Source organism: Gopherus flavomarginatus, chromosome 2, assembly GCF_025201925.1.
Source record: "Gopherus flavomarginatus isolate rGopFla2 chromosome 2, rGopFla2.mat.asm, whole genome shotgun sequence".
Lineage (NCBI taxonomy): Eukaryota > Metazoa > Chordata > Testudines > Testudinidae > Gopherus > Gopherus flavomarginatus.
Genome location: NC_066618.1, coordinates 177483675 through 177627853, shown reverse-complemented (window position 1 = coordinate 177627853; position 144179 = coordinate 177483675). Strand labels below are relative to the sequence as shown.

The window sequence follows — 144179 nt, the reverse complement described above, 5'->3', positions numbered from 1 at the left end:
TGGGAAGTTGTGAGCAAATCCTTGGACCAAGACTCTGTCCATCCAGTCCTTCATGATGGTAGGCATACTAAACCAATACAAGGGAAACTGAACAGCAAAGGATCCTGTTAATAGTGAGATGTAATTGGCAGAGGTACACCATTTCCTTTGGCCTTGTTTCTGTGCTAAGAACATCTTATCACCTTAATCAGTCAAGCCACTCACAGATCAAGCACAGTAAATAAAGCCTATTATTCAGAGGATGCAGGAACTATATTTGCTCAAAGTTGTGGGTTTTTTTGTAATATTCTTTTGAAAAATGCCATGAGATCTCCAAATGATGGCAACTTTTCAGAATCTCTTACACCTCAACCAAAAGATGAGCCTTCTGACACATACTGGTTTCCTGATTCATGGGGAAGAGAAGTGATCAATTTTCTGTAACACCTGGGTTTTTTTCATTTCTGCTATTGACTAGACCTTCTCACTTACCCTGTAAGATCACAGTCCAAGCCTGATCTGCATTATCAGAATGGGCAGTGCATTGAAAGTAAATGACAATGGGAGTTAAGTGTCTAAACTTTGTCTTTTTATAATCTCCTTATTACTGTATTTGTTTTAACACCATATTAAGACTATAAGATTATTAATAAGAAAAATCATGACCTGAAAAATCACTAACTTAGCTTCTTGAACCTTCCTCTGTTCCTCAATCAAATCACTGGCCAAACATCTTCTTTTGTAAGCTTCCCATGATCCCACTCCATAATCAACGTGTTCTGAGTTGTGCAGGCAACCTGTGGAAGAAACATATAAACATTGTTTGTTTATCCCACTTCTAGAACTAAATCCACATAAGATAATTAAATACAAGTCACAATCTACTGTCCTAGATTGGAATATTTCATCTCATTGATTTATCATGAGCCACACCATATTGTAAGGAGTGATAAATGAACTGCTTTCTTAATTATGATAAACCCTTGGAAACCAGTTCTAAATTTAATATGATTTCCACTGGGTTTCTCTCAAGTTTTTATTAAACTAATAAATGGACAACGGCATTACCATATTCCATCAATGTAAATCATACTTAATAGATGAGACAAACCCCAAACATGCATGAATGAACACTTGGGAATTATTTGCAGAAAACATCTGTAACCAGACTGTTCCTTGAGAGGAGGTGTTTTGTAATGATGCCTCTTTAAGAAGACACACAAACATTTGTAAGTTATAATACACAAACATTTGGGCCCAAAGGCATAGGGCTATTTAAAAACCTACAGTCTTATTCATAAGGGCCCAATCCTACTACTGTTGTAGTCCGTGGCAAAACTGTCAAACTCAAGGGTGTAGGATGGATTCCTAAAGTGATATCCTCTAGTACCATGGTTTTCACTGGAGGGTCTGCAGACTATGGGCAGGTCTACAATACGGATTAAGTTGATCTAACTTATCTTGCTCAGGGGTGTGAAAAAACCCTACTCCTCGCAAGCGATGCAAGTATCACGTGGTCCACACCAGCGCTATGTCAGAGGGAGACACTCTCTCGCCAACATAGTTTCTGCTTCTTGTCAAAGTGGAGTAATTATGCTGACGGGAGAGCCATCTCCCACTGGCAATTGGCATAGCGCGTTTCCACCAAATACGCTCCAGCAGCATAGCTGCATCAGTGCATCCGCTCTGATGTAGCGCTGTAGTATAAACTTGCCCTATGTCCAAGGGGTCCGCAAAAGGTAAAATAAAGTTTCAGTGCTGAGACAAGGCAGTCTGTTTTTCTGATCAATCAAAAGCATGTGAATACCTCCATCTACAGGTCAAAACCTGGAAGCGGTGGTGTTGTCACAGAAGTCCACTTTAGCACCCTTTATCCCGCTGCATCATATGTCAGGCCGAGCATGTGCAACATTTATAGTTGAATGCTGTTCAGTCAGTTTTCAGCCTAAGACTTCTATGGTAGGGGTCCACGGAGTATAAGATGAATTTTCAAAGGGGTCTGCATCTCCATTTGAAATTTTTTTAAGGGTCTGCAAATGAAAAAAAGATTGAAAGCCACTGCTCTAGTAAATGCCCACAGAAAGAAAAAGAAGTCTTACTAATTAGCTATTGATTTACACCAAGTCTCTCTGTTTTTAATACATAGAGCACCTGATCCTTATATCAAACAATGCAGCTCTGGTGTGTCAAATTGGTAAGACTGCATTTACAATCCCAAAGAGAGAGACATTTTGAAAATAACACCTCAACTAGTCTCACTAATGATGTCATTTCTTGTTGCTCTTGGCTCAAATCGCATTGCGTAGAGATCAGACATGATGATGTTGCAGCCCTGTTTGCTCAGTTCTTCTACTGCACAATTCTTTAAGGATCCATTCAGAGATTTGGGCTCTTGATGTGCATAAAATACTAGTACTTTTCTCCCTGGAGTTAAAAAGAAAAGAGAATCCCCCAGATACCATGATGATGGATACATCTGAAATAGTATGCAGAGACAGGGCCTCGTTCTCCATTGTTCAGCACCTTGTGTACTCTCAGACCAGTGTAAAGCGAGGAAAACACTATTCAGTCATAATGGTAGCATTTTATATCCACTTACCATTGGTAAGTGACTATGTGAAGTGCTGGGCAATGGTGAATCCGGCCCATTGATTTAATCTGTGCTGAAGTGGGCTTCCCTAACTGGAACTCAGTGGACTGAGGGGAAAGAAAAAACCAAAAGCTATGTTCTGTGTTTATAACATCAGTGCCTGGAGTTACAAGTTAAAATCTTCTGCTTATTTTATACATGGCCCTACTTTCTCCTGGCAGTATACTCAAGGAACTAAAGAAATAGTTAACATCCATAATACAATACAGGTTTGAATAGAATCATAGCGGTATTTTTGATTCACTGAGGACAAAAGTAGGTGGGAGGTGATGTTCCTACATACATGAAGACAGTGGTTTATTTATAAAAACTGCAGTGAGAGGAAACTTTCAAACATGGCTTAAAACTGAGGTGAGGTAGACCTGCAGGGAGGAAAAGCTGCATCTCTGAAGAGCCAACACAGAAAAAGGCATGGTTATCCATCAACTAAATTTCAGCAAGGGATGGATACGCTAGGTTTCCATCAGCCTGATGGTTAAATTGGAGGTTTCAAATACAGCCAAGGGTATCTCAGTTAAGGGCTTGAACAACCACTATGCTGTTTTATCATCAGTCAATATAAAGAATACTGTAAAGAGCATATGTTGTCTATTAACCAAGTGTGCTGCTGATTCTAGCACCACATAAAAATTACAAAGCAGCCCTGCCAAGAGGTCATTACAAGCATCGAGCATTGTGGTCATATGGTTGATTTAATAAGAATATAAATCCACTTGAAACAACTATGATCTCACTCAGTAACTTGTTCAAGAAAATAAAGGAAGGACAGTCACCCGTTCGCTGCTTAAGAGCCTGTTCTTGCAAATTCTACGTGCTGAGTAGTCTGCAAAGTGCTGAGTAGCATCAATTCCCATCGAGCTGAAGGCACTCAGCACTGTAGGTTTGGGGTAAAATTTCCAAAGGCACCCAGGTCCACTAGGACTTAAGAAAGTAAGTTTCTTAGGTGCCTTTGCTAATTTTACCTCACAGCCCCATCCACGCACTGATGAAGCTAGGACATTTCCGATTCCAGTTTGCACAGCTCCAAAATGAGTAACATTCTATTGCTACGGAAGGAAAATTATCTCTCCTTTCCTGCCATTTTACAGGAAGCCCTTAGTAGTCTTCCTCTCTAAAAAATCCAATATTGCCTCTAAAGAACTCCCCAAAGAGAGAGGTGCTCATTGGACAAACACCATAACAATGAAATGGGCACACTTTTCCTTTCAGTACCACCTGGCCGAAAGTGCACGCCGAGTCTGAAACAGGAGGAGACAGGCTGCAAATAATAATTAAAGAAACAAGAGATGGTGTAGATGTACAGATTGTACTATAACTACAAGGAGCATATGATGGTGTACTGTGATATGAAGGTTTTATCAATGTAAATTTTGGATGGCTGCTCAGTCAGTAGTGGTGAAGTGACACGTAAGTTATGTACATCATCCCACACAAGTATAGACACATAGTGAGCAAGAATCATCGATATGCTCTGGCTACTTTGCACTGCTCCAGCAAAACATCTGTAAACCCACCGTAACTATCTGGTTAAACTAGATTTACAGCTGCTTTCATCAATGTCTACAATGAATTTTACTAATTTGGAAGGTGCTAATTCCTCTAACAGCTTCTCAAAAAAACACTTCAAAATCATCTCTATCCAAAACTTTCCATGCCTCAGCGTACGTTATAAAGATTTATATTAAATACTCATTGAATTGTGTTTATCACAAGCAAATATTGAAACCTGCATTTCAGCCTCAAACATCTACCTTCAAAACACTCAGACCTAGCCTGAAGGCAGTTTGTAACCAAAAGCACTGAGTCTTTGGGTCAGCGTATGACCCCTTACTCACACTGGTGAGCACTTTCTCACAGAAGTACTCATAGCTGTAACTGCTCACCAAGGTGTGTTAAGAGCTTCACCAAATGCCCCTTTGTGTTTGTCTATCATTAAAATCATAGGCTAAATGCATTCTATTTATTGTGAACACTGATACCTTATACTGCAGGTAGCCTTACTGAAGTCCATGGGAATACCTGTGGAGTAACAATAGGAGTAACAGTCAGACTGGCCCAGAGAGTCCTAATTTGTATACGCTACCAGCGTCATTGTAGCCTGCAATAAAACATTTTAAACTAATCTCCCTGAAAGCAGATGGGGCTCTATCTGCTCACTCTGCTTTTCTTCCCCATTAAAATGTCACAATAAGAGGCATGGCGTGCATGAGTGTGTGTGGTTTGCCACATAGGATAAGTCCAATACATCTGTTTCCTAGAACCACTGAGTCTTTGCTGAGCTTTTCAAACCATCCTCCTGGCAACATCTATAGTTGTGTGTCTTTGCAAGTCTCCTGCTGCCTGGCTGCTTTAGCGTCTGTATAAAGTTCAAACCCACCAATACCACTTCCAGCACAACCTATTGCACTGGCATAAAGCTATGTCTTTGCTGCAAAAAAACCGTGTTTTTACATTAAGGTAGGGGTGTCAGGGTTGCCAGTTTTGGTTGGATGTATTCCTGGAGATTTCATCATATGACCATCTTTAATTAAAGATTAATATTACATTCCTAGAGACTCCTGGCCAACCCTTGAGGTTGGCAACCCTAGTCTCAGTGTCAAAATCAAAAGATTTTGCAGTGAAGACACAGCCTCTAGCTGTCTCAACAATATGCAGCACATCACAAGGAAAGCTGCATGCATCCCAGGCTAGGTCTACACTACAGCTTCTGTTGGTGAAAGAGAGACAAGCTTTTAAGCCACACAGAGCTCTTCTTCACCAACAGAAGTTGCTCCAGTAAAAGATACAGTATAATCTCACCCAACTTGTCTCCCTAATAACCTGGAACCAATAAAGCTACTGCAAATGATTCCACTAGATGTCAGGCCAGCTAGGGTACATCTACAATGTAGCCCCTCTCCCCTCACAAAAAACCCCCAAAAACAAAAAAAACCCAACCAGCAGCAGTGAGTCTAAGGGCATTGATCTAGACTCTGGCTTGCACTATGGTGGTAAAAATAGCAATACAGATGTTCCTACTCAGGCTGGAGCTCAGTCTCTGAGACACTCCTCCCTCCATTGCTGGGTTTCAGTCAGAGCTCAAGCTCCAACCCGACTCGCTGCTGCAGGTTTTATTTTATTTATATATTTGCAGTATAAATGTACCCTTAGAGATTAGGTGCTGGTATGCTGGGCAGAGCACTCCCCAAGTGCCTTTGAAGATATGGGCCTTTGTCTTTATATTTGCCCCTAGCACACATAGCACAGTTAGAACTATGTAAATAATACCAAGAATAAGAATTTCTACTCTGCGGTCTTTACAAAACCATTACAAGCATTGCATAATTAACCCTCATGTGGGAGGCAAGGTAAGACAGCTAAATACATATTTACTAACTTCTTCCATCCCTTCTCAAGTCCGCAAACAGACAGCCCAAAACAAGAGCTGAAAGGCCCCAATCTTGCAAATATATGTCAACAAATGTGTGTTTAACTTTACATGTGTGTGTGTTCCCATTGAACTCCATTAAACTAGTCACATAAGCACATGCATAAATGTTTGCAGGACTGGGACTTTACAGGTTATTAACTGCCTCAATTCAGCTTTCTGGGCTATTAACTGTGGGGAGTTAAATGTAAGCATTGTTAATTATTTCACCATTTCATTTTTTTTTTAAGCAGAAACATCCATGTATTCTGGATAGAGCTATCACTGCTTCTTCAAGGCACTCAACAGAATTCTGAGACAGGGTGGCCTAATCAGTTTTAGGAACTGATTTATTCCTCCCCTTTTATGTAATTGTATGGCAGAGAATAGAGTTGTTTGCTCACTGCCCTATTGTTTGCTCACTGCCCTATTTTTTATGTTAAAGGATCCCTGAATGTGCATCTCTTGAATGGGACTCCCCCTCACCTCTCCCCGGGCATTTCCCCTTCACTGCACTGAGAATTTGTGTGTCCAGGACCAATAAAGTAATTAGCTAGCTGTCTTCATCCTTTTTTCTCTCTACAGCATTCATCTCTTCAACCCTCCCTCAGAGTAGAAAAGACATTCACTTTCCATTATTTATTGCTGTCCCTAATGAGTTAATTGGTGAGTGATGCAGAATAGTTGCAGCTCAGCTAGAGCTGGGGAGAGAGTCTCCTCTCATCTCACCCTAAATCAGGAGGACTGAACTCAGTGGAGCCATACTTGTGTAAAGGAAGGATTATCTGTCTAGGGTTTCCCCTGCTTTGGGGTGATAGTAGCAGCTGTTCTCTTCCACTTGGGACACAGGCTGGCTCTGTTAGCTATTTCCTCACAATTATCCCTGATAACCCAACTGTGCTGCTGTAAGGACTCACAGCAAATCAGCATGAGCGGAGGTGGTATGTGTAATCCTGGTGGGATATTCTGAGGTAGGGCTCTCTCATGCCTCCTGTTGGAGCTGTCCCACTGTGGATAAATAATTAAAGAGTCACTGGGCCAGAGACAGAGAGAGAATGAGAATGACTCTGCTGCCTGGTGGTTAAAGCACGCATGTGAGAGATCTTCAAATTAAGATTAAGGAATAGATAAAATGGGGAATTTATGGATGGACAAAAGAGATGGATTACTGTTAGTACTGAAACATTTCAGGTAAGACATCCTGAAGGACAGTTGTGACATTCTATACCTTGGGGGAGCATTCTGTAACCCCCATATTCCTCATTTTTATATAATCATGATCTTGCATATAAAGCATGCCTTGTGAGGAATCAGGGGAAAGGTTATGATCTGCTGAAAGATATTGTTCTATCTAAATATGTGTATCATCAATGTATATGAAATCATAAAAATTGTGTTGTATGGTTTTCACTAAAATATGCTGTGGATTTGGGAGGCACCCAGATACTAGCTATACAGACACAATGACAAGGGAGGTAACCAGCACTCAGGTGGGTGCAGTTGAACAGAGATCACCAGCCATTGTCCAGCAAGGGAGATACAATGCAATGACTCACCTGCATGAAGCCACACCAAGGGAATTGCTCAACCTTGCCTGGGGACTCAGCAATGCCCCCAGACATGCCTGGATTGGTGCTCTCCAAGCACATGGGACTGAGGTATAAACAGGGCGGGTGCAAGGATGTTTCATGCCCTAGGCGAAACTTCCACATTGCACCCCCCACCCCCGAGCCCTGTGGCAGCTCTTTGCCCACACCTCTGGCCTAAGGCGCCCTCCCCCCGTGGCAGCTCCCCCCGCCACCCTGAGGCCCCCCCCGCAGCAGCTCCCCCCCTCTGCCCTGTGGTGCCCCCCACCTCCGCGGCAGCTCCTCCTGGCCCGGGGAGCCATGCGGCAGCTCCCCGCCCCAGCTCACCTCTGCTCCACCTCCTCACTGAGCACGCCGTCACTGCTCCACTTCTCCCGCCTCTCAGGCTTGCGGTGTCAATCAGCTGTTTGGCACTGCAAGCCTGGGAGGGAGAGAAGCAGAGCGGGGCGGTGTGCTCAGGGGAGGAGGCGGAGCAGAGGTGAGCTGGGGCGGGGAGCAGTTCCCCTGCATGCTGCCCCCCCGTACTTGCTGCAGGCGCTCCTCCCCGTGTCCCCCTGCCCCAAATCCCTCCGCCTAAATGCCAACGACGACTGGGGCGGCCGAAGATCCGGCCGCCGTGGTCACGGTCGAAGGACCCAAAATACCGCCCCCAAATGCTAGTGCCCTAGGCAACCACCTAGGTCACCTAATGGGTTGCACTGGCCCTGGGTATAAAACAGAACACAGGGGCCCTATGCTTGCTCTTTCTCCTGCCCCCACTATGCTGCAAGCACCAAGGACACCGAGGAGACTTAAGACTCCAAGAGAGGAGACAGGCCCAGGTTTCAAGGGTGGAATCTGCATACTATGAACTGCAATGTCCAGTGGGGTGAGAAAAACTGCTTAATCTACATATTGCCCAGTCTAATAGGGTTGAGAGTTTAGACTATGTGCTTATATTTTCTTTTCTTTTGGTAACTAACTCTGACTTTTTGCCTATCACTCTAATCACGTACAATGTATTTTTTGTAGTCAATACATTTGTTTAACTGTTTATCTTTAGCAGTGAATTTGTCTGAAGTGTATGGTAAATCTGCTCAGGTTTTGCAAAGGCTGGTGTATACCCACTTTCCACTGATGAAGTGGTGAACCAATTAATAAATCTGCACTGCTCCTCTTGAGCAGTGCAAGACAGTATATTCCTGAGGTACAGTGCTGGGAGCTGGGGGGATTTGGCTCTGGTGCCTTTCCCTGTGTGATTCATGAGTGGCTCTGGGAGCATTCATTCAATATAGCTGGGTGTGGGGCTCCACATGCGGTTGTGCTGAGTGAACACAGTGCCTGGAGGGGTTTGCTGCTGGTCACTAGCAAGGCATTGTGAGAGACAGCCCAGGCTGGAGAGAGTTCAGGGGTCACAGTGGTCCCACAGTCCCAGACTGCACTCAGGGGATCCTGTCACAATGGTAGCTCACTGAATTCCTCTAGTTGGCTGCATGGGCAAATGGAGAACCCTGGAAATGTTACAACTGTTCTGCTGGCCTCATACTTCTAAACAGGGGGCAAAGAATTGTCTGTCTTGCCTAGAAAGTTGCCTCTGATCTAGAGAAATAAAGGCAAACTATTCCAGTCCCTTGACAACTCTATCTTTTGAAAAGATGACTTGGGATATAGTGCAGATATGAGACAGAAGTTTGGATATAGGGATATGAGACAGAAGTTTGCAGAGTCTGACAGGGCAAGAAGAAAGCTAGAAGAAACCTGAATTGGACAAGAAAAGTAGTTAGAACAAGTAGTGTAAAGTGGGGAAGAAAGTTTGGCTACCCACTGTCAAAAATAAGCTCTATGCAAAATGCCAAGGCCCATGTAATGTGTGAGGGAGACAGTCTTTCATATAAGCCTTGGGCCTGATTCTTTTTCCCAGGTTAGAAATAAGTTCCACTGACTTCAATGGAAATTACTCTGATCCTCTGGTTGGGCATAGGGTCCCTTGGTTTGAGAGGACTCTGTGGAATCTCTCTCTGCTCTTCCTCCAATAGCTCGCAGATGAGACTGGCAAATGAGTCACTGCTCAACTGGGGGTGTCAAGTAGTATCCCAAGAGGGCATGGTTGGATTATTCCCAAGAATTCCATGCATCTTCACAAGGGGCTGTCCTCCTTTATGTGTGTGTTAACCTCCTGTACTGCTTCCAGTCTGGTCTCACGAGCATTTATTGATCTTAAGCCACTCAACAGCATTCCTCACGCTATCTAAACAAAGCTCTGTTTTGTTCAAGGTCCTTTTGAATATCCTCTCTCTTCCTACCAAGAATCTCTTCCACTGACTTCATTAATAAATTTGAACTTTAGTTCTGGCTTTTTTTCTTGAGTGAGACAGGGTTGAGATTAAGATAAAAGCCCAGTCCCAAAAGGTTTGTCTAACCCAGGCAGGAGCTGGGCTGAGCTGGTTGGAGAGACCTGAGAAAATTCTCCACTGGATGTACTCTTAGTGGATTGAACTGCCAGAGTTTGTAAAACTTGCCCTTGATCACCGACAGAACAGCTAGAATTGTGTGGCTGCATTTGGAGCTGTGAGACAGAGGGGAATCCACTTTAAAGATGTAATATTGGTGCAAGTTTGATGACATCAGGGACCAGATTGTGTTTATCTCTCCTTCACTGGGCCTAGAGACTCCCAGGGCCGATGAGAGTGGGGATGGGAGCCGGTACAAATTACCAGGCCTGGCTGTCCGGAAGGGGGCCCAGGGCCCGGCTTCGTCGGCCCTGTTTATCTGGTCCACCCTTGCTGGGGGGCCCAAAATTTTTTTTTTCACCAGGGCCCGAACCTGCTCTCGGCAGCCCTGGAGATTCCACAGGTATGCCCCATTTAGTGCATCTAGCCTGTTTGCTGAGGCAGTTTGGCTCCTATTACCTTTGAGCTGATGCCTACCCCCAAGGGCACTATGCCTGTTCCTGGGAATAATACAAAATAAGGCCAAGCTGGTATGTGAAGTTGACTCAAAAATTGTCTGGGATTCAGGTGGTCTAATCATTGCTCCAACCTCATGTGTGATACAAACTAATGACCAATTTGGAATATAAGTAGCTAGTAATGAAATCTTCCTGAAGTCCAATAGCACAGGCCTGCTGTGTGACCCTGAATACATTACTTCCCTTCTCTGACTCAGCTTCCCCATCTGGTTTCCTCTGTGCAGTACTTTGAGATCTCTGAATGAAAAGTGTAACTATGAAAATAGAATACCCCCCTCTTGGATCTAAATTTGTACCCCAGAAGTAAGGCAAGTTGGGATTTGAACAACCATGCTGTCTAGCCCAAGGCTTAGACAACACAATGGTTAACAAAAACTGAAGACTTCTGGCAGCTTGGCTCTATGATTACTCCCTCCAAGCTTCTATTGGTGGAAGATTTCACGGGGGAGAAAGGTTAGTGTGGACACAGCCTAACCGTCATCAATACAGTGGACCGGATTCTCCTATTACACATGCTGGAGTCTTTTGGGAGTAATTCCTGTTGGCTTCAACAGGCTTTAGATCAGACTTATGGTCACCAGTAAGTAGTAAACAACATCTCTATCCCATTCGGCATAGGATTCTTTTTGTTTGAAGTTATGTTTGTTTGAATCTACAGCATTGGGATAGCAAGCTTCTGCCAAAGAGAAACTCAACTCGATTCTCTCATATCTCTTGAAAGCAACTCTTTCTCTTACCCGTGTCACTTTAACCAGCAGTACAGGACCAGCGGTCTTTGTAACCATTGTTCACTCTCTGGGATGAAATCTTTTGGGCTTTCAAGACTGCATATCCTATTCAGAGTGTCCATGTAGTGCCACCTAGTGGCTAATGCGAGGATTCGTCCTGAGAACAGGACTACTTGTGGCACCTTAGAGACTAACCAATTTATTTCATTATTACTAACAAATTTGTTAGTCTCTAAAGTGCCACAAGTACTCCTGTTCTTTTTGCGGATACAGACTAACACGACTGCTACTCTGAAACACGTCCTGAGAACGTAATCTGCAAAGTCCTACTTGACAGAAATGTGGGGTTTAAATTTTTAACAGAACAAACATCCTGACCCAAAGTATATATACAAGAAAACATTTTAAGTAGCCAATGGGCCCTGGCAGGACACATTTCAACAAACAGAATTCCCATCACCACAGGAACAGATAAGGCAAATCCTATTAATTAGAGCTGAGTGAATGCTGAGGGGAGGGTGAACATCTTTTACTTTTAAAAGCAATTTCACTCTGTCTACCCCCTGCCATGTTTCTTTTCTGTGACTATTCTAGTGAATTCTCTCATGCTGGACTACTGGGGCTTGAGGGAGCAATTGAGGATCAGGACACTACAGGAGAAACTTTTGGTATCACCACATGGTATGTTGGGCAGTATCTGACATTTTCCTCTCAGGTAGCGATGGTGAGGCATAGTCATTCAGTGATACCAATCTTTAGACTGAGCAGCAGAGGTGACAGCAGGGCTGGTAGCACAGGAAAAGGAAGCAGGAAGAGTGTGTAACTGAGAAAGCTACTTACATGTGGCTCCCCCCCCCGTCCCCCCTGGGTCTCTGAAATCTTCATCCTAGCTCTAAGTGAAAAAACACAATACAAGGATAATGCACCTTGGAACACACTATCACCTATTTAACTGCTTAGTTGGAATTACAGTCATATTTTGTAGCAGATTAATAAATATGATTTATATTCCTTTACACATTTAAAAAAGCTTTAATAATATGAAACTTCCCACAGCCTCTGCTGCTAAATCTTTACAAAGAAGTGAGGGGAGTGGCCACTAAGCTTTTCAGTCAGAGTAAGAAATCCCCAGCAGCAAGCAGTAAGGGAATAACAAAGTGGATGAATGCAGGGCCACCCCGGGAGGGGAGGCAAGTGGGGCAATTTGCCCCAGGCCCTGCAAGGGCCCCCATGAGAGGTTTTTGGGGCCCCTGGAGTGGGGTCCTTCACTCGCTCCAGGGGCCCTGGAAAACTCTTGCAGGGCCCGGGCCCCCGGAGCTTCTTCCGCTCCGGGTCTTTGGCAGTGGGGGGGGTCCAGCCGCGGGTCTTTGGTGGTGGGGGGTCCAGCCATAGGTCTTTGAGGCACTTCAGCAGTGGGTCCCAGAGCGGAAGGACCACCCGCCGCCAAATTACCGCTGAAAGGGGCCCCCCCTGAATCCTCTGGGTGGCCCTGAATAAATGTCCATGAATTAAGAATTTTCTGAGAGTTTTAGCTATTTTACTATACCCTAAATATTTAACCGGTACAACCTGGGGGGGAAGAAGGGGGAGTGGGAGAAAAACAGGAACAGCTGGCGACTTCATCCGTATAAAGGTGTGATATCCCCAAGAACCTCCATATTACCTAGTTGTTAGTTTCATGGGTCAAGTTAAACCAGACACAACTGAGAATGTGTCTTCACTAAAAGAAAGGGGTGTGCGTTTTTTAAAGAGCTAGTTAGCTATCTTGTTGTAAAATCCTAGTGTAGAAAAGGCAACTTTGATGTACTGATAGTTTTGTCTTGATGCAATTAGTTGAGGTAATTGGGAGCAGTAGGAGGGCAGGGGGCTGGTGTTTGCCCCCACCAGCTGCATTGAGGTAAAACTACTACTTCCCTTGGCTTCATTAAGAGTTTACAACGAGGTTGCTGGCTCATTGTAGAAGACACACCTTTTTACCTGTAACGATGCAGGCTTTGGCTTCACTACAAAAAGGTATGTTTTTACATTGGATTAGCTATCCCAACATAAAATCTTAGTGGGGACCTAGGCACAGCAGGTAGTTTTCACCTCTATGGAGTTAGGGCATAGCTCTTGCGAACACTCAGGAAAGTTAAGATGAATCAGCTAACAGTGTGAATTGAAAGTGCATTGAACTCCTATGTGGATGGTCATCCAGAGGTAAAGTGGCCTTAGTTCACTTTAGCTTAATTCTCTTTGAAGGGATACTAAGGCCTGGTCTACATGCAAAACTTAGGTCTGCATAGTTATAGCACTCAGGCTGTGGATAACCCAACAGTGTATAGGCAGGGGACAGAAGCATTTTTTCCATGGTGTGGGAACACCACCCTCCGTGTAGATGCAGTTAGGTCAATGGAAGAATTATTCCATCACCGTAGCTACTGTCACTTGGGGAAGAGGTGTTCCTACATCAGTGGGAAAAAACCCTTACGTCGGTGTGGACTGCAACTACGCTATGGGGTTATGTTAGCATAGCTATGGCACCATAGTTATGCTTCTCTAGACATGGTCTTTGCTTCTGAATAGAGTAACCAGATGTCCTGATAATATCAGGACCATCATGATATTAGAGGCTTTGTCTTGGATAAGCAAGGATGCCCCCATCCCAAAAACAAGGATGCCTCCGTCCCAAAAACAAACGTGTCCCAATTTTTTCATACCTGGTCACCTTTCTTCTGAATGAAAGCACCCACACAAGGGTTCAGTGCACCTTAAATTCACACCTTTAGTGCATTTGGTTTAACTTCCCATGTAGACAACCCTAAACTGAAGTGAAGCGTATACTCCCATTTGGGGCTTACTTCAACTAGCTACATCAAGGAAAAAACTACAGTGCCTTGTCTCCATAAGGATTTTACCTTGAGATACCCATTTCAGTGTAAAAACACTTTTTTTTTTCAATGAAAACAGCCAGATTCTAAAGCTAATCTAGTTCCCTTCTCCCCAATTAAGAATTCTCCTACAGCAGGAACCCTTTACAGTCAACAAATGAAGCCATTACCACCTACTTACCGCAGGTGTCTTCCATGTAAAAATTGTGGTAATGGCTGCAAAACTGACTTTAATGGCAGCCACTTTGTATGAATTTTAAATCCCAGAATGCAAAAAGTTAACCTTATGACATTTGAAAAAATCCATGTGTATCTAGTTGTTTTCAGAATGATTTTTTTCACCTGTATAACTTCCAGGGCTTTACAAATTTGCTTTTAAACCCTAGCCCTGTGATGGATTTTAGTATTAAGGATCTTTGATTTTTTCCACATTCCTTTGAACAAAATAAAGGGCTTGGAGGGGGGAATGAGGGGTGTGTGTTTTTAAACTACTGAACTTCATAGTTACTTGCTGTCCTAGATGTCAGGTTCTCATCTGTCTGGTCAGGGGTAAAAATTGTGGATCAAGTTGGGACTTTGACTTTCTCAGCAAAATAAATACACATCTGAAGGGAAAATAAAGCTTTAAGAGGGAGCTTAAGTAAACTATTAGGCTGAGGAGGACTATAATTTCATCATCTAAAATAATGAACTCTAAGTAAACCTCACCAGGTGCATAAGGTGCTGCCCCTGCTGAGTCCCTCATGTGTGACAAAAAGTGCTTAAGAAACAACTAATTTTAGTTATCCTTTCCAAATTGCTTTTCACAGGTTCCTCTTACACAGTAGTTTATAGGAGGGGTTCTGATTCTCTAATTGTGTTCTAGTGGGTTTTGTGTTGAAAGGAATTAGGGGACTGAACAGTTTACTACTAGTTGGTGAGCAACACCTGCTCACACTACATCCATCCAGCTGCAAGCCAGCTGGGGAGGAACCAAAAACCAAGAGAGCCCTCACTAGAATAGTGTTCCATGATTTCACCCTTGCACATTTCATTATGGAAACCTGGTTATGATCTACCATATATATTCATTCATTAGCCTTTTCATTTATAAGCCACCCCCCCAAGATGGTTAGGTAAAAATAGCAAAAACTGTATGACCCTTTCATAAGCTGACCCTATATTTCAGAGGTCGCAAACTTTGGCTCCCAGCCGGTCAGGGTAAGCTGGCGGGTCGGGACGTTTTGTTTACCTGGAGCACCTGCAGACATGGAGCCCCTCAGCTCCCTGTGGCCGCGGTTCGCTGTTCCCAGCCAATCAGAGCTGTGGGAAGTGGCACCACTTCCCGCAGCTCCCATTGGCTAGGAACAGCAAACCGTGGCCACAAGGAGCTGAGGGGCTTCATGCCTGCAGACGCTCCAGGTATACAAAATGACAATGTATTAGATATTCAATTAAATCATTCTATAGAGTTTAAAATCATCACGTTTTGGTGTAGACCCATTTATAAGCTGACCCCTGCTCTTTAATGTGTCACTTTTTTACCAAAAATATTTGGCTTATGAACGAGTATATATGGTAATCATGATCCCAAAGCAGGCAATGTTGAAGCTCTCATTGATGTCAATGATGCAGGATCAAGCCCCATGTCTTACACACCAGCTAGTAACCTGAATGCAGGAACTTGCCTAGAAAGTCACAAGCGGGGCCAGCCTTAGGGAAAATGATAACCATGGCAAACTTATATTGTGGTGCCCTTTCTTTGAGTTTCAGAACAGCAACGTGGGCTTTAGGTAGTGAGGACCAGCTCCTGGCCCCAGATCCTGGTCAGGCTGCACAGGGAGGACTTTCTGAGCCCATGGGCTCCTCTGACCATACACCCCCTGATCAGCTAGCAGGAGGAGAGCCGGGTGCGTGGCCACTGCCCAGGGGAAGAGGCTGGCCTGCTGGCTCTGCAGGGGTGAGCCCTGCTGCCTGCACCTCCCCGTCAGGCTGGCAGCTCTGGGTGGGATTTTCCATCCCACACCTGGCTGGCCAGGGGCTCCAGCCCGGGATTGCCTTCACTCACCTCTGCTCTGGCAGCCCAAGCCCACCAGCTCGTGGCACTCGGATGGCATCCCCCTGAGCACTGTGCCTTGGGTGGTCGCCCATGTCAATCCCCCCCCCCTCATCCCGATAAGGCTGGCCATGGTTACAAGTGACTTGGAGTACAATCTTTTCCCTATGCCATACAGATTAAAACCTGGCATCTGGGACAGCAGGCAGCTATGAAGTTCAGATAGTTTCAAGACAGACACAAAACCCTTTGTATTGCCCTAAGGAATAAATGGTAACACGGACAATTTCATTTCAGAGACTTTAGTAGGGACAAACAAACCACTATGCCTTCAACAATCAAACATTAGCACTTGACCCCGCTCCCAACAACTGAAATAAAAGTACTCTTGTTCTAGTGAGAACAGTGCTCTGCCTACTTGAGGAAAATCCACTAGAGGGAGGAAGAGAACAAAGAACACCATTAAAAAAATGCGTATTTATACAACATACCAATAAATTCTCACTTATATTTTCCTTCAGCAGCAACTGGATAAATAAACAATTATCCAAAGCTTTTCTTGTGTTAACCCGACACCTTATAAATCTTTCTACAAACCTGAGCGCCATCTTTTAAAATGTATTATATGGTTCATTTTAGTGCTTTCATTCCCTGCTTCCCCTGGGGTGAATAATGGAGTTTTCAGTGCCCTGTCACATCCAAAAAAATAAAAGAAAAATCATTCTGGGTTGAACAACATGTCTCGTTTCAATTTCAAGCTTTTAAACATGTTTTTGCATTTTTTACGCAAACAGAAGGTAATTCTGAAATGCAAAATCACTTAGATCTACAAAATGGAAACATTTTCTTTAGAAAATGTTGTAACTTTTTAACTTTTTCAGGGTTTTTCCCCCCCTGAGGTGAACAGTTTGGCAAAACTGATACAAATTTACAAAACATTTCCCACCCCCACTCCCACTCCAAGTTTTGGACAAAAGATGTCACCCTGCTCTAACTGCAGTCACTTCAGTGGTCCTTTTTTGAAGCACAGAGCTACTATTATCTGTCATATAGATAGTCTGCACTATGGGTAAATCCACTAATGTATGAAAAGCACCCAGCTACTATGGTGCTGAGCACAGAAATACCTATATAGATAAGCTACTATTTATATACTTACACAGCCACATTACCCTAGTATCTGATCACTTCCCTATTATTTATGGATTTATCCTTAAAACACCCTGTGAGGTAGGGAAGTATGATTATCTCCATTTTATAGGTGGCGAAAGTGAGACACAGAGATTTAGGCCACAATCCTGTGAAAGTTAAATGCATATGCTTAATTGTACACCCTGAGTAGTCCCATTTGAAGTCTATTCACAGTGCTTAACATTAAGCATGTGTGTAAATCTTTTGCAGGATTGAGGCTTTAGCTTGATCTGCCATGTGCCCATCAACCTCCTCCAAAGGAGCAGTCAGGGCCTTCTCAAGAGTAGATTTACCAGAAATATTCCAACTGCCCACTACCAGAAAGCCCTCCTACAAAGGGATGTTTTCTTCTTGATAGGTATAACTTATTACTACAGTCTAAATACACAGCCTAGGATGACTACTGGTGAAATTAAATTAGAGTATTACAACCTTCTAAACCCAGGACTATAGTTAGATTTTGGCACGCAACTGAATATGGCCACACTGTGGTGATTTAAAATCAGATATGGCATGGATGCAGGTCACTGTGCACTGAATTATTGTGTGGGCATCGTGTTTTGTGCATCTCTTGAGAGTTCTGGTTTTAAGAAATGTATCCCTTAGCTGGAAGTCTTGACTGAAACCGTGTCTGGTCAACGTTCCCTGCTACTTCACAGTGAGTATCTTGCCATATGTCTGTGTGGATTAGGGTGACCAAATGTCCTGATTTTATAGGGACAGTCATGATTTTGGGGGCTTTTTCTTATATAGGCCCCTATTGCCCCCCATCCCCATCCCGATTTTTCACACTTGCCCTCTGGTCACCCTAGTGTGGATTAGTTGGCACAGTTTAAGTGAAGCAGTCAAAGAGGCATGGCCCATGTGATAAGTTGTGTGCAGCATAGTTGTAGCTGTGTTGGTCCCAGGATATTAGAGAGACAAGGTAGGTTTGGTAATATCTTTTACTGGACCAACTTCCATTGGTGAAAGAGACAAGCTTTTGAGCCACACAGAGCTCATCTTCAGATCTGGGACAGGTATTCCCAGCCTCACAGCAAAAGACAAGGTGGAACAGACTGTTTGCATTTATCACATACTGTCACATTTTCATTTTTTTTATTACACCAGTGTGGGGGTATCCCCACCCCCCCGTACACACCCGTCCCACACAGAAGACCAACTTCCCTGAAACTCTCTAACCAGTCTCCCAGATCCACCACCGCTTTAAACAGAACTCGCACATTTTAGAATTACTTCCTTAATGTACATCTGTGTGGTTCTTCTCCTCTCCCCACATTTCCTTTGTGCTGCCCACAGTACTGCAAACCCCCAGAACATATGAGCAGCATTGAGAAATCTCCCAAGCCCCTTTTCATCTACGTCATTATCCAGCACACCTCTGTCAGCCCTCACCCTGCGGAGGGCTTTTCCCCTACTTGTCTTTTTTGACCTTTCCACTGACCTATCCCCACGTAGCTTCTTGTCTCACTCAATCATGCAAACTACGGTAATTTGTACTGTGATTAATTGCTGTGGTTTATAAATCTCAACTTGAAATGCTGGGCATCAAGCTAGGAAACATCCTACTGTGCAGCAGTCAAGGACGATGAACAAACCCAGGATGTAAAGGTGAGAGAAAACTACTTCCACTCCCACCTCCCCCTTCTACGTAAGTTGCAAATCTGAGGTCAAAAGAATCCTGGGTGCACTTCTGATTCCAGAAAGATGATCCATAGTCCCCTGTTTTGGTAGCAAAGGCTGTGAACCTGAATCTTCACACCACATAATATAAATCTCTCAATACTACCAGCATCGTGTCCTTCAAAGCTGGAGGGAAACTGAGGTAGGAAGTCAGGTGTCAGTTTGTTTAGTTGCTGTCTTTCTAGGTGATTGGAAATGAGAATTTTACTCAACCAATAAACGTTTGTATTAGTGTTAAAGAAGAGAAAATGGATAATTAGTCAGCCCAGCCTGTTATGTTGCTAAATTCCTCCTCTTGTCCTGCTTAAGCAATAGCAAACTATACTGCACTTGTGGTATGAAAATGTGTTTTCATTAGTGTTTGCACTCTCCTAGAAATGCAGTATGGTGAGTCCATGATTAGGGGGAGGAATTACTTCATGTATATGGCTGGTGACTGACTGAGTAGCTTTGCTTGTTTTTATTACTACTTATATTACAGTAGCACCTGTAAACCTCAGTGAGGATCAGGGCCTCAGTATGCTATGTGCGACTCAAACACATTGTAAAAGGAAGCCTCTGCCCCAAAAATCTTACAATCTAAGACAAGGTGCAACAAATAGGTGGAACAAACATCACTGGAAGGATGAGAGAAATGATAATAAGAACAGGCATTTGTGTAGGCCAGCAATGTGCACAGCTAGATGGGAATGAGCCAAAGTTTGAAAGTTAATTCATTATAGGATAATGAAAGCCCATGTTGACCATGTACTTCATCTGCTATGCTTGCTTTCTTGGGAGCATAACAGGAGCTGAGCAGTCTCCTTTGGCCTGAGAATGACAGTAACCAACGTTTCTTTCTTTTGCTTTGTCTATCAAAAATATTGGTCAAAGTACCTCTACCCTGCTCTTCCTTTTTTCCTCTCAGTGGTCCTGCTTAGAAGGCTGGGTGAACTCCAACAGTGAGACTTTACAATGGATCATGTCCTTGATACAAACAAGCTTGTATCTGGAAATGAAATAATGCACAGTCTACAGCATTAAATGCCTCCTGTTGTGAGAGAAGAGTATTTATGTTTACAGGAACACCATGTTATTTAAAAGAATTCACTCAGCAGCAGGTGAAATCCCCTGCAGGACAGGCAGAGTTGTAAGGCTGTGCACAGTTCACTGTTATGAATTGACAAAATGCTTAGGCTCTCTTCTGCCATTCAGATCACTGTAACTAGCACACACATACAGTAAACAACAACCACTTCTTTTGCTAACGTCATTATTTTCTATACTTTCAGTCAGACTAAACTGAAGTGACTGAGAATGAAATTGAAAAGTCTCTCACTCTTACCATTCCAGCACATTAGTTAACAAGACTTCAAACCATATATTTGCGCATATGTAATGACTGTAGTAATGATCTTGTGCAAAATTTTCCCTTTCAGTTGTGAGTATGGATGCAGCTAATGCTCTAATCCTGTCTGTATCTGGGCATTATTTATTCCTGGAACACTAGATGATAAAAGAATGCCAGCTTTAGAACTAACTCACAATTTGCACAATTTTGGGATTTGAAAAAAAGGCTATGCTCTCTGTACCTTACATTTTGACAGTTTAATTGTAGATGGAGTAAAAAGAACTAAGAAAAGAGCAACAAGCATCAGGTGGTTTAAGGGGAGGATTTATCAGGAAAGATTAGAGCGAAATGTGTATAGTTTGGCTAAGAAGGAGCAATTAAAGAGGCCACAGAAGAACAAGGAAAGAACAGAATCCTTCAAGTAAGAGAGGGATGTAAAAACTTTGCACAGGTATTTGACAGCTGTAAACAGCAGAGGTTTGAAAGGAATTATTGAGGATGATATAAGCAGATACAAATGAAAGTAAAGGGGTGTTATCAGCAAAGGAAAAATTTAGGCTCCATATTAGAAAAAACTTCCTCTAGTTTGAGGACCTCCTAGTAGAACGTGTAATCTCCACAAGGAAGTGGCAAAGCCCCATTGTTTGGGATACTTACCGTACATTCTCTGGGTCAATCTTTAGAAGCTTCTACGGTGGGAAACAATCCTACATTGTCAGAGGGTGCTGGAGATGACAATAGGAGCCTTTCAGTTCCAGCCGGTAGGAATGGTTGTATCTGAGATGGCTTACATTCTTACAAAAATCTTGTGCAGAATAAGGTAAAAGAGCTGTACCACCAATTTACTTGTTCTAATCCAGCTCAGATTAGCAGTGATCAGAAATTATTCTCTCCTAGTTCTTCAGTGGTCCACATGACACAAGTCTAGTGGCCTTGGTCCAGTTGCCAGTGGGCATCCACATCACAAAAAACACCACCCAAAAACAGTCACTCCTGAGGATTAGGCTGAGGGTTTAGTCATGAGAAGAACTTCCTTTTATCCCTGGCTCCAGAAGACTGAGGCGCTTTAGCAGGGGAGTTTGGGAAAGACGGCACTTGCTGCCGTTTATGCCGTAACTGTGGCTTCCTGGGTTTGGAATCAGGACCTTTCAAGACCAATACATTCCATTAAAAATACCTCCCAGATGGTACTTTCAGTACCTTATACATGGGTGGGTACAATAAATGACTTTCTTTTTTGCCACTGCTGGAAAATGTCACACCTGTTCTAGGGGAGGGATCTAACAGATCTTTTTTTCCATTGCCACTCCGCTCATCATTTCCTTAACAGCACTGCCTTGTTCTTCATTGTGAAAACACATGGAATTCTGTCTTTAAGAACATCTTGAATCATACAAATTACAGTTCATAAAAGCTTATTAAGTTCCATGTTTTCAGTATCAAATACTAAAAAGGGTTCAAATAGCAGAAAGAGGCCAATTTTCTGAAGAGGACCAAGATTTGCCATTTGATCTTCCATGGTAAATGGCAATCAGGCCTTGCCTTGATTTTTCCTTCCCAGGATATAATTAATTTTCATTAGGAGTTGTTCATATTCTGAAGGGGGAAAAGAGTACCTAAGGAGACTAGTGTGACATCTTTCCGAAGAGGTTCTAGTACTGGCCTGGGGTTCAGAAGATCTGGCTTTAATTCCCAGCTCTGCTGCAGATTTTCTGTGTGATCCTGAATCCCTCTGTGCCTCAGTTCTCCATCTATAAAACGGGGATGACAATAATGTATCTTTTGTCTATCTTGTCTATTTAGATTGTAAACTCTCAGCAGTCAGGGAGTGTGTCTTACTATGTGTATATACATCACTTAGTACAGTGGGGCCCCAATCTCAATTATACATGCTACTGTAATACAAATAATAAATAGTAACCAATAACAGGCCAAACAATGAATCCCTAGTGAAACTCTATTGATGTCAATGGTTATACTAGAGATGAATTTGGTCCAATCATTCTAATAATCAGTACAAACCACAGAGAAGCATTATTTCCACTATTGCTGGAAACTTTCTCATCCATCACCATTGTGTTCAATGCTTTCTGCTTCACATGTGCTTTCCTCTCTCTGCTAGTGTCTTGAGAATGTACCTGTGGGTGGCAGTTTTCACCCTCAAGCCACATATTGATTGTTAAATCTGGATCAAAGGGGTGGGGGGACACAGTGGAGTTTTTGGCTTTGGAAAGCTGAGCTCATGCTAAAAAAAAAAGTCAGATGTTAGGTTAAGTTTTGTGACGTGTGTGTGTGTGTGTGTGTATTTATTTATTTATAAATAAAAATGGGTGGGTGACTAAATCCTCCAACCCGTTTGAAAAAAATCCACTGGTGAAACCAGTGCTAACTGACTGAGTAAGGCAAGAGTGACACTTCTGCAGAATCTGTAATGGCCTGTGGACACCCTCTTCAACTTCCCAACCAGGACTTAAATAACTGAAGATGAAGCTAAACTCAGAGAATCTTTCCCAGATTTTATACTGAGATCATTGCATGCTGGGGAAGGACTTCTGAAGGTTAGTGAGTGCTGTGTGAACAACTTGTGCAGTTGATCAGTGTTTACTAAATATCATGCTTTGATACTTCACGATATGGTGACTCAGTGCTTTGAATACATGCCCATGGCTTCCACAAATACCAGGCAAAGCAATAGTCCTAAAGTCGCTTCTTGGGGTTTCTGGTCTGAGATGCTACTTGGCCTGCTAGCACCAGCTTCTTCTTTTCACAACGTTGCTTTTGGAAAGTAGTATTCTCAAGGAAAGAGTATTACATTTATTATCAAAGGACGTATCCTCCTCGTCTCTCTCTTTCTTAGAGACAGCAATGTACATCTTGATGACCCCAATGACCCTCAGTTCCCATCACTCACCCTCTTATCTGACTGTCTCCTGGATCAGCTTACTGCAGAGGTCACTCACTCAACCTTGGGTTAGCCTGGAAGATGTGAACGCACAACTAGGATGTTGACGTGACTCATTTAACTCTTGTTCTCCCAACCTTTACTTTGTTAGCACTTGTTATAATATGCCTAACTGCCTTTGGAGCAGGGGCCATGTCTTTATATGTCTTTACACAGTACCCAGCACAATGCAGCCATGATCTGGATTATGCCTAGGCTGAATTACTTCTCTGCCCTGTTGCATGTTTGTCATCTGGCTGGACCACTGCCAATCACCTCCCATCACACAGATATCCCAGACATAAGGAGAAATCTCTGTGGCCTCCAGAGAAAGGACGTTGCTATGGATGCAACTGACTCTTTCCCTACATGGAAGAGGGAGAGTTGTGTGCAAAGGGGTCCTGGCATGTCTTGGGGACACATTCAAGCCCACAATTCCCTTTTTATTTCTGTTAAGTGATTTCAATGGTATTGTTATAATTTATTTCCATGGAATGTAGAGTATATTAGGAACTTTTCAAAGCACAAAAGACACAGGGTTTGTCTACACGATCAGCTGGGCTGTAAATCTACAGCATACTAGCTTGCCATGCACTATTTGTCTGTATGACACGCTGTGCTGACCCTTTCTACAATGGAATTCCCCTTTAAAGGGATGGGGGGCCCCAAGGTCTGCTGCTGCTTGTAGAAATCTTGACAGCAAACACATGAAGATGTTGCTTTTGTGAGGATGGTCCTGGCCTCGCTTTCATTTCCTGGGACCCGTGCAGCACCAACAGGCTCCGTAGAGTTTGTGGGTGGGCTCTACTGCCTAGGCTGTGCCACAGTTTGCCCCCACATCTCCCTGCTCCTGCTGCCCCCACAACTGAACATACTCAATATATTAATAGTTTTTAAATCAAGACTAGGGGAGAGAGGAAGAAGAAGGATTGTGTTTGAAGGAGGTAATGTGTGTGATCATAGACGTGCGCAGCACATTTTATTAGAGTGTGCACCCAGGGAATTTTTTTTTTAAAGGCAAACATTTATTTAATACTCAATCATAAAGGCCATTATTTTTATTCATCAGACAAACAAAAGAAACTAAAACTTAACTAAACTTTTTTTTTAAAATTAACAACTAAACTTTACTTAAAAAATACAAACTTAAAAAATGAGACACAAAATACCAAATTTTTGCTGCAGTGATAACTAGGCGAATACTAAGATACAGTCAATTTTCATGATCTTTATCTTTAACCGGATAATGAGCAAACCCCAGGGCCGGATCTGGCTTTTTTGCCGCCCCAAGCCAAAAAAAAAAAAAAAAACCTGCGGCACAGCTGGAGTGGCAAAGCAGAGGGGGAAAAAAAACAACCAAACAAAAAAGCCCTGTAGCACGGCCGGAGTGGCAAAGCAGGAAAAAATAAACTGTGGGACAGCCAGAGCCAGGGTGCAAGGGGACTCCCTGCGCTCCAGACGTGCCCCAGCTAGCAAGGGGGAGGGAGCAGGGAGAGAGAGAGAAGGGGGGGCGGCTAGGGCTTCAGCAGGGTGCTCGCCACGTGGCCCCGACTGCCATGCCGCTGCCGGGAGAGCTCCGCGCCACTCTGGTCAGTGGGGGAGGGAAGGACGTGGGCTGCAGACCTGGCACCGATTGGGGCAGATGGAGCGCATAGCCCGCTCCCAGCAGAGAGCTCCCCTCCTCCGCGCCCCCACTCCTTACAGGACTGCCAGAGTGGCGAATAAAAACCCCCCCAAACAAACAAACAAACAAACAAACAAAAAAGCAGCCATGCTGCCCTAGGATTGGGCGGAATGCCGCCCCGTAGAATCTGCCACCCTAAGCACGAGCTTGCTTGGCTGGTGCCTGGAGCTGGCCCAGCCTAACCCAAATTGATCAAAACAGATTAAGGTTTCTTCATCTTCCTGTCCTAGAGAATGAGACGTCGCTCACCAGGTGTTATGGACTTAAATTCCTCAATCACATCATTGTAATTAAGTGATGAAGCCAACTCTTGTTCAATGTACAAAATCATGAGTGCGTCGAGGCGCTGTTGGGACATTGTACTTCTTAGTTTGGTTTTTACATGTGCTAATTTCAAAAAGGCTTTTTCACATGAACAGCTTGTAACAGGTAAGACTGCAAAACATTGAATAAATTTGTAAAAGGCCTGGAACATGGAAGACCGATCTGATTCCTTTAGCCAATCAAACCACTCTCTGGTGGTGTTCGTAGTGCTACCTTTAGGAACAGATCCATCATAACCCCAAAGCAATCCGACTTCAGCTTCCAACTCATCCAAGGGCACTTTAAATTTGTTGGCAATGATTCTCATATTGTCCCTGCCAATGTCTGAGCTCAGCAGTTTTCCCATTGCAGTCACAATTTCACAAGTCTTCTGTTCAAATTGCTGGTCAAAGCTGGTAATCACTGAGTCTAGGAGTGAGTAAAATGAAGTTATTCTTTCCTGCTCCTCTTTTGTATCAAAGTGATGCTGGGACTCAAACACATCATCAATACGAGTGGACGTTTTTCTCTTCTTAACTGGGGGAATCGATACATCATTCTCTACACACATTTTCACACTGTCATTGAAAATAGATTGAAAATATTCTGGACCACTTCTCATCGCAGCCAAAGAGTTACTCAAGCTTTTCACCCCAGTCATTGCAGTAAATAAGTTGAGATCTGGGGCTTGAAGAGTCTTACTCACTTTTACCACCACCTGGAGAATAGGGTGCATCATGTGAAGGGCAAAGATGAACTTGAATGAATTTAGTTCATGGAAAAGGCTCCTGGCTTTTATTTTAGTGTCAGCAAGGCGAGTTGTTTCGATAATCTCTTGTAAAGCTTGTAAAATGATGGAGTAGTTTTGTTTTACAGTAGCCACTGCTTCTGCTCTGTATGTTCATCTTGCGTTTGACAATGACTTGACAGTCTTCAGCTGGGATCCTACTTCTTGTGAAATCTTCTCTATTACTGCATATCACACAGGACTCCCCTCCATGAAGGCAAAAAGAGTCTGAATAACACCAAAAAAAATCAAAGGCAGTTCTGTTTTGTTTACTTGAAGTGCATGCATCTACTAGGATGAGGTTCAAACAATGTGCATAGCAGTGTACATAGAGTATTTCACTGTTTCTTTCTTTACATTTCATTTGAACTCCCACAATACATCCAGACACAGTAGCTGCGCCATCAAAACAGACAGACATCACTGATGACCAGTCAATTTTAAGAATGCCAAGGACGTCATTTAACTAGTCAAAAATAGACAGAGCATCAACTGTTAATAGTCTCTGAACAGACAGAAAATGTTCAGCTGGACTATGTTTTTCATTGTCAAAATACCGCACCACAGTGGACATCTGTTCATGGTGTCCACAGTCAGTAGTGTCATTGGCAATTATTGAGGCCATTTTTCCATTTAGTGAAGACACAATCTTTTGTTGCACAATGTTGTGCAAGCCACAATTAAATCATTCTGGATGCGATTACTCAGATAGGTAGCGTTTCGAGGACATTGTTGCACATGCTTTGCCATTACAGGATCATATTTTTGGAGCATATTGACAAGATTTAGAAATAAACCTTTCTCAAAACTGTCAGCTTTTTTATTGTGACCCCTGGATGGTCTCCCACCTTTCGCCAAACAGAGAACAATGTCAATCAGTCGCTCCATTACACTTCGGTTATGGCACCGTTCTTCTTGTTTAGACAGATAAGCCTGCTTGCCTCATCCAACAATATATCAGTAGGTTTCCCTTCACTAAAACTTTACCACGAAGAACAGCTCAACACATGAGATTTTGACAGTTGGTGGTTTTTGAAACATTCGTTAGCCCTATGCCAGTTTCTGAATCCCTTAACAATAAATGCTGGATCAGTGTGACCTTTGTTTGCTGCATCATTAGAGGAGGAGAAACAGCAGAAAAAGCAAATGCTGCATCCTTTGATAGGCTATATTCTAACCACCTATACTTTTTCATACCAATCGGACTGAAAACTTCTTTGTTTAGTCCCTATTTTACTTCTAGGAAACATGCTCAATCTAGGCTGATAAGGACCTCTAGATCATTGAGACTGGCGTTCTAATCTATTTTTTGGACTATCACAGACCGGGTCATCAGGTGGAATGTTTGATGGCTTTGAATAGGAACTAGACTGACCTGAACTAAGAGACAAAGTCTGTTTCTGTTGGTCATTACTCAGTTTATTGGAACTGGTGGCAGCATTATCTTCACGTAAGTTCCTAACCGAGGAGTCTGAGGTATTTGCACTACTATCAGCACATCATTAATAATAAAGTTTGTCTGCTCCTTTTATTTTCTTAACAACGAACTGATCCATATTTTAAAATTAAAAGGGGGTATTAAAACGTAAAGCCATGGGCTTGTTATGCTATTTCAGTAGAGTACATGCAACAAAGATTACAAATACTGTAGACACTGCACTCAATATTCCTAATTTGAAAGGATAGATGGCTGAGTTGATCTTGGCAGGATTTGAACCTGTGGTTCCAGGGACTCTAATGTGAATGCTTTAGCAGGGATCATCTTTTTGATCTGTGTTGTATATCACCTAGCACAATAGGATTCTCAGTTATGACTGGGGCTTCTAGGTGCTACCACAATGCAAATAATAAAGAATAATATTTGGTCTACTGGTAAGTGAGCACCATTGCAAAACAAAAGACTGTGGCATTTCCCTGTCTCTATGAGCCACTTTTTGTGTCTGTGTGTCTCTGTCTTTCCTTCTGCTGGGAGTCCTGCAGAAGTACTTCGCTCATAGTGAGTAGTCCACTATGTTACTCTGTGTACACTATGTAATGTTAGAACAAAATAAAAGCACATTCAAACCAGCTCTGTTCAAGTTCCCCCAACCTGATGTTGAACATTGTGAGTCTGAAGGACTCCCACTTTGTGAAGTCATCACATCATGCAACAATTCACCAAAGTTCATGGTAGATTCTCCACCACTGGCAATATTTAAATCAAGATTGGATGTTTTCCTAAGAGATCGGCTCTAGGAATTATTTTGGAGAAGTTCTGTGGCCTGTGCTATGCAGGAGGCCAGACTAGATGATCACGGTGGTCCCTTCTGGCCTTAAAAATCTATGAATCTATGCATCATACTGCACCCTGGTGATGTCATCAGCCTAAAGATGCCTCACACTGAAAGTCTGGAAGAAAGGATAAACTGCTTAAACTTCCTGCCCTCTGCACTGCATCCATGAAGTGCTGGCTCTGCTGGGCTGGCATCCCAGTATCTATCTCACCTTGTCTGTTTTGGGTTTGCTCAGCCTTATAGCTAAGCCCTATCCCCTTTACATTTGCCCAACACCGCTCAACAGTGACCCTGTAAATCAGTTAGAGAGTGGTGTTGAGAAACACAGAAGAGAAAATTCCTTCATTTCATCTACAAAGAGCATGGCTAAAATGTAGTGCATGAAGTAGGAAACTGGGGACATCCTTAAAGATCTGGCAGTGATGTGGAGGGTGCCCCCAGAGCAATAATAACATGATGTCTCAGCCATGTATAGTTCACCCATCTTGCAAAAGGAAGCATCTCAGTGATGAGAGAAAGCGAAGGGGACCACATGCATAATGAAACCATGCTATGAATAATGAAAGTAACATCTATGGTGCAGGTATCCCTTTCTGTCTGAAATCTGGGTATTTCATTTTTAGTTTATTTTTAATAAAGAAATTGCAAATTATATAATATATATGCACACTCTCATTAGGGCCTGGAGTAATTTTCCTAACTGTTCTGAAACTATCCAGGTGATGGGTTTATGGCTGAAAATACAGCACACGTGAGCAACATCACGGTGGTTATAATGTTGTGTCACTGAGGCAACACTTTAGTTGTCAGTCTAAACTTCCAAATCCCTTACTAATCCCCCTGAACTCTCAAAGGGTAGGTGGAGCGATTTTGTCCTTACATAACATCGTTCATTATATGTCACAGTTATATATATCTATATTGAATAGTTATAAAAAGGTTACAATTGAACCTTTAGGAGTAGGAAAAGAGTACACATACAAGTTGCGAGAGTACGCTGGATTGGCCTCCTGTATGGCTAAACCTCAGTTCCTCAGCACAGCCTAAGTATACAGGCTACACACAGGAATGTTCAATGCAGCTCACAGCTGATCCATACAGGCAGGGCTGGATTAACTCTCCTGTGAGCCTGGGGCTACTAGATTTTGTGGGGTCCCTGTACACAAGTCCTTTTCCTAATTTAAAACAAAATGATCACAACTATGGCATTGAGGCTATTAACGCTATACTAAACTTGTCTTTTAATTAACATAAAGCTGTTCTGTGGTTACATTTCAGTCTTAAAACATGTAGAATATAGTTAAGTTAATTCAAAATAGCCTACTTCTTCCATTAGAACAGCTGTTACATTAGTTTCTTTCTGGGAGGGAGTTTGGGTGCAAGAGGGCGTTCCCGGCTGGGCAGAGTGTTGGGGTGCAGGAGAGGGTGAGGGGTACAGGCTCTGGGAGGGAGTTTGGTGCAGGAGGGAATTCTGACCTGGGGCAGGGGATAGGGATGTAGGAGATGTGAGGTGCAGTCTCCAGCCAGGAGGTGCTTACCATAGGCGGATCCTGGCCGGCGGCGCACTAGGGCTCAGGTAGGCTGCCTGCCTGCATGCTGTGGCCCCACGCCGCTCCTGGAAGTGGCCAGCTGCTGGCACATCTCTGCGCACGCCTAGGGGGACGGGGACAGAGTGTCTTAGTGTGCTGTCTGCACCTGCAAGCATCACCCCTGCAGCAGAGCCAGCTTGATGACCCACAAGGCCCGATTGGAATACTTGGTGGCAATCCGGGGCTGCAGCAGCATTTTGGCAGTGGGGGATCCGCTCTGGGTCTTCCATGGCACCGAAGGACCTCCTGCTGCTGAAATGCTGCCGAAGACCCCCGGAGCGGACCCCCCCCCACCGCCAAAATGCTGCCAAAAACCCCCAGAGCAGGGCCCCGTTAGGTGCGGGTGCAGGGCTCTCTTCAGCGTGGGGCCCGATTCCAGGGAATTGGCGTAAAGCTGTCCCTGCCCCGCAGCTCTCATTGGCAGGTTCCCCCCGCCAGGGGCCACAGAGATGTGCCAGAAGCCGGCAGCTTCTGGGAGCGGCATGGGGCCACTGTATGCAGGTAGCCTGCCTGAACCCTGCTGCACCAGGGCCCCCCTTAGCCCAGGGCCCTGGGCTGCAGTCCCTAAAGCCCCTGCATTAATCTGGCCCTGCATACAGGAGGTGAAGGTAATAGAGTTTGTCACAGATCTGCTGGCCATGCCCTTGCACTGTTGGGGATAAGGCCCTGCAGAGTCCATCTCTATTTTATATCCTCTCCTGAATGCCTTCCCAGCATGCTGCTATCTTCCATGCACAATGGAACTATACCAGTGCTTCTGTCTTAGTGTTCCTGGGGGGTGGATTAGGAAAAAAAGACATTGGCATTTGCCCCTTAAGGGAGTTTATACTTTAGAGGTCACACTAGAACTACATTGGAGGATAATGCATGGGGTGAACATAAAACTATAATATATAATTGCAATAATGTGAACTGAGCCAGAGTTTATTGACCTGTTCCATTGAATAACTTTAGAAAATTCCATAGTGAGAAACCAGCTCATCCATGTTTCATCTGAGCATCTGCCCACCCTTTATATTACTTTTCTCATTGTCCTTAGATTTTTTTTTAAAATTTCCCTTTCACTTCTGTGCTTCCTTTGTGGGTTACAACTGCTTACCTGAGGCCAGTAAGAGCTGCTCAAGGAGTTCTACATAATGTTATAATGCAGGGATTGGCAACCTTTGGCATGCAGCCCGCCAGGATAAGCACCCTGGCGGGCCAGGCCGGTTTGTTTACCTGCCGCATCTGCGGGTTCGGCCGATTGCGGCTCCCTCTGGCCGTGGTTCACCGCTCCAGGCCAATGGGAGCAGCAGGAAGCGGCACAAGCCGAGGGATGTGCTGGCCGCCACTTCCCCTCGCCCCCATTGGCCTGGAGCGGTGAACCATAGCCAGTGGGAGCTGCAACTGGCCAAACCTGCAGACGCGGCAGATAAACAAACCGGCCCGCCAGGGTGTTTACTCTGGCGGGCCACGTGCCAAAGGTTGCCAATCCCTGTTATAATGTATCACTGGCTCACAAATGAATCTTCTGCCAAAATTTCCTTCCACACCATAAGTAATTGAGTTTGGGCCTTCACAACCACATGAGAAGTTGAGCAGTGAATGTGCTGATGGCCAGTTGTTTACATGTAGCTTTGTTACATGCATTGTTATGCACGGGAACTTTTCATTGTTTTTTAATGCACATCACTTTATGTAATTGTAAATTTTCAGTCTACAAAATGGCGACTGCCAGATTGTCAGCCTTGCTCTAGCCCCTCTCTGTGTTGGCTGTAAAGTGGGACAGCTGGGGAATTCCCCAGCAAGGGGAATCCCCAGCTGGTGCTGAGCTACCCCTTTCAAGAACCCACACCTGTGCAGGGTGCATGGGCAGAGCTTGCTGCTTTCTGGCATAATGGCCCTTAGAGAATTATTACACACTGCCACAAGCCACCAACTGCTTATCTCCATGAGAAAGGGAACAATGATGGCAGAAAACCATCCTTTGCTCCCCTTCCTACTTGATTGCCATGCTGAGCATAACTTGATCAGGTCCAAGAATCTGATGCCCTAAAATCCAAACCCACAACCATTAGATGGTTGAGTTTTATTTAAATTAGAGATTTCCAGTGACATTAATCCACTTTGGTTTTAAATTTCAAATAAAAAAAAGTATGTGTAACAAGCATGTATACAGAAAGAATAATATTAAGGGCCAAAATCTCACCCCTTTACTCAAGCAAAGATTCCAAATTTTGCCTCAGTAGGTACTGCAGGACTTGTTTCTAAATGTTTACATAAATTATTATAACTAGTACAAGAGCAGTGAGGAGTATATTTTACTCTAACAAATTCTATAATAAAGATCTCCTCTGCCCTTCACTGAGAAAATAGAAAAAACATTATTGTTAAATGCCAGTAGTTTGCTCAATGTTTTCAAAGACAATGCCACAGAATCAGATTCTGCTCTCAGTTACACCAGTATAAATCTAGAGAAACAGGGTGGAGGGATAGCTCAGTGGTTTGAGCATTGGCTTGCTAAACCCAGGGTTGTGAGCTCACTCCTTAAGGGGGCCATTTGGGGATTTAGTTAGGTTCTGCTTTGAGCAGGGGGTTGGACTAGGTGACCTCTTGAGGTCCCTTCCAACCCTGATATTCTATGATTCATTGAAATCAATTGTAACTGAGATTAGAATCTGGTTTAGAATCCTTCTTCTGAGGAATTCAAAATTTAAAACTCTAGACAGGGAAGGTTAGGCTTAGTGTCTTGATTGCTAATATTGCTGTTTTTAATACTGAAACTGTAGGGGAGATTTTATATATATATATATATAAGTGATAAGTTAGAATTTGACCAGGATACTGAGGTTAACAACCTGTACTTCCCAAGTGTCAAGAGATCCTTAATACCTAGGACCTTTAATATGCTTTATCCAAATGCAAACAGCACAATGTTTCCAGTGCACTGTCTCAGAGGGAAGAGTGCTGCTACCTACTCAATCCCCATTGCTGCATCCTTTCAGTGTCCTGGCTTTTTTCCTGGAGATCTCCCATCCAAATACTGGTGAGTCTCAAGACACTTAGCAAACAATTAGTTTTAACTGTCAGTAGAACACGTATCATTTCCCTAAGTAAAGAGGAAGCATTTTCTGTCAGCTTGCACCAGCCATATCCTTTGCAGTGTGTGCCAGTAAGTGGTGAGAGGCGATGGTGATGATAAAAGGGGCCCTGCACACTCTAGGGAGCTCATAGATCTAGATAAGGTAAATAGTGATTGAAAGGTCACTGAATGCTATTAGTTAACCTCCAGCCAAGGGAAATCACTTCTCCCAGCAACAAATATAGGCTTAGAACAAGGTGCTGTCTCTATCCATGGTGCTTATATGCCCCCATTGTCCTAACACCTCACAATCTTTAATGCCTTTAGCTCCACAGCTCTCCTGCAAGATAGAGAAGTGCCTGTTCCTGTTTGTACAGTGTAGTATATAAGAAGTGGGTCATCATAATCCTATAAATAGTTTGAATCCTTTAGTGGCTTCACTGGTTTGTCTGTTTTAGAAGCTAGCAGAACCAGGCCAGAGCAGCAGTGTCTTTATGTAGCTAAGCCTTGCATGTTGTACATTGCTAGTACATATGATTATTTGGACCCCATTGTGTATTTCTTCCTGATTACATTTGTTATGTAACAAGCAAAAGACACAACGCTCAGTTTTGGCAAGATGAAACCCATGGATTAATTTCACATGGCTCTGTTATCCTCACACTCCACTTCATGTTTTGGGTTCATGTGCAAATGACAAATCAGTGAAATCTGAAGCATCACCAGCAAACGCGTGAAAGGTTTGTCAGTTTCACTATGAAATGAAACTTGTCTAAATCAACTTCTTCATGGACTCTCCTCCCACTGATGGGTCCTGGGACTCCCCCTTCTTGGAAAGTTTTCTTCTGTGGCTCATGGTCTCCATGATAGCCTCTCCTCTGATTCCCACCTGGCTCTTTTGAGGAGCAAGGCAGCAAGCAAGCCTATTGTGTCCCCTCTGTCTGGTGAAAGGTTTTCAGGATGACCAGAGTTGAAAACATTATTCTAAGAGATTCTTTCTCTTAATGAACCTTAACATGAAGCAGATTTGCTATGGTTTAGGTTTTGTTGCTTTGACAGCCCCTCTCATGGGATGGATTATGACTATGCAGGTGCATGGGAGAGTGGAGAGAGTGCGTGCCTTCATGGGGGCCAGCCTGTAGGAAATGGGCTGCTCTGCAGTGCCTTCTTCAGGGCCACATATGGGACTGCAGGGGGTTCCCTGCCTTAGTCTGCAAGGTTTGGCCACCTGCTTGGGGCAGGGTATTCTGTGCTGTAAGCTTGGCACCAGCCTCTAAACAATCAAGTAACAAAATAGCAACTCAAGATTCAGCTGTCTGAACGAAGAGGAAAAAAAACCCTTCTAAATGCAAGTGCTTGATTGCAACACTTAGGGCAAGGTACAGCCCTGGGTTCTGGGTTAGCCTTGAGGAGCTCCTCCTCTGTCCCAGTCTCACCCCTGCTCTGCCCCTAAGCAAAGGTGGCAAGCCTTCTTAAATAGCTGATTAATTCCTGATTGGTCTGTATTTCCTCCTGACCTTTCTAGGCATCTGGAGGACTATCTTGCTGGTCACCTGGTAGGCCCGATAGATCCTATCACACAGCCACAAACCCTCAGACGAGCTTGGATGTATGGTTTTGGCTCAGGTCCATCCCTAACTTTCGCATTCGCTGTTAAAATGCCAAAAATATTGAGTGACCCCTTACAAATGCCACAATCGACATTTCTTTCGTGGGCTAAAACCTAGAGGTGGTTCAAAAGAAGATTCATCTGTCTAATGCTGAAGAAAATCTTGATTGTGCCTAATGGTTTGCTTAGATCTGCTGATGAAAATTCTCTGAAACCAAAGGGATTCTGGCCTCTAAGCATGTGGCCTTACAGTACAGATTAATGATGCTGTGTGAGGTGAATGGGCATGAATAGCAAAAAGGTAGAAGGGAAGAGTCAAAACTGTCAGGGTTTTTTGCTGTAGTGGTATCAGACATAGAGCACCTGCAGCTTTCACTTGTGTTTCACCCACAGCCATTGCCTGTGACTGTTGTCCTTAGGTAGAAATTATCTGAAGTCATGATATGACCCTGGTTAGCCATTTGACCTGCAAACTACCCATGAGAACTAGCTGCAGTATTTACTGTTACATCTGCATCCCGTATACTGGGATGCAGCCCAGCATTTTGCAATGTTATCCACTAAACAATGGTAAATGGACAGTGGACTGTAACTGTGCCCAAACTTGAGTTACAAACCTGGGCCCAGATTTGTCAAAAGATTCATGGTTTGTGATTCTTTTGGTGAACTAGGGCAGGGTCATACTTTGTTGTGGGACCTGCATACAACATGGCCATTTCCCTTGGTTTCAGCCTAGAGTCAGGTTGAACTTGATGGTTTCAGCAGAGAAATTTTTGTTGAGGTTTTGGGTTCATTCAAATCTGAAGTGGAGTAAAACTCAAGTGAAATGAACAGATGGCAACTGAAATGGTTTGGCACAAGTCCCTGTGCATGGAAATTGCCAAATGTTGCACAAGTCTAGCATGAAAGATAAAGTTCTCTGCCATTTTCACCACAGAACACTTACTACATCAATTTGAATACCTTGTTTTGTTTTACCGTTTACTTCTGGGCTTTATTAAACCAAGGAGAGATGGCCATGAGCTGAAAATCTCAGATCTGAATCCCAGTTTTCCCAAAGTACAGACTGGTTTGGCCCTGGGAGTTTGGTTTAGGTCCCTCTCCAAGGCCAGGTATACACTACAAATGTATATCGTATACTGACATCTCCTCTCAGGGGTGTGAAAAAGCCACACCCCTGAGTAACATAGTTATGCCCACCTAACCCTGTGGAGACAATGTTAAGTCAGCGGGAGGGCTTCTCCCATCGACACAGCTACCACCTCTCAGGGAGGTGGATTAAGTATGCCAATGGGAGCAGCTCTCCAGTCAGCATAGTAGCATCTTCACTAAAGCGCTGCAGCACTGTATGTGACAACAAGCCCTAACTGAGACTCATTTTATTGCTTTCTTTTTGGCTCGCCTCCTTAAAATGTGAAGGAATCTAAATTTTGCTTCACCAGGCTGAACTATTTACTGTTGTGCCAAGAGGCTAGTTTCCAATGTGGGAAATAAAACAGTTTAGTCCTGAACAATATCTAAGGCCAAGACTTCTTTTCCAGTTCTGTTTTCAGTCTACCTGGCTGATATGAGCTCCACTCTCCCTATGTTGATGGAACTCCCATTACTAGATCTAAGTGAGGGAAAAGAATATTAGCAGTGAGATGTGCCATTATTATTTGGTGAGCGCTGCTAATGTCAAGATGGAAATAAAGGCTGCCCCGAGGCTTAAAAGACAACATGGATAAGACAAGATATACTGAGGGAAGAGGAAGCTATTAACTTAGAATTCTTTTTCTTTGGCAGTTTCATACTCTGCCCTCCTTAAAAGTGTGTGGGGCGGAGCACATATTTATAATAATATAATAATAATTGGAGATACACCTATCTCCTAGAACTGGAAGGACCTGGAAAGGTCATCGAGTCCAGCCCCTTGCCTTCACTAGCAGGACCAAGTACTGATTTTTGCCCCAGATCCTTAAGTGGCCCCCTCAAGGATTGAACTCACAACCCACATTTGATCAGCCTGGCTTAGTGTTTATGGCCATGTGGATCTAAGAGAAAAATGTTGCCCCAAGATGTAGCGTAGAGAGATAAGGCAGAAAGATGGGCTCCAAGCCACAAAGTTCAGAACCTGATCCAGTGACAGGTCTGGATATGAATTACAGAGTTTGGTGGTGCTAGGGTTGGGTCTGAAGTTTTGGTTTGGGCTCATCTATAATAAAGAACGCAAGAGAATTCCAGCAGGAATAACAAGGTGAACACACTTAATGGCCTGGTAAACTGCATCCATCAAATTCTAGCTACAATATTCCCCCATCATAGAAATACAAAGATAAAACCATGAATTGCACTAATTCTGGGTAAACAAAAGATGTCACTGTCAGACACATGAAAAAAAAGACAGATTGATTTAATAAACCATCACACTGAAACTGTTCACACGGATGTCATCACAATACATTAACAATTATTTCTACTTTCTTTGTTCATACAATGGGAAATCACTGAAGAGGCTTATGTGTGAAAAACTATAATTTTTACTTCTGAAGCTCTTTAGTTTCTTTCAAGTGTTATAGTAATGCTTCCAAGTTCCTGTAAATGCCTCCACACTTAATACTCACTCTGGAATGCGAAACCACTATTGTTGACCCTAAAAAAGATGCAGAGTGAATCACTACACGAACATGAAAGAAGAAGAATGCAAAGAATAGAAAGTACGTGAATTGTGAAGACAGAGTGCAGGGGAGGTGCCAAGACAACAGGGGAAGTTTACAAGTGTACACAGTGCTAGACATCGAAGGGAAAAAAACAGTTGGGGTAATGATTTAAAAACCTCTGGCACAATGTGAGGCCTAATCTGCATGTTTTCTTAGACGTCAGTCAGAACTCCCATTGACTCCCATGGGGTTGGATTGGCTCGGATCTGTATTTTGTGTTCAGGACCAGTGCTTTCCTCTTAAATTCTGAGCACCTTTAGAAAGCTATATCTATATTGCGCGTTTAACCCCACTTCATAGTCATTTCAAATGTCACACTCTTCCCTTCAGTGCTGAGTCACCTTATACAACACATCATGGGCTAATTCTTGAAGTCCTTACTCAGGACCGAATTCTCCTCTTACAGCTATCCGGGGGTAATTCTACCATGGTGTAAGGTTGTAAACTTCCCCTATTCTCTTGCCATCTTCCCTGTGTTCTGCCTTCACAAATTGCATACTTTCTGTTCTCCGCATTCTTCTTTAGTGGAGTTTCTATGAATTTACAGCAGTGTAGTGAAGCAGAATTTGGTTCTTGGGTTTTACCCAGATAAAACGATTGACCTGGACCATCTCCCCAAGATCAGTACTTGGATATCACCTCCCTTTTACCCCTTTCCTCCCACTTCTTCATTGGCATTTTCAGTTGACACCATAACCCCTATCCATAGAGTTTTTGAAGGGTTCAGGAACTGTGTGAGAACCAGGTACAGTGAGGGGGTGGATTAGGGGAGGAGACTCATAGTTCCTCCACCAGCCCCTTGGGGAATCTGCTGAGAGGTTAACAGCCAGAGGCTGCATTTATTCTCTGTGAGTCCCCTCTGCTATGGGGAACTCCCCCTTTAGGGGGAAGTCCAGCTTCAGCCACAGGTGGGGGAGTCCCTGGCGTTTGGAGCTGGGGGGAAAAGAGGGAATAAGGGGACTTTGAAGCTGCCGCAGAAGAACAACGGCCTCTGTACAGATGACGTCTAGTGTATCCCCCTAAATTTGCCTGGATCTCAGGGGATCTGCAGACTTGAGAGCTGATCCTGTTGCCTGTTCTGTGGCAGGGCAAACTGTCCCCAATGGGAAAAGTCAGAGTTTTCTTTCCCTCAGGCCCTTCCACAGGAAGAACAATCTGGCTTGTGGAAACCAATGAAAATTTTGCTTGAGTAAGCAGTCTCAAGATCTTTTGGAGGGGATTTTTATCCATGTCTCTGTATAACAAATGGGCACAAGGTACATTTATAAGATATTAATGAGTTGCTGGTCAATATTTTCATTTTCTAATAACCTTAGAACGTATGGCCACAGGGCTGCTTCCTTTGACTAGACTGTAAACAAATACATCTCAAGCATCCCGTTGGGGCAGGCGCTGGCAGTGCTGCTCAATGGTTAGAACCAGGCTGAGGGCACCAGCAACCAGAGCCGAGGACCAGGTCAGAAACCAGAACTAGGGGTCAGAGCTGGAGTCAGGAAGGGAACGCTGGGCCGGAGCAAGACAAGAGTACGGCAGGGCAAGAGCGACTGGAGCTACAAGCAGAAATGTGGAGCACTGTGGCCAATGATGAGCTGCTGCTGAGCTTAAAAGCAGGCCGGCTGGCTCTCCAGTCAATTGGGTGGGCTGGCTTCAACCACAACCCAGTCGAACTCATTCATCGGCCTTGAGGCTAGCTTGGTTAGTTTTCAGGCTCAGCTGAAGGTGCTCAATCCTGGCACATCCTAACTGGCTAAAGAAATAGCCACACAACAGTTTTTTCAGTCATCTACCAACACACCTGCCCTACCTAGAAGTAATACAGTATTGCAGTGGGATGTATGTAGCTCTTACTCTTTTCTATGTCCTGCATATTGAAATGTAAGGCACTCTCATTTCTGTCTGCTAAGGGGCACGGTTGTCAGGGCAATCAGCATGGAGATCTTACTGAGTGAGCTGCATGCTCTGTCTTCTGTCCTGGGAATCCTGTATTTGCTCTGAGAGATTACAAGTAGGTGGGGGGGGCAGGAGGAGACAGGCAGTGAAGGACCTTGAAAGTGAAGACAAGTGGCTTATTTTTCATGTGACCAAGAAGGGAGAGCCAGCAGAGGGATTCAAAGGAGGGGTGACCTGGGCAAAGCAACAGCTAGGAAATGATCTTTGCAGCTGCATTCTGAATAGATATGAGTTGGGCAAGACTGCACTAGTCAAGGCCAGAAATAAGGATGTTGCTGTAATTAGAGATGCTGAAAGCTGGGATGAGCATTTTAGCTGTGTGGATGACAGGAAAAGCCAGAGATGTTCTACTGAAAGAATCTGCAAGATCTAGATGCAGCTTGGGTGTGAGGACCTAGAGAGAAATTTGAGCCAAAGATAATGCCCGGGTTGTGGACCTTAGTGACAGGCAGGATGTTGGTGTTGTCCACGGTGATCGAGAAAGAAGGTAGCAGGGAAGGTTGGAGGGAATAATTAAGATCTGTGTTTTAGCAATGTTGAGCTTAAACTGATGGTTAGACACCTATAAGGAGACATCAGAGGGATAGGCTAGAACTGGGTAGGAACCAGATATTCTGTTTCATAGGAAAATCCATTATATCGATTTTTTTTCCATTCTGAAATGGAACAAAACCAAAAAACAAACAAATACAAACTGAAATTTTCCCACAAAGCAAACATCCACAAAAATACTAGTTTTGGGTCAATTTCAATGTCTTGTTTAGATCAAATTGAAGCATTCCATTTTGATTTCAACCTTCAACAATGTGGTTTATATAAAAACAATTAATTTTGTTCTGAATAGTGTGACAGATCCAAACCAGTGGAGTACAGGAGTCTGGTAGAGGGCAAATATACTGGTCACTGGGTGAGTAGTTTTCTGTTCCCTGAGTGATCAGACCAGGGTCTGCACTAGAGTAGTCAGGAACTTGCTAGAACCAATTAAGGCAGACAGGCTGATTAGAACACCTGCAGCCAATCAAGGCAGGCTAATCAGGGCACCTGGGTTTTAAAAGGAGCTCTCTCCAGTCAGATGGGGAGGAACCAGAGGAGAGGAAGTGCGTGTGAGGAGCTGGAAGCAAGAGACACAAGGAGCTGAGAGTGAGAGGGTGTGCTGCTGGAGGACTAAGGAGTACAAGCGTTATCAGACACCAGGAGGAAGGTCCTGTGGTGAGGATAAAGAAGGTGTTTGGAGGAGGTCTTGGGGAAGTAGCCCACGGATGTGTAATTGTCACACAGCTGTTACAAGAGGCACTATAGACAGCTGCAAATCCATAGGGCCCTGGGCTGGAATCCGGAGTAGAGGGCGGGCCCGGGGTTCCCCCCAAACCTCCCAACTCCTGATCAGACACAGGAGGAGTTGATCCAGACTGTGGGGGAGATCACTGAGGTGAGCAAATCTGCCAATAAGCGCAGGACCCACCAAGGTAGAGGAGGAACTTTGTCACAATAGTCATTTCAAAAATAAACAATCAAAAAGCTTTGTTCTGAAAATGTTGTCAGGGACACTTTAATATTTTCAAAATGCTTCACTTCAGGGTGGGGGGTTCTAAATGAAATGTCATTTAAAGAGACCCATTTTTCTGAATGTTCTGATTTTAAAATTGGCATTTTCCATCAAAAACCCAGTTTCAACCAAAAAATTCAAACCAGCTGTAAGACAGGTGAAATTGTAGTTTGGACAGAAGGAGACAGATAGATCTGACAGTCATCAGCATGGAGATGGTAGCTGAATTTGTGTTAGTGGATGAGAGTAGTCAAAGGTAAGGTGTAGAGGGAGAAGGGAAGGGAGAAGGGAAGGCCCTGTGGAACCCCCACAGAAAGCTAAAGTAAGACTGATGAATATCCTTCAAAGGACATGTTGAAGGAGCAATTAAAGAGGTAAGAGGAGAGGACAGAGTTACAGGAGCCAAGGGAGGGTAAGATTTCAAGAAGACCACGGCCAACTGCATCAAGTGGATGAGTCAGAGGGGGAAAGTGGATGAGAAATTCTTGTGTCTGTCAAAGGGGATGAGGAGGACAAGGAGAGAGTTCGGGGGGGGGGAGGGGAAGAGAAGGCAAGCTGAGAGGAAGGTCAATGTATTTTATCAATTTTATCTTGGGAGAAATTGGCAAGATCTATTAAAATTTATCATTCATTATGAGGCAGTGCCTAGAAGCCGCAGCCAGGCTGTGTCAGGGTTGAGCACTTCTAGGTGAGCCTGAGGACTAACCAAGCCAGCCTCCAGGTTGATTAATGGGTTTAGGGTGACCAGATGTCCCAATATTAGGGGCTTTGTCTTACATAGACAACTATCCCTCTGCCCCTCCCCAAAAAAATGTGTCCTGATTTTTCACACTTGCTATCTGGTCACCCTAGTGGGGTTGTGGTAGGATTGTCTGAAGGCAGTCAAAGAGGCCTGATTTTAAGCTCAGTAGCAGCAGCTGGTTGCCGGCTGCTCAACATTTCTGCTTTGTCCTGTCTTGTTCCTGTCCTTCTCCAGTCCCGTGTTCCTTCCTGGTTCCTGGCTCAGGGTCAAACCTCTGGTTCCAGTTCCTGACACTGGCTCTGGCTCTTGGCTCTGCTTCCTGGGCCCTGGCTCTGATTTCTGATTTCCAACTTCAGCTCCGACTCTTGGTTCCCAGCTCCACTTCCTGGCCCCCTGAGCCCAGTTCTAACCATTGAGCTGGACTGTCAGCCACCACCCAGACAGGTTGAAGCCCCATTGTACTAGGTACTGTATAAAGTAAATGACAATCTCTGCCCCCAAAGAACTTACAGCCTAAAGTTGAGCTACTTTTGTATTTGGAGTTATGTGTGCAGTCACTTCATCTTTTGATGTGTTCGCATTCTGTCAGATTATTCATTTCCATAGGTACCGCTCATCAAAATGCACTAAAATCAATGAAAACAATATTTTGATAGAAAATGGACTTGAATCTGCTCCATTGATGTCCATGGCAAAAGCTCAACTGATTTCAGACCCTACCTCCAAACATCTTATTACCTTTACGTGTCACTGACCTCAGGTGAGAATGAGTTGTGTATCAGTTCCAGCTTCAAAGCTTAAAATTTCATTTCACTTCTATAATGTCATGTCTTGGTGATTAAAGCTTAATGGTTTCACGCAAGAATATAATTAAAATAGTCCATCATGTGTAGTTTGCTTTCTCTCCACCTTTCATTTTCAGTCAGCACACCAAGGAGTCCAATGACATCACAGCATGGAAAAGAAACTACCCTGTACATAAAAAGCACTTCTGCAGACTAATTGGAATGAACACTCCTCTTACACAGAAATATTGAAAGGCATCTTTCATTTTATCTTGTTAATACAAAATCAGGAAGTTGCTCTTGCTGTGCGTGTGATTCCCTTCAGTCTGGACAATTGAGGTCCTGATCTTACGCTCGTTATTTAGGTACAGCTCTCATTAAAGTCAGTGAGAGCTTTGCCTGAATAGGGACTGTATCATCCAACTCTATAGAACTAATATTAGGATTGAAAAGTAAATGAAAGGATCAGATTTATAAAACTAAATTTGGAGGCACTTGAAATGTTGCAAGTGGGCATGACCCAAAACAATATATTTCAAGTTGAATATGGAAATCATAAAAAAATCAGCAAAATCTTTCATAGTGGACCAGAGGGTGAGAAAAGGTTTGGGAAGTTCCACCAAAACCATTTTTTCTGAAGTTTGGTTAAACCCAAACTTGAATTTTCCCCACCCACTCATTTAACACCTGATATTCAAAAGTATTCACAGAAGAAAGTATAAGGAAGACTTTAGTTTCAGCTGCATTTCTTATCCTTACTTGCAGGATCAAAAGTGAATCACAAAAGCGAATCTCAGTCGTCTCTCAGGAACTGGGAATCTCATCTGGAGGCTGCAATGTAACAGGAAATGCATATCACACAAGACCACATTGAGTATCTTTTTAAAAGGTCAGTGAGTAAAGACTTGTTGGTACATTTTTTTAAATTGCACACACACAATTTGCATTCATTTGTGTTATTATTTTAAATAAACGGATGAGGTGCAAAATTCTGCTTTCATTTACTCCACGGTAACTATCATACTCAGAGAAATTATTCAAGCGGCATCAGGGGAGAAAAGCACTATGGTTTTAGTTTGTTTGTATTTTATTGTTATTATTTGTATTACAATGATGCAATCTTCTACCATCAGCAACAGTCTGGAAATAGACCAGACTGAAGGGAATTAAACACAAAGCAAGAGCAGCTTCCTTATTGCCTTTATAATATTTCTGTGCAAGAGGATCTCTCATTCCAGTTAGTCTGCTGAAGTGCTTTTTATTTAACAGGGTAGTTTCTTTTACATGTGACGTCACTGGGCTCCATGTTGTGCTGACTGAAAGTGAGAGGATGGGCACGTCTACAGTACAGCCTTAAGTCACCCTATGTTAGGCCAATTTACTGCAGTAGATGATGTCCATACGACCCTCCTTCTGTTGGTGGTGCATGTCCTCAGCAGGAGTGCTTCCACCGACTGACAGAGAGCAGATTTGGGGGCTGACAGGCTCTCAACAGTGCACTGCTCCCCGCCCGGAGCCCAGCTGTCCCCTAGTGCTCTTAGCTCCCCACTCTCTTCTGGAAGTGAGAGGGCAGCTGCCCGGGCATCTCGCCTCTCCACTCCCAGCTGGGGAGGGAAGGGGCCAGCCGCCTGGGCTTCTCAGTTCCCTGAGCAGGGAGCCTCCAGGCAGCAGCCCAGCTTGGAGTGCGGAGCGGGGACAAGACAGCCAACAGCAAATGTAAGTAATGAGGTGTCTACAGACACTTTGTCGCCCTAACTACATCAACGTAAGCGTTATGCCTCTTGTGGAGGTGGTGTTATGATGTCAGGATAGTAGGGCACTTACATTGGCACCAGAAGGCTGTAGTGTAGACACTGATATAATTAGGTCAATGTAAGCTGCCTTATGTCGATCTAACTGAGATGATGCCGAAAGGTGCAACCAAGAGTGAGGCCCCATTGTTCTTTACAAACACATACTAAAAGCCACTCCTGGATCCAAAGATTTCACAATCTACACAGACAGACGAAGGGAGGAGGAAATGAAATAGTAGTATTCCCAATTTATAGATGGGAAACTGAGGCCCAGAGCGATTACATGACTTCCCCCAGGTCACAGAGCCTATGCAAAGGTGTGAATTAAACCCAGATCTCCTGAATCTCAGATCCAGTGGCTTAACCACAAGACCATCCCTCTCTCAGTTAAAAAAACAACAACAAACCAATGTACAAAAATACAGATTGATAGAAAAAGTACTAACATCAAGGGAGCCATCTTCATTTGTAGCCTACCTAGATTAAAGATATTTTTTACATTTAATATTTTCAACTAACTCGAAGTGTCAGTTTTAGCAAGATGTAAAAGAATATGTAGTAAATATACCTTTTTACAATGGAAAGTAGAGAATTAATGATAGTATAGAACAGGGTTTCTCAAACTGGGGGTCAGGACCCCTCAGGGGGGTCACAAGGTTCTTACATGGGGGGTCGCGAGCTGTCAGTCTGCACCCTCAGCCCTGCTTCACCTCCAGCATTTATAATAGTGTTAAGTATAAAAAAAGTGTTTTTAATTTATAAAGGGGGGGTCACACTCAGACTTTCTATGTGAAAGGGGTCACCAATACAAAAGTTTGAGAACGACTGGTATAGAATATCAAAGGCTGCGGAAAGATCACAGAGTAAAGATGCATAAGTAGCAGAGATGGTCCCAAATAAAAGCCTTGTATCTTTGGATCTCAAACTTGGATGAGAGTTTTAGCTCTATAGACTGAGAGGAAAGGAAGGATGGGTCTTAGAGATGATGTATAAGAATTAGACATGGCCTGGATATGTAAGTCTAGAGAGATGAATAAGTGAAAGATGACACCTAGATTATGAGTGAGTGGAAGATAATGGTGACATCCATGGTACGTGAGATAGTAGGGAAGACAGGAGGGGGAAAGATAAAGAGCTTAGTTTTAGTTATGTTGACCTTAAGTTGTTGGCTGGACAACCAGAAAGACAAGCCACAATTTTAGTTTGGATGGAAGGAGAAAGGTCCAGAGTAGAGTCAGATCTGTGAGTGGTCAATGTAGACATGATATCTGAAGCTGTTGTCAAACAAGATCATCCAGTTATAAGTAAGGTTGCGATTCTGTCATGGAGGTCACACATTCTCTGACTCTCTGCGATCTCTGTGACTTCCGCAACTTCAGTGGCTGGTGTGGCTGACCCCAGGGATGCCCTGCCAGCCGCATCGGCCATAGCTGGCATGACCCCGAGGCCAGCCACACTGGCTACTGCTTGGGTGGCCATGGGCAGCTGGCCCTGGGGGGTGCCCGAGCATTGGTGGCCCCGGAGGCCATCAGGAGAGTGGTCCCAGGGGGCCTTGGAGCAGCGGCTGCTGGGTGCAGTCAGTCCTCACAGCTGGAGCAGGGGGCCCTGAAAGCAGAGGGCTCTAGGAGCAGAAAGCATGATGATTCCTCAAACAAAATCTCTGAAGGAATGATTAGAGATGTAGGAGGAAAACCAGGTGAAAGTGGGGTGTCAAAACCTGAGGAAGGACAAGATTTCAAGAAGAATATAGTCAGTAGTATCAGTCAGCCAACATGTAGAGAAGTTTGTGCAGGCCCTGATATTTGGCATAGCAAATTTTTAGACTTTGAAAAAGCAGTACTTGTGCGTTCTAGAAACAGGGAAAACAAATTAGCCCTATTTAGGTTTTGTTTATTTAAATAGCTACTTCTAGTTTAATGTGTCTCTCTCATAGATATCACCCATTCCTATGGCTGAAGTGCCCCTTTCTCTTACAAGAATTCCTGACTCTGCACATGTGAAATGTTTGGGATCAGATCCACATCGGGATGACTGAAACTTGCTGGTAAATTTCAGAAGCACAATTAGAAATGAGGATTGTTTTTAAGAGTGAAACTTAGATGTTTCTAACCTAGTCCTGAGTATATTTTGATAGAGGCTCTCCTCAGCATTCTGTTTTGTGGATGGTCTCAAGTTTAAAAAATATAGGGCAGAATTTTCAGCATTGGCCTTCAACAACTTCTCTTATTGAAGTTAATGGTAAAATGCCAAGTGACTTTAATACAAGCAGAATTAGGCCAATACAGTGTGGTTTTGAAAATCCCACTCAGAGATGATTAATGACACTGCACAGAATATTAGCTGAGATGGAAAAATGTCTAAAATTAATATATTCTAAGATTAAGGGTTACATTGTACAGTGTTTTCGGTGTAGGGACCAGACCAGCTCAACTTTTTTACATGCATACCACTCCTGCAATGACTCCTATACAACAGGGTAGCAGCATTCAGCTGAAAAGCCACCACATCATTAAACGAAATTTTGAAAAGCCGCAAAAGATTGAAACAATATTCAGAATACCAACAACCGTATGTAACAAGTTTATTGCCAAGTAACACCTGAAATATTCATTAAACTGCTAATAATGGTTACAAGATGAGCACTTTGACCTAGGGAGAGAGCTGGCATTCCAGGTCAGCCATCATTTTCTAGAAATCTGATTCTGTTGACTTTGCTGACACCCATATGTCTGTCTCCATTTGTGTTTTTATTTGAAGTAATAATTTTCTCTCTTGCCAACCATCAAATTAATGACATGATAGGTCATCACCTGATGCTTCACTCCACCCTGAGAAAAGAGTTGTATGCATGCCTAAGTAGAACCACAAGCTGGTTAAAGTGTGGCTCTACTCTGAAAAGCCACCATGGAAGAACGGCACCTTCTTACTCTACAGAAGCAGTCTTGCATGTAGTTAGAGTTGGCTGCTCACTTTGGTGCCCAAAGTAAGTTTTTTTTTTCATGCTTTTTACTCCCATGAGTCCTCCAGAGCCACATACAGCTAAGGGGAAATTAACTGGATTCCATTCCATCTGACGCATCAGCAGCAGAGCTGTTGGCTAAATTCCTGTCCATTTTACATGCTCAAACTCATTGAAGACAATGAGACTATATAGGCATCACTCTGAATCCTTCTTGTGCTGTCAGACATCACGTTAGGGCACAAACATCCCTGTTTATCATGCTGTTTCCTGGAATGGCTACCTTGATCTGTTTCTAGTATTTAATTTTTTTTTTTTTTTAACATGGATAGTTTGCTGGCATACTGCCCTCCCTCAACCTGGAGGCTCAGTTTCTTGTCTGGACTCTACCCTTTGACCCGTCTGGCTTGTGTGGCCCTACCCAGAGTTAAAGCTCCTGCTGGCAAACCTCTCAGAGTCCTTGGAACACACAAGCCTTCCCACCACATCAAGGTGCCCAGGAAAGGCGAGGCATCAGCAGAAGGCATAATTTGGTTAGCAGACACTTTATTACAGATTAGGATGTGCGAGAAAGAAAGATTCTATCTTGACTCTTAAACCTCTGGTTGACTTTATATCACTGGCAGTTATAAAAACATCATCTCTGGAAGCTGAACACATTTATTATGTAAACCACTGTGAGATGGCAAACATGATATTTCACTGCCATTGCTATTGAATCATTTTTCAGAATAGAGCTGCACTTTAAATGCTGAATCTTATCTAATCTCTAAAATCTAACACTGCCCTAGGGGACCACACAATGGAGTAGGTGTTAATGTATGAAAAGATATTTATTTTGGGTCAAGGGGGTGCATGTGAGATATACCTGGAATTAATTCTCAAGGCCTAACTCTCCTGAATATAACCACAGTGTTTGAAAGGAAAGCATTGGTGAGTAGAATTGGAAATTTTGGATAAAAACAAAGTTTTCATGGAAAAATTTCAGTTTTTTGTCAGGAAGACCAGACACATTAGTTTTACCGTGAGGTAAATGCACTGTTAACCCCTGGAGGAGGTATAGGGCTCTTTACCTCACCATGGTTCCTGGTCTTTATTACCTTAGGATAGCTCATACATATTAGTTACCATGAGTTTAAAAATGCACCTTTTTTAACATTGAAGACAGGGCCCCTGTTAACAAATGGCTGATTCAATATACGCTGAGGTATTCCACGATATGCAATTTCATAAAATGAAACAGAATTCCTAACTTACATAGAAAAATTTCCCAAACTGTCAGAGTCCAAACTGACTTCATTGGAAGAGAGTGCATGCACCTACAGACAGAATTTGGTTCAGAGACAGCTATTTGTGCTGCTGTCAGGTCTCATCCTGCTTCAGACAGATGACTTGTCATATTGTTCAGGCTGAAGTAGGTCAGTAGACAGTTGTTTTTGTGAGCTGGTACTTTTCAAGCTCTCTGTTTAAAATCTTGACACTTACTTTGGTACCTAAATAGGAGCTGAGTTCTTTTGAAAATCTGTCCTCCTGTAGCTGTCACTGGAGTGGAATACCCTGTATATAACTTGAAATTGGGCTCACTATATATGGGTTTCTGTATTTCTGGTAAACTGGCAGTGGGAAGGCAAGAGTGTTTTTTAAAGACTGTTGCTTGTCTTCTGCATACACAAAAAGAATGTTCTAAAAAAAAAAAGATTTGAACATTTTATGACCTTGGATATTGACTCCTAATCTACAGAGCATTGGACTGGCATGAAAATGTAACATCCCTTGTATTAAAAAGAAAGGACTGTAATATTCTACAGTTGTAATCCAAAACATTGCAGTAACACCACTATAAACTGTAGTGTTTTGGAACATAACTGTAGAATACAGTCGTACATTTAGTACATTTTTTTAAAATATAAGAGATGACACTTTAAAAGCACTGATGCAACTTTTCAGTTCTTGTTTAAACGCACTCTTGTCTCTCAATTTTGAAGCACTATCACTCAGCTCTGGTTTTGGTTCCTTACATCAACTTGCTTTCAGCTGAGCTTTTGTTTTTCAAAGTCTGAGAAACACACCTGTTTAAACAATGAAGAAAATATGAAGGAACTTTTGAAAATGGCTCAGTATCTATTATTTCGTAACTGAAACTAAGTCAGGTTTGTTTTGTATTTTAGCACGATACTGCAAGCCACACAGGAAACCTACCTTCATTTCTATAGTGACTTATTCTAGAATATTTGGTCAGATATTATCAACTATATTAAATGGTAAAATTACTCAGTGCTGGCACCACTCCTAAATATAAATCCATTAATAGGTATTATAGCTATTCAGATATTAGATTAAGATGAGTTTCATTTTCTGCCAGACAGTGACAAATAAAGTAACCATCAGTGCAGGTGAAATAATAAGAAAAAACGATATTGTGACATTTCCTCACATGTCTGCTTTCTTTATTTACAGAAAGATTAGGTCAAGTGATTCTTTTGCTACAGTTGTTCTTCTTGGGCCCCATCCTGTTCCTACTGAAATCACACAAAACAAAACTTGCTAAACATAAGAGGGCCAGATCCTCAGCTAGTGTAAATCCATGTGTAGCTCTGTTGACTTCAGTGGAGCTACACTGATTCATACCAGTTGGGAATCTGGCCCAAGAGTTTGCACTTTCGTCTCAGGGAAAGGCTTAGGGGCATTTTAAGAGTGATACTATGCTGTGTCTTTTCTGGTGCACCACACAGCTCAGCTGGACTATCAAAACACAAATTCAGTCAAGACATTCCAAGAAGTTCCGTTTCAGTCAAGTTTCCAAGAAGGGGGAAAGTTGTACTTGCTGGTCTAACTTATTTTAGCTGTTTCCCAGTTCACCATTTGGCTATACTGAATGGAAGTAGACCACATCTGACTGACTGTAACTTTCCCTTAGTCGTACAAACCTTGTAGATTGCATCAGCATTTCTAAAATCTAAACAAATAAGCAAGGACAGAGAAGAGGACAACCAGATATATTTACAGTATGAAAACAGAATGATCTGACCTGTTGAGAGCTCTCTCCTCTTCACAGCCCACCATGCAGAGTATTTTCACATGCTAGTATGCAGTGAGGTAAAGAAAGCCAAGCAATTGAAAGGAATGTGCAGTGAGACTGTCTCCTGTGTCTTGCTACCCGGCAGTTTGCAGTGTTTTCACTGTGCTAACCTCATGGGCCTAGTCACAGCTTCTTTTAAGATCTGATTCAAAGACTCCTACTGGATTCAGTGAACTTCAGATCATGCTCCTGATGGTTCTGTGCTGATAGGATGCCTGCTACTCACCAAACTTCAAAGTAATTTTTTAAATGGTAATTTCAGAAATTGAGCTCTGCCCACTCCAAAAGATTCTTGTACAGGTGTAAACTGAGAGCAGAAAATGGCCTATTATAACAGTATTTTTCCTCTAGAGTCCTTGTATACAATGAACATCAACAGAAACAAATAAATGTTTAGCTTATGAGCAGGAGTAAATTTTGGTATTTCATTCCCACTAAACAATGGGTTATTTATAGTAACTAATCATATACACACACCTTGCAATATGCTTTTTTGACAAGATATGTTCTTATCTCTATTGAAAATGTTTAATATTTTGCAAAACCTAGAGTTCCAGAATCCAGTATTTTATTATATTTGAAGAAGATTCTTAACTGATAGAAAATGTGTTACTATTTTTGTAACACTTTGATATCTAATTATGAAAGATAAACCGAATTGTTGACAGGATCAGATACTTTCTTACATATGCAGCAAACGTGAAGGTGGCAGACAGATCAGTTAAGTGGATACAGTAAAGTCAAGGCAGTACAAGTCACTGGTTAGATCTAACAGCAATGATCTATTTTTAACATATTCTCTCCACTTGTGCCCACCCCCGCCAAAAATGGCATTTTAAAAATGGAGTAAAATCAGAATTGTTAAGGCCTTTTATTTTTAAGTACTGTTTTTCCACATATTTTAACCAAGTAATTTACAGTAATCAAATAAACCAAGTAGCTGCAACCCATCAGCCATTCCTGTTGAGTTTTCAGATAGATTAATTTTTTAATTGCTTTAGGTACATGTAAACAGAGGCTGCTGAATTATAGCTTTACAGATATGTGAGTGCAGTTATTTGATCCATGGTTGTTATGGCAGCTAACCTACATCTAGATTATCTTGTACATTTCTCCAAAAAGCTTTACAAGTCTCAGCTTTTTTTCACATTTACATTCCTCTGACAGCATTTTGATAGACTGTTTGGTTTGTTCCTCCTGTCTGAATTGTCCATTACTTTTTTGGTCAGGTCCTTGACCTCTTGTAAACCACCTTTGTGCCATTTCTGTCTTACATCCTCAGTTGTGGATTCGCCCCATATATCCTGGAATGTCCCCCCATGCCACCCATTGGTGGAGAGGATTGGAGGGGGCGGATCAGGTGTGGGGTTAGGGAAGGATTGTGATCCAGCTATTCTGGCCAGCAGGTGCAGCCCTAAGCCGGTTCGCTATAAAATTTAAAGGTCAGAATTTGCTCTCATCAGTTACATGGGGATATGAATAAGAGCAACTCAATTGATTTTTAGTGGAGTTGCTCTAGATTTACACCAGCATAAATGAGAGCACAATTTGCCCCTAAGGCCTTGAATTAATAAAATTGTGTCTGAATTCTGCTCAGTGGAAACCATCATTATAATAAACAATAATGCTTACCACTCATATTCAAAGTGCTATGTCTTCTGCAATGTATTAGTAACATAGCATGGGCTAGTATAGTTTTATGTAACTATATATATATATATATATATACATATATATATTACAGTTATCCAGCAGAAATCCCAGAATTCGGTGGCACTGCCCTGGATCAAGCTCTCTCTCCTTTACTGACCACTCCCTCAATCCAATCACTACCAAACCCCTTGTTGTTTATTAATTTGGCTTTAAGCTCAATTTATTTCCTGCAAAACTTTTCGATGTCATAGAATCAGTATTTTCCAATGGAAAACTGTTTCACTGAAAACTTTTATTTATTTATTTTTTTAAATCTTCTTCCTTGCCAGCCCTGTAAAATTAGCCATGAATCCCTTTCATGGAAGCCAGTGCCACTCTAATCAGCTTCAGTGAATTAAAGGAAGGATTAGGTTGCCTTCTGCCTGTTGTGGAGTGTAAGCACAGCAATACATTGTATTTACCGTGGGATCAGAAGATAAGCAGGCATGGGTTATTTATTTATTTTTCTTTTAAGGGTGTCAAATTCAACCTGCAGTTAAAGCAGATAACTAGATTTTTTAAAAAAAGATCAGTTCTGCCATCAGTTTGGCTCTGACTTTTACCCAGACAATTGCCTCAAAGACAGTTGCAGCAATTAGGGAACTTAGCATCACTGAACTCTCGTATGCAATGTCAAAATGTGGCTATAACTCTGCATGTGCTTGTTGTGATTATATGCTATGCTAAAATAATGCCACTTCTCAGGAACGCTGAAAGCTATCAGATCCAGCAAGTGCTTTTATACCCAGCTAGAGTGTGCGTTTATTCAATGTGATCACTTCAGTGTAGACTGCTCTTGACAATCAAGCTTGTAGTTGATCACAGACTGAATACAATATGATGCTGCTGCAAAAAAAGGCCAATGTTATTCTGAGATGTATTAACAAGAATGTTGTATGTCAGACGTGAGAGATAATTGTTCCTTTCTACTCCGCACTGGTGACGCCTCGGGGAGAACTGTGTCTAATTCTGGATGCCACACTTTAATAAAGATGTGTACAAATTGGAGAATCCGGAGGAGAGCAACAAAAATGATCTGAAGTTTAAGAAAACATGACTATGAGGAAAGGTTGAAAGTACTGGGCTTGTTTAGTTTAGAGAAAAGAAGGCAGAGGAGGGACATAGTTGAAGACAGTTATGCACAAGGTTGTCATAAAGAGGACAGTAATTAATTGTTCTTTGTGTCTACCGGGGTAGGACAAGAAGTAATTGGCTTAGTTTGCTGAAAGGGAGATCCAGGTTAGATATTAGTAAAAACTGTCTAACTACAAGGATAAGTTAAGCACCGGAACAGGTTATTTAAGGAGACTGTGGAATTCCTCTCAATGCAGGATTTTAAGAATAGGTTAGACAAACCCCTGCCAGAGAGGGTGTAGGTGTAATTAATCCTGCCTTAGCCATGGGGGATGGACTAGATGCTCTCTTGAGGTCCCTTCCAGCCCTATATTTCTATGATTTATTTTGGCTTTAAAGGCTTGAAAACAGTGCATATATTGAACACAATGGATCAGGTCCTCAGCAGGTGTAAATCAGTGCATGTTCCATTCACTTTAACTAATCTTATCTGCTGAGGACCTGGACGTGTGCAATATACAATAGTTTATTATACAACAACAAAATAAGAAAATAAGTACCAAGAATAACCGGGTAGTGCAAGAGGTAATGGCATAGAGAGTATACTTATAAAGTTTGTGGGTGATACCAAGCTGGGAGGGGATTAGAAATCAAAAGGATCTTGAAAATGGGAGAAATGGTCTGAAATAAATAGGATGAAATTCAATAAAGACAAATGCAAAGTACTAGATTTAAGAAGGAATAACCAAATACACAAATACAAAATGGGAAATGGCTGCGTAGGAAAACGATCTGGGGGTATAGTGGAAAAGGTGGCTCTAGCTTTTTTGCTGCCTCAAGCACGGCAGGCAGGCTGCCTTTGGCGGTGTGCCTGTGGGAGGTCCGCCGGTCCTGCACCAGTCCTGAATTGCCGCCAAATCCACGGGTCCAGCAGACCTCCTGCAGGGAAGCCACCAAAGGCAGCCTGACTGCCGCCCTCACAGTGACCAGCAGGCCGCCCCACTGCGGCTTGGTGCCCCAAGCACGCACTTGGAGCACTAGTGCCTGGAGCCGCTGCTGTATAGTGGATCACAAACTAAATATTTGTCAACGATGTAATACTGTTGTAAAAAAAGTGAACAGCATTTGCAAGAGTGTTGTAAGCAAGACATGAGAAGTAATTCTTCCTCTCTACTTAGCACTCATAAGGCTTCAACTGGAGTACTGTGTGATGGCCAGTTCTGGGCACTTCATTTCAGGAAAGATGTGAACAAATTGGAGAAAGTCCAAAGGAGAGCAACAAAAATGTTTAAAGGTCTAGAAAACATGTCCGATGGAGAAAAAGTGAAAAAAATGGGTTTGTTTAGTCTGGAGAGGATAAGACGGAGGAGGGATATAAGTCTTCAAGCATGTAAAAGGTTATTATAAAGAGGAGGGTGATAAATTGTTTTTCTTATCCACTGAGGACAGGAAAAGAAGTAATAGGCTTAGGCTCCGTCTAGACTACCCGCCGTATCGGCGGGTTAAAATCGATTGCTCGGGGATCGATATATCGTGTCTCATCTAGACACAATATATCGATCCCTGAGTGCGCTTATATCGATTCCGGAACTCCACCAACCCCAACGGAGTTGCAGAATCGACAGGGGGAGCTGCGGACATCGATCCCGCGCGGTGAGGACGGGTGAGTAATCTGATCTTAGATATTCGACTTCAGCTACGTTATTCACGTAGCTTAAGTTGCGTATCTAAGATCGATTTCCCCCCGTAGTGTAGACCAGCCCTTAAACTGCAGCAAGAGAGATTCAGGTTGGACATTAGGAATAACTTTCTAACTGTATCAGTAGTTAAGCACTGGAACAAATTACCTAGGGAGGTTTTGGAATCTCCATCACTGGCAATTTTTAAGAACCGGTTAGACAAACATGTGTCAGGGATGGTACAGAATGCAGGGAGCTGGAATAGATGACCTACTGAAGTACTTTCCAGTTCTACACTTCTATATTATACTCTGTGGGGAATTCTGCATCAAAAAAATTAAAAATTCTGTGCAGAATATTTTTTGAAATTCTGCATATTTAATTCATCAAAATAGCACAATATAATCATGCCAGTTTCAATTATTTTAGTAATTTATTTCAAAATACCTGTCAGCAAGTATGTCTGTAACAATATAGACAACGAAAAAGATTCAGAAAGTGTTTTTTGACAAATAGATTCCTTATTTAGGCATATTAATGCCAAACTTGACGTATCTTTGTTGATAGCTATCTTCTGTTTCAGTGAAACTAAATGTTTAATTTAAACAAAATCATTATACAAAATATTGTAACGACCTGGCCTAAAAGGAGGCTACCATCCTTAAGGACTGTTTTGTGTCTTTCATGCCTTGTCCAAGTTCAAACTTCTATGTGTATTGTAAGGTTTTTGGGTCATGCCACTGTAATGGGAGGGGGGTTGGTGAGTTGTGGTAGTTTAATTGTAGGATAGCCAGGGGTTAGCATGGGGAAGGGAGACTGAGGGTAAATTGCGTGTGTATGTGGGTTGGGTTGTGTACGTGGTTTGCCAGCCAACACCCATTCATCTCTGGAGATGGTATGCAAGCCCTCAGGCTGGAGCGGAGGGGGATGGGTTCAGGCTGGCAGGGAATACATAAGGTTTTTACTTTGAGCCTTGCTCATGTGTGTGCAAAGACATTACGTGTATATGTAACTAATACATTAGAAATGCAAAACCAGAACACACACATTTTGGTGGAAATCACAAATTCTGCATGAAAATATAAAATTCTGTGGGGAACATTAATTCTGTGCAAATTCTCCATTGTGCAGTGCTGCAGAATTCCAGGAGAAGTAATATTATGGCAAATGGCAATTAATTTCTTCTGAGCCTACATTTCACAAAAATACTGTAATAAAATACATTTGGAGGAGCATTGTCAATGAAATATTCAAGACTGTTTCTATTCTCCATTGGTTGAGTAGCTCTTTGGTATTATTTAGGCACAAGGGTGGGGAGGAGTGAGGCACTAAGTACTGCACACAGACTAATTTATGTTCTTCTCCTTCAACAGAACTGCTGTCACCAGAAAATGACATAAGGAATAACACCGTAGGGCATTTAGACAGCTAGGGCCTTGGCCTGACTATATTAAAACAGTGATTCTCAAACTTTCCAAACAACTGTGCCAGTTTATCAGACTAAGGGCTTAATTCTGTTACCCACTGAAGTCAATGGAACTTCTGGTTTTGACTTCAACAGGAGCAGGATCAAACTTTAAGACCTTGGCTATACCAGCCATTGCCTCCATTTAATTCTCATCTGCCATTTAACTGTGCACATATTAAACAACTAGGGAGCTTGTTGTCAGCAGTTCAGGATCCATGCTTTCAGGCAGAGTTTGCGGGCGCACAGTTTACAGGGGTATTCAAAAACGGTGCGAAAAGAAGTCGAAAGCCCGTGGAATGATGAGAGGGAAAGAACTGCATCTTGGGAAGGAGAGCACACCCCTTATGATGCACTGCGATCTGTTTTCAGAGCTCCCAGGGGCAAAGGGTGGTGAGCTGCACAGGGGGATAGCTACCCACAATGCAATGCTCTGTCAATGCAAGAACACCAACTGTGGACACGCTCCACTGACACAAGGAACATTGTGTGGGCGTTCACAATGGATGTAATTAAAGTGGCTTATGATTGTTGATGTAACTTAAGTTTTATTACTGACCTTGGCACAAAGAGCGGGAATGTGCTAATAACGTTTGCGGATGACACGAAGCTGGGGGGTATTGCTAACACGGAGAAGGACAGGGATACTATTCAGGAAGATCTGAACCACCTTGTAAACTGGAGTAATAGAAATAGGATGAAATACAATAGTGAAAAGTGCAAGGTCATGCATTTAGGAATTAATAATAAGAATTTTGGATATACGTTGGGGGCGCATCAGTTGGAAGCGACGGAGGAGGAGAAGGACCTTGGGGTACTGGTTGATAGCAGGATGACTATGAGTCGCCAATGTGATACGGCTGTTAAAAAAGCAAATGCGATTTTGGGATGCATCAGGCGGGGTATTTCCTGCAAGGATAAGGAGGTGTTAGTACCGTTATATAAGGCGTTGGTGAGACCCCATCTGGAATACTGTGTGCAGTTCTGGTGTCCCATGTTCAAGAAGGATGAATTCAAACTGGAACAGGTTCAGAGACGGGCTACAAGGATGATCCGAGGAATGGAAAAACTGCCTTATGAAAGGAGACTCAAAGAGCTTGGCTTGTTTAGCCTGGCCAAAAGAAGGCTGAGGGGGGATATGCTCGCTCTATATAAATATATCAAGGGGGTTAACGTTAGGGAGGGAGAGGAATTATTTATGTTTAGTACTAATGTAGGCACGAGGACGAATGAGTATAAACTGGATATAAAGAAATTTAGACTTGAAATTAGACGAAGGTTTCTGACCATTAGGGGAGTGAAGTTCTGGAACAGCCTTCCGAGGGAAGTAGTAGGGGCAAAAGACTTTCCTGGCTTTAAGACAAAGCTTGATAAGTATATGGAGGGGATGTTATGATAGGATCGTTAATTTGGGCAATTGATCTTGAATTACCACCAGACAGGTCTGCTCAATGGTCTGCAGGGAGATGTTGGATGGGATGGGTACTGAGTTGCTGCAGAGAATTCCTTCTTGGGTGCTGGCTGGTGACTCTTGCCCACATGCTCAGGGTTTAGCTGATCGCCATATTTGGGGTCGGGAAGGAACTTTCCTCCAGGGCGGATTGGCAGGTGCCCTGGAGGTTTTTCGCCTTCCCCTGCAGCGTGGGGCACGGGTCGCTTGCTGGTGGTTTCTCTGCAGCTTGAGGTCTTCAAACCATTTTTGAGGATTTCAATAACTCAGTCCTGGGATAGGGGTTGTTATAAAATTGGATAGGTGGGGTTCTGTGGCCTGCCTTGTGCAGGAGGTCAGACTAGATGATCAGATTGGTCCCTTCTGACCTATGAGTCTAACTTAACTTTGGAGTGTAGATCTGTCCTAAGGCCTGGTCTACACTACAAAAATAAGTTGACCTCACAGTATGGCTCAGGGCTGTGAACAATTTCACACCCTGTGTGACACCTAAGCAGCCCCAAGCTTCCATCAACCTAGCCACCACGGTAGTGTCTATATTACAGCCCTACTGGGAATACAGGCAGATCCTGGAAAAGCCAGGATGTGGGGGGTACAGGGGCTTTACAGAGACCCTAGTCTTTGCAACCACTGTACACATCAGCATAAAGCTCAGTCAGCAGCGATTTCCTGGCACAAGGCCCTGAATAGAAGGTTGTTTTTTTTTTCCTGTTTTTCTTTTTTAAACCCAAGCCTGATTTGCATAAACGGCAAGAAATAGGTTTGATTATTTCAATGTGGCAACTTAATTTTGGCCCGGGCTGCTGAGAAACTAAACAACCTCCCGCCTCATCCCACACACCCATAGCACCAGCAGCCACCGCTTACTCACCCTTCCAGGAATGAGAGTGGGCAGGACGCACCCTAGTCTCTCTCCGCGTGTGCTACAGGCGGAGGAGGGCCGGTGTCGATTTGCACGGCGGGACCTGTAGTTTTCTTAGGCGGGTCTCGGCGGGGGGAGCCTGCAGCAGCGGAACTACAAGCCCCAGGGCAGCCTGCGGGCGGGGGGAGCTTCCTAGACGTTTGGGTTCTAATCACACGTGGGGGTGGCGAGCCCTGCAAACAGAAGGGCGAGAGCCGAGAGGTGGTTCCTGGCAATGAAGCCATGGTGACTAGTTCAGCTGTTCTCCCGTGCAGCGAGGTCTAGGGGCAGCCAAGCGGAAAACCTCCTCTGATCACAAGGCATCTGGGAGAAAAGCCTAGGCACGCTGGGGGCAGAGATGATCCTGAGCGCTCCAGCTAAGAATTGACAGTAAATCCCTTACCCCATACACACTCTCATCACAGGGCAAACACTTCCCCATGCACATTGACCTGCAGCGTGCAAGCAAGCTTAGCCTGCAGCCAAGCGTTCTCCCGTGGTACTAAAGTTCAGTCCGCTTAGAGCCATGGGGAATGGGATGAACAAGGTAATGCTGCTGCTTATTGTTATTCGTTGTGTGCATGTGCGTCGGGGTGTGCAGGGCTCCTCAGGATCGAAAAGCTGCTGTAAAGATAAATCCACAGCCTGCCCTCCCCCTCCCTGCTTTGTTTTGCAGTAAACATCCTTATACTATGAGGGGTAAACGAGCCGTTGCTGCAGGAGTTTATGGACAGCTGAGATCAAATGAGGTTTTTCTGCCTAACTTTAATTTTGGCTTTTGGGGAAGGGAAGGAGATGATGGCTGAAATTCCCCCTGGGGGCGCGTTTCCTGGTTAGCAATCTGCAGCTGCCATGCATGCAGGATGATTTGGTTTCAGCTGATACTAAGTAGGTCTTTCTTTCTTCCTCACCCTGCAAAATACATTTGCTGTAGACTAGTTTAGCAAAGTGGGAGAGGTAGATAATTCTACTCCCGATCCCTGAGCCCTCACGCGCCTTTATAAACCTGCTGCCCACATGACTAGTATTCAGGGCGTATATGTGTATTTCTTGGTTGTCGTTTCCTTGTTGTTTGTGTGTTTCTCGGTTTTGCACGAGAAGACGGAAATGTCTCAGGCAGCCAGAGTCCTTACAGCTACCTTGATGTTCAAGGAGTATTCTGGGCAGCCCCTTTAAAACCATCCAGCACGCAGAGGAGGGCTAGGAAGATCAAGATGCCAGACTTGTTAGAAGCTGCTGGAGGAAAATATATGACGTTCTTTATGTTTCGAAATCTCCTAGGCATCTAACAGTTCCACAGTTACCTTCCTCCCACCCCCGAGTCAGTCTCAGGGCATATTGTGTTATTCCCTATGCCTTGGAGAAGCCAAGTCAAAAACCTTTATCGTGATTGTTGTGGTTCTTGGCTCTTTTGCTGTATTATTTGTTTTCTTAAGTGGTTTTTTGAGTGTCACCTATAAGAAATATTTGAATTTCTATAACTATCAGGATTTTCCTAGCTGATACTATTCAGCATAGAGGAATCTGGATGTGTCTTTCTTTTCTCTTCCAGCATCAGCTCTTTTTGTGTTCAGACACTTGTTTAATGCAAGTTAATTAGATTTTCAAACTAACATAGGGAGGCTGATTGTTTACTGATTACTATATATTTTGCCTTACATTTACTGTTGGGAGTGTCAAGGATCCCACTTTTGATGTATCTCTGTCTAGCACTTGAGGGCCATGTGATTAATAGACTGAACATGAGGCTGGGAGCTAGGATTTCCTGGCTCTGAACTGACTTGCTGTGAGGCCTTGGGCAAATCACTGAGGACCTGATCCTGGGCCCATTGATGTTAATGGATGCAGGATCAGATCTTTAACCCCTCCACATTTGTTTTCCTGTCTGCAAAATGGGAATAAATAACACATACCTGCCTTATCTGTGACTTTGGGGAAGTGTGGTCAATTGAAAATCAATTATGGATCTCCCTCTGCTTTATTTGGGTTACTTAGGACATAACCTTCTAATTACTTTGCTTTTACAGATGGTGGATGGTCAGCACTTTTTGAAAAGCAGGTCCATTTTAATGTATCTCAAATTGGATACCCAAAAATTGAGGTGCCCAAAATCCAAAGTCATTTTTGAAGATTTTGGGTGCTGGTTTTATTCTTAGAATCATTAGAATGTGGCACCAAGCATATTGCCTTTTCTGTCCATCTTGTGAGCCAGCAGTAGCACAAGGGATTAAGAGAGGCTTGGAATCATCAAAGCTGATTGTTGGATGCATGTGGTCCCCTGAGTCACCAATGCCTCTCAGTACCAGTGACATTAGTTGGTAATTTGAGTCCTTCTTGCAGTGTAGCCATATATGATGGAGACTGCAGAGGGACATGATTTGAGCAGCTCATCAGATGGTGGATTACTTTAATTAGGATAATCTCTTTGTACTGAAGCCAAGAGAGGATTAATTGTTGCCCCTAATGGCTCAGGAATTGAAAAACTCCAGAGACTGCTACAGATGCTGTTGGTTCTTGAGCCCTTGTCACTGTTGTGTGTTCTAGTCATGAGTGCAGTGGGGTTCCTATGTGTTTTGTTTAATTAGAAATGTGGTATACATGTATTTCATAGTCGTAAGTGCACCTGATTTTTATTTGGGTTTTGGGGCTTATAGAAAGGCTTGCAGAGGACTGGGGCACTTTTTGTCTGTTACACCTTGTGCTACCCATTTTAGCAAAAAATAGCTGTGCTTGTTGTTCTCAAGCCTGGTGCCTAGTCATGCACTGGATTCTTCCAAAGTAAATTGGAAGCATTTGTTCATAGTATTATTCCCATGCAACACAACTATGGGAAAATGGCTGGCTAGCAAGCCCCCTCTGACTGCAAATTCACCACTTAACTGCAATTAATTTTCAGTGTCTTCTGTCTTTAAGCTCTTCAGTTGAGGGCTAAAATCTTGCAGATATTTTTTCTTTACTTAGCCTATCTTCTGTCACAGTAGTTTCTAGAGGTCTTTCCTACTCCAGTCAGAAATGGTTCCAGTGATGGGCTTTCTACCACTTCTGTGGAAGGCTATTCTGCAGTCCAACTGATCTGATTGCTAGAGTTTTTCTTAACAGTCTGCATTTTCCTTTTCTTAATCTAGCTCCTCATGCTTTATCTCTGACACTGGTTTTAGTTCAAGGTTCATGTTGATTTCTGTGTTTCAAAATCATGCAGGACCTTAGAACCCCCCTCTTCTTCATTTTGAAGTTTGGCAGCTGAGATCAGGTGGGAGATAAGGCTCAAACAGATATCTTAGATTTGTCTGTGAGCAAGGTATTCTTAATGAAAGGCATTCTCAGTGAAGAGCCTTTCACTGGGATTCACTCCATTCTTGTCTGATACCCTAAAGATCAATTAACTGTATGTTGCAACATCTTTTTATTCACTCAGGCTTTCTTGAAGGGATGATGTAAGTCTCAGTATTTCATGGGGAGAAGGTTCTTTTAGTGGCATTGTTAAAATGGCAACTGGATTTATTAGTGTAGTATCAGAGGGGCAGCCGTGTTAGTCTGGATCTGTAAAAGCAGCAAAGAATCCTGTGGCACCTTATAGACTAACAGACGTTTTGGAGCATGAGCTTTCGTGGGTGAATACCCACTTCGTCGGATGCACGTAGTGGAAATTTCCAGGGGCAGGTATATATATGCAAGCAAGAAGCAAGCTAGAGATAACGAGGTTAGTTCAATCAGGGAGGATAAGGCCCTCTTCCAGCAGTTGAGGTGTGAAAACCAAGGGAGGAGAAACTGGTTTTGTAGTTGGCAAGCCATTCACGGTCTTTGTTTAATCCTGAGCTGATGGTGTCAAATTTGCAGATGAACTGAAGCTCAGCAGTTTCTCTTTGAAGTCTGGTCCTAAAGTTTTTTTGCTGCAGGATGACCACCTTAAGATCTGCTATAGTGTGGCCAGGGAGGTTGAAGTGTTCTCCTACAGGTTTTTGTATATTGCCATTCCTAATGTCTGATTTGTGTCCATTTATCCTTTTCCGTAGCGACTGTCCAGTTTGGCCGATGTACATAGCAGAGGGGCATTGCTGGCATATGATGGCGTATATTACATTGGTGGACGTGCAGGTCTCATTAATAACCAAACTTCCATACAAATGGACTTCACTAAAATAAGACAGGAGATCTACATTACTCACTTCATCTCTCTACAAAGGAAAAAGGACTGTAAGCTGTGTAAACTCCTACCTGCCACATGGGGCCACAACCATGTTACCCTTAACCCAGCCAGCAATATCATCAATCTATACAACCACACACTCAGGAGAGAGTTTTCTTCTGGGCTATCTCTGGGACTCTGTTTCTGCCCTGCCACCTCCACCAACATGATACAGTTCTGCAGAAATCTGGAAGCCTACTTTCGCCATTTCTGATTCAAAGAATACTTTCAGGACAACACTGAACAGCGCACTGATACACAGTTACCCTCCCACCAACAGCAAAAGAAGAAAAACTCCACATGGACTCCTCCTGAGGGTCGAAATGACAGTCTGGACCTATACATTGAATGCCGACGTGCACAGGCAGAAATTGTGGAAAAACCTCGCTTGCCTCATAATCTAAGTCATACAGAACGCAATGCCATCCACAGCCTCAGAAATCACCCTGACATTATAATCAAAGAGGCTGATAAAGGAGGTGCTGTTGTCATCATGAACAGGCCTGACTACCAAAATGAGGCTGCCAGACAACTCTCCAATACCAAATTCTACAGGCCACTTCCCACAGATCCCACTGAAGAATACACTAAGAAACTGCACCATCTACTCTGGACACTCCCTACACTAACACCGGAACAAATCAACCTACCCTTAGAGCCCCGACCAAGGTTATTCTATCTACTACCCAAGATCCACAAACCCGGAAATCCTGGACCCCCCATCATCTCGGGCATTGGCACTCTCACTGAAGGACTGTCTGGATATGTGGACTCTCTACTCAGACCCTATGCCACCAGCACTCCCAGCTATCTCCGTGACACCTCTGATTTCCTGAGGAAACTACAATGCATTGGTGACCTTCCAGAAAACACCATCCTAGCCACCATGGATGTAGAGGCTCTCTACACAAACATCCCACACACAGATGGAATACATGCTGTCAGGAACAGTATCCCTGATGATGCCACAGCACAGCTGGTTGCTGAGCTCTGTGCCTTTATCCTCACGCACAACTATTTCAAATTGATGACAATATATATCTCCAGATCAGTGGCACCACTATGGGCACCCTCATGGCCCCACAATATGCCAATATTTTTATGGCCGACCTGGAACAACGCTTCCTCAGCTCTCGTCCATTCACGCCCCTTCTCTACCTATGCTACATTGATGACATCTTCATCATCTGGACCCATGGGAAGGAGACTCTGGAAAAATTCCACCACAATTTCAACAGCTTCCACCCCACCATCAACCTCAGCCTGGGCCAATCTACACGGGAGGTCCACTTCCTAGACACCACGGTGCAAATAAATGATGGTCACATTAACACCATCTTATATCGAAAACCTACCGATCTGTATGCCTACCTTCATGCCTCCAGCTTCCATCCCGGGCACATCACACGATCCATTGTCTACAGCTAAGCACTGAGGTACAACCGCATCTGCTCTAATCCTTCATACAGAGACCAACACCTACAAAATCTCCACCAAGCATTCTCAAAACTACAATACCCGCACGAGGAAATAAGGAAACAGATCAACAGAGCCAGACGTGCACCCAGAAGCCTCCTACTGCAAGACAAACCCAGGAAAGAAACCAACAGGACTCCACTGGCCATCACATACAGTCCCCAGCTAAAACCCCTCCAATGCATCATCAGGGATCTACAACCCATCCTGGACAATGATCCCACACTTTCACAGGCCTTGGGTGTCAGGCCAGTCCTCACCCACAGACAACCTGCCAAGCTGAAGCATATTCTCACCAGTAACTGCGCTCCGCACCATAGTAACTCTACCTCAGGAGCCAATCCATGCAATAAACCTTGATGCCAACTCTGCCCACATATCTACACCAGCAACACCATCACAGGACCTAACCAGATCAGCCATACCATCACCAGTTCATTCACCTGCACGTCCATCAATGTAATATATGCCAGCAATGCCCCTCTGCTATGTACATTGGCCAAACTGGACAGTCTCTACGGAAAAGGATAAATGGACACAAATCAGATATTAGGAATGGCAATATACAAAAACCTGTAGGAGAACACTTCAACCTCCCTGGCCACACTATAGCAGATCTTAAGGTGGCCATCCTGCAACAAAAAAACTTTAGGACCAGACTTCAAAGAGAAACTGCTGAGCTTCAGTTCATCTGCAAATTTGACACCATCAGCTCAGGATTAAACAAAGACCGTGAATGGCTTGCCAACTACAAAACCAGTTTCTCCTCCCTTGGTTTTCACACCTCAACCGCTAGAAGAGGGCCTCATCCTCCCTGATTGAACTAACCTCGTTATCTCTAGCTTGCTTCTTGCTTGCATATATATACCTGCCCCTGGAAATTTCCACTACGTGCATCTGACAAAGTGGGTATTCACCCATGAAAGCTCATGCTCCAAAACATCTGTTAGTCTATAAGGTGCCACAGGATTCTTTGCTGCTTTTATTAATGTAGATGTATTTAAATGTTATAATTCATGTGCTTAATGATCTTGTAATAAGTGCCCTATATAAATTGCATTTAATAAAGAGGATAAGTTATAAGAAATGTAAATCAATCTAGATAGTTACAGCTGATGTAAATAGTTCCATGGAAATCAATAGACATATGTCAATTTACATCAGGTGAGGATCTGGTCCATCAACCTGTGTGACTTTCCTGTGAGGCTTAGTGAAATAGGCTAATACTCTTATTCTTGTCCTGCATCATATTATCCTCTCATAATCTCTGCACAAAACCCATTAAACTGCAGTGAATTTCCATGGATTGCTTTATAGATATTAGTCAAAACAACTTTATGCAGTAAGTTATATTAATATAGTCTGAGAGTATGTGTCTATTTAGAAAATAATAGGGCATTCAGACATCCACTTAAAAGATTTATGTATTTGAAGAATTACTGGGAGGTTGATAAGTATCAGTAGCTCTCTCTTTAAGGGCTCTGCCATCACAATATTTATTCTTTTGACTTCCCCATTAATGCAATTAAGAACCGATGACTGACTTAGATGTTCTTGGTGATTGGTGGCAAAGTAGAGATCTTGTCCATGGTTGTATTTACTAAATAGCATTTGTTTCATGTTGTGTTTCAGCTCATATGAAGAGTTCTTGTTTTATTCACAAAGCAGTGGTTGAAAAGTTCATGATATAGCCACCCTTCTCTTCCTGCCCCTCCATTTCCACTCTTCTCTCACATACAAACACCTATCCATCACTCTTATGAGGTTCTAATCCTCCCTTCTCCATAGTCTGAAATTGCACTTGCTGAAGTTAGTATGAGATAACAGAGCTGAAAGTTCCCAACCATAGCACAGTGCTGAAACATTAGTAAGCACTATAGGAAGAGTCGCTTTTTTCCAGATAGCTTTCCCCCTTGGTAAGGTTTCATTCTTTTAGAATGACTCCTGAAGCAACCTCTTCCTTGCAAGTCATTTTAATTTCCTTTATTGGTTTCATAATGCACAAATACACACTTCTGGTTTTTTTTCACCTTCACTGAGGACATCATATTTAAAGAGCATCTTCCTTTTTATTCCTCTTCCAGTCTGTCCCTCTACCCAGTCTTGGCATTTTCTCTTTACCGCTAGGGTTAGAAACCATAATGACTAGAATATAAACTGTAATCCTCTTTTGTGAATATACTCTTGGTATGTAAATGCTGCAGTACAGTCTAAAATATTATAGCAAAGCACAGTGTTACTGTGATATTTGAGTATCAGAGGGGTAGCGTGTTAGTCTGGATCTGTAAAAGCAGCAGAGAGTCCTGTGGCACCTTATAGACTAACAGACGTATTGGAGCATGAGCTTTCATGGGTGAATACCCACTTCCTCAGATGCATGTGATATTTTGTGATATTTGAGTTCACTGCTACACAGACAAAATATTGCATTTGTGTTTGGAAATTTAAGCTTAGACTAAGGTAGTTGTCTGGGCTGGGTTGTTGAATTTTGTGCCATTGTGATCTGTTTGGGAGCATACTATGCCAGCAGTTGCTGGCCCTTCACTCATGCCACAGGCACAATACTCCTGAGAGAAGCTGCTAATGTGCTGTCTCCCCATCCTCACTCTCAAACAGAGGCAATGGCCCACATCTCTTTAACTAGAAGAGACTCAAGCTGAGTCAGAGACACAGTTTTTTTTTAAAGAGTACCATGAGTGTGCTTTGGGTTTTTTTCCCAAGCATGTTTTGAGAGAGAGTAAAAAGTTTCAGGGCTGGGTCCCCAAAGTGGTCCATACTAAGGAGACGTGCACTCTTGAACAGGGCTTTGGAGCGGAGCCCGGAGCTGGAGTGTGGAGCAGCTCCGGAGCAGTGGATCTGCAGGTTTTTACCTGGAGCTGGCGCGAAGTTGGAGCACAGCTCCAAAGCCCTGCTCTTGAGGTAATGACTTTCTAGATGGGTCAGACTCTGCCCTCTTTGTAAAGGATGTTAATTAGTAAAACTCAAAAGGAGATAAATCGTGAACGCATTAGCTGTGTTAAACTTGCAGGTCTCTGTTTGCATAGGTTTTTGTCAGACATTGTCAGCTTTGGTTCATGTGATTTTGCAACCCTTGACTTTCGCTTTAAGTTTCACATTCCTTCAGATCCCAGTATGGCAAAGCAAAAATAAAAACGAAATGGATGAGTGTTGTTCAGCTCTGTATGTGGTTAAGGGAATTGCGAAGGTTCTTTGGGTCCAGGCAACATGGCCTTCTAGAGCTATTGACAGGATTGAACGCTAGGGTTAGATATGATGTTATGTGACGTGGAGAGGAAATGTTAGTTAAAGATGTAGGGGAGGGAGGTTCATGCAAAATAATGTTGGCCTGAAAGTGTGGCTCTTTTGGTTTCTGGCCTGATTGACAATGGCCTAGTAAGCACTAAAAATTGTTTTTGTTTGTGGAACCAGTATACTAAAGCATGCTGGAAACTAATTTACAGTCCCATATGCTGTGCTGCTACACTCCATGACACACATCATGTCACTTTTCAACAATATGGTTGTTGTGAAGAAAGGGCTCAAATGCCAATCCCTGGCAAAAGTGCTTCATACCTTTTAGAACTTCTGGATTGCTGGACTGAGCAAAATGGGTGGAGTTTTTCCTTTAAATAACAGTGCTAGAGAGATTGTTGATGCAGTTGTGATGACATTAGGGCGTTGCTAAGGCATTAGGAAGTCGGTGTTGACATGTCATTGATAGTGGTATGCTTTGCATGCATGTTAAGGAAAATGGATCATGTATTTTAGCTACCGTATTTTAGCTTCTTCAGAGGAATTAGATGTTGGTCATAGATGTCCAGGTGTCCGTCATGCAGTGGGAGAGAACAAAGGTTTTACTTCTGAGTTGTGGTGTGTTCCTTTTTTTTCATATATGCTCTTTTGTGTTTTGGCTTCCGTTCAGAGGAGGTTTATGAAAGGGTGGGAATGGGTAACATCACAATGTTAACCACATGTACTCAGACTGCATAGAGCTGACCTTGAAACTCCCAAGTTAAAGAAAGTAATGTAACTAAGAACAGCAAGAATTTATGGGAGCGCTGCTGAGAAGCACATAGTTCAGAGGAGAGAGGTGTGGAAGTGCAGCTGAGTGACTTAAATATAAGAAATCACTGCAAACAGCACTTACAAACAGAGTGAGAATCAGTGAAAGAGTACCCTACTGCAATGTAGGGTGACAGTGATCTGATTTGCCTTCTTCCGCTTCAAGAACTACAAGATCTGTTGGATTTTATTTTTCAGTCCCTTCTCTGACTTGTTCTGTGTCCTTAGGCAAGTCACTTAACCTTTTTTGTGTTTGTTTCCTCATTGATTCAATAAGGATAATACATTACAACAAGGGTTTTACAAGGCCTGTTTTTGAAATCCTTGCATAGAAGATGGTGTATAACCATCAGATATTACCATCAACCCCTAATTATGTTGGAAACATTTCGAAGTTCAGCATGCCTGAAGCATTATAGAATGGGAAAGTTGCAAGGAGAAATATATAATGCTGCCAGCACTTTTAGATTCTATTAGACAATAGTCTGCAACAGAAATATGTTCCATCCTGTATGCAAATCGAACATTGTTGAACTGTGCTACCACAAGACCTCTATAGCTGATACTATATTTCTTTCTCACAGATTCTGCCTGGCTTGTTCCTTGGCAATTTTAAAGGTAAGATTAGTTTAATGGTTACAATTTAGGATTACTTAAGTCTGAAAAAGTGTTGGGTCATACGTAGCCCTACAGTATTTACTAAAATCTGTGCAAGTTCTTTATCTCCATTTTGCTTAATTTCTGAATCTACCCACTAGCACTAAAAAGAGAATGTTTTCTCTGTCATCTGTACACTTCACTGCACAACTGGTTAAAAATGCACACACTCTCCTGGGAGCATGCTTCACCTAGAATTCCCAAGTGTTGGCCTCTGTTGTAAATTGGTTCTGCCCTTTGCAGACTGGCCTGTGAGCCAGGCCATTTTTGTAAACCTTCCTCATTATTAATGTCTTAATTTGCCTCCAATTCATAGCTCTCATTATTGTGGCTATAGATCAGAACCGTTAAGGAGCCCTATTATAAATGCTTGTGAAACTGACAGATACAGAGTTTGATGCCCGAGTATCAGGATGCAGTGTCCATATTGTAGACTCAGATCTGTTCTCCCTCTCCCTCTCTGTGTGTGATTTTTATTTTCCATTTGATTTTAACGTATCACTTTTAGAGCCTTATCTTTAAGAAAGCTAAGGTTGACCTAAGGTTGGGCACCCAGCAGCTCCCACTGACTGTAATTACTTATTGTTAAATATTTGGGACAGGGACCATCTGTTCATTACATATGTGCACAGCGCCTAGCACAGAGGAGACGCGATCCCAGCTTGGGGTCTCTAGGTGCTATTGCAATACTACCAATAAATAACCAGCAACGTGATCTACCTAGAGCTATGCTTAGTTGTGAGCAGCAGGCGTGTTGCTGAGTGGCAACTGCACATGCCTCCATATATTTGGTCTGCTCACATGACTGGACAAGTTCTGTTCCTTTCATTTCATATTTAGGTGGTGCTGCACCAATATTTCTTCCCCCCACCCCCGCCCCACTCGCTCCTGTGAAATATTTGGTAGCATGAACCTACAACAGGATAGTGGCATTGTTTGTATCTGATCCTGCCATCCCTTGTTGACAGGGGGATGGGACTGCAGGGTCCACTTTAGCATCCTGATAGTTAGTTATTTTGCTCCCCTTTCTGTGTGGAGCATCTTTGGAATGAGCCCAGAGGTGCAGGATGAGTTCGAGGGGCACTCCTACGCTAGGTGGCAAACATGAAGATGGTACTGGGCTGCATAGGATGGAGGGAAGTTGGTTGTGTCAACTGTGTGGGTGAGGGATGAAAGGGAAGGAGATGAGAGTGAGGGCAATGATAAGTTTGTGATGGGATACAGGGACTGGAAACAAAGAAGATACAGAAATCAGAAGGGGCGGGTAAGGGGTTGGGAGGAGAAAATAAGAAGGGGGAGAGGGAGAAAACCCAGAGACAGTGCTTCTTCTGAGTTGAGGCAGTGCCTTCTGCTTGTGACAGAGCTAATGTTGGCCTCATTGCTGGATGAAACAAAGTGGGAGAGGACTTCAGAGGAATGGATGATATCTCGCATTTCATGTGAGATTGTTTCAGTTTTTCAAAATGCAGTATGTGGGGGAGGGGCCCCGGATTTGCCCATAGCGCACGGTGTGTGACTCTGAAACTGGCCCTATCATCATGCCAGCCGTGGTGGCAAAACTTTTGATAATACTCCCAAGAGAGTGAAACTCAGACCCAGCATCTGTTTCTCAGTGTGGTACTGTTTTCACCCACTGAGGGACTGAGGCAAGGCAAGATGAAGGGGAGTAGGCCAAGGTTGCAGAGTGAGTCAGCACCTCAGCCCAGATTAGATCCTAGAACCCTTCTGGCTTGTCATGCTGTAACCATTCAGCTACGTGCCTTGCAAATGGTCTATAAATGGTATGTCAAATAACTGTTAGCATGATAAAAACATGGTGTTAATGAAGGTGGGGTGAGCGTAGTATTGGGATCCAGTTAAAAATAAATGAAGCTAAAGTGTATCAGCTATTTCATATCTGGAGGGAGGGGGAAGGGCTGGTGTCAATATGAATGTCTGTACTTCAGCGATTATCGCTGTTTTTGTTAATAAAAATAAAGGTGGGTTTTTTTTAAATGGCCTTTGCTTACATAGTATTTAATCAATACTCTCCACCCCATTGTGAGGTCATGTCAGTAGGTAATTGATCTCTGAGTTAGTTACATTTCTGGAGCAGGAGAGAGACAATTGCTGTTAAGGAGGCAAGGTGGGAAAGTAATATCTTTTATTGGGCCAACTTTTGCTGGTGAAAGAGACGACAAGTTTTCAAGCCACACAGTGTTCTTTGGGTACTGTACCTTTGCCAGACCTATAGAAAAGCTCTATGTATGCTCAAAAGCTTGTCCCTTTCACTATCAGAAGTTAGTCCAATAAAAGATATTACCTCATTTACTCTGTGCATGGATAGAACAACACTTTAATGAATATAATTAATAATCTTTGAATTTCTAAAAAAATTTCTAAATAGTCTAATAATGCTAATAGCAACAGTGACAGATAGCTAACATTGCAAAGTAATACAGTGCTTCTGAAACAAGGCAAATATAAGCTTGCCACTATAAACATTCCTAGAGGAATTTGATTACTGATTTATTTTGCAAGTGTTCTGATTTACATCATATGCAGTTTATGAAAGACAGGACAAGATTTTGAATAGCGAGTAGTGATTTGGGTGCAGGATTTGAGACACCCATATTCAGAGAGTTGGTGCTCAGTGCTTTCTAACAATTGGATCCTTCTGTGGTGCCTCATGCCTAGAAAGCTTGGGTTTTGCAAGTGATTTTTTTGAGTATAAAAATGTGTGATACAACAGACTCCCCTTGAACTGTGATTTTTATCATCTTTCACAGCTGAATAGTGCTGTGCTAGGTTAGTAATTGCATGGGAAACCTCTAAGGAAACTGAGATGCTATGGGAAGTGGTATGAATGATTCAAGCAGGTGGTTCCCTGCATACTCATCAAAACTGATGTAATACCCCAGCATTACGTTAGAGGGTGCTGTGCTTCTGGAAGTTCCATTGTTTGGAAGGGATAATGAATGTTCTGACCATGGAATCGTTCACCAGACTAGCACTCCTACTTGGTAGTTATGTAGAACCTGTCTTTCAGGGCTCCTGAATTGCTGTTCTGAAGTTAAGCCTCCAGTTGTCTATGTAAGGTAAATAGATGCAGACATGTTTAACTTATGGGTAAACTGAGTTACATTTTATGAAATGGTTGCAGAGCAAGTCAATGGTATGGATGGGAACAGAACTCAGGAGTCCTGACTTACAGGCCACTGCTCTAATCTTTAGACAGACTGCTTTAGGCAGAGTGAGAGTGCTTTTATAGCATCTTGGGATCCTTGGGAATGGAAAGCTTTGTATAGTACTGATTCAGGAAATCACTGAAGTCCATAGGACTTTAAGCATGTACTTACAATACTTTTCTGAAGAGAGATGGATTTAGGAACTTAAGAGCTTTCTTGAACTGGGACCTTAACTAAAAATTAAAACTGAATTACATTCCTAAGGTACAAAGTATTCAGGAGAATGTGCATCCAGAGGGCTTGGCAATTCAAGCAGAACTGCTGCCTTTCTTACAAAATACTGAGGAAGAGTTCACCTTTAAAACCCAGGAGAAAATTAATCTTACAGATTGATTATCTTCTGGGTTTCCTTTTGTTCAGGAGCAAGGCCTTGCCCTGTCTAAACTCCATGGGACTGGTACCTTGGTAAGAGATGTAGTGGTGGAGAAGCTGAAGGTGAGAAGAAGCCCTCTTCAAATTAAATCCCTGTGCCCCCCTCTGATTTGAAAGCATTTTCATCTGTGAAGTGGAAATCAAAGTCCTGCCGTCCACTCACAAGCTGGTGTAATCTCCCTTGATGACTGACAGCTTTGCACTTCAACAGCTGGGGGTCTGAAAGCCCCAATAAGCCATTATTCCCACACGAAAGCTGGTGTCTGCTGTGCAGCAATGGACAGCTTTCTGTATTCCCATCAGAAGAAATTTGTTGTTTTTCTAATACTCTGGTGGGACAGTGCAAGGTTTTTGCCTCTTTTCCCATGCAGCAGTAGGGAAATATTTTTCATCTGCATGAGTTCCAGCTGGTCTTTCAGGTGCAATTGATTCAAAAAACCAGGGCTCAATAAACTGTAATAAGAGTTAAAGGCCACACACAGTTCTTCAAGCTTGAATACAAAGTAATACATGTCCTTTCTGCTTGCAAACATGTTTGGAAGATTTGAGTTTTTCCAATGGAATATTTGGGGGATTTTCGATTCTGAGGGGAAAGCCGCAAAGTCCCCCAAAGAGTCCAGTGGCACTATGGATGAAGTGAAGAGCTTAGGTGAAGTTTCCACTCTTCCTGTTCCTCAACCTAAGATGCAGTGCACAGCAAATGATTCTGCTGTGTTCACAGTGCCATTATTCTTCTGAATAAGCTTCTTCGAGGTTTTTTCAGGAAAAGTTCCTTTTCTGGGGGCACATTTGGGGTTCAGCCTTCAAGAAAGAAGAGTAGGTTAGTATCTTACAGTATTGCTCTCCTGGATTCACAGATCATCTAGATTTACAGGCTTGTACAGCTAAAGCTTCAAATGTGGATTGCCCTAGGAAGGGAAGAAGGTTCAGGGTAGAGCCCTGTGTGGGACTGTTGTTTTAATCCCACTCCTGTCCTGCCCTGTAATTCCCACTTCCACCTGCTCCCGTATTGTTTCTTGCATTTTTATCCTGCTCTCACCCACAAAAACCTTAGATCCAACAATGCCCACGAGAGAGACTGATTCCCCCATGCTACTTTTTTTTTTTAAAAAAAGTCTGTTTAATGTATTTTATTTATCTATCTACACATCTACATTTATATTTATAAATGGAATTCAGACACAATTTTTACCATTAAAAGAATAAAACAAATCTTGCTTAAACCATGTAAAAAAATACTTTAATGCCTGTTGTAATAGATATCAACTCCTTTTGGTCCCTTGCTACATTTATATATTAAAACCTTTATTTAAAAAAAGAGAAATTACTGAAATTCTATTTAATGACAAACTGATGAGATTTAGTGTTTTCCCAGAAATTACCTCAGTCTGTTTTCCTTCCCCGTCTCCCCTACCCCAACTAATCCTGCCTGCAACAAAGTACATTTTATCTGCTCCTGCTATTATGGCAGCAAGTCCTGCAGGATCCATGGGCTCCCAGTCCTGCTGCAGAGCTCTAGTTCAGGGGCACTCTTTTTAGCTAACTACTCTTCCCCCCCCTTCTCCTTTACAATGGAACTACTTAGTATTTTGAACAAGTTTATTTACAGGAATTAAAGCTTCAGGAAAAGGAAGGGTGGAAGTTTTGCCTAGGCACTCAATTTGTTCTCTGACATCATTGCATATTATGGGTAGAACTAAGTGTGTCCTTTGGAACCACGGGGAGCGAGGGGAGGTGGGAAACAATCCTCTGTGGGAGCTGTGGGCACAGGCACCAACTTTCCTTGGCACCAGTGGGTGCTCACGCCCCTGGCCCTGCCCTGCCTCCGCCCCATCCCTGCCCCTATTGGACCCCCACAAATCCCCACCTCTTCCCCGAGCGTGACGCATTCCTCCTCCCCCCTCCCTCCCAGCACTTGTCGCGTGAAACAGGTGTTTCGTGGTTCAAGCTCTGGGAGGGAGGGGGAGGATGAACGTGGCGCGCTCAGGAGAGGAGGCGGAGGTGAGCTGGGGTGGGGGGGCAGGTCGGGGAGCTGCCAGTGGATGCAAAGCACCCACTAATTTTTCCTTGTGGGTGCTCCAGCCCTGGAGCACCCACGGATTCGTCACCTATGGCGGTGGGTGCTCAGTATCTCTGAAAACTAGGCAGTTTATGTAGTAGAGTTGCCAATTTTCTAATTCCTGAAAACTGAGCACCCTCTGCCCCACCTGTCCCATCCCCCCATCGCACACGCTCCACTCCTGCCCCGTTGCTCGCTCCCCCATCCCCTGGGACTCACCTACTGCCTGTAGATCCAGCCTGGGAGGAGCTGATGTGGAGCCTGCCCAATTGAGGCACAGCGGGGCATGGCAGAGGTCAGTCCCCGGAGCGAGGGGGTGAGGAAATTGGGGGAGGGGACAGACCTCCCCCATCCCCGATGTCACTGGTAGGTACTTTGGAGCTTGGTCTGGGAGCCAGACTGTTCTTTTGGTTAGGCTGCTTGGGGGGCAGGAAGAGCAGCAGCTGCTAAGCAGAGCCACCCCTCCAGGCTCCTGCTGATCTTCCTGACTCCAGTGGTGAAGGCTGGCTACTGCAGGTAACTGGACTTTTAGTGGCTGGTCAGCTGTGTTGACCGGACGCTGCCAGTTTCCCTTTTCGACTAGATGTTCTGGTTGAAAACCAACCACTTGGCAAACCTATTATGTAGGTGTGCCTAACTAAGGTACCAAAATTTGAAAGTTTTGGCCTAGGCTAGGGTGACCAGATGTCCCGATTTTATAGGGACAGTCCTGATTTTTTGGGTCTTTTTCTTATATAGACTCTTATTACCCCCCACCCTGTGTCCTGATTTTTCACACTTGCTGTCTGGTCACCTTAGCCTAGTCCTCCAGCCAGTTCTTCTCCAAAATACCTTCAGGGTGTGTCCACTAGGAGAAAAGATGTGTTCTTACCATGTGTTAAAATCCTAGTGAAGGCAAGGCAGTTTGTAGTTTTCAAATGTATTCACAGGTTGAGCTAAATGCTAGCAGGAAGCAGAGAGTTTGCCTCAGGCTGCTAATGTGATAAAACTACAGCTGGATTGCCTTTACTAGGGTTTTACCTCATTAGATATGTTAGTTTAGCACACGGTAAGAGCACACCTTTTTCCCCCCCCCGCCCAGTGAAGGCAAGGCTGCAGGGTTGTGTGTTTGGAGGAGGGAGAGAGACTGCATACAAAGAGGACAGTGTATGGTGAGAAGAAAGCTAATTGCCCCCTCCTCCCCCCCCACCCCCAAGAAATACAAATCTAGTTTGAGCTGATCTCATTGATCTGATTATTTTAGCTGCGGGATGCCTCACAGTCTGATGCCACAGACTTGGACCGGCATCAACGTGATTGGCTTTCTCCACCAGAATCGTTGTTTTGGTTTTACTGGATAAGAAGAGATGGGAAAACTCTAGATATTTTGAAGGAAGGGGAGGTGACAAAATCTTAGGGAAAATTCTTTTCCTGTCATTCCAATGAAAGGGAAATCGTTTTCACCATACATGTCTTGAAGGGATTATTAATGATGAGTTGGGTCTGCCTATCTACTTACATGGCCCCATCACCTCAGTATTGAAGATCCTCCCAATAGTTAATGAATATATTCTCAGAGGAACCCTGTGGGGTAGGGGAAGTACTATCTCCATTTTACACATGGGGAAATATGGCACAGGAAGTGTGTGATACAATGGGGACTCAATCCAGATTCTACCAATCCTGTTCCAGTGCCTTAACTACAAAATTAATCTTCCTCCTTTGGCTATGTGGCTATGACCCTGTCCGTACTAGTACGAGGGGCTAGAGCTAGGAGCATGGAAAAAAATGAAGCAAAAGAAACCTAGGCTGAATGTGGGGGGAAGGGGAGAGGAGAAAACTTGATACATTTCCCCCTATGTGAGGGAGGACTTTCCTAAGGAAACTGGTGGTTGCCCCTATGAGTTGAGAGGTTTTAAATTATATTAGATGAAACATTAAACAGCCTGCTGTAGGGAAGAATCTTGCGCAGGACCTAAACAGATAGGCTAGAGGTGACCTAATAGATTTCTTTTAGTTCTGATTTCTAAGAGAGTGCATCTAACACTGACCTTGGAACATCAACCTGCTTTGTATGGTGCAGTACTATAGTGATATGCTAAATAATGAGTCAGAATTCCAGTTCTAGCACTGAATGTTCTTGCTTTTTGGTCCCTTAATGTAACAATTTTAGATATGAATTTGAACATACATCTCTATTATGCAGAAATATTGTGAGCAGTCTGTATAGCTACTGAGGGCAGCTTCTAAATCTTATCTGTTATGTCAGTGATTTGCAATGGGGAGAAGCAAGGGAATTTCCCCTCTCTCAATTATCTATTCCATGAGTCTAGAGACTTTGATAACTTGCCAGCCAGGGACTGTGTTTTTTCCTCCTCTATAGATTTTCTATTGCTTTAATTATGTATACTGTGAACTGCTATTTATCTTGGCATTATTTGTAGTGTTGTTGTAGCTGTGTTGGTCCCTGGGTATTGGAGAGACAAGGTGGGTAAGGGAAAAGATATTACCTCACCCACCTCATCGATCTTGGTACACAGCTTCAGGATTGTTGTGTGGTTCTCATGCCCTCTTCTATGAGTATCTCAAAACACTGTCTTGCTATACAGCATTGATTTTATTAAACTCCAGTTAACTGAAGCACTAAAATGTTGCAAGGGTAGTACTGTGTGTTCTTAATGACACTGCTAGCCAGTCAACTTTTAAAGGGAACCATCTGTGTTTCAAAGCTAGCTGGGCTGCAAAGCTTGTCTTGCCAGGGCTTTGGGAACCTGGATCACCGTTTCTCCTGAGCCATTAGCATTCTCTTAAATTATAATTTATTTGTCTTACACTACACTAACTGTGATCAGAGCCCAACTATGCTAGGCACTGTATAAACGCATAATAAAAGATGATCCTGCCTTGAAAAGCTTGTTAAATTGACAAGACAGCTAAAGACTGGGAGGGGGAAACGAAGGCACATAGAGATGAAGTGACTTGCTCAAGGCTACATTTAGGTCACTGTCCAAGCCACATCTCTTATGTCCTCGTCCAGTGTCCTATCCATTGGAAAATGCTACCTCCCTAAAACTAAAATTGAGGTTCCAGGTAGCTGGCCCAGAAATATGCAATTATGTTTGGAGGGTGCACAGTATAGACTTAAAAGTCCAACTGGGCTAGCTTTTGTAGTTTTCCAAAGCCTTCACTTTACAGATGGTCTCTGAGACCTTAGAATAATCAAGGATGCACTTACTATTATTAACAACTCTGTTCCTCTGATGGTCTGGCAGGTTACACTGGCTGTACCAACAAGTCTCATAGTTATCTTTGGAAGTGCTCATTCTCGTTATGAAGAGAATTCAAATTCTTTCAGGTACTTGGTGCTGAATTCTGTCTGAAATGGTGACACAGGGATCCAAATGAATAAACATCTATTCTGCAGTCACACATACTGTACCTTCAGAAGAGGTGAAACTAGACAGTTTTGATTTTTCTCTGATTTTTAGAGCTGCTAAGACCTTTAAGATTAAGTATTTTTCACAATCGGGTATGGACTTGTTAACTCTATTCCATTGTGTTCAGATACTCAGCATTTTATCTGTTGGCCGGTATGATTAAATGCCACCTTCTGCTTTCTGATTTAAAAAGAGTATTGAAACTTCATAGTAGAGAGTAATGACTCGAATTAAGAGATGCTGATTGATCTTTTCATGTACATAAAGAATGTACAGGTGATATTATTGTTATTTTTGTACCAAGGAAGAGCCGGTTTGAAACCTTTGTGGTCTGTGCTTTTTTAAATCTATTTAACCAGGCTAACATAAACTGATTGTATAGGCTGGTTTTAAAACAGGTGTCCATATCACAAAGAACACTGTCATAAATGACATGCATGGCAGCCTTTCCCAGTCAAGAGATCAAGATTAGAGACAAACTGAACAAACCAGGGTCTTCCCTCCTGGTCTTGCTGATGGGCCAGTGTAGAGAAGTTGCACTGTGGCTACAGATTTCAGTCTCCGGACTGATTTTAACTCCGTTCATGTAGACATAATCCAACTACATTTCTTTAAAAGGTCTAAGCACCAAATTTTCAGGCCTTAACTTGCATTCTAGTTCTGAGCACCTAATTGTAATTCTGAATACTCATGCGCCTATAAGTAAGGTTCAAGATTAGAAGTCACCTTGGGAAAATTTCTTCCTCAAATTTACTTAATAACATGTATTTAGTACAGTGCTTTCTTATTTTTGATATAACTTGATTAAATATGTGGTTTGGTACCTCTCCCATGTTGAAACTTATCAAATCTCTGGCCATACTTAATAGGAGTAGAGCATGTATGGTATGTTACAGGTGCTACGTCCCTCTCTAGTAGCTGGTCTACAGAGAATAAGAACCCAGTATTGCTATTAGCTAACAGTACTCCAGAAGCTGAAGTGGCAGTGGCCTTTGCTTTTTTCTACAGATTCACTACTCACTGGTGACTATTAAACTTTTAATTTTGTTTTAAACACCTCGGGCAAAGACTCTATCATACTTTTGTTTGTGAGGGTTACTCTGTGTGTGTTTTTTGAATAATGCATAGTGAATACATGACGGGGCACTATGACGTAAAGTAGGGGTAGGCACTCACACTACCCAGATCCTGGCTACCGGTCCAGGGGGCTCTGCATTTTAATTTAATTTTAAATGAAGCTTCTTAAACATTTTGAAAACCTTATTTACTTTACATACAACTATAGTTTAGTTATGTATTATAGACTTATAGAAAGAGACCTTCTAAAAATGTTAAAATGTATTACAGGTACGCAAAACCTTAAATTAGAGTGAATAAATAAAGACTCGGCACACCACTTCTGAAAGGTTGCCGACCCCTGATGTAAAGGCTTTGTTGGGATGGCTACTTTACCCATGAGTGGAGCTGGTTTAAGTAATGAGAAAATTCAAGATTCAAAAGTTGATTAAATTGTTATAAATTTCCCTTCCCCCATGTTATTCTGCTTCCTATAGAGCTAATAGAAATCTTGTGAGTTTTGATGAAATGTTGAATATTAGGGTGGGGGCAGGGGGAGATTAAAAACAAAACAAAAATGCTAAACTTTTCCCCACCAACTTTCCCAGTGAGTTTTGCAGGTCATCTAAAAGAAATGTCTATAAAATCATAATACCACATTTTCATATACACTATATATGTATGTATATATATACATACAAAAAATTGAGGATTTTTTAAATACACGTGCGCGCACACATATGCACAAGCACGCCCCCCCCCCCACTATTTCTTGTATCCCTTTGTTGGTAAAATCAAAAGTCCAACTGTACAAACCTTGGATGGAGAAGAAAATAATAAATGTAAGTCCCCTCTAAAAAAACCCTCTAACATTGTTTTTCTAGACTTGAAATGTGATTTCTTGGGGTCTTCCAATATTAGAAGCAACGGGGGTGCATTTTCTTGGGAAGCTGGGAATTTCTCCTGTCCAATGTAAGAAATCTCCTGTTTCTAGCTCTGCAGAATTGTGAGTTATCAGGCCTTAAACCTTTCATGACTGAATATTGCCTACCTTGGCCAGTGTAACTTGTCTGTAGGGTTGGTGGAAGGGGACATGAAGGTGGGATTCTCTATGTGGAAGGTAGAAGGAACTCTTGTATGGTAAATTGATCTTAAACAACGATGGCAGTTTTGAAGGTGCTTAGTGCTACAGGGTTTGAAATGTAAGAATAAATCCAAGTGGAGATGGATTAGTATTAGTGGGCAGAGAATAGGCGAGATAGTCAAAGGTGTATGATAAATGCAAGTGATCACATGGCTCTGAAATGTATCATATGTCTGTTATCTGCATACATGTGGTGTGTGTGTGACACGCACAGATTCACACATTTTGCATCTGAAAATTGGGTGTAACTGTTGAGTTAATAATTTAGGGATGTTTTCTTAAGCTTGTTCTCTATATAGTATATCATCTGCTTTGGAGTTCATTTTTTTCCCCCTTCCTGTCTTTTTGAATGTGTTTGTTTTTAGAAGATCTTCACAGAAGATCATGATTCTCAACATGTGTTAGAGAACTGGGAACAGCTTTTTAAGAGAAACTTAAAAAAATCTTTTTTCCCCCCACTACAGATGCTCGAGATGCGGAGCAACTGAGCAAGAATAATGTTACACACATTCTGTCAATCCATGACGGTGCTAGGCCTATGCTTGAGGTAAGGGGGAATTCATCATAGCTCTAGTTAACCTGAACATGAAATAATGGCCTGTCAACCTTTACTTACTTTGATCCTTATTACAATTGTTTGACACAATTTTCCATATTTTCTCTTCGAAACATTTGGCAGCCATAGTTTTGTGAGTCAGTCAGTTTTCATCACTGATATTGTTACAACAGGCAATCCAGCTGTCAAAGGAGGATTCAGTTACAGAGTTTTATCGATTGACATTCTGTTTTATCAGAGACACAAGGTGGGGGAGGTAATATCTTTTATTGGACCAACTTCTGTTGGTGAGAGTGCATGTTCTTAGCCCAGTATCAGAGGTAACTAAACATTCTGTGTTGATCTCTAGGATGTTTAAAACCCATTTAAAAATATCCCTTTACCGTAACATGCCCCTTGCTAACACTGCACAGCAAATTTTTTCTGCAAGAGGCTTCAAATCCTTTTCTGTCTAAAATGTAATTATCCAGGCTTGACAAAAAAATACGATTGCCTGTTAGCCTGGAAGGAATACACCTGTGTTGCTACACCCCAAAAAAACACTTATTCAATTTACATGGGCAGATATTTGCCCCCTCTGCAAATTAATACTTTCCCTCCCTCATTTTACTTTGATCTACATATTGTAAACATTCGCACCACAGAAGATGACCTCTGGTGCCGCTGCCGCTACTGCTCTCCTTCTGAGCCTATATGGCGCTCTAGTTCTGTTCCCCTCTGATAAAAAAGAGCAATGGATTCAGCCACTCACTTCTGCAAAATTTCCATATGACCTGGCAAGCCAGTGAATGGGTTTTTTTTTTTTGTTTTTTTAAAGCTTGGGTAACCTATATATTCATACCTGGGGAAAGTAGGGTTGCCAATTTTGGTTGGACGTATTCCTGGAGGTTTCATCACATGACATAATCTTTTAATTAAAAATTAATCTTTAATTCCTGGAGACTCCAGGACAATCCTGTAGGGTTGGCAGCCGTAGGGGAAAGGACAGTTAAAGGTGAACTGGAATTTGTAGATCGTCTTTGGGCTCAGTACTGTGGATCAGCAAAGCTAAAACTGTTCTCTTTGTTGTGTGTGTGTGTGTGTGTGTGTGTGTGTGTGTGTGTGTGTGTTTGACTTATTAAGGTGTGCCTACTGCACAGTCTAAAAACATATTGAATTTCAAGACTGCTGTTAACTGGAGTGATATACAATTGCACTCACTAAGGAAGATATAATCACACTTTTATGTGGGTGCTGCATGTGTTTCCTCTGGGGTATTGTCCTCTAAAATAAACAGCTTGCTTATGTCTAGTGTCATGATTTTCTAGTCAAGGTAGGGGAACTACTCACTGCAGAATCCAGGTGCAGTCACGGTATTCTCAGTCTACAACCTCCTCTCATGTGGACAACAGATGTTACAATTTGTCCACAGTTCTTTAAGTAGAAGGAAGATTGCAAGTTCCTTTTGTTTTTCAGTGAAATTATTATTAATTACATTCTAATTCATGGTCTTAATTCAGTAGTCACTTGCAACTAAGTACTTGCTGATGAACGAAGATTTAGAAAATCTTGTTATAGGACTTCATTAGTTCCATTTAGGTATGATTACTTGTCAGGTTGTAATTAAGATATGCAGAAAACAATGTTTAGAGTTTAGGTCTTATGTAAATTATATTTTGCTTTTAAAAGATTAGTAGCTTTATTCCAGTCTTAGAGACTCGGGGCTTTTTCTCTTGGCCACTGAAGTCAACGGCAAAGCTCCTATTGACTTCATTGGTGCAGCATTAGGTACGCAGTTCTGTAGCTGCTCTGTCAGTGGAAATTCCGCTGAAATCATTTTGAGATTAATGCATGGAATGACTGTAAAATCAGACCCCTAGTAAACTTTCCTGTTACATAGATAGAGTAGTCACCTCTAAAAATCAAGATGGTAGTCGAATTGACCATTTACCAAAGTTGATTTTTTTTTTTAAATTTCTTATCCTAAGTTTAAGAAATATTGTAACTATTTCACTAAACTTAAATAAAAAACTGTGGGAAGAACTTTGTTTTGTTTTTAAAGTGGTAAACATAGTACAGTAAAGTGATAGCTGTATTCAGTTAATGATCAGTAGTATGAAATAACACATTGTGTGAAAATGAATTTGAAGTTTTTTATTAACCAGAGAAATTGTATTCATCATTCTAGTGAATCATGCTTAAAGGGTCACTGTCACTTAGGTTAGCTCTCAAAAATTCTTACAAAACCTACTGTTACCAGGTATTTTTATTTATTTATTTATTTGTAATTTCAGTAATAGTTTTTTGTTTTGATGTAATAATAATTCCTCTGTAGCATTTGAATATGCAACATGGTAGCACCTTGCTAGTGCATGAGAACCAGAAAATGGAATTGACCAGTCTAATTTCATTGTCCATGTCGAGTGAAGAATAAAAGGCAAACAGCCATCATAAATACTAAATATACTATTCAATGTGTATTCTAAAATCTAATTTTAATAATCTATTAAGAATGCCAATGAGGACATTTTAAAAATTATTTTTCACCTGAGAATGATTGTGCATTTGAACAAATGCTTTCTTAACTTACATTTTCTTGCTCTGTTCCTTGTGTTTTCTGCACTCTTAGGAAATATGAAACTTCTGTTGTCCCATAGCTTGCCACATCAGTGAAAATGAGTGCCTGCTTGGGGTTCATATAAAAATGCTTTAAGTTTTTTCAGGAGAAATAATTGAGAAACCAAAAACTTTTCAGTGGGATTTGTTTTCCGAAACCCTTTCTGGTAAAGTTCAACTCTATAAATCCTCTTATGAGTTTGCTATTTATAGTTTACGCTCGGGAAGCTATTGCTTGCTTTCAAAATGGAATATCTGCAGACAGAATGTTTTTAAAGTAAATAAAGTCTTGTATTCTACTTGTGGTACAACAAAGGCTGAAAACAGCTTTTTAAAGGATTGTTTTTACTTTTTATAGGGAAGGGTATGGCTGCCATGTTATAGGTATTAAACTTGACATGGCTTAAATTGGAAAAAAGAGAACATGAATTCAGCAATCTGCCACTGTTGCCTGCTTCGCTCTTTTGTTCTGTATGTAACACTATTTTAATGGAAACTAGTGCTGTCTTTTTAAAAATAGAGCTTGTAATTATTTGTTTATGAAGCCCCAATATCGAAGTGATTCAAATGCTGAACACCATCACCATACAGATATCCTAACAACGCATACAGACATTTGTAATTTAAAAAGACATGCCTAAAAGTTTGTCCGGAGAAAACAGATGTAAGTGATTGTGGTGGGCCCAACTACAAAAGGGACTACAAAAGATGATAAAAAAAGTGAACTACTTCAAATGAGTGCCCTCAATAAACAGGGGGACACAGGCCACCATCCTCTATCTGCCAGCGTGATTTCTGTTTTTGCCTGGGCAAGGAGTAGGTATCTCTGATGTGTTAGCTCATCAGTATAAGCCGAGCATTCCTCCAGAGCAGAGGCTGAATTTGCATGGCCACAGATGATTGTTCATAGATCTGTACATCACATAAAATCCTAGCATAGAAGAAACTCAGATTCCAGGCCATCATCTCACCAATTTGCTGCTCAGATGCTTCAAATTCCAGATATTAACCCCAGTGCTCTCTGGGCATGAGAAACAACAAGGAATAAGTGAGTTGGCAGCCTCCTCTAAAAGATAATATCAGTCAGTGATCTGATGGATTCCATGGCGAGAAGAGGATGTCAGCTATGCCTTAGCATCAGTGCCGCTGATGCAACAAGGAGTAGGCTTTGGGAGTGACACAAGTTTGGAATAGACCAAGCATCAGCATGCACAGGGTGATGGGCAGACCTGACCCAAGGGTGTGATCAAGATATCTGAACTTCAGACAAAACCCAGAGGTAAGAACAAGCATTTAACCAGCCCTGATCTTTGCGGTGGGACACCCAGAAAGTCCATGGCTTCCAGGAATATCCAAGCCTTTAGAGTTATTGTCCACATGCACTCTAAAACCTCTGAAGACAATAATCTACAAGGAATCTCAGCAATGCCAACACATGCTCCTTAAAGCTAATTTTTACAGCTTTCATTTCTGTTGCTGTGGGCTAAAGGGGGATAAAAAATTATCACAAAGGACCCAACATAAAGCCTGTTGAAGTCTCTCTACTGATTTCTATGGGCTTTGAATCCCACTAGGTACAACACTGGCAGCAGCAATATGAGCTTTCCCCACAATGTTTCATGGTGGAAGTTTGTATTTTATTGTATTCTTGTGTTGCATTCATTCATTCATTGAGGTGCATATAGCCTGCAACGAGGAGCACAATATAAATACTGAGAGAGTGCATTTGAATGCTTTTTATTTTAGCAAATGTTGCCCAACTCTGCTTTGGAGCAGGGGTTAGGTAGTTACTATTAGCCTGTCTTCCAGCATTAGCTTAGCTTAACAAAAAGAAGGTTAAAGTATGATTTGATCACTGTCTATAAGGACTTGCCTGGGGAACAGAAATGTGATGATAGAGGGTTCTTTAGTCTACCTGACAGAGGTATATAACAAGATCCAATGTGTGGAAGCTGAAGTTAGACACATTCAAACTAGAAATAAGATGCACATTTTTCACAGACAGGGTAATTGACCATTGGAACAACTTATCAAGGTTTGTGGTGGATTTTCCATTACTGGCAATTTTAAAATCAAGACTGGATTTTCTCTAGCAGATGCGTGTGCAAGAGACGTAGCCATATATCCATCTGGAACAGGATTGAAGCTATCAACTCTTTTTATAGAATCCAACAAATATTTGTCAGTTACTAATACAGTACATTTTTATTGCTGTTAAGCTAGACCAGAGTTGAAACAGTAAGTGTATGAATCCTATTCCCGGTCTCCTGAGGCTATCTGGTCTCCTGACATTAATTTACAATATTCTGTCATTTGCAGAGTGGCCTGTGTTGCATCACAGCAAGTTCTGTACTCTGTTGGATAGCAGATTTGTATGGGGTATTTGATAGCAGCCTTCAACTACCTGAAGGGGGGTTCCAAAGAGGATGGAGCTTGGCTGTTCTCAGTGGTGGCAGATGCAGGAACAAGGAACAATGGTCTCAAGTTGCAGTGGGGGGGGGTCTAGGTTGGATGTTAGGAAAAACTTTTTCACTCAGAGAGTGGTGAAGCACTGGAATGGGTTACCTAGGGAAGTGGTGGTTTTTGAGGCACGGCTGAGCAAAGCCCTGGCTGGAACGATTTGGTTGGGGTTGGCCCTGCTTTGAGCAGGAGGGTGGACTAGATGACCTCCTGAGGTCTCTTCCAACCCTAATCTTCTATGATTTGATGATTCTGTGACATAATTAAGACATTTTCATTTTATCAGAAATGTGGGTCTCAAAAGGAAGAGAAGCATGACCTTAGAGGCATTTTAATAATGTTCCCATTAAAGTAGCCTGCAGTGCTATCTTCTGTCACAGAAAGCTTGGATCTTCACCATTCCATTTACAGTGGGTCACATTTGAAGCTGGCCCTTGTGTAGGTTTTATGCTTTGTGCACATGTGTGATTTTTTCTTGCTTTCTGTTTCTAAAAGAATTGATTTTTCTTTCTCATGGGTATTAGAAGAGAAAGGGATATGTAGTTGCAATTTAATCTGAAACCGTCCAGGTGAGGCTAAAGTAGTTGGGCTATATTTAAATCCCAGCAAACTGGACAAGCTTTTGGGTTTTTTAAGAGCACACCACTGTTTATATTGTAGGCAGTTGCAATACATGTGTATAGCCAATCCACACACCAGTGCAGTCTTTGGTCTAGAAGATCTATCTAGCCTGTTTGGTGATACAAGTCTGTATGAGTGGTCCATCAGGAAGGTAGTCCTGTCATTAGAGCTGCTGTGGTTTGATGATCAGTTTCTTTCTAGGGAAAATATCATGTTTTTAAAGTATTATACATAGTTGTTTAGAGCATAACATAATTATGATTGCTGCTTAGGAAATACTCTATGGTGCATGCCAATGAAACATCATAATCTTCCTCCATTAGCCCTTCTATAATGTAAATTTTGTAGTGTGTTTTTTTTCATTCTTTGTAGTTAACCAGAACACCTGCAGGAAGCAGAGTTATTTATTCTTTTTTAAAAAAAAATTCTGATCCCATTCACGATGCCAAGATAGATCTTGTACACAGTATCTCCAGAATAGTGCTGTGTGTACCTCCCCTCCTCTGTACTAATGGCTACATAAAATAAGCTTTGGCTTGTATGCTCTGTAGAAAGAAAAAAAAAACTTCTTGAGACAATTTAATGCAGTTATCAATTTTGGTTGATTTATTAGCTTTTCTTGTGCTGCTGTCATCACTTATCTTAAATGAACTGTAGCTTTAAGACTAAAGTTTCAAGGGACCCTCCTAAAGAATTTAGATCTCAAATCTGATCTTCCATGTAGTCACTAAGAAACTGATCGGAGGGGGAGTGGGGGAAGTAATATTTCTGAGAGCCATGAAGGCCATCCTTTAAGCTCCTTGAGTTTGTAGAAGTAGTTAACTCATGACTCTTATTTTCATTTCTGCTAGCATAAATGATGTTAGTTCATCAAGATAGTCTGAAGAGGCAAGAGGTTGACAGCATGTTAATTTGGACTCCTGGATTAAAATAATAGTTCTCCAACAAAGTGTGTGCCAAATTCTTTGAGGCCTGCAGTTAAGAGATGATTTAGAGTAAAACCCACAAAGTTTTTGAAGGTATTCTTAAAAAATGGAAATTCAGCCCAATTAAAGCTAATAGAAAAGAGCACAAACTATGGCAGGTAAAATATAAGGTGGAATTAAGAGGAACAAGTGAATGGTTGAGTATATAGCCAAAGTCATACTTAGAGTATCTTCTTGTTTTTATATTCAAATCAGTAAGTTTGAGAAAATGAGGGGAAGTAAAAGAACGAGAATGTTGCAGAGAAGCTAAATGATTTCTTTGCGTCAGTTTTCACCACACACGATGTTGCGGACTTACCTGTTCTTTTCAGGCACTCGTAGGGATGGAGAAGTCAAAGGAGGATGTGCTGGAAAAGGCTGAAAAATAACAAGTTCCTAGGACTGGATGGAAGATCTAGGAGTTCTGAGGAAACTTAGCAAAGTGGCTGATCTGCTAGCAAAAGCCATGTGATCTCTCTACTATTATCCTGGAAGAGAGCTATTATCCTGGAAGAGAGATGTCAGTTTGACATTTATTAGAGACCTGGTAATAATACATCCTTGTGGGCCTACACTTAGATTTGCTGTTTGTGGGAATTTCTTACATTTCTGTGTGTGACCAAATATTTCAGATATCAGATTTAGTGTGCTGTACGTTTTGCTTGTTCTGGATTAAAAAAGGTTCCAGATGAGCAGAAGAACTAGCTAGTTTCTTAGCATAGAGCAAATCAGCTGGTTCAACACAGTCTTAGGCAGCAGCAGGAATATCAGCCAAAGATAACAGCTCATGGTGCCTCAGAATATTATTGGGGCATGCTCAGCATAGGGTTTCCACTGAAATATTAAATGGTGATAGCCACAGTGTGTTTTAGTTTTCTAATACCACTTTCCCTGTCCTGAAAGCTTTCACTACCACCTTTAACTTTAGATTTGAAATGGCCTCCCCCCCACCCCCTTTGATACACTTAAAGAGATTTCCAAAATTCTTGGGGGAAACCATGGGTTAAGGTGAAAGAAGCAATTTCCATCTCCCTAATTGGTAGAACTACAGGTGCAGAAGATAACTAAGCTTCCGCGTTCTCTCTTTAGCTCTGTAATCTCAAGGGAATATCCACACTCAGAAACCAACCCGTAAGTCTTTGGTTTGGACTAGAAGTGCATCATTGCTCTGACACATGATGGCTAAATAGGGGAATGTTAGGAAACCAATCAATCATGCATTTTTTGAGTTCAGGCTAAATCTGGACTGATGCTATTCATTATGTGTAAACCTCCAGTTGTTTTAAAAAATACAGCTTTTGTACTGGATACCATGGAGCAGTTCTTGAGATGCAAGAAGCTATTTGTAATTAAAAGTTGCTTCTTGAGGAACTGATGAGAAGAAATGGATCCTTTAGTCGTGATTGTGTAGCACATTCTGTACACTGGCTCTGCAATCTTTTTGTATGTAGGCCAAAATCTTAGGATACTCTTAATAAGTACATTCTGCTGGCCAGATAGCATACAACAAAATGCAATTTCCACGTCATTATCATGCTACCACAATGAAAATAGTTCTTCCAGTTGTTAAATAAGTAATTAAAGTGAGATTGAAACTGTTCTGTTTTGAGTCTCTTCCAATGGGCTCCTACCTCAACCAGTGTTACAAATTGTCATTCTTCAACAGTCAGGTCACAATCAAGAGGAAGCCCAGAAGTGCTCATTTTAAATAAAAAATGTATTTTTCATATTTCACTGCTTATTCATGGTAAGAATTTCCCCATGAGAGGTTTCAAAAGACTCTGCTGAGCAAAATAACTACAATTTTTCTTTCAGCTGTAGTGGTGTGAGAAGACTCCTTTATTTAAAATACAGTTCTTCTGACTTTGGCTTAGTTCATGAGGAGTTGGGAACTCTAACCTAATTTCTCAAAAGTGACTAGTGATTTTGTATGTTCCTTATGAGACACCTGAAAGAGGCCTGAATTCCAGGAAGAGCTGAGCATTTGCCCTCTTGATATTGGTTCCTTGTAGTGTTTCAAGTTGGGCACTCAACATTAGTCATCTCTGGTGGAGACTGCTGAGGTGATATACTGACTCATTTCATTCTTTGGTTTCCCTAATTATTCCACCTTGGAGGTGAACTCCAGCCTTTTTGGGTAGCACTAACATCTGGTGGAAGAGTGGTTTTAGAATCTTTCTGCTAATGAAGCACCTCTAATAGGGGTTAGGTTGTTGAAAATATGGATCGGTATTGACCCATTGACGGCAGTCTTCTGAATACCACATTAATTGGAACACAATGAGCCCTTCAGCTTCCACCTAGGAAAAGATGTGGAAAGTGTGTTAATTTTCATTTCTAAAAAGAGAGAGAGCTGTTTCTGATCTTAATGACTTTTTAAAAAAATCTGAAAATACTTCATAAGATTGCTGTGAGATCCATTGTGTAATCAAGTGCTGTGAATATAAAAAGGCTACTTTATTATTAAATATAAATATTACAGGACCTTCCCAGCTTCAGTAGATCAGATTCCCCATAAGTCTATCTCATGTATTTATGATGCTCTCAAAAGCAAACATGAAATAACTTTACAATGTGGTTGATTAATGGTTATTGCTGAAACATAAATGTGTTTTCTATGAGTTATTAATAAAATCAACAGCATTTGTAACTGCTCCAGAAAGTAACTGAAAGGACAAACAACGGTTGACTAGTTTTCAGTTAAGTAGTTCTGTAGCTATGCTGGACAAAACTCTTGGTAACCTTTTGCTGGTTTGCCTTGAGGAAACCTTATCTGCTGGCTGTTTCCCACTTTAGCTTTTTTGCTGAAATGCCCCTGAACAAAAATAAGTACTCCCATCCTCATCTGTTGATCTGACAAGTCAGATTAACACATGGCTTTTGACTAACCTGAAAGAACTTGCCAGGTGCTAGAGGTTTCCTATTTGCATCTGGGTTCACAAATTTAAGCTGAGGGGTTTTGGTTGTTTTTTTAAAAAAAAAAAAGAATTTCTTGGAAGTCGTTGATGGTATCTTTACATAAATTTAAATACCGAGAAATTTAATGCCAAAAATGTAACATTTATCTTTAAAAAATAATGATTTTAGAATAGAAATTGTGGTGGTGTTTTTGGACAACTCAGGGTTCGTATTTCTCTCTCTCTCTCTCTCTCTCTCTCTCTCCCCCTCCCCCATCACTGATTGACTAGAAACGGAGATGTTAAAGTTACAAAACAGAGGAGAACTCTGAAAGGGGATGGAGCATTGAAGTCAAACTCTATCTTGAGTGTTACTATGCATTATGAGTCTTTGGGTTTTTTTAAGTTCTATAACTCTTTCCTTTCCCTACAGAATGTTGCTAGATTACTCAAAAACATTAAAGCAAAAACACCCAAATACTTTAGATTTTTTTATACTTCTGAATACACCATACAATACAATTTATTTATACTTTGTTAATCAAACATCATTCTTAGTGAATTCAGAATGTCTTTGATTATAACAAGCTATCCTATGTTTGTAACCTGAAGAAATAACAAGACATATATGTTTTGCCATGCTTCTATTAGCGTAGTCTTGTTATTGCTTTTGTCAGGATGAAATCTGCAGTATGCTGTTTGGATTTCCCATTCTCACATACAAACCTACTCTCTCATCTGCACTAGATGTGGTTGCATCATTTTACTACTGCAAAGTCTTGTTCTGCATAGGAAAGTTCAAATTGTGTTTTTTAAGTTTGGTTGATAAAAAATGAGCTAGGAAAATAACATCCACTTATTTTTTTTTTCATTTTCAAATTAGCCACAGATAAGTAGAATAGGAAAAAATTAAACCAGGTCATAAGATACTCATTATTTTTCCTGTACATTTTTCTTGTTTATTATGTAAAGTATTAAATATAATCCAAAAATTAAGACTTAAAAAAAATGGCTAATAACATTCCAAATGAGAGAGAGATTTTATTATGGTTTCATTGAATATTCCAAACATTAAACAAGTGTGCAGTGTTCAGATCTTAATACATAATGACACCTAAAATAGTTAGAAGTTATAACACACTTGTTCTTCAGTTGATAGGTTTTTATTAGCTCTCAGTGTAAACCCTGGCTACATAAAATATATATTTAAAGTTTGTTTTTCGTTTTTGAAAACTTGAGAGATACAGTGTAATGGGTTTGGCTTTATTTTACGATGTATGGCAAAATGGTGCAAGCATAGTATTGTTTCACAAATAACAGTGAATTTTAGAAATTTTACTTAACTCTCGCTTGTTTCAGCTTTGACAATCTTGAAATCAGAATACTTGTTCTGGTTTTGTTAGCTCTCACTGTATCGGTTTAACTGTAGCATTTAGTTTCAGGGCCTAAGAGAGACAAAATTCTAGTTTTGGTGGTTACTCTGTCTGCTGAAATAGAAAACTGAAAAGAAAATGATCTTCTAAGTGTATTGGCTCTCCAGTCTATCACATATCTTTAACTGCACTGGAAGAAACACGCATGACCTCAATTGATTCTGGCATCGTACGAAAACTAACTAATATCAATGACCTTAGAAAACATCTTAAAAAATGAATGTAGGTGTATGGGTGGGGTGACGTTAAGGATTTAGAAACAACAGTTGGAGAATAGATAGCATTGAATTAAGAAGTGGCCATGAGAGAGGCACTGTGATGTAGTTGGTTATTCTGCTTTTGTATAGATCTAGGGAGTTTGTACGAACACTTGAACTTGTGTGGTGAACTGCTGAAGGTTTAGTTTTTTGTCAGCTGGAGCATAGAATTCGATTTACTTTACAGAAATGTATGTATGTCATTTTTCATGACTCTGAGAAAATATTTAATTTTAGTTTGATGAAAAAGCTGGTTTGATTTAATCCAGGGAAGAGTTTGTTTGGAGGGAGAAAGAAAGAAAAAATGTTGGCGTGCAAGATATCAGTTGAAGGAATATTTCATAGTGACTATACCAACTGCAGCAGTAATTAATTAATGTGGATTCGCTCCTTCACGTTGGATTTATAATAAGATTTGCTTTTTCATCAACTCTTGTAATAAGGTTTTATCTCTGACCTAAACAAAACATTTCATTTTTGAGAAGGGCAAATATTCAATGAACTTAAGAAATTTAATGAGTGGAACTGATCTGCTGGAACCTAAATCCACTTTTTTCATCTATTGTTCTACCAGATGACAAAATGCAAGTTTCCCTTTGAAAGAAATACTGAGTTATACACATACACTTAATGTTTAGTTTGCCTGCCTCATCTTTGTTAATATTATTAATTTTAAATCCTGTTAAATCATATACACCTCTACCTCAATATAACACTACCAGATATAACACGAATTCAGATACAATGCAGTAAAGCAGCGCTCCGGGGGAGCGGAACTGCGCACTCTGATGGATCAAAGCAAGTTTGATATAACGCGGTTTCGCCTATAACACGGTAAGGTTTTTTGGCTCCCAAGGACAGCGTTATATCAAGGTAGAGATGTAGTAGGGGTTATTCTTAACATTTTCTAGCAATGTTATAGCTTCATTAATAAATCACTAAGGCTCTAAGGCCCATTGAGGCATTGGAAGTCATCCCATTGGCTTTAGCAATCTTATGATCAGGCACAGACTCTCTGTTGTCATGATGAGCATGTACCCAAGCAAGGAAACGGACACCTCAGTGATGTTTTTGCTTCCTCCTTTGACTTGGTCTTTATTGAAGATTCTAAGATTGCGAGCACCACTAACTACTGAAATTGTGAAGCCTATGGCATTTTTGCACACTGATGAACCAGCCATGAGCATCTGAAAATCTTAGTCTACAGTATTTACTTGTTACGTTGACACAAACTGTTCTGCTTTGCTTAGAGTCCCTTTGGGACAATTCTTAGATGTTATCTGCATTGTACATGCACAGGAAAGACAGTTATGTCTCTGGGGCATAACTGCGCAAGAACACTACGATCTCGAGTAGTTTTTTTAATTATCACATAGACAAAAGGGCTCAGAAATTAAATAACTTCCTGTTTCCAGTATCTTAAAAAAAAGGGGGAGAGGGCACTAAGTTTGTAAAAATATCAAAAGTGGATGAAGAAAATAGAATGCAGCATGGCACGTCTTGTTATCCACAGCGACATATAAATATCCGTGTTGGACAGTGGCCCAAGTGTTTCATTTACAAACACCTGCCCAATACCAACCAGTATAGTCCCTCTATTTTATTCATGCAATTAAAATGAATGCTTTTGATTCTAAGATTTTTAAACGATCTAGGATCAAATCCCTTTATAAGGTAGGATTTTAAAAAGTTGGTCAGTGATATTCTAACTGTGCTCCAGTTGAAGTCATTGGGAGTTTTATTGTTGATTTCAGTGGGACAGAGAGAGGCCAACACTGAGCATTTTTGAGATCTCGCCCATAATTGTAGTTTTCCTATGGTGGGCGGGGGGGGCGCAGGAGGTTTTCTGGGAGGCCTGGGGGGGGGGGAATTCATTAACACCACCTTCCAAAATGCTCCAAGGTGGCACGCATTGGTAAAGCACAGACTTCCAGAACCTTTATGTGTTGAATGGCCCCATTAACCTGGCTAAACTTCTGATCCTGAGAAGTGATACACTCAATGGGAGGTGCTAAACTCCCTTTGGCTTTATTGGGAGTTGTACCTCCCAGGATCAGGCCTTGGAGGAGCCATTTAGCACAATATGTGGTCTCTCGTAGGCTAGTTTCGTGCTTACGTGTGGTTCTGTGGTAGCTGTGAATTCACGTCCCTCTTAGCATCATGTAGAATGGGAATCAGCCAGCTGTGACCGAAAAGAACACTGTGCTCTAAAACTGACAGTACTTCTTTTAGAGTGAACATTTGCTGAAAGCCCCTCTTAGTTCAGCTACTGTCAGCATTCAGCATGTGTGGTAACTGCTGAAATCAGTGGGACTGCTTAAATGAGTATGTGATGCAGGATTGGAACCTTAATTGCATGGTACAATGCTGGCCTAAATATGTTTCCTTCTCTCTCTCTCCCCTCCCCTCTTCTTTTCATTCCTGTGTTCTGCCTTGGTGAAGGATAGCTAATGAATACTGGGCTCCTGGGACTGAATTGTCCAAAGGAGAGAGCATTTAATATGACCTGAAAAGGTAAATTGCCAAGCTTCAGCAAATGTAGGGCCTAATTCTTTAAAATTTACTCATTTGAGCAGTCCTCTTAAGTTCAGAGCTAAAGCTTCATGGTTAATACCTCTGTGTAAGGAGGTAATGATACCAGATCTATACTGTAGCATTGTCTAGTCTAGAGAAATCAATCCATGATATTAGCAATCTGTTGTTTTATATGCAGATTGTTCTACCACCAGTTGAGTGCATCTCCGCTAGCCATCTTGACTCGTTAAGGGTTGTTATCCTTGCAACCACACTAGGGCTGCTTTGCCCTGATTCAAGTGGGGGTAGCTGCCATGTTTGACGATTTTCATTTTTTGACAGATATCAGAGATGCCATTTAGCTGTCAAGTCTCCATGGTTCAGCAGCTGAATCTCTTCTCTTCCCCACAACCATGTTTTGTCATGCCCACACAACTCTCCCCACTTTACCCTCCCAAAATATCACCAGCTCCCACTCTGCAGGAGTTCAGTTGAGATTGTGCGCTCTCTCACTGTAAACCCCTCTTCAAATATTTCCCTCCTCCCTAAGTCATGATTTCCCCTGGCTATGCCTTCCACACTTCCAATGATCCCCACACTCTGGCTGTGCCACTTTGTCAGTGAACTATGGACAGTTCACCAGCTATACTCTGTGACACGCTTCAGGAGGAAATAAGTTGACAATCCACAGATGGATCAAAGGACCAGGAAGAGGTTGGAAAGTGGTAGTGGAGTGGCTGTGAAGAATGCATTGGCTTGCTCTGACGTACTACCTCTGGTTCTTCAGATCGAGAACATAGCTGTTGAACCAGTGGTTTGTTGGCTTAGGAGTGGAATAGCCAGAGGTGGGGTTGGAGATCATAGCCTGGGGAGAGCTGTATATTTGAGGAGGTCATGATGAGCCTGATCACCATCTGAGATCCTGGAGATGTCCCTGGAGAGGGAAGTTACTAGGTATATTTAAAACTACAGCATGTTCGTATGGAGTACTAACTTCTTGTCATCAACCTTTTTATTTGTTACTTATTTATTACTTTGTCACTTTATTGTCCAAGCTCATTTTTTAAACTTGTTTCTGTGGCCCTTTATAAACACTCCTGAAAAGGCATTGCCTACTTGACTTTTCAGATCCGAGTTCTTCTAAGAATATATATTGCAGTTCCTTATTTCAGTACATAATTCGTTACAATAATAGCTGACTAATAAAGTGAGGACTTCTTATTGGAAGATAACGCCTGAGTTTTAAAGTAATTGCTTTCAAAAAATAACCGATTCTTCTTCCAAAAATGCCCTCTTTGTTTGTTGTGTTGCTAAATATGTAAGGGAAAAACAACTGAATGCGACATTCTGCACAAGAAAAAAGTTTTTTCTCAAATTTCGTTTTCAGCATTCATTTTGACAAAGAGAACTGTATAAGATGTGACTAGTTTCCAGTGAAACATAACAAGAATAACGTGTTTAAGATGATGAATATAACACAAGTTTTATGCCTTTCTAATAAAGATGCTGCCGTTTAAAGAAATCACATAAGGATCTTTGGTGTAAACATGACTAAGCTGTCTGTTGCTTAGCGACAAAACATTTGTGAAAACAACTTTTTAAGTCTGTTTGCAGTGATGTTGTAACAGCGTTGGTTCCAGAATATTAGCGAGACAAGGTGGGTGGGTTCATCACATAAGAATGGTCATACTGGATCAGACCAATCATCCATCCAGCCTGGTATCCTGTCTTCTGACAGAGGTCAATGCCAGATGTTTCAAAGGGAATGAACAGAACAGGCAATTATTGAGTGATCCATCCCCTGTCCTCCAGTCCCAGTATCTGCCAATCAGAGGCTTAGGAACCCCCAAGCTTGGGGTTGCATTCCTGACCATCTTGGCTAATCTTGGCCATTGATGGACGTATCCTCTTTGAATATATCTAATTCTTTTTTGAACCCAGTTATACTTTTGGCCTTCACAACATCCCCTGTCAATGAGTTCCACAGGTTGACTGTGCATAGTGTGAAGAAGTACTTTCTTGTTTGTTTTAAACCTATTGCCTATTAATTTAAATGGGTGACCCCTAGTTCTTGTGCTGTGTCCTTATTCACTTTCTCCACACCATTCATGATTTTATAGATCTGTCATATCCACCCTTAGTCTTCCCTTTTCCAAGTTGAACAGTCCCAGTCTTTTTAATCTTTCCTCATATGGAAGCTTACACAGACGAAGAAGCGCTCTGTGTAAGCTTGAAAGCTTGTCTCTCTCACCAACAGAAGTTGGTCCAATAAAAGATATTACCTCACCCACCTTGTCTTTTTAAATCTGGGCAGATGAGACAAAATCTGCAGTTACTTACAATACTATAATTCTTTCATAATCAGTGGCGCTGCACAAATACTAGAGCAGAATTTACCCATTGATCTCTGACTGTTATGCTTTTGTCTTAATGTTGTGTTCTCATTCCTGTTTACTACTTTATACAGGGAGTGAAATATCTGTGCATTCCTGCTGCCGATTCACCCTCACAGAATTTGTAAGTTTGGAGTTTTTTAAATTCAGTGCTAATGTTGTTTTGAAATATGTTAAAGGACCTGACTCTGATCCCTCACCAGTTTTACACCAATGTAGGTTTAAATCTGTTGGTTTAAGGGGAATTACTCCTGATTTATATTGAGGTAACAGAAAAATAGGTCCTTTTTAATAATAATAATAATTAATAATAAAGTGCTTTCCTACTTGGCATGGCTGCTTTGCTATCAAGAATATCCAGTGTTGTTATAATTAAGGCAAATTTTTTAGAAGGGATTTTAAACCTTGTGCTTCAGGACTCGTCTGTGCTGCAAAGTTAGGTCAGCTTAACTGAAATTGCTGAAATTAATTCCTCCAGGACTATGAAAAAATTAACACCTTGTGTGCTGTAATTAAGCCAACCTAAGCCCTGGCGTACACCCTGCTAGGCTGACGGAAAAATTTTTCTGTTGACCTAGCAACCACCTCTCGGAGAGTTGACTTTACTACAACGATGGAAAAACAGCACCACAGCAGTGCAGCTGCTGCTCTGCAGCTGTGTCACTGTAGCATTTCTGGTAGAGAGAGAGAGAGTCTTAGCCAATCTCTACATTTTAGAGACAGAGAGGAGACCTATGGGGGGGTGCAGATTATGGCACGTCTTCCTACTGTAGGGTTCTTACACCTTCCTCCTAATCATCTGGTCCTGGCCATTGCTGGGAACAGTGTACTGGATTACGCCTGATCCAGTATGTCAGTTCCTATGGTCTTATGCTTCTTGTAATAGGAATGTATCTATGTGAAGCTGTTGTGTCCCATTTTCAGGCTTTTTAAATATAATTTAATTTAATTTTAAATATCCACTGGCCATATAACTGTCCTGAAAGTTAGTTGAACTGACCCTGGGTTTAACATTACGAATTTTTGAATTGATGATATCTAGGAAATCATGATCTTGAAGTAATCAAAACGTATTTCATAAGAATACTTGGATGGTGACCAACTCTTTCTTCTAGTGTTCACTGTTTATGTTGAGGAGAGGTGCGGGGGGTTTCAGCCACTTCCTGCTAACTAGTTATGTAGAGAAACAGAAGTAGTTGAAAGGGCCTGGTACCTACGGAAGGAAATGCAGCACTGCTTTTTCTCTCAGATCAGAGTAATATTCCGGCTGATGCTTTCAGTGGATATTTTTAGAGTATTTTGTTTCTCATACCTTGGAGAGATTCCAACATGACACTTGATGTTTCTTTAATTGTTCTTGTCACTCTTTTCAGTGGCATGTTTCTGAAATTATAAAAATCAATTTTTAACATTTTGTGTAGTAAGAACATAGACCATGAGCCTGTTTTTTCCCATCAGAAGTGCAGAGCCCTCAAATGCAATTGTCAACGAGAGCTGCACATTCTCAGTGTCTCTAAAAATCAGACCCTGAGTGTTGTTATTCCCTTAAAAATAATAGTAGCCCATATGCTATTAAGTGGGAATCCAGGTTAGAGAACAGAATAGGATTTTCAGAACTAAGACAGTGGATATGGAAGCAATTTTGTGCATTTTTTTTGTGGGAGGGTAGGAGAAAATGTGGAGGTTCATTTCTTTTAGAAAGAAAGCAACTTAAGAAATTACAGAGGCCATATTCACATTTGTTGGGTCATCATTAATGGTGTGTCAGTATTTGGAGATCCTACTGGGTAGTTGTGAAAATGTTTGCAAATCTGCCATCTGTGTTAGTAGAAATCTGGACCAATTTGTGAATAGAAAGAGGACAAATTGGTCCAGCAAATTTCCAGCAAATGTTAATTACACATGCAATGCAACCAGCCCTAGTCATTGCATATCAAGGAAATATATTGAAAGGCAACCTATAGCATTCAAAAGCAATTAGCTTTCTGGCACTGTACCAAGTCTCTTAAAGCATTAATAAGAAGATAAGATATTTGCATGAGTATTGTTTCTGTTATGCTGCAAGCATCTACGGTTCTTGCTTCGGTATCAGATGGTTGCAGACAAATTTTGTTACTTCTGATATTGATACATTTGATCACTTAAAAGAAAACTTGATGAGTAACCGACTTTTCTTTATATGATGGAAAACTTCAAGCATAATGCACAGTGTCTTTAAATACTGATGTTACTTGCTTTTAATGTAAAAACTTCATAAGGTCAAAATAAGCTTGTTTTATTCAGGTCATAAGAATGTAATATCTTATCAAACACTGTTTAAAAGTATAGAGTGTTTATCAGTTTGTGGGGAGGAGCCCTGGGGAAAGAGGGGATCTGTCCCTTTATGACTTCTTTGTGTGTCTCCCCTTCTCAAAGAGTGAGACTGACAGCTGCAAAGGAAAAGAATAGCATTGCATATAAAGTGCTTTTACCTAGTGGTTACTGTTGAGTGAAATTGATTAGGATCACATAAGATGCTTGTCTGTATCACTCAGCAGCTGGTTTTTCAGGTAAAGTTCTTCTGAGGTGGTGGTACTGTTTTTCTTCAGCTGCTGGCATTTGTCGAAGGGGGATGGCTTGATGCATGGTCAGAGTGGATCTTGGGACTGTGGAGTAGCTAACTTAAGTTCGCAATAGCTATGTTTTCCTCACTGAACTTTCTTTTTCAATACGTATAATATACATGCACTTACAGTAAGCATATTAAGGGCTCTCCTGTTACTGAGTGAAATCAATTCCCAGTAAAATACAACAGTGAAAACAGAATATGCTCACATTCTTTGAAACTGTGTGAAGGTTCAGTTCTACTAGCATTTTCTGCTCCTTTTTAGAATTTGAATTAAGCAATTATTATTGAGACCTAGATCATTTTCCAGGAGTTTAGTGTGAGTTTGGCTTCCGTGGTGGGAATTTGGCCTCAGGCCATTAACTTCTGCTGGTCACTAATTTCCCTGACAATGCCCTCTCCTAAGGAACTTGCTACTCGAAAATTAATTCTGTAGAAATTAAATATACCCTTCCTCACTCCACTTTATTTCTGTACCATGTGTTTCTGGGGAATTAATACCCAGTTATGCTAGCCTATTTAGGGTTCCCATATTTCCCAAAGGGAAAACAGGACACCGTGTGGGGCTGGCCCAAGCTCCCTGCCCAGCCACTCACCCAAGGCTGTCTCCCTCCCCTGTGGAGCTGGCCGCAGCTGCTGGACGGAGCTCCCTCCCCCCCTCGCAGGACTGTCACTGGCCACTCAAACCCTGCCTCCCTCTTGCACAGGGCTGTCATCTCTGTTTATATTCCTCCTCACCACACACCCACTTTTTTTTTTTTTAAATAAGTGGGATTTGTCCTGTTTGCTCTTGCCAACTGATCATGGCTAATAAAAGGGACTGTCCTGGCCAAAATGGGATGTATGGTCACCCTGAGCCTATTGGGCTTCCTGGTTGCCTTTTGAAGCTTCTTTTTGGTTTAGATTTAATATTACAGCCAGTCTCTCTGATAGTGCTACAGTAGCAAAATGCCAAAGAATCATACAAAAGGTCTAGGTAGTTCTTAGTCCTTGACTATTACAGGTTTGATTGCTGAAGAGACAATACCACTACATTTCTTTCCCTACTGATGCTTTTTTCAACCCTAACCCATTTCTGAAAGCTCAACTAAACACTGCAGTGTAGAGCTGACATGGAAAATCCCTCATCTAATTTGTATCAGATTACCTTCTTTATTAAAACGTGATTGGAGAGGCCATTCACTGCTTTACTTTGTGTGAGATGTGCCCAGTGATGATATAATGAAGCTGCTGTTTGTAATATTAAGTTAGCAAGAGAAGTGTGAAAGTTGGCTGTTGTACTATAAATTGTCTCTACGCTGAATTGTCAGTCCAGTGAGTAGATTGTTAATCAGGATACTTGTCTTACACTTTTCTGTAGTAAATATTGATTTCCTATTTCATTAACGTAGAATAATTTGCTATTCTAGGGGTGAACATAAACCAGTACCGTGTTGAGTTGGCAGATTGCTTGAAACAATAGCTCTAAGAGGTGTGAACTGCCCCATTGATCAGAGTCAGGGCTCCATGATTCCACAAACTGCCAATGAATTCCACAGGTGTGACTGCATTAGGATTTCCCTTCTAACGTCTATGAAACTTGAACAAGATAATCAAGGCTGAACACTACCACACATCTAAATTTGATGCACTGGCTGATACAAAGTGACTCAGCATACTTAATGTCATATCTGGAAAATGACTAATAAAACTGAACCAAAAGTTCACTATTAGCCATGCTTAATTACTCTCCCCTCCCCCCTCAAGAAAGACATCACCCACTTACCTTTGATATTTTTTCATCCCAAAGCATGTTCCATAAGAAAGTGGGAATAACTTACGTTAGGTCATTGTAGAAGATGTATTGATGTTTGGAGCTACTGTGGAAAAACACACCAACGTCTTAGAGAGACGAGGTGGGTGAGGTAATATCTTTTATTGGACTAACTTCCCACCTTGTCTGTGTCTCTGTCCTGCGATTGACAAAGCTACAACTACACTGCATACATCAACCTATGTCATTTTCCCAGAGATCTGGGGATAAAAAGGGGTCAAGTAAAATCAAGATAAAAACATCAAGTTTTTAACTGACCTAAGCAGTTAGATCTTTGAGAAATACTGCTTAACTGTGGTGCAGTTCTTTTTAAAAAGCCATGCATGTCTCTAAAGTCTGTTCACTATGACTGAATCATTTGTTAGGTTCAGCTGCTGCCTACAGGTTATATCCCTGCAAGCAAACACAAGCACCATATGGTGTCAAAATTAGGGCAGGTCGAAACTTTTTTCAATGGCAAATAGTTTTCTTGACTGAATGAAAATGTTTGTGCAAAGTATCTTTTTTTTCTTTCTTTTTCTTTTTTTCTTTCAGTTTTCAGTAACTGAAAACCAGAACATTTCAGCTTTCATCTTTTCAACAAAATGTCAATAATTTATCCAAAGGAAGAAACATTTCCCAACCAGTTCTAGTCAAAATGTTAGAATAGACACACATTTAAAAAGTCTGGAATTGCAGAATTCCTCAGGAGATCCTCTTCTAAAAGAGTCATTCATAGAAATATGTGTAGGACTGGAAGGGAGCTTGAGAGGTCATCAAATCCATCCCTCCTGGCATGCTGAGGCAGAATCAAGTAAAGCTGGGCCATTCCTGACAGGTGTGTTGTCCATCCTGGCTTTGAAAACCTCCAGTGATGGGGCTTCCACAACCTCCCTTGTAAGCCTATTCCAGAACTAAACCACTCTTATAGTTAGAAAGTGTTTCCTAGTATCTAACATAGTGGTCTTCAAATGCTAAGGGTCACGCCCCCCCCTTACCTTTGTCCATGTCCCTGCCCTCCCGGAGCCAGGGCCACGGCTTTGAGGGGGAGGGAATGGGACCAGGACGAGGCTGGGACCACAGCTGGAGGTGGGTCTGGGGCCAAGAACAGAGCTGCAGCCAGGGCCTGGGCTGTGTGCAGAGCCATGGATGGGCCACGGTAATGGACCGAGGCTGGGGGGAGCTGGGACTGCAGCAGAGCTGTGAATGAAGCGGGTTGGGTGTTGCTCCCTCCTCGCCCCCCCATCAGTCCTGGCCCTGCTGCTACCGTCCGAATATTCCTCTATGCCCCGTAGGATGCATCCCCCAGTTTGGGGATTTCTGATCTAATAGAACTCTCGTATGGCAGATAAAGCGCATTACTTCGTGTGCTACCTTCAGTGGACGTGGAAAACAATTGATCACCGTCTTTTTTTATAATAGCTCCGTAGCATATTTGAAGACTGTTATCAGGTCCTCAGTCCACTTTTCTCAACGTTAAACATAGCCAGTTTTTTTTAACCTTTCTTCGTAGGCCATTTTTTCTAAACCTTTTATCATTTTTGTTGCTCTCATCTGGGTTTTCTTCAGTTTGTCCACATCTTTCCTAAAGTGTGGTGTCCAGAATTGGACAGGATACTCGAGCTGAGGCCTCACTAGTGCTGAGTAGAGTGGGACAATTACCTCCCATAAAACACTCCTGTTAATACACCCCACAATATTAGCCTTTTTGCAGTGGCATCACATTGTTGACTCACATTCAGTTTGAGATCCACTGTAATCCCCTGCTCCTTTCCAGCTACCTAACCAGTTATTCCCCATTTTATAGTTGTATATTTGATTTTTCTTTCCTCAGTTTAGTACTTTGCACTTGTCTTTATTGAGCTTCATTTTATGGATTTCAGATCAAATCTCTAATTTGTCAAGTTTGTTTGAATACTAATCACCTCCCAGCTTGGTGTCATCCACAGATTGTATAAGCATACTCTTCACTTCATTATCCAAGTCATTAAAGATATTGAATAGTTCCAAACCACAGGACTGATCCCTGCAGGACTTCCTTATACATGCCCTTCCAGGTTGAAAGAGAATACCGTGTATATATATATATACTCGTTCATAAGCCGAATTTTTTTAGTAAAAAAGAGAAGCGTTAGAGAAGGGGGTCGGCTTATGAATGGGTATAGAGAGGGAGAGGTGGGACACAGCCCCTCTCCCCAACAGAGGGAGCAAGGAAAGGCAGCAGAGCCAGAAGGGAAGAGGCGGGATCAGAGTCTGTCCTCTTCTGGCCACGCTGCTCTCCCCGAAGCAGCTGCAGCTCTGGGGCTGGCAGGCTGTGGCCACGCCGCCCAGCCCCACCCGTCAGAGCAGGCTGCAGCCACACCTCCCGACCTCACCTGCCAGAGCAGCTCCAGCCAGGCCAGAGACATTCTCACCTGGCCCTCTCCAGCTAAGGTGGGAAGGGATGGGATGGGGAGGGTGTGGGGTTCCCAGGCTAGGGGTCGGGGTCATATGGGGGTTGGTCACAAGGGTTACTCCCCTGACCCCCAGCTTCTCTTCTTCCCCCGAAAAAAATTTCCCCACCAGTTGCTGTCCTGGCCTGTCAGGGTAAGCCATTGGTGGGCCAGGACACTTTATTTACTTAGGTTTACCTTTGTGTCTGTGAATGCTCGAGGTAAACAAAGTGTCTTGGCCCGCTAGCGACTTATCCTGATGGACCGGGAGTGAAAGTTTGATGATCCCTGAATTATAGGGTCGGCTTATGAATGAGTCATAAAAATTTTCCATTTTTACTTATCCACCTTGGGGGGGTGTGGCGGCTTATAAACAAAGCAGCTTATGATTGAGTATATACAGTAATTGATAACTATTCTTTGAGTGAGGTCTTTCAACCAGTTGTATATGCACTTTATAGTAATTCCATCTAGACCACATTTCCCTAGTTTGCTTATGAGAATGTGGGACTGCATCAAAAGCCTTACTGAAGTCCAGCTATATCATGAGTATCATTGACGTTTCAGGCTTTCTTTGTGGCAAAATATCTTTTGTCTCCCTCTCCTGAACTCTCCCTTTTGTGTCATCCAGTTCCAAACTTAATGGCCTCCACTACATCACCAGCACCAATTATCACCATGACACCGGCAGTTCCATCTGCTTCGTTGATATAGTCTGCGTCAGCTCCATCAGCACTGTCAGTGTCACCTTCTCACCTGTCTGCCTTCTGTCTGCCTCAGCTGCTTCTGTCAGCGCCATCAGATACATCAGTGTTGGTACCATTGGGGTAGCATGTGTGTTGCAGGTGTCAGGACCTCCACGGATGTCTAATGGGACTGCTCCACCATCCACTGAGGAGAGCTGTATTTCCTTCTCTTCGGATTCTGACCATGATAGACCCATATCTCCATCAAGGTCTTTCAGGTCACCATACAGATCAAGCTCGGAATACCCAGAGCAAGGAACAATATTATAAAGATATTCATGGTGGTGGGTACTATGTCAGAGGAGTGACTGCTCTACTTGGCCTTATGGGACCTCTTGGACTGGGGTCCAAGAGCATTTATGCCCCCTGTCAGTCACTCAGTCCCAGAGAAAGTCAACTTCTCCAGAACCTATAGTAAACAGAGAAGGAGCCTCCTCCTAATCTACAACCTCTCTCCTTTTTGGAACCCAGAGAGGAAGAGGAAACTAGAGAGGAACCCCTGAATATTTCTCCCACATATGTCTTCCTCTTCCCCAGAGGAGTCCATTGCCCCAGAGTAAACATTACCACCTCCTGAGGACTTTAAAGGTTTTCAAGACCCCATTAGGAGGGTAGCTACATCTGTACAAACTCCCATTTTGGGAAAGGTTGCCCATCCTATTAATTAAGCCTTGCTTGAACCTGCAAAGATCCTTTGGCAGACATTGGTCTCTATTCCACCCACTGCCAAATGAATGGACAGATGGTATCAGGTTCCCCAGCAAGAATTTGTGTATTTCTTCACTTACCCCATCCTAGACTCATTAGTGGCAAAAGAAACAAAAGAACATTTGAGGCAGTCTCACCCTCAGGCTACCCTGAAGGATAGGGAGTGTAAGAGACTGGACCTATATAGCAAAAAGGTTTATATTACCGCGAACCTTCAGGAAAGGGTGTCAAATTACCCGGCATTTTTGTCCAAATGCACCTTTATAAACTGCTCAGAAATTTCAAATTTATTTATTTTTTTGGATGAACTGCCTGAAGAATATAGGGATCAGTTTTTGGTCATCTCACTGCTTGAATGTCTGTTCAAGCAGCTATCAGCGTATCAGATCCCGCATCATGTTTGATGGGTGCAGCCATCTCAATGAGAACCTCTTTTTGGTTGCAGGTCTCTGGCATTCCTAAACAATTAAAAATGCAATAGAAGATCTACCATTTGAAAGTGCTAAACTGTTTTCTCAGAAAACCGATGACACCATGCACTTGTTGAAAGATTCTTGTCCACCGCTTTGTTTGTTGGGTGTTTATACCCCAATAACTAAAAGAGGAAACAGTTTGAGGCCCAAAACACAGTACAGAACTTACTACCAGCAGAGATCTCAGGATATCTCTAGAAGGAGATCTAAGCTGCTTAGATGTCCCCCATTGGCATCACAGGTCCCTCTCACAAGACTTTTTGTTCACTTTGAAGCAGTCATTTTGATGTCTCAATGGATGACTGCATGCTGACCGTGTTTCATCTACTACATCCAGACCCTCCATTTTGGAAATGCTGTCTCTCTTTTATAGTGCATGGATGGAGATTACATTGGACAAATAGGTGCTCAGCACAGTAAGAGGAGGATACATTATCCAGTTTATGTCTCTCTCTTTCCACAACCTGTCTTCCTTGTCCCTTTTCAGGGACCCATCTCATGAGGTTGTTTTACATCAAGAAACAGTTTCTGTTGGAATTAGGGGCAAGAGAGGACGTTCCTTATCAACACAGAGGGAAAAATTTCTATTTCTGCTACTTTCTGATTCCTGAAAAGAGAGGTTGCCTTTGGCCCATTCTGGATTTAAGAAAGCCAAACCATTTTATCAAAAAGACAGTCAACTTGACATCTATTACCAATCTCTAAGAGAGGGATATGCTGCCCTTGACCTGCAGGATGCGTATTTTCACATGGCAATATATCTTGGCCACAGGAATTATCTTTGATTCATGGAAAACATGCACTGCCCATATACTGTGCTGCCTGCCAGCCTATCCTTGGCCTAAGGGTATTTATCAAGTGTATGATGGTAGCAGCGGCTCACCTGCACCATTTAGGAGTTAAAATATTTCCCTACCTGGACAGTAGGCTTGGTCAGGATCTCATAATCAGAAAAGCATTCTTGTCATCAAACATCTGTTCTTTTGTCTAGCTCGAAAACTGAATGTAGAGGAATCAACGTTACAAGCAGTGCAGCAAGTACATTTCATAGGGGCAGATCTTGATTCCACAATTCCCATTGCTTAACCTCCTGACGAACAAGTTCCAGTCCATGGCCTTTGTCTGAGATCCTCAATTCCAACCTGAGGACCACAGTGAATTCATGTATAGAGTTGTTGGGTCACATGGCCTTGTGCACATAAGTGGATTCAGCATGCCAGACTTTACCTCAAATGTGTGTAGACTTGGCTTCACTCAGCATATCATCCAGAAAACATTTTCTGGATATGCTGCTTTATGTATCTGCCCAAGAGCTTCAGCCCGTTAACACCTCAGAATGTAGGCAGAGGGGTTCCATTCCTTCCACCAGAACCAACTATGACTTTTGTAATAGATGCGTCCACTAGGGATTGAGGGGCCTATTTGGGTCAACTTCAGGCTCAAGCGCTTTGGACATCTAAGGAACTTTCATTCCATATAAATATAATGGAACTTTGAGTTATTCTTTGGGACTGTGAGATGTTCATTACCACCATCAGGTGCTTCAAGATCTTACAACACAGCAGTGATGTTGTTGGTATCTGAACAAGCAGGGAGATGCAAGGTTGTCTCAGCTATGCCAGGAAGCAATCCACTTGTGGAACTTCTGTATAAAGATCAATCTCACTAAATGCCTTTCACTTCTCAGGAGTGAGGAACTCTATATTGCAGATTCCATCAGCAGATACCTCACAGATCATCACAAGTGGTCCATAAAGAGGCCATTCTGCAGCAGAACTTCCATTAGTGGGGTTTTCCAATAATAGACCTCTTTGTAACGAACTTGAACAATAATGGCAGGAGGTTTTGTTCTAGGGCATGTCACAGCCCAGGTTCTATTATTGTCTTTATTTTTCCCCTGTTTGGGACAACTGGTGCCCATGTTTTCTCCAGTCTCTCTGATTCCAAGGATGATAAGGAAACTAGGAGACAAAGAACCTTAATCTTCACAGCACTTGCCTAGTCGAGGCAGTACTAACCCATGGACCTACAGCAACTCTCCATCTGGCCACCTATCTATCTCTGCTTGAGAATTTCTTATCTCAAAACCAAGGCAAGACACTGCACCCTAACCTACAATATCTTCACCTAAGTATTGATGATCTCTGGTTGGTCAATGAGGGGAAAGTCTCTGCTCCTGAGAAGTCCAAGCTGTTCTGGTAAACAGCAGAAAGGATTCCATAAGAACCTTGTATGAAGCAAAATGGAAAAGGTTTTCAGTCTGGGCGGAATCACATCAATTATCTCCTGATAACACAGAGATTAGACACATTTATGCCAGACTATGTTACTGCATCTGAAATCCTCTGGTCTCTCAGCTCTCCGCTGAGCAGCAATTTCTGCAGTATGTGCACAAGTAGACAGGCTTTCAGTCCCTTGGTACCTATATTTTTAAGGGTTCTTATCCATCTATACCCTCCAGAGTCTGAACCAGTACCTTCATGGGACCTGAATTTTAGTATTGTCCCATTTGATGAGACCCCTCTTTGAACCTTTGGCAACAACATCCCTGCTTCTGCTGTCAGTGAAAATGATGGGATGATTGGGAGGGCTCTGACATTTTACCTGCACTGCACTGCACTCCTAGACTGTTTGTTGCCTACGCTGACAGGGTTAAAGGGGAACCTGTCACAGCCCAGCATATTTCACGCTGAATTTCAGATTGTACTGAGCTTTCCTATGATCTGGCAAACGTCTCTCTGCAAAGGAACGGAGCCCACCCCGCGAGGGTTCCTTCCATTTTGTCAGCCTTCTTGAGTAACATTCCTATAGCAGCCGTTTGCAAAGCAGCAATGTGGTCATCTGTACATACCTTCTCCAGATACTGTTACTCAAGGTTCATGAGGACACCAACTTCAGCCAGTTGGTGTTGCGATCTCTCTTCAAGTCATCTGATATCCACCAGCTGCAACGAAACTGCTGGTGAATCACCTACAGTGGAATGTGTGTGCACGATCGCTCCACAGAGGAAAAAATGGTTACTTATCTGTACAGTAACTGTTGTTCTTTGAGATGTGCTGCGAGATTCTTCGACTCTCCCACCTTCCCCGCTACTTTGAGTTTCGCTTACCAACAGTGCAAAGAAAGGGAGAAGGAGATGGCGATCGCACCCCTTTATACCCTTGGTTTGGTGCATGAGGATAGCAGGGGCGCATGTGCTGCCTGCTGGTAGAAGTCTCTGGCTGGAATGTGTTGGGTGCACATCCACCAACTGTGGAATGTACATGTGCACAACTCATCTTGAAGAACAACAGGGAGTGTACAGGTAAGTAACTGGTTTTTGTTATGAAACATTTATATTGCAGTAGCGCCTAATGGCCACAACGAGGTTGGGCCATATTATGCTTGTACTGCACCTAACATATAAAAATGACCACCTACACTAAAGAACTTCCACACATAATGAGTGGATGAGCCAAACAAGTAGGCTGGGACTGCAGGCCTGAAAGACCGGGAAATAAATTGTAATAGGATGTGTGCAAGTTCTTGGTGGTGGTGGGGCTACACTGTGGAGGGCTTTGAAAGTAAGGGGAAGTTTGTATTTCATGCAGTGGAAGAGAGGGAACCGATGGAGAGAGTCTTGAGTTAATTGCTGTCGGTGGAGTAATGAGCCAAGAATGATGATCTTAACAGTATTGTGGAAGGATTTGAGTTGCGGGAGGATGGAGTTTAGAATTGTCAAAGCCAGAGAAGAGGAGATTACAGTAGTCAAAGTGTAAAGTGATCAAGGGCTGAACAAAACTTTTGTCAGTTTGATCAGAGAGAAAAGGTGGATCTTGGAAATATTGTGCAGGAAGAAGTGGCAAGATTTCGACGTGGCCTGGACGAGCTCGGGTCGTTGTGATGTCTGCTGTGACAGAGAAAGAGGAGGGAAGGGAGGTCTTTACGAAAAAAATCAGGAGCTCTGTTTTGGTCGTGCTAAGTTTCAGCTGATGGCAGGACCACCACAAGGAAATGTCAGAAAGACAAACGAACATAGTTGCTTGCAGGGAGGAAGGGAGAGAGATTTGTCAGTTATCAGCAGAAATATTTGTCGACAGTGACTGTAAGAGGGGTGCCTGAGATACCAAAGTTTCCATTCATATTTAAAATAAGGAATAATGAAGGCAACTGTGTAGTATCTGTTGGTTGCCTTTTTAATGTACTGTATTCTGGGAAAAATATTAAGTGGCTTTTAAAATCTTTTTCTCAGTTTTCTTTCTCCCTTAGTCATGATTTTACTAAAACCAAGTGCTTTGTTTTTCCCTCTTGGTTCTGTTTTCAGGACAAGACATTTCAAAGAGAGCATCAAGTTTATCCATGAGTGCCGGCTTAGAGGTGAGGGCTGTCTTGTTCACTGGTACGTATGTCAATTGTTTAAGAATATTCTTAATCTTTTCCCCTCCATTTTATTATCTTTTTTTAAGTCAGTAATAAATTAGAGTTGTCCACCCTTCTCTTTCTTTTTTTAATAACAATACTTTTGCACTTGACATCTGAGGATCCCTCATCAAAATTAAAAACACTTGTTAAGCCTTGCTTCACTGTGGATATTGAGGCACAGAGAGGTTAAGTGGCTGCCAGAGCGCACAATGTGTCAGTGGCAGAGACAGGAGTGAAATCCAGAGCTGCTGACTCCAGTCTCCCACTCGGACCTTGGGACTATCTGTTCCCTGTGTTATATTTTACCAACAGTGTTGCATCGTCTATTTTTCTGATTAATGCTAGTCGCCATTTTCTTCTCTCACATGCAGTTCCTGTAATCCTAATAATTTTATCCATTCCTGTTGCAACTATTTTTGCTGCTTTAGGGCTGCTGGAAGTTTTCCTCTCAACAGAAACTGATATTTTAAGCTTCACTGAAGCATTCAAATATCACAGCTGTTTCGAGCAGATTACTGATTAGAGAGGGAGTCCTGAGACATTAACTGTCTTCAAAGAGTTGGAACAGAGACAAGGAAAGCCCATCGTGGTTTTTCTTACTGTCATTGCTCGTGATCCTTGTGCATTGCTGAAATGTCTAGATATAGGTTCTGAAATGGTAGTTAGTCAGGTCTAGTAGTTTGAGCGCTGGGCTTGGAGGTCAGAACTCCAGCATTCTAATCCTGTTCTGCCATTGGCTCATTGTGTGGCTTTGAACAAGTCGATTAACCTCTCTGCACCTCACTCTCTTCATATTTAAAATGGGTTTATTGACCTACTTCATGAGGGTGTTCTGAGACAGTTTTCTGATATTGTGCTTTATCATTTATATTCTTTGAAAGTGGTAAGTGCTACGTGAGCAAATCTACAGCTGTCACTCAAATGTATTCTCTATCTATAGTAATAACACCACTTTTCATCCAGAGCTGTCAAACCACTTGACAGTGGTAGGTTTGTCATTCTCCCAGTGTCACAGACGGTGAAACTGAGGTGCTGAGAAATAGTCTCATGGCATGTCCATGGCAGTCTCAGAAATAGAACTGAGAACTCTGAGTCCTGTGCTCTAATTGTTCAACTTGGTCTGAAGGTTTAATGAATTTAAACACAAGCTCATTAAAATTAGAGCTCTGTATGTGCTTGAAAAGGCTACCTTCGTATTTCAAGACCCTATTCTGTATGGGGGGGGGGGCTATTTTTATGTCTGGATAACTCATATCTAGTTCAAGAAAAACAACAATACAAAATTGTTCTCACGCTTTCTCATGGAGGCTTTGTATTTGTTTTTTGTATTAAAAAAACTCTCATCTGAACTGAATTTCAGTACAGCTCCTCTCTTCAGGGGCCCACACTGCATGCAGGTTTCAGAGTAGCAGCCGTGTTAGTCTATATCCGCAAAAAGAACAGGAGTACTTGTGACACCTTAGAGACTAACAAATTTATTTGAGCATAAGCTTTCATGGGCTACAGCCCACTTCATCGGATGCATAGAATGGAACATATAGTGAAGAGATATATATACACATACAGAGAACGTGAAAAGGTGGGAGTTGCCCTACCAACTCTAAGAGGCTAATTAATTAAGAGAAAAAACTTTTGTAGTGATTAACAAGATTCACTCTTCTACATTTTAAGGTCCAGTACATAGACAACATAAAGATACCTCAATAGTTCTATAGGAACAGCCACCACAATGTGCTCATTACTTTCAACTCCTATATTTTACTCTGTAAAGTGTTGTATAAATTTATAATGCTCTATGAGATAATAAGCATATTTATTTTAAGACGTCATATTTTGTATCTATTTATTTTGTCTCATTTCTGCTGCAGTCTCGCTGGAGTCTCCAGGAGCGTAACTTTGGTAGTCGCTTACATCATGACAATCACAGATTTTGGCTGGGAAGATGCATTGTCTATTGTACGAGCATCGAGATCCTGTGCCAATCCTAACATGGGCTTCCAGAAGCAGCTGCAGGAGTTTGAAAAACATGATGTTGACCATGTAAGTGATTTTTGTTGACCAATTTGGTTTCTTTAGACATAAAGTTTTGGACTGTATCATAACTTTAGAAGGTTAAAGGTTAGAAGATAAATGGCCCAGAATGCGGCAAGAAAAAATAGCTTTTCAAATTAACAATGTTGTAAACAAAACCTGAGATCTGAAAGTCAGGCTTCTCATCCTGGCTTATGCACCATCACCGGTAACAAATGTTTTGTACAACTGGAACTTAACTAACAATGTGGGGATGATGCATGAGCCAGAATGGAATCCAGCTCCTTCTTCTTGAGCTGGGTTGGTTCTGCAGGGCTAATGGGAGTTCAGAAAAATAGTAATAACCTGTTTTTGTCAATAACATAAACAAATACAGCTTAACACACCCCGGGAACAGATCTGTTGATTAAGGAGGTACTGTTTTTACATAATCGTTTTTCTGACCATAACTCCATTTTACATTGCTCAGCACATTTCTGTCCTCCCTACTTTCTCAACTCACTCTTCTAAAAGAAAGTAAATGAGGTGGGGAGGTTGACTTCATTTTTCTTCCAGGATTTCTTGCAGCAGAGAGCTGAGAAATTATTGTGGCATTTCAGGAATGCAGTTTTCAGCTGTAAATATTTGTTTTTTGAAAATATTTAACTGAGTATTTCCTGGATCATTCAGAACTTATATTAATGGGTGGGTAACTGACATTTTAAGATACAATATAAAGGGACTTTCCAGACTGGTCTCCTTTCTCCCTTATATGAAGGTTTACAGTCATTTCAGATCTAATTGGACTGAGCTAATAACCCTAATTGTTATTGTATATGCAAATAACTTTGAGAAGAGAGTAACGTCTTTTTTTTTCATGTCACAATGGGAGGATGCAGCAGTTTCCTCACTGAAAGGAAGGCACTAGTCTATAAAAAGAAATGCTCACCTGTGGGCATAGGTTGTAGCAAGCTATTGTATCTCTCAATCACAACTTTTGGGACCAGATCCTCAGCAGGCATGAATCAGTGTACTTCTATGGATTTCAGTGGAGCTTTGCCAATTTATACCATCTGAGGATCTGGACCTGAGTTTTTAATTACAGCACCACTTGTCCACGGTAGCTCTGTACAAAGTATATTGGGGTTTCAGGACATTTGATCCATTAGATTTGATCTTCTAGGCTTTTAGGCATTGAAGATCATAACATGTTGTGTGTCATTGATGAATGTCCCTTAGATGGGCATTAAGGGCAGGGATGGTGTTCCTAGCCTCTGTTTGCCAGAAGCTGGAAATGAGCAACAGGGGATGGATCACTTGATGATTACCTGTTCTGTTCATTCCCTCTGGGGCACCTGGCATTGGCCACTGTCGGAAGACAGGATACTGGGCTGGATGGACCTTTGGTCTGACCCAGCAGGGCTGTTCTTATGTTATATTGTTATGTTGAGGTCATATCAAAGATGAGACCTTAATATAAATATATTTTGCTTATTCTGTATATGTTTGATCCTGCAAGAGGCTGAGCACTAGGGTCCTGATCCAATAAAGCACTTAAGCATGTGCTCAACTTTTAAGAGTGTGAGCAATCCCATTAAACCTTTACGCCTGTTTGCATGCTTCTGAGTCTGTGTTTAAGCGCTTTGCTGGGTCAGAGCGCAATTGCCAAGTTCCTTACAGGCTCGATCCCCATATAGTTACTAACTGAATGGATACCTCCATTCTAATATATTTCATGCTCTTCCTAAACTTGCCAAACACTACACAGTTGACTAAGAAAGAGTCATGTGACCTAAAATAGTTTTGCATTCATAGCTAATAAGTGATAGCAGGGCTTGGAGAGGGAAGGTTCTGCCTGCCAGCCTTGCTTTCCGCAGATGATTGACAGTAGTGGAGCTACAAAAGCAAGAAGAAAGAGCGGGAGCCACTTATTTTTTTGAAGCCCTCACCCACCCACCCCCAAACAGCTGAGCAGAGTAGGAGCTATTGTAATTGCTTCTGCATTGAGGCTTCACTGCCAGGTTAGGTAAGTGGGAGAAGAGTCGAGGCAGGTTAAAGAATTTGCACACATTTGTAATGTGCTTATTTGATACAGCAAGAGATTATAGGCCAGGTCATCAGCTGGTTGTAAATTGACTTACCTCCATTAAAGTCTCTGGAGCAATGCTGACTTGTACCTGCTGAGGAACTGGCCTTAGGTAAAATGTTGAATGCTTAAAATGCCTGGTTTAGCCCCCAATTCCACAAAGACTTATGCACATATTTAACTTGACATGTATGAGTAGCCCCATCAACATCAAACTAAGCACATGCATAAATCTTTGCAGGATCAGGGTCTGAGGCTATAGTTGTATCACACATTGTATCTGAGATCGCAATGGAATTTTTTTTTCTTTGGGGCAGATGCATATTTTATAAAATGTTAAACATTTAAAAGTTTTCCTTCGCTTCTCCCTGCTTCCAGCTAAAACATTTTAAAAGCACAGTAATGCACTTCCAGGTATGTAATAAACAGCCTATATACTACACCTCCGAGCATTGGTGTGTTGAAACAAGAACACAAGAACGGTCATACTTGGTCAGACCAATGGTCCATCTAGCCCAGTATCCTGTCTTCCAGTGGTGGCCAATGCCAGGTCCCCCAGAGGGAATGAAGAGAACAGGCAATCATCAAGTGATGCATCCTTGGTCGTCCGCTCCCAGCTTCTGGCAGGTCAGAGGTTTGGGGACACCCAGAAAATGGGATTGTGTACCTGACCATCTTTGCAATAGCCTTTGATGGACCTATCCTTCATGAACTTATCTAATTCTTTTTTAAACCAGTTATACTTTTGGCCTTCAGAGCATCCCCGGCAATCAGTATATTGTGTGTGTAAAGAAGTACTTTCTTATGTTTGCTTTAAACCTGCTGCCTATTAATTTCCTTGGGTGACCCCTTGTTCTTGTGTTATAAAGAGGTAAATAACACTTCCTTATTCACTTTCTCCACACCATTCATAATTTTATAGACCTCTATCATAGGCCCCCTTAATTGTCTCTTTTCCAAGCTGAGCAGTCCATCTTTTTAATTTCTCCTCATATGGAAGCTGTTCCATATCCTGATCATTTTTGTTGCCCTTCTCTGTACTTTTTCCAGTTCTAATCCATCCTTTTTGAGATGAGGTGACCAGAACTGCACCCAGTGTTTAAGATGTGGGTGTTCAATGGATGTATATAGTGGCATTATGATGTTTTGTGTATTATTTTTTATCCCTTTCCTTATGGTTCCTAACATTCTAACTTTTCATCATAGTTTTTTTGACGGCTGCTGCACATTGAGCAGATGTTTTCAGAGAACTATCCACACAAATCCTAAACTTTTCCTTGAGTGGTAACAGCTAGATTAGACCCCATCATTTTGTAGGTATAGTTGTGATTGTTTTCCAATGTGAATTATTTTTTATTTATCAACATTGAATTTCATTTGCCATTTTGTTGCCTAGTCAACCAGTTTAGTGAGATCTCCTGGTAACTCTTCGCAGTCAGCTTTGGACCTAACTATCTTGAGCAATTTTGTATCATCTGCAAACTTTGCCACCTCACTGTTTGCCCCTTTTTTCCAGATCATTTATGAATATGTTGAACAGCACTGATCCGAGTACAGATTCTTGGGGAACTCTATTTGCCTCTCTCCACTGCGAAAACTGACTGCTTATTCCTACCCTTTGTTTCTTATCTTTTAACCAGTTACTGATCATTATAGGACCTTCTTTCTTATCGCATGACTGCTTACAATGTTTAAGAGCCTCTGGTGTGGGATCTTGTCAAAGGTTTTCTGAAAGTCCAAGTACAGTACATTAACTGGCTCATTCTTGTCCGCATGTTTGTTGACAACCTCAAAGAATTCTTAGATTGGTGAGGCATGATTTCCCTTTTCAAAAACCATGTTGACTCTTCCCCAATATGCTGTGTTCATGTTTGTGTCTGATAATTCTATTCTTTGCTATAGTTTCAAGCAATTTGTCTGGTAATGAAATTAGGCTTACTGGCCTCTAATTACCAGAATCATCTCTGGAGCCTTTCTTGAAAATCATTGTTACATTAGCTGTCCTCCAATAATCTGGTACAGAGGCTGATTTAAGCAATAGGTTACATAACCCAGTTAGTAGTTCTGCGACTTCATATCTGAGTTCCTTCAGAACTCTTGGGTGAATACTATCAGTTTCATTTATTCCAAAACCAGCTCTGACACTTCAGTTTGGACAAGGACACTATGAATGTAAATAGTTCCATAATTTACCTTTGTGCCATGTGGCATTGAAATTGGAAAAAATGGTCAATACTCTGCCAGTTCTTCCACCCAAAGTGTGCTTGAATTTGTGGCCAGGCATGTGCTGTTGGGTTACCTGATTCCAAATTTAGAGCCCAAGTCAGCAAAGACTTATGTATGTGTGTAACTTTTTAAGCGTATTGACTTCAATGGGACGATAACTATGCTTGGTCACACGTGTTTAAGTGCTTTGCTGTTTCAAAGCCACAAAGTGCAGTATTTGGGGCACTCTTCTTTAGACAATCAGGGTTAGACTGCAAAAGGTTTAAACAATGTGATTTGGAAATTATTTTGACTCCTTTAATGTTCTTGAAAAGTTGTTGATATTTACTATTAAAGATACTGTGGTGTAAGAGGAGTATTATTTCTGCATCCAGTTTGCGTTAATAATTAGCATACCTACTATGTGTTTAACTTCTCCAGTTCAGGCAGTGGCTGAAGGAAGAATATGGAGAAAATTCTTTGCAGGATGAGCAAGAAGCCAAAATTCTTCTGAGTAAATATAAAGAGCAGGCAATGATGCAACCAGGTCCCGGCGGGAGACAGTGGAATAATAACTTTTCCTCACTGCCTTCCCTGTCATACAACAACTACACAACAGAGACCTAATCACTCCAGACTGGATTCACTTTCTTTTTTCCTTTGACCTGTTTAAAAACAGATGTCACCAGTGTCCCCTCCACTCTCTATGGAAGTCATGTGAGCTGTACCCTTGTGGAATACTTGATGAAAATATTATACCGCACGTGTGTGTGTTTGACACAATTTTACAGTTTTATGTAACACCACTCTCTGTAAGCTTCTCTCTTGAGAGGCACCCCTTATGTCAGGTTGTCACTGCCCTCAGACTCCACCCCCTTTATAATATGTGCCTCTCCAAAACACACTCGTGTGCGCATGATAACATTGTCTCCAAAGAATGAGCTTGCAAAGTGTGTGAGCATTTATGTATTTTTTGCTTGTGCTGCGGGTTGCTGTTTGACCTTAGCTACCTCAAAAATGCTGTTTTTGTCACTGAGGTTGTAAATACAAATTTGAAAATTGCCTCGATTTTACACTTGATGAACGCAAAGTGTAAGTGTCATAAAAAAATTATTTGAGAGGTTTCTGGCTTTCATTTAAATTATTCATAGTTGTCACTAGTTAGAATTAAAAATTAAGTAGGAAGATTCAAGATGTGTGAATTCCATCTATTTTGCCAATTTAAAACCAGTGGTCAAATTTGTCAGAATGCACATGTAAGCAACATTTTAAATCAGAGTAAAAAAACTAGAGGCTATATTCTGCTTCTGGTTATCCTGGAATAGCTCAGTTGACTTAGCTGGAATTATTTTGGATTTACAACAGTGTAACTCCAAACAAGTTAATGAAGTTGTTCCAGATTTACACTGGTGTTACGGTGAGGAGAATTGGATACAATGTCCTTACTTTTAGGGTATGGCTACACTTACAGTTTTGCAGCGCTGGTAGTTACAGCTGTGTTTGTACAGCTGTGTAGGGCCAGCGCTGCAGTGTGGCCACACTGACAGCTACCAGCGCTGCAGTGTGGCCACACTGACAGCTACCAGCGCTGCAGTGTGGCCACACTGACAGCTACCAGCGCTGCAGTGTGGCCACATTTGCAGCACTTGCAGCGCTGTTGGGAGTGGTGCATTGTGGGCAGCTATCCCAGCATTCAAGTGGCTGCAACGTGCTTTTCAAAAGAGGGGGGTGGGGTGGAATGTGACAGGGAGCGTGGAGGAGACAGACAGAATGGATTTTTGGAGTTGACACTGTTCTCAGCTCCCTGCCTTGCAAGTTCTAAGGACTTGTGCCTACCTTCAATCATTTTAAAAGTTCTAACTCCCTTCCCCCACTCCTCTCCCATTCACTAATTGCAAATTATGCACAGCTAAATACCCCTGAGTCCAGATCAGCAACTGCTGAACATGGACTTCCCCCTCCCCCTCTGCCGTGTGAGCGTGCTGTTTCTCTCTTCAAGCAAACAGCTGTGAACATTCCAAAGTAATTCCCCTGCCTGCCTCAGCTCGCTCAGCAAACAGGAGCTGTGTTTGTTTTTTAAATAAGCAGTTTGGCTGAACTCCGAGCTCTCCCTTTCTTCCGGTTTGTTGTGGACAGGAATTCTGGGATACCTCCTTATACCCCGGAGGTCAATAAAAGCGCTGGTGGGTGTCCACACTTGCTGACCAGCGCTGGATCACCAGCGCTGGAATCCCTACACCCGAGCCTCGACCAGGTGTACAGCCAGCGCTGCAACCAGGGAGTTGCAGCGCTGGCCGTGCTTTGCAAGTGTGGCCACATCCTAAGTTGCAGTGCTGTAACCCCCTCACCAGCGCTGCAACTCTCTAGTGTAGCCAAGCCCTTAGTCTATGATTCAGAGCAAACAGAGGTATCGTTTAAAGATTCCAAAACAGAGAAGGATGCTCTCCCAACCTGCAAGGACATTTCAAGAGAATCAAGCTGTTTTCAATATACAGTGCATGCTGAATGTCCCAATCATCCACAGTAAGAGAGATTCAACACATTGTACTTAACCAGCATTTTTTTTATTTCATGTCCTGTGATACGCTAACTTACAAACATTTAACGTGGTATCCTTTGATGCTTGCTGCCAATGTCTTCACACAATGATGAGCCCTGGGATGGACTGGAAATGGACTGTAGGGGTAAAGTAAACCCCAAAATATTTTTGACATCTTATCTATTTTAATGGAATGGAAAGTATGGCTATTAAAAATCCATTAACGCAAAAATTAGGATTTACATTACTACTATAATTCAGCTCCAGTCTGCACCAGAATTCTATGTTGTGGGCCTCATCGCACCACACAGTGCTAGTATATTACATATGGCCAGAACAAATTGTAACTGTATTGGTGGCTGGTGTTGGGATATTGTAGGACTTGGAAAAGTCTTACCTTTTGTTTCCAACCTCATAGCTTGCTGAATCCCATGTGTGCGCGTTACTTAATCTTTGCAGACCACCACCATTAACAGATAACAGTTGGCTAGCAGGCAAACAAGTGACTGTCTGAATTTCAATGGGAGACGGGTTTAGTAATTGCCCAAGATAATACTACCTTCTATGCATTAGACCGATGGAAGTTTCCATTCACGGTCACTAGTTTTTGTAAACTGGAGACTTAGTAAAAGAGTCTTACACACGGATAGCTCAGTGGTTTGAGCATTGGCCTGCTAAACCCAGGGTTGTGAGTTCAATCCTTGAGGGGGCCATTTAGGGATCTGGGGCAAAAATCTGGGGATTGGTCCTGCATTGAGCAGGGGGTTGGACTAGATGACCTCCTGAGGTCCCTTCCAACCCTGATATTCTATGAAGATTGAGACTGATGATCTCCTTGTTCAAACCTGCGTATTCACAATAAGATATGGCATTTTTGGCACACGCACAAAAAAAAGGCACAGTTGTCAAAAGTATTCCAAGTATTTACAGCAAAAGTGTGTGTGTGTGTGTGTGTGTGTGTGTGTGTGTACATACACAAAACACACACACACACACAGTATATACCAATGTTAACTTCGTTTGACACATATTCCAGAATGTGTTATTGCACTTCTCTTTTTCCACAGCAATACTGTGGGTGCTGATAAATTTAAAATTACTTTATACTGAGAACAATTAGAGACATCTGTTAATGTTTTGTGTTCAGGTTTGTTCTTTTGTTCTTTTTTGTTTTAATTGGCTGGTTGACTTCCAAAGTGTCAACCTCTGAAACAACATCATTCAATGCCTGCATAGCTGACATGTCTCAATAGCCATAAAGCCCACACACTTGTGAAGCTGCAACTGGAAAGCAGACTCAAGAGTAAAGTGAGAAGATCTATGGATGGGATTTGGAGTGTTATGTTTCTAGCACACACCAACTCTTCTTTCTCTTTAATGGACCAGAGGAAGGTATCTGTAGATAATTTTGGCTGGGGTAGAGTAGATCCTCATATCTCTGATCTTCAGTGGTTGTGTATCACCTTCCTAAACCCACGCCACAGTTGTACCATCTTCTCCTTCAAGAGAGTAGAATAGAATTAAGGGGGTGAGAGAGCAACAGGAGCATAGGGAAGCCTGGGCTGTCCTGTCCCTGGTGGGACTGGTACAGTAGGATTACCTGCATTAGTAAGTTATCAAGGCACAGAAGAGATGGTAATCACAGCTAAACCTTACTCCATTCCTTTAAGAAAGGAGTGAAACAGACATTGTCCAGAAACACAGTACAGTCTCTTCTCTTACCAGCCTTCCAGTGACAGCTTAAAGGGCTACTTGACTGTGTGGATATATGATTATCCACCAGAGGACAGTCAACATTCAGGTGTTTGACTTTAACAGTATAAACTATGTGTTCAGTTTTTCCTCATACTTTCAGTATCACCTTTCTGTATTTCTAAGCCTCTGCTTTATTTTTGCCTTCCCCTATCAAATGCATGAAACTTTTTAACAACTTGTTGAGTGTCCTGATTTACACGGATAACTTACTATTTTGTAAACTTAATTATTTTGTGTGACTGCAAGCAAACATTTTAGCATGATTCTACAGGTAACTTCATCTGTATTTATTACCCTGATTTTAACCTGGAAACAGTTGTTGCTTTGATTGTTTTTTGGGGGTGTTTGGAAAAATATTATGGCAAATTCTGTCTTTTTTAAAAAAAAACATTGTTTATAATAATCACTGTATATAACTGTCAGTGAAAGATTACAGTCAATTCTTCAGTCAGTTAGGAACTGTAAGGCCCAGTAAGCTTGGTTCTCTGTCTTCCTTTTGGCATCATAATGAAGCCGCCTCTTTGGTTGTTTTTCTCTATGGTTTGTATTTAATACGTTCTACAATTTTGTATAAATAAAAGTAAATGTTAATAGCCTATCTGTCTTTTTTCTTGAAAGACCTAAATTAATATTCTCTGCTGGATCCCTGGTCCTTGGCTAGCATCACTACTGTTTGCAAAGAGAGCCCATCGTGAACTGATTCACTCTGGTGTTCAGGTGAAGTTGCTCTTTCCATCACAGAGAACTCTGCAGCCCAGGAAGGATCTCCTGAATCCTTCCATAGGTTCATTGATCTCTGCCAGGTGAGTCAAGAAGTGCCTCCCTCCACTCCACCTGGAAAAAAAGGCAGGGGAGAAAAGGGAGTAATAGCAAATGTTTTTACTCTGAACAATGGAAGCCTTGCTAAACTTGGTTACTGTAGTGCCAGAGTCTGCAGTACCCAGGTCATAGTAGTCTGAATTCTTGTCAGAGTTCAGCCAATTAAAGACCAATGTGAAAATTGACTTGACACTGAAAATCAGAAATCCCATTCATAATTTATATATTTAAATAGCGCCTGTGCTCTGCTTAGTGCATTACAATGTTCCCCCTCCATATAAGTAGCCCATCTGCAGTAGCAGACAAGAACTGTTGCACATAGTTCCCCAGGCAGCTGATAGCTAGAACAAGACATGCAGTGACTTGTTGACATTTTTCCCTTTGGAATGTATTCTTTTCCTGGTATGCCATTGTTTTTTATGTTAATACAACTAACTATATTTTACAATGTGTTGCAGTGTGGCGGTGGTGGTATTTATTGTTTGTACTATCATAGCACCTAGGAGCTCACTGTGTTAGTTATAACCCACATCACCATAGTGTGGTTCTTTGTTCACCCTCTGGTGGCTGTTCCATATAAGAGGCTGATGAGTCATACCCTTATGGAACAGTCATCACAAAGTGTATTCTGTTTACAATATATGAAATGCGTTAATTAAACTTTCCAGAACTGCCCAATTAACTCAGATAGTGTCATAAAAACTAAGATATTATTGCCTCATAACTGGTCAGTAGTCTTCAGGAAAACTAAACTATTATGGTTTATGGTTTAAAACAAATGAACCTCGGGCCAGATCTACACTACAAAGTTTGGTTGGGTGTGAAAAAAACCCACACCCCTTAACCGTCATAACTGTGCTGCCAGAACTTCCAGTGTAGATGCAGCTATGCGGACATAAGAGTTGCAGTTATAGTATAGACAAGATGTTGGTCCCAGAGAATTTTGAGGCTCTGAAACGTTTAATGCAAAGCATTTGATATATTAAAACTACTTGCAGATATCGGGTCTGATCCAGAGTCCATTGCTGGGACTGCTCACATGTTAAAAGTAAAGTTCATGTGTTTAAGTTCCTTGCTCAATTGAGCCAGAGCCCAAGTCAGCTGAGTGGTTACCATGATTCCATAATATTATTTATTCCTTTGTGAACCACAAATCTTTTTCAGCGTAATCTGTTCTACTACTGAGTTTTAGGGCCTGATTTTTCTCTCACCTACACCATGGTAGGCAATGAGAAGTCAAATGAAGGGACACCAATATGAGAAGAGACTCAGAGCTTTAGTCTGTTTCACCAATTTAATGTTATACTTTCCATGGATTTGCAGTCCTCTAAGACGTGTATTATCTGTGGATTTCATTTGCGTACCTTCCACTCCATCTTCCATGGTGTTAATGAAAAAGCTTGGACTTTATCAGACCCAGCACTGACTGCTGCATTATTCTGTTCAATGCCAACTGCTAAGTAGACAATGAATCTTTAATAATTATTCAGTATGAGCGTGAGGTGCATCCTTTTCTATATCACTGACTATAAAATAACCAGATACCAGTGACCATTTTCATCTCCCCACCATCCTCTTATCACCTAGGAAGATTAAGATGATGAGTCCTAGGTTACTGGGATCTTAATAAATCAAAGCACTGAGCCTCAGTGTTGCTTTATTGCTCATATTAGGACTGCATGAGAGTACTCCCTAAACTCCCCATGTCCTGTCCTGGCATACAGGGGGTTAACTGTGATGGTGGGGTGATTCTTTTGAGGGCAATATCTTGTTTGGTTATGCCAAAGTCCTGGTCAGAAATATGGAGAGGACTTTCCAGGACATTGTAGCAGGAGATGGTTGTGCTGGAGGGGTGGGTACACTGTGGGCCTTCTAGAGAGTATTAGAAAGACTTCATCCTGAAGACATTCTCAAGTGATCGATGATATTTTTATAGAATCCCCTGGAGACATAAATATGTGACTGTTACAAAGTTAGTTATTTATAAATTATATTCTCAGCAGCATTTTAAATATGGTTCTCACTTTACCACATGGGCCGAGCTCATTTAAATTAAACGATTTGTGACTAAACTTTGTAGCTGTCCCATGTTTTTCTCTTATCCTTTGACAAGTGGACAAATTCTTGTCTGTACATGTCTGAACATCTGCAAGTTTAGGTTTGCATTTGCTGTAGCTAATTATGCAAACTGCAGTTTACAAAGAGTTAATAGCTCACAAGTTGCAAGATTACATACTGTAGCTTTCGTATAGTTTCTAGTGCAATTATTAGGAGTTATCATCTAACAGTGTATAAGCAGGTGCATTTTTACCATGGAAATACAGCTCAGCTCATCATTCGAGTGAAAGGCCAAATTCTTCCTGAGATAAATCCAGTCCAACTTCATCAAATTAAGGCAGAATTAGGTTGCTAATATAGGTTTTTCAGGTGGTCTTAGCCTAACTTCTATTCCAGGTGCAATTCTCATACATAAAAAATTGCATCCAATTTGCATCTCCAATGAATTATGAATAAAAATATTGTAGAGTTGTTGCAATCATTATGCGTCCTCAAAAAGATGCGAGATCAACTTTGTCTGTTGCCATGAAACCTTTGATCTATTGCAGTGGCATTTTAATTTGACCCTTTGATGATGATTTAGCTCAGTTTCAGTCGTATCTTTCCCATGGGCCTGATGGAATACCTATTAAAATCAATGGAAAGACTTCCATTGAATTCAGTGGCATTGGACTAGCCCCCCCGCCCTCCACACACACATATTTGGGGACATGTTCTGTCTCACGCAGGGGTTGGCTAGCTGTTGCCTCCTGTCTAATGTCCCGCCCTCTTTACAAAGGTCACCAACTCAGGGGATCTGGCTGACCCATTTACAACATGGCTGCAATTTCTAATGTTTACAGGTCCTAACCATGTTTATAGCAATGTTGTAACACTGAACTAAAGCCTTGGGTATGTCGACTTTTTAATAGGGCTGTCAAGCTATTAAAAAAATTAATTGTGCAATTAATTGCACTGTGAAACAATAATAGAATACCGTTTAAATATTTGTTGATGTTTTCCACTTTTTCAAATATGTAGATTTCAGTTACAACACAGAATACAGTGTACAGTGCTAACTTTATATATATTTTTGATTACATGTATTTGCACTGTAAAAAAACCAAAAAATAGTATTTTTCAAATCACCTAATACAAGTAGTGTAGTGTAATCTCTTTATTATGAAAGTTTCTTACAAATATAGAATAATATACAAAAATAACTGGATTCAAATATAAAACAATGTCAAATTTTAGAGCCTGCAAGTCCACTTAGCTCAGAAAAGCCAATCGCTCAGAAAAACAAGTTTGTTTACATTTGCAGGAGATAATGCTGCCCGCTTCTTGTTTATAATGTCACCTGAAAGTGAGAACAGGCGTTCGCATGGCACTGTTATAGACAGCATTGCAAGATATTTACATGCCAGATGCATTAAAGATTCATATGTCCCTTCATGCTTCAACCACCATTGCAGGGGACATGCGTCCATGCTGATGATTGGTTCTGCTCGATAAAAGCAGTGCGGACTGATGCGTGTTCATTTTCATTATCTGAGTCATGCCACCAGGCGAAGGTGGTGGTTCGGGTTCTGTAGTTTCCACATTGGAGTGTTTCTTTTTTAAAGACTTCTGAAAACATGCTCCACACTTGGTCCCTCTCAGATTTTGGAAGACACTTCAGATTATTAAACATTGGGTCGAGTGCTGTAGCTATCTTTAGAAATTTCACATTGGTACCTTCTTTGTGTTTTGTGAAATCTGCAGTGAAAGTGTTCTTAAGATGAATAACATGTGATGGGTCATCATCCGAGACTGCTATAACATGAAATATATGGCAGAATGCAGATAAAACAGAGCAGCGGACATACAGTTCTACCCCTAGGAGTTCAGTCACAAATTTAATTAACACATTATTTTTTTAATGAGCACTGTCAGCATGGAAGCATGTCCTCTGGAATGGTGGCCAAAGCATGAAGGAGCATACAAATGTTTAGCATATCTGGCACGTAAATACCCTGCAATGCTGGCTACAAAAGTGCCATGCAAATGCCTGGTCTCAATTTCTGGTGACATTGTAAGAGGGCAGCATTGTTTACATTTACAGGAGACCAACTTGTTTGTCTTAGGGACTGGCTGAACAAAAAGTAGCACTGAGTGGATTTGTAGGCCCTAAAGTTTTACATTGTTTTGGTTTTGAGTGCAGTTATGTAACAAAAAAAATCTACATTTGTAACTTGCATTTTCACAAGAGATTCCACTATAGTACTTGAATGAGGTGAATTGAAAAATACTAATTTTTATTTGATTTTTGTAGTGCAAATATTTGTAATAAAAATAATATACACTTTGATTTCAATTATAAAAGATTACAATATATATGAAAGTATAGAAAAACATTAAAATATTTAATAAATTTCAATTGATACTCTATTGTTTAACAGAGTGATTAAAACTGCGATTAATCGCAATTAATTTTTTTGAGTTAATCACGTGAGTTAACTGTGATTAATTGACAGCTCTACATTTTAAGTTCCTTAAGTAGTAATTCTACCCTCTGGAAATAAGATGCTTTTTTGAGTGGAAAAAAGCTGAATAATGTTTGTCAAGTATCAGAGGGTAGCCGTGTTAGTCTGGATCTGTAAAAGCAGCAAAGAATCCTGTGGCACCTTATAGACTAACAGACGTTTTGGAGCATGAGCTTTCATGGGTGAATACCCACTTCCTCAGATGCATGTCATGCATCTGAGGAAGTGGGTATTCACCCACAAAAGCTCATGCTCCAAAACGTCTGTTAGTCTATAAGGTGCCACAGGATTCTTTGCTGCTTTTGAATAATGTTTGTAATTCTTGAACCTTTTGGGATCACACCAGGATTTTCTGGGCCTTTCTCAGCGTATACTGGCTTACTACTATCAGGATCACCATTAGTAATAGGTTTTTTGGCTGTTCCACAATGACTCAGCCACAATCAGTACTAATTCTATTAATATATTAGTTGCTAGCCGAGTCCACACAAAGGACAGACTGCTATCACTTTCAGCATCTGCAGTGCACTCACCTTCAAAAATTTTCTTGCTTAAAATTCAGTAAATAGAGCTGACCTTAATTTCCCCAGATTGGATGCTTCATACCACACATGACCATGACGGGGAAAATAATTCAGTTTTTGCAAATTGTTAAACTGATCTTTTGATTATCTCTCCTGTAATCATTGGTCCATTAAAAGTGCACCAAATTTCAAGACTGGTTCAAAATGTCATGTGAACCATTTAAATGCAGTAAGTAAGACAGAGATTTGATCCTAAATTGCCCACTGTCCTTTGCAGAGGTCAACAAAGGGTCAAGATTCTAGTTTAGAGGACATGTTGAATGACACGTGGCACAATTTATTTCCATCAGCCGTTAGGGAGGCAGCATAGTCCAGTGTATAAGGCCCTAGACAAAGAGGCAGGAGGTTTGGATTTTGTTCACACCCAGGGCCGGCTCTACTGTTTTTTGCCGCCCCAAGCAGCATGCTGAATTGCCGCCACGGACGGCGGGGGCAGTCTGTGTGCCGTTAGGGCGGCACGCCCGTGTTTGCAGCGGCCGCAATTCAGCAGCAGCTTCTGTCTTCAGCCAGAAGACAGAAACTGTGCTGCCACGGACAGCTGAACGTAGAAGCTGCTGCTGAATTGCCACCGCCTTGGAAACGCGCATGTCACCCTAATTGTACACGGACTGCCCCCGCCATCTGCGGAGGCAATTCGGCATGCTGCATGGGGGCAAAAACATGTGGACTGCCGCCCCTTGCAGATTGCCGCCCCAAGCACCTGCTTGGAATGCTGGTGCCTGGAACCGACCCTGTTTCCACCTCTGCTGCTGATCTGTTGTGAAACTTTGGGCAAGTCACTTCATTTCTCTGCTTCAGTTTCTAATCTGTAAAATGGGGTTAAATGATACTAATCTCCTTGGTAAAGCACTTTGAGATATGTTGGTGAAATGCACCAGGTAAGAGTTAAATATTTATGATTAAATTATGAGCATCAATAGTAGATAATTTACCAGTACATTTTTTTTTGAATTTAGTTAATCCTTAGTGCAAGAGAATATGCAAAATCAATACTCCCATTAGTAGGTGGAGTGTGTTCTGGTAGCCGTGTAACGAGCATGCTTGCTTGCTGAGTTTTGACCCTAGGGGAGGTAAATCATGGTAATAAACCTTGGCTGCAAATTGCTGCATTTTGACTTGAACTAAGGAAAGCACTGAACATGCTTTCCATATACAGGATCTAGTGAACTGTAATTGTCATGCAACAACAACCGTCCATAGTACTCTTCTGAGCAGTGAAACCACAGAGGTAAAATGGCATACCAAGAATACAAACGTATCAGAAATTATCTTGGACCAAAATATTGTGAGCGCTATAAGACATGCCAAAGGGCATTCCAGCCCATAGAAAGAGAATTCATTCACTATGGAAATGATCGAGAACCTCAATCCCTCCAGTATTACAATACTAAAAAGAAGCGATGCCCACATTCACCATAGTTAAAGATGGGCTCGTTATAGGAGAAAATGTGTGGCTAGCTAGTACATTTAATAGAATCTGTTACAATGTATGGCAAAGTGCCGAACTAGCTCATAAAATGGTGCTCATTGGGCCAGACCATTGTCCTAGTAGTGGTGCTTCTGGGCTGCTGTCTAGAAGGCTTGGATTTAATTTAAAGTATCAACACCTTTTTTTTTTTTTTTTTTGAAGAATATTTGGAAGCTTTGGCCATTGCAGAATATGGCTGTCGCCCTTCTGAGCAGTTTTCCTCAAACAGAGCATATAACACCCATGCTCCAGTACTACCTTCCAGCTATTTGTTTGGCTGCAGTTCTGTGTATTGGTACTGATCAATAAAGCCTTACATGGTTTAGGTCCTTAGCGCTAAACTAGGGCTTTGCTACAGGCATTGATCAAGGCACAGTGCATAGGAGCCGCTCAGAAAACAGATTATGATTCATATTCACGATCTGGTCCCAAATTACCCCTTTTACTCCAGGGTTGAAGGAGGAAGGCAGCTCAACTCTTGAGTCCATTATATAACTTGAATCAATATGATGTTTTAACTGATTATTTGAATTGTGTACAATAGTGTGTTCGGACACTGATAGGCACATTGTGTACATAACACCCCCCCCCAAAAAATAATAATATGAGGATTTGGGTTTTGAAAACAGTTCAACAACTGGGGGAGAAGGGGACAGGTTTTTTTTTTTAATTTGACCAATTACTATGGGAAAGTTTTAGGAGAGGAGGTAGCAATTCATGAATCAGGCCACTGGGTTCATTTAAAAATGTCTCTTTTTGGCTTTTGTCAAAACCAGGAACACTATGAGCCACAAAGGAAAAGAATGTTATCAAATAGAATACAGCGTGGTTTACATAGTAATGTTCCATTAAGTCTTTAAAAGCTGTGAGCAACACAAATTTACACAAATGTATATGGGGACAGCGAAGTGCTTCCAATCTTTTAATAAGGGGCTACAATTTAAAAAAATCCTTTAATGGAGATAAATATCATAAAGCCAGGTGTATGTGAGCTTGGAGAGAGGTTGGGCAAGGGACTGGAGAAATCTAATAATTTGTTTTCCCATTTAAATAGAAACTCAAAATTGTACTCTAAGGAGGCTTCACTACTTAGCAAATAAGTTTATATTAAGTGCACGCATTGGCTGTTTCCTGAAAGACATACTGAGTATATTGATATTGTGAAAGGTTTTTCATTTGTGAATTGAAAGCAGCAGATTGTGGAGGAGAACGGAATGCAAATCTTTAGTGGGAGTTGCAGGCATTTGGTGCATTCCAAAGAAAAAGACCTTTCCGAAGTGACTAGTGGTGTTGAGTGCCTCCGTATTTTGGGTGCTTGGTCTGAGAAGCTGAAAATCAGCCCCTTTTGAAGAGGATGGGTGCTGAATGCTTTCTAAAAATCAGGCCCAGTTCTGGTGTCTCAAGTTGGGCATTCAAAAGTTGAGGCACTTGAAATCTTTGGTCACTTTGGAAAATGTGGGCCTTATTCTCCAGATGTATATTTGTGAGCTCTAAGGATAAAAGCTATCCCTGGCAGAGGTTAGTTTAGCAGCATCCAGAGGGTGAAATCACAACAGCCCTCCCTTTTGTTTGGCAGCAAGGCTTCCTTACCGGACATTGGTGTGTGGTAACACTTCATGCAGAGTTTTCAGATGGGCTCCATGTAGTCTTTACAAGACTGCAAATGGAATATAGGCTGGTTAAAGATTTTGAAGGGATTTCCAGTAAAGTGGTGTGTCTTAGAGCATCATAGCACTTGATGACTCGAATGGGAGTCAGGACAGTCTTTCATTTGAGATATGCAGATGATGATAGTTGTCATCTTTGAAAGTAATTTACTGAACATGATGGAAAAAGAAAGATCACAGAGTCATCATCTATTTCAGTCCCATAATAAAATTTCCCCATGCTCATTTTCCCTCCCAAGGGATGACAGCAACAAGCCACCTCTCAGCTTCTGTCACAGTTGGTGGTGTTGCCCTGCAGTGGACAGTTGCTTAGATTGAGTGATGGCTGAAAATCATAATGGATAATGAGAACTAAACCAGCGTCACAGAGGACTGGCTCAATTGATTACTAAAGGTAAGAAAACATAGGAACACATTCAAATGTGAGCCAGACTGGGCTCTGGCCTATTAGGCTCCTGTGGCTTTATCAAAGTGTGGGAGCTTTATAATCAAACAAATAGAGGATGGTGACAGCTGAAGATCTGAGATCAGGGCAGCTTTTAGGGGCAAGGCGGGTTTTACAGCTATCACATGGAAAGAGGCAGGCCAAAATGAAGAAGGCTTTTCTTCAAGAACAAGCACCAGGCAGACAGTGATCTTTTAATTGGCCAAAAGAGGGCAATAGTCATGTAGATCGAGAAAACTGATTAGTTAAGCAAATACAAGACTGAAAAGCCTACCATGCAGGTGCTGATCTTGACATTTTAATAGTCATCCTCATGCTAGCCCTTGCTTTTACTTTTCATGCTAATATTTCACACATTAGAGGAAAAGTTCTGCCTGCATGCAGAGGGGCCACAAAAAACCCCAAATGCACTGGAATTTCCATCATCCCATTGCATAGGAGATTGGGACCTGCAGCATCTTGTGCTCAGAGAAGCTTGACTGAAGTGCACAGTGAGTTGTGGGTAGGCTAGGAGAGTATTTTTTATTTTATTTATTTATTTTTTTTAAGGTAAAACTGAGCTCCCTTGCTGGTGCTGTTTTAGTGCATGAGATAATGGGATATGACTTTTTGGAATCTCACCCATCCACTTGAATTGAGCTCATTTGGAATAAGGCAGTTCTCTTCTGTAATAAGGGCATCCACGCAGAGAGTTAATAAGGAATAAATAGTCTGCTTTAAATTCACACCCTTAATCCAAATTAATTTTTAAGTGCAGTCAAACCCAGAGTAACAAATGTATAAGTGAACAGTTTTTCACAGTGGACAGTGTTGTAGCTGTGTTCCTCTCAGGATATTAGAGAGATTATTATCTCATCCACCTTGTCTCTCCAGTTTTTCACATGACATTTACTTTTACCTGAGAATAGTGAGGATTTTTCTTGTGTGTCCTTTTAGGTATCACTTCCCATCTTTTTGCTAGATACTTAAAAAACTGGTTGCCTGCAGTTGTCAGGAAAATCTCTCCCATATATTTGATTCTCAGATTACATGTTGACGGTAGACATATTAGGACCTAGATAGGTAAGAGATACTCTGTTCAGTGCACTATCTTCCACACTTTTGCAGTTCACAACTTCTGTAACAGACAAGAAACCAAGATCCTGTTCTCATTTAAATCAATTGCTAAACTCCTATTGACCACAATAAGAACATGACCCATCTTTAAGTTTCAGAGGCCAAAGCTTAAGGCCACTGTACATGGTCGTTTAATTCTTTCTTTCAACACTCTCACTAGCAGTGTTAGAGAACAGAGTGAGAGCTGTCAGTAAACGCTAATATATCATTAAGAGAATTTACAATATTCTTTATATTATACGAATTCTGTGTGTATGTATATGTGTGTATATATAACTAATTAATTAAAAGCAAGCCAGTTTATTCCTCTACATACCAGACCCCTGTCACAGCAAAAACAGTTTTTGTGTGTTGGAGTAAAGGAATACATGCCTTTGAAAGCAAATTGATGTTGTAAAGATCTTAAAATTTAATAGATTTTTTACTATAAAATAAGGAGCCTTTAAACCAACTTTAGTAGCAAATGTTTCTATATTCCATTTACAGTAATAACATCTGTCACTTACATAACACCTGATGAGGATCTCAAAGCGCTCTGTGAAGACTGATTTATGAGCATCCTCAAGTTACAGTTGGGCAAACTGAGGCATGCAGTGTCATATGACTTGCCCATTGTATCCCAACAAAGCTGTGGCAGGTTGCCTGACATCTAGATCCTTGTTTTAACCACTAGACCATGCTCCCTCCCTTTGTGTGATGTGTATAATCATGTTTACCATAAATGAAGAACAGTAGCCAGAATTATTTGAATAGAGGCTATTTTTTTACTCTAATCCAGACCCCTCCCCAAAAAGTTATGCAATAAAATGAGTACTATGGAGTGAGTGAGGGAAATTCTTGGTGTTTTCTATCATGCTTTACTTAAACACATCGTGCATGGCTAAATTTGCGTCACTAGTAATGTGAAAAGCTTTATTTTGCTTCAGAAGAGAAGCATTTGCCCATGCTAAGAACTCACCCTTCAGAATGTCCTTCCTGTTCATGTTAAACAAGAGTAACCATGCATGCAGAGACTTTTTTTTTCACCAGAAGAAAAGAACATGTGTTGCCAGAGCTCATGAAATAGACCACCCCGATTATATCAGCTGTCAACAGTCACTGCAGCTGTTTGTTTGTCAGAAATATTGTGGGCCAACATCAACTGTCAGATGAAAATCACAGAACATTCAGAATCGACTCCTGTATATCCTTAAGTTAAATAGAAATATCAAGGTGGGTAATTCATTTGGTTTAAAATGGCTAAGTGGGAGATTTTCGAAGGCACAAAAAAATTAGGCATCCAACTGCCACTGAAAGTCGATTTCCTCTTTTTGCCTTTGAAAATCTCCCTTTTACTGTCCAAAGTACCTTGCTTCAACCTGCTACTGTGAGGTAAGTACCAGTAGTTCTAAAAACAATATATACATGAAACCTTCCCCCTCATACATTAATACAGACATGTCTTCCTTGTTCTGCCTATTCAACTGTTTTTTAAAATTGCACAATAAGGCACCAGCTATCTTAAGAGTTTTTTGTATCTGTGTGTGCATGTGTAATCTGTTTTAAAAGAATATTAATAAGATTGCAAAGTGAAACACTCAAAAGTTAGGAAGTGCCAGTATTAAGGTTGTCTGTGCAACAGTTAAGAATATAAGAACGGCCATACAGGATCAGACCAATGGTCCATCCAATCCAGTATCCTGTCTTCCAACAGTGGCCAACACCAGATGCAACTTTAATACAGCCCTCTTGTGCATAGGCATTATGGTACAATCTTTGGTGCATGATCAAATGGTATTTTTTTCCACTGGTCCCCTACCTCATTCAGTGCACAGGATGAACCTGGGTTGTGTAGTGAAGGCGACTGTTGTCTGTAGGAACCCTGCTTCATTTGCTTCAGAAGCTGGAAGGGGTGTAATGAATGAGGCAGGGAATAGCAGGAAGAGACCAGACAGTTTCATGGTTAAGATAATTGCTGCCCTGGGGAATTAGATTCTATTCCTGCAATTGTTCCTATGTGATGCTGGGCAAGTCAATTACAGCCAGCTTTTTATATGTGGTCACTAATTGTGTGTGTTTCATTTTTGGGGTGCTTTACTTGAGACCAGGGTGTCTGTTATGCACAAGTGCTGTGCACCCACAGCTGCAAATGAAGTCAATGGGAGCTGTATTTTGAACATATGAAGTGTTATATAAAGTGAAGTACTCTGAAAAATTAAGTCCTAGTCATCTTAAATTGGGCACCCAAAATTAATGGGTATTTTTGACCTATCTGTGCCTCAGCTCTTGATCTGTAAAATGGGGATAATAATATCCCCTTCTCTCACAGCCAGGTTGAAAATATATTCAGTAATGCCTGTGAAGCACTCAGATATTATAGTCACAGGCATCATATAAGAGCTCTTGAGGAAATTAATAATTCTGTCTTCAAAGCAGGGTTGGAACAGCATGTAGTACATAAGACCTGGGGCCACACACTGAACAACTAGGAGAAAATGAAATATTGAATAGCTTGTTCATTAAGTGTGCACCGTCCATTCTGTGAACTGAAAGAGGCCGGGGTACTGTGGAAAAAAGTGTGTGATCATGTCATTAAAGTCTGTATCATAATGCATAAGCACAGAGGCCACATTAAGGTTATGCCACAAAAGTCACACCCCTCCAGACTGCCCATCCCAATCTTGCCCTCATCCCTTGTCTCCTTGCCCAGCCAGTCCCAGTTGCCTCCAGTGCTGGTGTCCTGAAAAAAAGAAGGGCCGGGATGCACTTGCGTGTTTCTGGAATTATCACTCAGAAGTGATAGTACCTGAACACTCTTCCAGCTCCCCCAAAAGAGTGCAGAAATGGCATTCTGAAGTGTTCCTCCCCTGCACTGTTGCTTACTTGTCTCTCTTCCCCTGCCCCACTGCCACTCACATTCCCTGTCATTACAGGGCCTAGTACCAGCTACCCTCCCTGGGCTTTTCATCCCACCACAGTGTCCACACTTTCCCCAGCTCCTTATTCCAGTTTCTGCCCACCCAGTGCCAGTTTTCTCTCTTTCAAATGTCTCACCCTTCCACCCTATCGTTTTCCCTCCACCCCACTGGTTCCCAGTCTCCTTGCCCTGCTAGTCCTAGTTTCCCCCACTCACTGACTCCCAGTATCTTTCCTCACTGCTTTCGTTCCTCAGCTGCCAGGCATAGTCTCCCTGCCAAGTTAGTCTCTGCCCCGCTGCTAGGCTCAAGTCCCAGTCTCCATACCCCAGGAGTTCTTGTCCCAATCTACTTTCCCAACTTTCTCCTGTAACACCATAGGTTGCACTCTTGTCCTTTCTGCACTTGAATCAGATGGTTTCCTCCTCCACACTGCCTGGAGGCCAGCAGGAGGGTCACTGATAGCAACGGAGAGATGGGTTCCCTGCTGTATCTAATGGTGTTGTAGCTGTGATATTAGAGAGACAAGGTGGGTGAGGTAATATCTTTTATTGGACCAACTTCTGTTGGTGAGAGAGACAAGCTTTCAAGCTACACAGAGTTGCTTTTCAGGTCTGGGAAAGGTACTCAGAATGTCGTAGCTAGTGAGAAGATAGCATATAGGCTAAGCTAAACTAAGGACCATTAATGGGCCGCTTCCCTTTGCATGATCCCTAGAATATGTGCTAATTATTTATCTGTATCAATCTTGTATTTAGCTGGAACACTCTGATTACCTTTCCAAGAGCTGAAGAAGAGCTCTGGGTAGCTCAAAAACTTGTCCCTCTCACCAACAGATGTTGCGCCAATAAAAGATATTACCTCAACCTGTCTTGTCTCGCTAGGTTACTTGTTGTCAGCTCTAGTGCTCACCCCAACTGGAGCAGGCATTATAGGAAAAGTCCAGCTTCCTCTTTGTAGCCTGGGGCTAGAATATGTTCAGTTTCTCTGTGGGAAAGGCACATGTGTGATCTGGTCAGAACTCAAACTGTAAGAAGCTCTATGAGGATGAAACTTTTAAGGATTTTAGCAGCCAAGCTGTAGTAAGTCTCTACTGAGCATGTGTGAACTACAATTTTTCAGAGGCTTAAAACTTGGGTCAAATTTGCACAGATTTTCAAAGGGAAGATTAAGGGCACTTCTCTGACAGGCCACCAGCTGCAAAATTTCAAGTCCCATCTTCAAAGTATGAGGACGCTAAAGTTTTTCAAAAACAGTCACCAACATGTATTTAACATTACAAAATGTTGCTTTCCCTATCCTTGTTTTCAGAAATGGCTGAAGTGTTGCAGCTGAAATGTTTCCAAAACACATAGCCTGAGGCAGACCCCTGAGATGGAAAATTTTAGGCCAAACGATTAAAGTTTGGCAAAGTTATAAGCAACCGAAAATAGGATCTTATAATGGGACGTGTTGGGCAAACTTAATAATAAGCTTTGCTACCAGTCCCCCTGATATTTTTTTTCTGTTAAACTTCATCGAGCACAATATGTAGGTAATGCTATTGTAAAGAGTGCCCCCCTCCAGCACAGACACATCAAACTGCTGTGATTCTAACTGAACATCTTGGTGATTCCTTTTTAAATAAAATGCCATGATTGGGGGAAAAAAACTTAAGCCATCACACAACCCCCTATCTCAGAGCAAGGACTCAGCTCAGTTTATCACCTGCGGCTGTGTATCCTGCACGCAATTACCCTGATTGTCAGAGGTGCTGAGCAACCACACACCTATTGAAGTCAGGGGAAGCAGCAGGTTCTTAGAACCTCTGAAAATTAGGCCCCAGAATCTAGCATTAATAGACTCCCCAGAATAAATAGGGCGGGGAAAAGTCCCCACTCCAGACACAGGAACTTCTAGGCAGGGTAAGTATGCACTTCATCCCACTAAGGAATACCCCAGTCTCACTGTGGTTCAGGAGGCTCATTGGCTGAGATACAGTGCCTCAGAGCTTCCTTTGGGGTGGGGTATCTCTACAGTGCCCCCTAATGTACACCATGCCTTAAAGGCACAATTTAGCACTATTTGTCGAGTCACGAGAATGTGATCAGCACTGTCCAGAACAAGATATGGTGTTAATCCTATGGAGCTTGCAGCCAACCTTGTAATTCCATCATGTACAATAATATTCAGAATCTAGGCAACTATCAGATCGGACGGGGTTCTCAATCTAGGCGGTTGCAGACAGGTGTCAGGAAGTTGTGACTACCCTGCCCATCCCCATATTGCTAAACGGGGGGCAGAATCCCAGCTGGGTCCCTGCTAGCTGCAGTGGGTGGGGTAGGCAGTATGGAAAAGGTTGGGAACCACTGATACAGGGTGTTTAGAAAATCAACCTACTTCCTGCACTTTTGTTTCTAGCAGCATTTTCCCACTTGACCTGATCACGTTGCATTGTGATTTGACCACATGCTGTAGAAGTGAAACAAATTAGTTTTTAAAGAAACGTTTGGATATTTGATGTTAGTTGAAGTATGATTGTATCATGTATGAAGGGGTGAGGGTGTTATCTATTTTTGAGAATGAGATGGAGGTATTTACTGGCTTATATATTGGTCAGACTGATTGCTGACAGTGGGACAAATTCTGACTGAACTTAGAACACCATGCAGCCCCATTAAGTCATTGGCTACAGATATTTCTTTTAAAATAATTCTTCTGCACATCTTTTGGGGCTGCATGGACTCTTTTTTCAAAGTGAAATGCACTTGCCACAGTACATTCATAAAGATCACACACACACACACACACACACACACACACACACACACTCTCTCTTTTCCTACCATATTGTAGTGATGTAACTGAAGACAGAATCAGACCAATGTTCTACAGAAAAAAGATGTATTTATTCAGCTGCCTAAAGCATTATAAACAATCATTGGGATTTTCCTTTGAAGAATTTAGATTTTGTCCCTGCTTGAGTACTTCAGTGGTCAGTCTTTCTTTCTAGGTTGTGCAGTTCTTGTTGTCAGCAGAAGGTACTACAAGCTTTGGGAGAGGGAGCACTGACCACACTAGTATCAGCTGCCAAACAGGCCCAGGGTTGAGTTTTTGCTCCTCACCAATCCAGTTAGGACGAAACAATATACTAATATCTTGAATTGTATGAGCACATTGTGCCTTCACTATGATTTTTCACCTTCTAAAACCTCTGATCATGCAGTCACTTTGTAACGATATATGTACTTTCTATCTGTACTCTCTATCTATGGATCTCCACGTACTTTATGAACATGTATTATTCCTCACAACTTCCCTGAGATAAATAAGTATTATCATCAGGGCTGGGGAACTTCATGACATTTGGGATGTTGTGAACCTTCTAACTGTGCTTAGGGATTGCAAAACAAGTTTGCATTCATGAACCATTTTTCCGTAATGTAAACCCCAAGGATGCCTTGATTAAAAACAAAAACAGAAGGACAAAAAACCCAGGTGCTTTAGTTTTCTAGCTAAGCGCTGCTTGTGCTATGTATAAGGGTAGAAGACCATTCCCTAACACTCACAAAAGCTAAGCGACCACAAATACCCTGGAATCTAGCTCTCTGCCCTGCTGAAAGGGGCAAGGAGATAGATTCCTGCCTCTTTTGCACATCTCCTCCCTTTGTGTGTGATGTGGAGGGAGAAAATCCCAATGGGGACCATTTTTCCCCTCACTAATATATATATGGGGAAAAACAAATATATATATTTGGTTTTCTTTTTATGTCACACGCCTTAGACTCTTTATTTTTTCTCTACTCTGATCTCTCTCTCTCAATTAAACAAGTTAAACAAAAATTAACTTGAACTTTCTCTGCTCTTTACTTTGTCTCTTCGAACAGTAGCGCTTACCCAGAAGCTTTCAAAGTGTACTGATCTTCTGAACCCATAGTGTCTGTGAGGGTTTGAAATTAGGCACAGTTAGCTCATCCATCGAAGTATGATGCCTGTTTTATGAATGGTGAATGGAGGCACGAATATTCAAACCTGGTTTCCTAAAGTTAAGCACCCAGATAACAGGCCTGATTTTCTAAGACACTGAGCACTAATAATTCCCATTAAAGTCCACAGGTCCACATCAGACATGGTATCCTCCAACCTCTGTCCTGTAGCAGTCCAGGCTGCTAGACCTGGCTTCTTCAAAGAAACAAGGAGTGCTCCTAGAGCTCATTGTTGCATGGGAAGTCTATAACCATGGCTGCCAGCTCCTAGTCTTGGAAAGTTACTGTAGGTTAACTCACCTCCCTTTTTCTTGCCCTCTAGTGGAAAGGAAGGAGGAAGAATTGGGATCACGAGAACACCTCCCAGTGTGGAGCAAGGCAACATGTAAGTGCTGGGAACTGGCCTCTTTCCCCTTTGTGTAACAAGCATAATTAGAGGCTTCTGGAACTTCCCTGAGCTCAAACCTGGGAGCACAGAAGCAGCTGCTGGGCTGCCAAGTTTCAGGCATCTGGTGTGATGTTAATATAGTTGTTATACCTCTCCACCGCCCCTATGGAATCTTAGGGATTCACCCAGGGTGCAGGCCTTCCTCCAGAGCTTCTTTTTGAGCTCTTGGAGAGGAATATAAGGCAGCTAAAGCTCCCACTCTTACTGCTCCCCCTGCTGGATCCAAATCAAAATGAAGCAACTGGGAAAAGGAGTTGTGCCTGGCTGTCCCACTGGAGTTTGAAACAGAAAAGGAAGCTCTAACTCGGTGGTTCTCAAACTTTTGTACTGGTGATCCCTTTCACATTGCAAGCCTCTGAGTGCGACCCCCCCCCCCAACAAAGTAAAAACACTTGTTTATATATTTAACACCATTATAAATGCTGGAGGCAAAGCGGGGCTTGGGGTGGAGACTGACAGCTCACGATCCCCATGTAATAACCTCGTGACCCCCTGAGGGGTCCCGACCCCCATTTTGAGAACCCCTGCTCTAACCACACTAGCAAAGGAGGCGGAACTGTATGGGAGTGCTACTCACCCAAGCAGGGCTGATGCAACCATTTAGGCAAATGAGGCAGCCGCCTAGGCTACCTGGTGGTTGGGGGCACCTAAAAGCCTGCTCAGGTGAGGAGGTGGAGTGGAGGTGAGCTGGGGGGGGCATGGGGAGGGCCACCCGCAGTAACCGGGGGGGCGCACAGAGGAACTGCTCCATCCCCAGATCACCTCCACTCTGCCTCCTCCGCTGAGCACAAAGCCCCTGCTCTAAGTCTCCCCCAATTGGCACTGCAAGCCTGGGAGGAGAGGAGAATTAGAGTGGCACTGCCATGCTCAGCGGAGGAATTGGAGTGGAGGTGAGCTGGGGCGGGCTCCCCAGGTGCAGTTAGCTGCTGCAGGGGGGGGCCCTCCCTGGGCAGGGGGGTGGCGGCGGGCTACCCGGGCGGGGAGCTGGGTTAGCTGCTGCGGGTGGGTGGGGTTAGCTGGGTTGGGGGGGGTGGCGCAAGGTGGAAGTTTCGCCTAGGGTGCGAAACTTCCTTGCATCAGCCCTGCGCCCAAGCCAGGGAGCACAGAGCGAACAAAGTTCTCCTTTACTCCAACCCTTCCCTTTCCCAACCTCCCAACAGCAGTAAGGAAAATAAAGAGGCCAGGAAGAGAGAATGGTGCATGTGATAGATGACAGGGATTTAAAGGAGCGTGACAGCATCAGAGCAGAATAGGGCCTGGGCTGAAAGGAAGATACAAATCTTGGGTTGCCAACAGTCCCTTATTACAAGGGAAAATCCCTTATTTTTTCATCTCTGTACAACAAGATCAGGAGTTGCTGAATGCTGCAAAAAGCAGCAAGAAATACCCCTTGCAAATGTAGGTAAGTACTGCTTACTAATTATTATTAATGATGATATCAGGAAGAGAGGTGGTGGAAGTGCTAAGAAAACAGCCCCTTATTTTTAAAATACAATGATGGCAACCTCAAACACTGAAGAAGACAGGGGCAGACAAAGGTGTCTAAAAGGAAACTCTTAAGCCCTCTTCATCAACCACTGCCAACTACGCCCTACACACAATGGTGCCACTTAGGAGGAGTGAGGTGTGGGGGGAAAGCTGCCGCTCCCTAGGTTTTTGCCCTTGCTCAAAGTTCCATGGCTGGGGGGCCATTCCCTGACCACTTTTAAGCAGTACGGCTGCTGCCAGAGAGGTCTGAGCATCACTCTGACTGCATGGTTGCAACACCACTGAAATTTGACCCACCAACCTCTCCATACACAGTCCCCTCCCAAGGGAGACCTGGGTCCATGCGGGAAGGGGGGATGAGCAGAGACCCCCCTGCTGTGGAGGGGAGAGGATGAGAATTTGCACACCTGCAAGAAATATCTGAATTGGCACCACCTACCCACATACCTGACAACCAGCCCGCCCCTGTCAGGCTTCTCTAGGCTATCTGTGGCTGCCCTGTCCCACTTTGCTCCCCCCAACTTCCCTCTCTTCCATGGGAGTAAGCCAGGGTGCCCAGCAGTGGCAGCAAACTGGAGGACTGAGGGAGACCGGGTTCTCAAAAATGGGTGTGCTCATTACACCAACAGACAGGGCTCAGACAGGGCCAGTACATGCCTGTAGGCCACAGCAGCACCTCTCTGAAAGTACTAGCTTGGTCTTCAGAATCTCAGCAGTGTTTACTAAAATAAATCCCTGCTGAGCGTAATGCTTCCAGCAGCCGCTTTCTGATCCGAGCTACCTCAGTCTGCTAATAGTGGAAGGAGACAGGGACTCTGACTCACCTTTCTCCCAGGACACCAGCCTCAGGGCTCTAACAAAGAGGGAGAATAAGTCCAACGTGTCAAAAAGCATCATCTCTTCTGACCTAGATTTCTTTCCTAATTCCCAGTGACAGCTTGGTCTGACACAGCCTGACTCCCTCAATTCTCCCATTGCCCCACACTGAAGGGGGCAGGGAGATAGATTCCTGCGTCCTTTACACACTTTCTCCCGTTATGTGTGGGGGTGAGGGAGGAAATCTCAGTGGGGAACATTATGGGATTTGTTTGTTCCCTCGCTGATGAGAAATTGGGCAGCTATAACGCGGCAGTCTCCAAGGACAGGGCCAGATTAAAGAATTGTGGGGCTCTGTGAACTATGGAAATTCCCCCTCACCCACATCCCCATCCCCATCATCTTCCTTAAACTAGACGGAGAAGAGACCCAGCTGCCTGCAGCACCATACATGAATGGTGTGGTTCACCATACCTGGGCCGAGTTAAACCACTCTCTGAAATTTATCCTGCCTCCCCTTGCCCCATTTGAGTCATTACTCAGGAGGTGGCACCTGGGCCAAACCTGGTCAGGGCCTAAATAGGGCTGCCATCTCTGAGAGGCAGAAAAATTTGCCACTCTTCCCTTCCCAGGTCCCTGACCCACCATCCTGACCCTCTTCTTCCCTTCCATGCACTACCGCCAGCTTGATCCTCCTCTTCCCTTCCCAGGCACCCTTATAATCAACCCCCAACTCTCCCGACCCATGAGCATCTATAACCACCCCCTCTTAGGAGCCTCAGCCCAAGAAGCCCTCCCCACCCTTCCTTCCCCATCCCTGTTCCTGGCTTACCCATCCCTGCTGGCAAGCCTTGGGTCCATCTTGCTTTCTAGCACTTAGAGGAGGAGGGAACCTCAGCCACTGTGTCAGTATGCTGAGGGCATGGCATGCAGAGCAGGACTTGAGTGTCGTGCTGTGCCAGCAGTGCTCCTAACAGCCATGTGACTTGTGAGCCATAGTGGAAGCACCTGCTGGTATTCCTGCCTGCAGGCAGCAAGGGCTGCTGGTTGAAATGTAAGGTGGTGGTAGGGGATCACCTGTAACTTAAAAGTTACATGTGAGAAAAACCCAGGCATATTGCAACTGGCAATGCTGGGGGAAAGCTGGCCAGGCCAGTTAAAAACCAGCCAGGCAGCAACACTAGGCCTAAACCTGGTCATTGGCCCCCTGGACATCAGGGTTCTTGTGCAAATGTACAGAGTTCACATTGGTTAATCCAGGTTTGCTCCTGGAAATCCTTGCAGATCCCAGAAGATGCCAAATCACTATGTAAGATCCCCCTAATGCAACAGACAAGACCACTCTTACGTGTAAAACTTAGTAGAAGAAAATATTTACTGTTACCAATACAAAAAGGAAAAATGCTTATTTTTATCTTGACTTTTATTAATTAGAAATTATATTTGGTTTGGCAGCTTGCTATCTGTGATTTTTCCTGCCCTTGTGTTCCTCACACTAGTCACATTTCATATGACTTTTTTTAGTTTATTTATATCTGAGACATAAAGAGAGATTGCTTTGATGTTACTGCGTTTCTAAAATCTTTCTTCAATGAGGATGGGGCTGTGTTAATTGCATTTATAAATATACTGTCATATGATGCTTTCACACAAGTGTTTTCCCTGTTTAAAATTGTAATATGCACTTTAATTTGTGGTTAGTAAAATATCAGACTTTTAAAATCTTTTGCCAGTCTCGTTTTTTCCTGTAACTGGATCAACAGTAATGCATCTCCTCTTTGATTATCAGGAGTTTTGTTTTTTTTGTTTGTTTATTTGTTATGAAAAATCAAAATCTCATGGAAAGCAGCGCTTTTCATGAAAAATTTCATTTAGTCAAAAACCCAATTTTCCGCTGAAAAATTGGTTTCAATGGAAAAATGTCAGCCAACCCTAGTTATTTGTTTTAAAAATATTTATCATTTGGTTTCCTTTATTAAGTGCCAGGTCCTGCACTGTAAACATGTGATCATGCTGAGAATGCTGAGTATGGCAACAATAAACATGGCATCACAGGGAGTCATTTTTATGGTTACTTTTCAGAAGAAAATCCCAATTTAATAACTATCTTTTTTAGAATAAGGGCACTGTTTGGATTTCCAGGCCAGCAGAAGTCAGGAGCTGTCTGGAGAAAGCATCTTCCCCTCAGTGGTTCTCAACCCATGATCCGTGGGCCACTTGTGGCCAGTCAGCACACATTTGCGGCCCATGTGACATCCTCAAGGACATAGATGTAGTACTGGTTGCAGCCCACAATGGTAAATAGGTTGAGAACCACTGCTCTAGGGATTAGGAGGGTATAACCCAGCAGCAATTTACGCAATTGGCTAAGTAAGGAGTTATGTTACTTGGTTCTGAAAGAGAAAGCGCTTCAGTCTTTGCTAGAGGGATTGTGGTTGGAATATGGAGTTTTTATTATCTAAGTTAATTTAGATTTTGTTTGTGCATCTCATGGCCAGTACCATATTTCAAGGCAGAACAGGTTGAAATGTTTTCATCAAAAGATGATTTTTGACCAGAATGATCATTTTTGAAGAAAATTTTCCTTTTGGTGAGATTTTTCCCCCTTATTGTTTTTAAAAAAGGAAAAATCAGTTGCTGAAGTAAAAAATAATATAAATAAATAGATAAAATATTTCAGCGTTTGAAAACCAAAATCTGAAAACTTTTAGAGCCCATCAAAGCCGCAGTGCCTCCTCGCAGGGAAGTGGGTTAACAACCGGTTCTAAAACTGCTTCAAAATTTAACAACCGGTTCACGTGAACCGGAGTGAACCAGCTCCAGCTCACCACCGAATAGATCACAATTAAGCCTTTTATCCTTATTTACTATGGACCAGAATCTTCTGACCTTTCATGGTGATTAGTTCCTTACTCTTTGACTTGAACAGAATAGCTCAATAAGACTAGTTGTGGGGTAAGGTGCTATTGAACACAAACCCAGCTTTTCTTCCTTAACCATTTTCCTTAAAAATGGATATGGTGACTGGGTTACAAACAAAATGCTCACAGTTTACTCATAAAGCTAGAAGTTTTAAATTTCATGTCCGAGTGATAGCCCTTTTCCTTGAAGAGGCAGACTCTCTGACTTATCTGATTTCAAAATGGAAAGGGTGGATTGGAGGTAAGGTCCATCAAAATAGCAAATAGATCAAACTACTATATTTACTATGAAAATATGCATTATGAATTTAGCTCCTTGCTGGTTTAGTAAATTGTTCTTGAATCAGTTTATGTGACTGTATTCTTTATTTATATCTGGTAAACAGTTTTCCACCTATCTTCACTTTCAGAGTTTGTTATTC

At 42.1% G+C, this 144179-nt stretch overlaps 2 protein-coding genes across 3 annotated transcripts in view; one reads left to right on the top strand and one right to left on the bottom strand.

The window, feature by feature from the left end:
• The window catches only part of NQO2 (N-ribosyldihydronicotinamide:quinone reductase 2), a 3000-nt gene extending 618 nt beyond the window's left edge, over positions 1–2382 (bottom strand). The window contains 4 exon segments of the mRNA XM_050939761.1: positions 1–87; positions 646–776; positions 2239–2361; positions 2364–2382. The exon segment at positions 1–87 is cut by the window's left edge and continues 27 nt beyond it. Of these exon segments, the coding sequence (XP_050795718.1) occupies positions 1–87; positions 646–776; positions 2239–2361; positions 2364–2382 (360 nt within the window).
• A 56211-nt stretch (positions 2383–58593) lies between these two features.
• On the top strand, positions 58594–117716 carry DUSP22 (dual specificity phosphatase 22). Of its 2 annotated transcripts, none has more exons than XM_050940305.1 (7): positions 58594–59013; positions 68775–68808; positions 80586–80668; positions 96887–96936; positions 109872–109946; positions 111838–112009; positions 116712–117716. In XM_050940305.1, the coding sequence occupies exons 1-7, from the start codon at positions 58993–58995 to the stop codon at positions 116895–116897; spliced, it is 621 nt and encodes a 206-aa protein (XP_050796262.1). In that variant the 5' UTR covers positions 58594–58992; the 3' UTR covers positions 116898–117716. The 2 variants fall into 2 exon arrangements, with proteins under 2 accessions (XP_050796262.1, XP_050796261.1); XM_050940304.1 differs by lacking the exon at positions 58594–59013 and adding an exon at positions 59147–59215.
• The last annotated feature ends 26463 nt before the right edge of the window (positions 117717–144179 follow it).

Excerpts from the sequence above, each read along its gene's own strand:
- DUSP22 (XM_050940304.1), top strand. The coding sequence starts at position 59,159 with ATGAGGGGTAAACGAGCCGTTGCTGCAGGAGTTTATGGACAGCTGAGA. Across the intron at positions 96,937-109,871 it reads GATTCACCCTCACAGAATTT|GACAAGACATTTCAAAGAGA; the intron begins GTAAGTTTGGAG and ends TTCTGTTTTCAG. Across the intron at positions 112,010-116,711 it reads AAAAACATGATGTTGACCAT|TTCAGGCAGTGGCTGAAGGA; the intron begins GTAAGTGATTTT and ends TAACTTCTCCAG.